At 45.2% G+C, this 136,091-nt stretch overlaps 2 protein-coding genes across 6 annotated transcripts; one reads left to right on the forward strand and one right to left on the reverse strand.

Moving 5' to 3' along the window:
* Positions 1-1,298: 1,298 nt before the first annotated feature.
* On the reverse strand, positions 1,299-5,478 carry MRPL40 (mitochondrial ribosomal protein L40). The gene is made up of 4 exons (XM_007975046.3): positions 4,716-5,478; positions 3,982-4,065; positions 2,476-2,634; positions 1,299-1,736 (listed from the first exon to the last, which is right to left on the reverse strand). The coding sequence occupies exons 1-4, from the start codon at positions 4,766-4,768 to the stop codon at positions 1,412-1,414; spliced, it is 621 nt and encodes a 206-aa protein (XP_007973237.1). The 5' UTR covers positions 4,769-5,478; the 3' UTR covers positions 1,299-1,411.
* Positions 5,479-5,480: 2 nt separating this feature from the next.
* Positions 5,481-107,033, forward strand: HIRA (histone cell cycle regulator). Of its 5 annotated transcripts, none has more exons than XM_073007026.1 (25): positions 5,481-5,566; positions 26,879-26,941; positions 29,054-29,164; positions 30,374-30,464; positions 31,767-31,861; positions 39,558-39,653; positions 40,672-40,832; positions 43,107-43,274; positions 45,349-45,462; positions 48,970-49,040; positions 49,693-49,798; positions 51,767-51,982; positions 53,797-53,882; positions 59,410-59,607; positions 61,673-61,834; positions 75,220-75,424; positions 75,812-75,916; positions 77,657-77,805; positions 80,131-80,292; positions 80,893-80,951; positions 81,316-81,421; positions 83,066-83,188; positions 83,663-83,826; positions 85,776-85,864; positions 105,653-107,033. In XM_073007026.1, exons 3-25 carry the CDS (start codon positions 29,086-29,088, stop codon positions 105,767-105,769), a joined length of 2,922 nt encoding a protein of 973 aa, XP_072863127.1. In that variant the 5' UTR covers positions 5,481-5,566; positions 26,879-26,941; positions 29,054-29,085; the 3' UTR covers positions 105,770-107,033. The 5 variants fall into 5 exon arrangements, with proteins under 5 accessions (XP_072863127.1, XP_007973239.2, XP_072863124.1 ...); XM_007975048.3 differs by lacking the exon at positions 5,481-5,566 and adding an exon at positions 5,587-5,884; XM_073007023.1 differs by lacking the exons at positions 5,481-5,566; positions 26,879-26,941 and adding an exon at positions 29,240-29,373 and having other exon boundaries at positions 29,066-29,164.
* The last annotated feature ends 29,058 nt before the right edge of the window (positions 107,034-136,091 follow it).

A 136,091-nucleotide genomic window follows, 5' to 3' on the forward strand; every position in this document is an offset into this window, starting at 1 on the left:
CAGTATCACTGGTGTCTATAAAAAATTAGGACACAGACTGTGGGACAACCATGTGAGGGAAAAGGTAGCCATCTGCAAGCTAAGGAGAAAGGCTCAGAAAACAAGCCTGCTGATACCTTGATCTTAGGAGTTCTAGCCCCCAGAATTGTGAGAAAATAAATTTCTGTTGTTTAAGCCACCCAGTCTATGGTACTTTGTAATGGCAGCCTGAGCAGACTAATACATTCACCATTCTAGACTACGCACTTGCGATAAGAGTCCACTGCCCCTGCCAGGCCTCACATCCTCTTGAGGACCACAGCATCTTTATTGACTACTATGTCCCTGGCCTGCTCCACACTCTTCTACCTCCCCCTAACCCCAGCTGAACACATAAAGGTGTGTTTCTTTCCCATCAGGAAGGCCCTGCTTCTCCGCTTACCTTTCCAGCTGGCAACTTCCTTTCCCACCACTCCTCTGTTACTTTGACTCCTGTTGGTGGTATTTTCACTATACCCTTGGGATCTTTTTACACATTTTTTTTTTCCCCATTTGAGGGCAGCAGTTGATGTCTGTCATCTTCTTCCCATTACCTGGTGAAGGGCAGCATCTGTCACCCCCATCCATCTCAGGTGAATTAATTTTTTTTTTTTTTTTTGAGACGGAGTCTCACTCTGTCGCCCAGGCTGGGGTGCAGTTGCATGATCTCGGCTAACTGCAAGCTCCACCTCCCAGGTTCACACCATTCTCCTGCCTCAACCTCCACCATTCTCCTGCCTCAGACTCCCGAGTAGCCGGGACTACAGGCGCGTGCCACCATGCCTGCCTAATTTTTTTGTATTTTTAGTAGAGATGGGGTTTCACTCTGTTAGTCAGGATGGTCTCAATCTCCTGACCTCGTGTTGTGATCCACCCGCCTTGGCCTCCCAAAGTGCCGGGATTACAGGCGTGAGTCACTGAGCCCAGCCTGGTGAATCAATTTTAATTCTGGCTGGGCGTGGTGGCTGACACCTATAATCCCAGGGCTTTGGGAGGCCAAGGTAGGCAGATCACTTGAGGTCAGGAGTTCGAGACCAGCCTGGCCAACATGGCAAAATTCTGTCTCCTAAAAATACAAAAATTAGCCACCCGTGGTGACGCACGCTTGTAATCTCAGATATTTGGGAGGCTGATGCAGTAGAATCGCTTGAACCAGAGAGACAGAGTTTGTAGTGAGCCGAGATTGTGTCACTGCACTCCAGTCTGGGCAACAGAGTGAGATTGTCTCAAAAAAAATAAATAAAAAATTAAAAAAAATTCTAACACAAGACAAAGGAGCATTTTGATTAAACCAGTATTTATTAACAGCATGCCTGATTCTGCGGAAAGCAGACTTGAACCCTGGTCATTCCTACTCTCAGGGGCAGCATGTTAAGGATAGCAGCCTGCAAGTCTATCTCTTAAACTCCACTTGTGTGTACACCTTGGTGACGTCACTGTACTTGCCTTCAGGGGGCTGGTAGTTAGGGATCGGTGGTGTGTAACATGGCCCTTCCCTCTCAAAGGGGAACAGGTTGGGATCCCGCTTGATGGCCTCAGCATGGAGCTTCGGGGACTCGAGTCGCAGTTCCTCCAGAGCTTCCTGCTGGGCTTCTAGCATGGCCCTGATGGTGTCCCTCTCCATCTTATGCTCTTGCTGCTTGTACAAGGACCACTTCTTCAGAAGCAGAGCTCTCCTCTCAGTCTCCTCAAAGGTGAGCTCCACCTGAGGCCGCTGTCTGCAAAGAAGCTAAGGGTTACCAACCTCACTGGCATGGAAGTCTGACTGCAACTGACGCAAGTATTCCCATTGCCAGACACAGACAGGACTCAGGAGATAAAACAAGTTTGGGACAAATTAAGAAATGGAATGTTGAATGTGGCTGCAGCTGCAGCTGATGCTGGGAACCAAGGTCATTTGCTTTCTGTCAGAAGAACAGATGGTCTGAGGAGACTGGTAGCACTTCTCTGCCCAGGCAAATACTCCCTTGGATGAGAGGTGACTTTAACACCCGCCCCTTTATAGATGGTGCACACTGCTTACAAAATGGCAGCAGGAACTGTTAACCCTGCACACAGTAGAATCCCAACAAATACCAACTAAAGGTATCTGCATGATGAAACAAGAGACCAAGTGTTTTCTACTGTTAGGATGAGGCGAGGGCTTCAGACTCCAGGCCCAAAGGATCAGAAACAGCCAAGACTCCTCATGCATGACAGCAAAAACATGAACTCCAGAGCAGTGCTTAAGCATCTGGATTATTAGATATCTTAAGTTCTCTCCCACCCAGAGCCATTCAAGAGTACCACCCAAGGATGCTTTCTCCTGCTCCCAAAAGCAGCAAGGACTCATTAGGGCCAAGTCAGCTCAAGCCTACTGACCAATTACTATCACAGGTGTGAACTACAGACACCACTACCTGAAGTTGATAGAACTCCTTTGTGCTGAGGACTTCATCCCTAGAGAAGGATCCTTACCTTGCTTTATCCAAGAACTTTACAGGGGTAATAAAATCTTCAATAGGAATTAGCTCTTGACTAGCCTTTTCCAGTTTTCGGATCCTTTTTTTCAAGCGCTCCTTTGCTGCTTGGTCTTTTTTAGGATCTACCTTCTTCTTCTTTCGAAGAGGTTCTGATCTAATAGATAAAGCAAATATTAAACATTTTCCTCTTCAGTCTCATGAACCTACGGAGAGACAAAATGGTAAGTACCCCAAATTGACCTCTCCACTGGGGGAAGGAGCTGTGCATAACTGACTCGTGAGCTCAGCGTGGTGAGGAGGTACTCCACCCCAGAGTACTTGTGAGAACTGTGTGGGTGCCATCAATTACAAGAAACAGTACAAAAGCAGCTGGGCGCAGTGGCTCATGCCTGTAATCCCAGCACTTTGGGAGGCAAAGGTGGGCAGATTGCCCAAGGTCAGGAGTTCGAGACCAGCGTAGCCAACATGGCGAAACCCTGTCCCTACTAAAAATACAAAAATGAGCCAGGTGTGGTGGTGCGCACCTATAATCCCAGCTTCTCAGGAAGCTGAGGCAGGAGAATCACTTGAGCCTGGGAGGCAGAGGTTGCAGTGGGACGAGATTGTGCCACTGCACTCCAGCTTGGGTAATAGAGCAAGACTCTGTCTCAAAAAAAAAAGTACAAAAGCAACAAGGGGCATCAGAGTATAAAATCAGGGGAAGTGTTCCTCTTTACTGCTGGGATTCAGGTGTGCCTTGGGATTACATTCAAAAGTGAAAATACCAAACTGTTGGATTAGGAGCTCATTACTATTAAAATTGATTTGTGGGCCAGGTGTGGGCTGGCCTGTAATCCGAGCACTTTGGGAGGCCGAGGTGGGTGGATCACCTGAGGTCAGGAGTTCGAGAGCAGCCTGACCAACATGGTAAAACCCCATCTCTACTAGAAATACAAAAATTAGCCGGGCGTGGTGATTGGCACCTGTAATCCCAGCTAGTTGGGAGGCTGAGGCAGGAGAATGGCAGGAACCCAGGAGGCAGAGGTTACAGTGATCCAGGGTCACACCACTGCACTCCAGCCTGGGTGACACAGTGAGACTCCATCTCAAAAAAAAAAAAAAAAAGGAAGAATCAAATCCTTTACCATCAAGATTGACTGAATTAAGTATCTAGAAAGAGTCAAGAGTGCCAGATGGAAATACCTTTAATACTTGCATCTTCCCCACACTGTCCAGGGCCTCAGAATGGGCAGGGAAGAGGAAGGCTCATGGAGAAAGAGAAACTTAAGCTGTGTCCTTTAAAACACACAAGAATCCCTTCCAGGAGAACACTTATTTAAACTGCTTAAATTTTAAAAATTACAAACAGCAACCTATGGTATGGAAAATGTTGGAAAGACAGAACTGAGAAACTTTGTAGGCTGTTAATTTTGCAAACCACACATCCAGCAGTCTAGCTTTGTTCTCTACACATCGAATGACACCTATACCCCCAGAAGTCAGGCCCGCGGTTGAGTTTTACCTCATGGGAATGAGTTCCCAGAAAGACAACAATGATGCTCGCTGGTGAGTATTTCTAATGTGCATCTGCCAAGTTCCCAGAGGCCTGAAAGACACAAGAGTATGTATAAATACTGATTCTCGAGACCAGGCGCGGTAGCAAACGTCTGTAATCCTGGCACTTTGGGAGGCCGAGGCGGGTGGATTGCGAGGTCAGGAGTTCAAGACCAGCCTGGCCAAGATGGTGAAACCCCGTCTCTACTAAAAATACAAAAATCAGCCGGGCGTGGTGGCGGGCGCCTGTAATCCCAGCTACTCGGGAGGCTGGGGCAGAACTGCTTGAACCTGGGAGGCAGAGGTGGCAGTGAGCCGAAATCGCGCCACTGCACTCCAGCCTAGGCGACAGTGAGAAACTCTTGTCTCAAATAAATATCTCATTCTCTCCCACTTCACAGGAAAATAAAAAATTACAATGCTCCCGAACCCGGGGCACTTGTAACTACTTGATGTGACAGCAAGGTCAACGTGGGAGACTTTTCAAAATCTTTCGTTCACACCACAGAGGACTTGGGCAGGACCCCTGCTCGCCAGGGTGCTCAGATTTTCATGCGGAAGAGTCATGATCAGATATGGCTCATCCCTGAGATATTCGTGGACTGGGAAGCGAGCAGGGAGCACAGGCGAGTCCCGGCGGTCAGGCGCAAAGACCCCGCAGGCGTCCTGGGCACTCCGCTACCCGGTGGCGTCCGCACTCACCCGCTCGTCGGGCGCAGGGTTAGCGAGACACCTCGCAGCACGTAGGCCGTCATGGCTACCCTCGCCGCTTCCGGGCGTGCGCCCCTCCGCAGTCCGACCCGCGGTGCCCCCTGCTGAGGTCCGTCAGACCAGCCGCCCAGCGCTCAGGCGTTCCGGCAGCAGGGGCTGGGACGCGCTTGTCCCCGCCCCCGACGCAGCCCCGCCTCGGGCGTCCGCTGCGCACACAAGAGCGCCTAGCGTTTCACGCGGCTCAGGGTCCTCCCTTCCGTCCCCGCCCTGGGCAGCGAGTGCGCCTCTGCATCGGGCACTGTCCCGCCAGCCAGGCCCTAGCCGGTTGGTCGGTCTGCGCCCTCGCGCGGGCCTCGACCCTGCAGTGCAACCGGAGCTGCCGAGGGGCGTCCCTCTGCTCCTCCGAGTCCAAATGTTCACGTCTAGGCAAACGGCCCCGATCTTCAATAAACACGTCCGCCCCAGCCTCCCCGACCAGGGTTGGCTCGTTCCCCTCATTCGTTCGAGTCCGAAGCCAGGGTCACATTCCGGCGCCGGCGCGGAGCCTGGCGCTCGCAAGATGCCCAATAGCGCGTGTTGATGAATGACGGAAGCTAGTTAATAAGTCGGACTCAGACTGGCGAGGCAGAGCTGGTGACGGGCGGTCCACGCCAACTGGGCCCCGCCTGCCTCTGCGACCGGCCCGGGTTGCAACTCCAGGCCCCGCTCGCTGTCCGCCGTCCAGGCGAACCGCCCCTTCTGGGGCGCCCGCGCCCGGGCCCGACCCGAAGCCCCTGCCAGCGGAGGAGCCGGGGCGGCCCAGTCCGCGTGGGGAGCGGTTTCCCGCCGGGGCGATTTGGCAGGTGCGCGCCGTGACTTCCGGCGTTGCCCGGGAGCCGCCTGAGGAGGAGCGGCGCAGGGGATGCGGCTGTGGTGGCGGCGGCGGCGGCCGAGCGCGGGGGGCGGCTGTGGCGGCGGAGGGGGGCGCGGGCCGGCGATGGCGCGGCGGCCCTGAGGGCGCGGGGCGGGCGGCGGCCGGAGGGCGGGCGGCGCGGGAGGAAGCGGCGGCGGTGGCTCCATGGCCCGGGCGCGCTGAGGGACCCGGCTCTCGCCTCAGCCCGGCGGCGGCGGCGGCGGCCGAACAATGAAGCTCCTGAAGCCGACCTGGGTCAACCACAATGGTGAGTGCGCGCAGGGGTCGCGGGAGGCCGAGCCCGCAGTCGGGTCGGGGTCTGGTGTCGAGTCGGGGCGCGCGCAAATCCTGCCTGCCTCGCCCCTGACGCCCGGTACCCGGTGCCCAAGCCAAGAAGCCGGCGGGAGCGGACTTTGTCCTCAGCGCGGGGAGGCCGGTGAGCCCCAGCACGTGCTCCGGGTTGACCGCAGCGAAGGCCATCTTCGCCCCTGGCCCTTGCTCTGAGTCTTCCGCTGCCCACCTGTGGTCCTTGGAGGGGCCCCGGCCTGGCTCCCAGGAGCGGGCCTTGGTGCCGGCCAGTGCCTTCCACTGGTCTGCATCGCCCAGGAAGTACTCAGACAGTCCTGAAGGTGAAACCGGGACGAAATCCCCCTTGTGGCCTTTCAATGGCAGGGTAAAGATCTGAAATCTTCAGGAGGGACTGTTACTGCCCCTCTGGATCTGGTGACAGTGCCCCCAGTTGGGGAATTGTGGTCCCTGAATAGGAGGGCTTGGGGGCCCAGGGTCCCCGCCGAAGGATCCACGATTAATGCTGAGCTGGGACGTCAGGGTGAACTAGGGTTGGGCACAGGTGTGTTCTAGGAGAGGGGCTTCCTTAGCTCTGTGGCGGTGGCCTCTAAGCACACCCTTGGGGAACAGACTCATCCGCCCCGTATCTTGACCCTGATACAGAGAGGCTAGTGGTAATCAGTTTCGTCATAGTTCTGCCTTGTTGGCAGAACTGCTGCAAGAGTTGGTGTTTGCTCCCCAGGGAGATGAGAAGAAGCGCACCCCCTCCCCCACCCCACTCTGCTGACAGCACTGTAGCACAGAAATCAACCCAGGGAGACTCCTGCAGCCCAGGGCCTGATTCTGTCCTGTCTCTGACTCTTGACAGGCAAGAGTCACCCTGATCAGGTCACCCTGATGCTGTCTTGTTCCTCATTTCTACTTTGCAGTGCGACTAGAGGGTGCTACCGTTTTCTTTAAGAGCGAGAAGAATAGATACTTTAACGTGGCTTTTTCGTTTTGAATTTGGTCCCATAATGCTCTCTACTACCACAACTAAATTGAACTGATAATGTCTGTGTTCTCTTGCCACCTCTCTCCCTTTCCATCTTATGTGATGTCTTTCCCATTTTTCAGGGACTAGGTGAGGTCACGTGTTTCTTTTGAAACGGTTCATCCTGAGTTACCCCGGTAGATGTGCTGTATCACTGTGTGTTTTGCCCTGCATGGAAGGTGTTGGGGGTACTTTGCATATGCCCCCAGGGTAGGGACTGCCTCAATGCCTTCTGTATGCCCTGCTGCATTGAGCAACCTCTTCCACATGATGGGTATGTGATAAATATTGGCTAAAACAGGTCAGAAAGGTGAGGTTTTCATAATTTATCAAGATGAAGTTAGGTTTACAGTGCATGAAAGCAGAAGTCTTGAGTTTCAGTTTCATTTCTCCTCTTGATCTCCAAGAGCGTTTCCTGATGTGTACTGTGCAGATCTTTCCCTGGAGAACTGGACAAATGTTGTAATTATGAATTATGATGCTTGTGATTAGGAAAGGAAAAATGTTATTATGAACTAGTTTACTGTGTGAAGGTCTGATGGAATTTTTATTTTAAAATGCTTTACCTAAATCAATTTGTGTGAATAGCCTACCCTTCTCCAGCCTCTCCTCTACTGTCATGTAACTTGTTCCTTTTTGATAAGCTCCTTTGCAGGCCAAAAGTTTTATTCTATGTAAACATAAGTAAGTCAACATGCTTAAGTGATGAACTAGGTGCAAATGAATAAGAGACTACACTCAGATCAGCAGCCAAGTGTATCAGCCTGGCAGAGCAAGCACAACAGTGGCCCTTGTTGCTGAGGGCCTCTCTACAGCCCTAGAACAGAGCATGATAATATCTGTTCTAACCACTTCACAGTATGCTCGTGATACTCAGTTGGGAGCGTAGATACAAAAACGCTCCCCAGACTGTAAAGTGCTTTAGAAATCTGAGATAATAAGTAATAATAAAAAGAGGTTGGGCATGGTGGCTCACACCTGTAATCCCAGCACTCTGGGAAGCTGAGGTGGGCGGATCAAGAGGTCAAGAGATTGAGACCATCCTGACCAACATGGTGAAACCCCATCTCTACTAAAAATACGAAAATTAGCTGAGTGTGGTGGCGCGCACCTGTAGTCCCAGCTACTCGGGAGGCTGAGGCAGGAGAATTGCTTGAACCCAGGAGGTAGAGATTGCAGTGAGCCAAGATTACGCCACTGCACTCCAGCCTGGCAGAGCGAGACTCCATCTCAAAGGAAAAAAAAAAGATATGGCGACTCTGGCAGGATGGGATTTAACTTCTTTTAAACTTGTTCTTTGTCAAATTTCCTTTCTTTTAAAATTTCATGGAATGTTCAGAAGGACTGTCAGAGGTAAATTACCACTGCCCTGGAAGAAATGATGCTGGTCTGAATCACTGCTGAGCAGGCCTTTAAAGACTATAGGAATATTGGTGGCTGCTGGGAGCAGGGGCTGCTCAGTCAAAAGCCTAAGGTGTGGGTAGAGGCCAATAAAATTGTGCTTGCTTTTGGAAAGCACATCATTGCACTTTCTGGCTTCCTCGTTCTGTATTCATGTCTCCTATCTCGTGAAGCACGAACATAACTTTTTTTTTTTTTTAATAGAAATGGGATCTTGCAATGTTGCCCAGACTCAAATGCCTGGGCTTAAGGGATCTTCCTGCCTCAGCATCCTGAATAGCTGGGACTACAGGCGTTAGCCACTGTACCCAGCATGAACATAGTTTTTCTGTTTTTCGAGAGTCTAAAGGGGGAAGTAGCAGAGAGCTCAATATTTTTCTCTGGTGTGGCAGGGAATCCATTCAAAGTAGAGAGGGCAGCTATAACAGGGAATGAAGTATTTGTTGAAGTGTAGGTGTGCTATGGTCTTCATTTTCTTGGCTGATAATAGAGAAACCTCTAAGGGAGGGTTTCCCAACTTCAGCAGGTTGACATTTTGGGCCATAAGATTGTGTGATTGTCATCTATGTTATGGAATGTTTCTAGTATCCTTGGCTTCTACCCACCAGGTGCCAGTAGCACTTCACAACCACCACCTAGTTGTATCAACCAAAAATATCTCCAGTCATTGCCAATGTCCACTGGTAGCCAAAATCACCCCTAGTTGAGAAGCACTTGTCTAAGGTTATCAATAAGTTAATCTCGAAGTTGTCACATTGCAGTGAAATGAGCCTTGAGTGTGGAATCAGACTGGGTTCAAAACTGCATCATTTACTAGCTGTAAATTTTTGGACTTATAACTCTACTTCTGAGCCTTGGTAAAATAAAACTTACCACTTCCATTTTATCCTGTGACCAAATATAAAAGATTGTTAAATTGAGATATATAATAATAGCTATCATTTATATAGAAGTTATGTGTGTCAGGTATTGTTCATACATAAACATTTTACTTTGTGTTCTTGGATATAGTATTCTCTATATATTTTATTTTAGAATTGACTGAAATAAGCTTCATTTCTAAGTTAGATTAAGGTCAGAAAGTGAAAACAACTAGGTTTCTGGTTTTAAAGCTTGTAGAAATATGGAGTTTGTATGTTTAGAAAATCTCACTGAGATTCATGACTCTTCCCAACTCTGGACCTTTGCTCCTGAGTTTTTTCTGGAATTCTCATGCTTGGGCAGACAGCTGTCATGCTCAGCTCTTTGGTGAAGCCCATTCTAACCAAGAGGGCCAGGACTGAAAGAACTCTTGTCCACCTTTGGCCTCTGGTTCACACTTTGATGGCAGTGTTACGAAAAGGGATTTGGGAAATTTTCAAGAATAGGATAATTTCCCAGTAATCACATGACCTTATGGTGTGTGTTTTCTCCTGTCCTGCGACTGGATTATTTTTACCCCTACCTTGTGTCATTCTGAAAAGGATTTGAAGCTGTCCTACTGAGACCTCAGCATGAAAATTAAATAATTCAGCTTGAAGGGAAAATGTAGGCAGAATCGTATAATGATAAAGTCAGGAGTGGGTGGGTAAGATCCAGCCTGCTGCCAGAGGGCACTGCAGACCTATGTCTGATAATTGTCAGGGAAAGGATCCTAATGGTGAGGTTATATGATTACAGTGGTTGAGAGATAAACTTGGCAGTTGCTCTAAATCAGTGATTCTACAAGGCAATGTCTAGAGACATTTGTGGTTGTCACAACAGGGTTGCGCAGGGTAAGTGTTGCTGGCATCAAGTGGATAGAGGAGAAATCTACTGTTAAACATCCTATAGCATGCAGGACAGCCCACACATGGAGAATTATCTAGCCCCAAATATCAATAGTGCTAAGGGTGAGAAACCCCGCTCTGAATAAGTTATTTGCCTTTTGGTGTATTTGTCTTATAGTTCCGACTAGACTGTAAGTTTCTTGAGGACAAGAATTTTGTCTTCTGTTTTTGGAATCAGATATCCTGCTCTGGAGTCTCTGTGCCCTGCTGCTTACTAGATATGTGACAAAAAGTTTTTCCATCTCTTTTCCTAATTTGTTCATGAAGTCAATAATTCTTGCCTCACCTGCTCCATATGATAGCTCAGAAAATGCAGATTCTCTCAGCAATTTCTCTCCTGACTTATGCCTGAAGACAGTAGGCTGATTTAGGAGAATAACCAGAGTACATCTGAAGAGTCAGAAGAAAACTGGGTGAGATTTTGCTGTGGATTTTTCACTAATTTATGCAACAAACATTGAACCTAGAAGGTAAGAGTTCTGTGGGGTCCAGGGGTAAATAAGGCTCTCTCTGAATGGAAAGCTGTGTGGAAGATAGATGAGAGAGATTGACATACAAACCGTATTCTAGAATGCAGGGCAGGGGAAACAGGAGCTAGAGGAATAAGCATGATAGCCCAAGGAGGAAGGGTACTTCTCCAGCAAATTCGGGTTTGTGGATGTGTCCTTGGACTGAACCTTGACGTGACTAGAATTGTGAAGGCAGAGAAGGTGCTACAGCACATGAGACCGTCAGGAGAAAAGGCCCAGAGGGTGAAAGCATTTAGGAAAAGACATAGAACATGTTAGGAGGGAGGCTAAACAGGGCAAGAGGGAGAATGGGGCTGGGAGGCAGAGCCTTGCCAGCAGCTTGAACTTCCTTCTTGGGGTTAGGGGAGGAGAGCATTGAGGCTTCTGAGGAAGCTGGATAAAACACCCAACCTGTGTCTTAGGAAGGCCCTGGAGGAGTTAGGAGTTTCCAGCCTTGGTGAGATGCTCAGGGAGACAGGGAGGTCACAGGTGATGGAGGTGAGAAATAGAGAGGCACTAAAGACAGGGTAAAGGTAGAATTAATGGGACTTGGCCATATAGGCAGGTGACTGTAGATTTGGGCCACTCTGAGTTTATTTATTTATTTATTTTATTTATTTATTTTGAGACAGAGTCTAGCTCTGTCACCCAGGCTGGAGTGCAGTGGCATGATCTCGGCTCACTGCAACTTCCGCCTCCCGGGTTCAAGTGATTCTCCTATCTCAGCCTCCCGAGTAGCTGGGATTACAGGCACATGCCACCACGCCTGGCTAATTTTTGTATTTTTAGTATTTGGTATTTAGTATTTTTGTAATTTTAATACATATTTTTGCCATGTTGGTCTGGCTGGTCTCGAACTCCTGACCTCAGGTGATCCACCCGCCTTGGCCTCCCAAAGTACTAGTATTACAGGTGTGAGCCACCGCGCCCAGCCACTCTCTGAATTTTTTTCTTTAATACACTGGAGAAAGAGTATGGATGAAGGCTAGGAAATGGGATTTTCTTAAACATTTGTTTTACTCTAAGGAGTGGTTGAAAAGCTATTTTCATTTCATGAGCAGAATCATAGTTACACAGCTGGGAGGGACTTCTGTGGAGGGTCTGGCCTTGACTACTGAAGCCAAGTAGGAGACCTGCTGCCACTGTGCTGATCTTGGGTCCTGCTGGTGACCAGGAAGAGGATGCTCTGTGTCTGGCTTGACCCCTCCCTTTCCCCAGAGGTTGCCAGCATGTTCTGTTCATCCGGGGTGTTTGCCTAGGGACTGCAGAGGTATCTAGCACATGAACCAGAGGTATGGAATGGGCCCTGGGGACCAAAAATTTATGCAAAGTACATTTTATCATCCTGCCAGAGTCAGCAGCAACACCTGGAAGTGATTGGGATTGTGAACAGTGTGCATATTGTCAAACAGCACAAAAGGAGTGTTGCAAATATTGTAGGGTTGCCTGCCTTGTTCCTTGTTAGCAGAACCCCAATTTTTTTGGTCTGCCTTCTGCAGGCCAAGCTGCTGATAGCCCTAAGCTGGTGTGTGGGTAAGTGCCAAAGATTTGTTGAGGAACAGCTATGTAATGCCATTTCAGCCCTTGAGACTAGGTTCCAGCCCTTGAGTCTGCTGGAACCTCCTAGGGAATTAGATAACAGGAGATGCTTGAAAGGCCAGTCTCTTCTGCTGGACTTTACTAGGTCTGTGTGTAAAAGCCAGCTTTTGACCATGAGGATGGGGCCGACACTGATTACAGAAGAGGAAGACAGAGGGACATGTCTCTTTAAGTTGCTAAATTAATGCACCCTGAAGCTGACCTATCTCAGGACTTGTTATATATGATAGAGGATTACCCTTGAAATTCTCTGTGACTTGCAGCAGTACAGTTTGCAGATGGAAACAGGCTAAGTGAGATGAGGTGACCCCCCGCCCCTAAGATTCCTTTAGAAGTGATGGAGATGTGTTGAGAGTCACACTTAGACTCCAGCCCAAGCCCAGACTTACTCTTTCTAATTTGCTAAGCACTGGCCTCTGTGGTGAGGCTGGCCACTCTGTCCTGGAGAACTTCAAGCCCATTTCCTCCTCAGAAGGACAGCTTTCAGAAACCACGTGGTACAACATGGGACCAGGAGTCTGGTCCCTGGAGCTTGTCCTCTGACTGCTTCTGTAGCCATTCTGAGTGCCTTGGGGCTTCTAACCTGGTAGGTTTCTCCTGAAGTGTGCTTGGTGAGCCTTCTCTGGCATTTGGTTTTCAAGAGTTCCCTGGTTGTGGGGTATCGAGAATGTTTTCAGTGAGAAGCCGAAGGGAGAGGTCTGTGCGCCAGCCTTGGACTTTGGGTCTTCCCCATTGGCCTGATTGGTCCAACTAGGTCATGTGCCCTCTCTTGCATCAGTCATCGTTGCCTACTGGCTTACATAAGGGACACAGTGCATATCTGAATAAAAATGGAGTTGTATTAGATACCTCCCCGGGGGAACATACGCTCCTGGAAAACAGACTTTGTCTTAGCTCATGCCCTTTTCCCAGGGCCAGGAATGGTACTTGGTACACACCATAGTAGTCACTCAGTAAATGTTGAAGGAGTGCTGAGTGCTGGAAGTTGGTGATGGAAAGTGGCTGATAGATGGGCAGCTAACAGTGTCTCTTGTCCTTGGCTGGTAGAGTTGATGTACTGCACATAAACTTCTTGTTCATCCTGGCTGGCTCTTTCTGGTGGAATCTGCTGGCAATTCCAATGATGAGGGGAAACACTCTGCCCAAGCCTTACCCAAGGAGTTCATTTACATGATTCTGTCTTCTGGAGCTTTCCATTTTAGGAAAGGAAGTGGATGAAACAGATAGCAAATGGTTTTAAAACACTCCTGGCAAAAAGAAAACCCATTTAGATTAACATTTGTTGCTCCTCAAAGCATTATCTGCCTCGATGCATTAAAAAAACCTAGGGTAGGCCAATTCCCTGGGAGGCTACCCTGGCAAAAAACCGTTGTGGTGACGACCAGACAGAAGGGACAGGTTCAGGGATAGACCTACATTGAAGCAAACTCCAGGTCTGCTTCATTCTCTAACAGAAGGTCTCACATAGAAAAGACACTTGATAAATTCACTACTGTTTTAAGAACCGAAAATGTATGTGCATGTGTGCGTGTGTGTGTGTGTGTGTGTGTGTGTGTGTGTGTGTGTTTTCAGCTCTTAAAACAGCAGCGAACCAAGCAACATGCCAGGCTCTTGAGGAGCAGCCTGTTATGCATCCTGGCCAGTGAGACTGAGATGGGATCTGCTGGGGGTTTCCTGTGTAAGTGGAAAAGAGATGTGGGAGGGGAGCTTCCTGGTAAGACACAGCGGAATCACAAACAAGATCCTGTGAATTGGAGAAACAGCAGACTTAGAGATGAGGAATGATAAGGCAGAGGCCGGGGATAGACAGGTTTAAATGGGATGCTTTGGCAAAGCCTGAGTGAAAAGGTAGCATTTGAGCAAGGACCTTGTTGCAGGAGTCAAATTCTGAGCTGGAGATTTTTGCGTGCAAGATTATTGGGGAGGGCTCTTGGGATCCACACCAATGAGGGAGGGAGGGAAGCAGGACCAGACAGAGGGAGAAGGCAAGCTGTGATGTAAGCACAGAGAAAGCCACAGCCAGCCCTGCTGGGAGTTCTGGCACTGGGGAAGCCCTTTAGAGTTGTCCTGGATTGGGGTGGGGGACCCAGGCCCTTTACTCCTGTGTCCACAGCCTGGATATAGGCTGTTTTGGGAAGGATACCTGGCCCTGCCAAAGGAGTTCTTCCACTGAGGGCAGGTCTGACCTGGAGAAAGACTCTGCAGGGAGCTGCTGGGGCTGCCAACACTCCACAGATAGCTATGGGAATGTGCTTTAGTCCCTGGAGGGTAGGGACCTGGGCATGATACCTCAGCATTCACTGCAGGCCTGATGGAGATGAGGAAGGTGCCATCTGAGGGAAGACCATTACAGGCAGAAAGAAAAGCTGGAACTTACCTGGAGGGTTTGAGCAGTAGCACGGATGTCATTGTGGTTGGAGCAAGGCAACAGCTATGAGAGAGGAGGCCAGAGAGAGAATACCAGACTGACTGGGAGAGCCTAGTAGGCTACTAGAAGGCCTTGATTCTCCCTGCAAGGGGAGTAGAGAACGACTGTGATCTGACGTGGGTTTTAGAGATCTTTCTGACTGCTACATGGAGACTAGATTCGTTGTGGGGGATTGGGGGAGAGAGGAGCCAGGAGACCAGTTATAACGCTAACTACTGGTAGTAATCCAAGCAAGAGATGGTCTGATCAGGATGGTGATGGCTGTGATGGAGAGAAATGGTTGGAGCTGGTGGGGGAGACTGTGTGTGTGTGTATGTGTATGTAATACATTACATGTATATATGTGTTTATATTTGTGTTTGATATATATTATATATTTTTTATATATTATATATTATATATAATGTATATAACATATATTACATATTTTATATGTATTTTACATATATATAAAAAACACATTCTTTTCAGGTATAATTTACATAATAAAATGTCCAGACCTTAAATGTATAACGTGTTGAATTTTGACAAATTAATGTACTTTGTAACGTGTTCCCTGATAAAGATAAGGAACATTTGCATCTCTCCAGAAAGTTTGAGTTACGGGTATGTTGGGAAAGTAGTGTCAAATATGGGGTATGAGATAAGAGAGAACAGGCCAGGCATGCTGTCTCACACCTGTAATCCCAGCACTTTGAGAGGCTGAGGCAGGCAGATCACTTGAGGTCAGCAGTTCGAGACCAGCCTGGCCAACATGGCAAAAACCCGTCTCTACTGAAAATACAAAAATTAGCCAGGTGTGGTGGTGTGTACCTGTAGTCCCAGCAACTCAGGAGGCTGAGGCAGGAGAATTACTTGAAACCTGGAGCGGGAGGTTGCAGTGAGCCGAGGTCACATCACTGCACTCCAGCCTGGGTGACGGAGCAAGACTCCATCTCATACACACACACACACACACACACACACACACACACAAGAGATAAGAGAGAACAGGAGGATGAGTTCCAGTCTAAGGGCAGAGTTGCTGCCTACTGAGCTCAGTAAGACTGTGAAAGAAGTTAGAAAAAATTAGAAAATGCACAAAGGAAAACACATTGTTAAAACTTTTAATGTGGTCTTTCAGACCATTTGGAAAAAAACAACTGGGTGATTTTGTGATTTTAGAAGACTCATTTAGTGTATGCACATTATACAAGTGTCTGAATTTTTTTAAGACTTTAGCCAAATCTCCATCAGTCACCGTAGCAAATCCAGTGTCTTTGGTGTATAGCCTCCCTTACAGACCTTGCATTGTACAGATAACTGGCATAGCTAAAATGTTGCTGTGCTTTTTTTTTTTTAATTGAGATGGAGTTTTGCTCTCGTTGCCCAGGCTGGAGTGCAATGGTGCGACCTCGGCTCACTGCAATCTCTGCCTCCAGGGTTTGAACAATTCTCCTGCCTCAGCCTTCCGATTAGCTGGGATTACAGGCACGAGCCACCATGCCCAACTAATTTTTTGTATTTTTAGTAGAGACGGTGTTTCACCGTGTCGGCCAGGCTGGTCTTGAACTCCTGACCTCAGGTGATCCACCTGCCTTGGCCTCCCAAAGGGGTGGGATTACAGGCATGAGCCACTGCGCCCAGCCTGCTGTGCATTTTTCACTTAAATAGTATTGTAGGTTTATTGTGTTCTTAATTGTGGTTGTTGTTGAGCTGGCAGATTTTTCCCCCTGTGGAAATGTAGCTTTTAATTTTCTAGTGGAAGTAGGTGGAAGGGACTAGATTTATAGGAGTACATTTTGCAGATAACTTTTTGTTGTTAAATTTAAGGGATATAAGTGCAGTTTTGTTACATGGATATGTTGCTTAGTGGTGAAGTCTGGGCTTTTAGTGCAACCATCACCTGAATGATACACATTGTACCCTTGCAGATAACTTTTTTTTAAGAGACAAGGTCTTACTTTGTCGCTCAGGATGGAGTGCAGTGGCATGACCTTAGTTCACGGCAGCCTTGAGCTCCTGGGCTCAAGTAGTCTTCCTGTGCAGATAGTTTTTAGGGAATACATCTGTTCCACAAAATGAGAGGGGAAAGAAGTATAAAGAAACAGAAATGCCTTTTACCAAAACTTTTTTTTTATTTTCTTTTCTTTTTTTTTTTTTTTTTTGAGACAGTTTCTTTTTGTTGCCCAGGCTGGAGTGCAGTGACGTGATCACGGCTCACTGCAGCCTCAACCTCCTGGGCTCAATAGATCCTCCCGCCTCAACCTCCTGAGTAGCTGGGACTACAGGCTTGCACCACCACTCCTGGGTAATTTTTGTGTTTTGTTTTGAATTTGTTTGTTTTATTTTGAATAGATGGGGTTCACCATCTCTACAAATTCTCTCGAATTCCTCAGAGCAAGTGATCTGCCTGCCTTGGCCTCCCAAAGTGCTGGGATTACAGGAGTGAGCCACTGTGCCCAGTCTCAAAACTTTGTTGATCATATGTTGGCAGATGCTTCAGGAGAAGTGATTAAGGTCTCCTACATGATATACCTGTGACATTTTTCCACTTTAATTTGTGGCGTGCGTGCGCGCGCGCACACACACACAATGGTTGTATGGTGCAACAGCTTCCTTCCTGTGCTGTTTTCAGTCTCTTAGGCATCTGACACCTATGAGATATCATTGTGTTGTGCTTACTAAAGAAGATGGGGATACGTTTTTGTGGTCGAAAGTGGTAGAGATAACAGCAGCAGATGACTCTGTGAACCAGCCAAGGGTGTGCTTCCCACCTGCAGGCAGTTGGTGAAATCTGTGTCCCTACAGCAGGAGATCAGGAGCCTGCCTTCCGAAGATTGTTACACAGGTGATACTGAAGGTGTGTTTGAATGCAGTGCTTCTGTCATGAGCTTTCTCTAGCCATTCAACAGCAACAAGTATTTATTGTTGTGCCTGTTATGTACCAAGCCACAGCTCTGGGTCCTGAGGATGAATTAATGAATAAAACAGACAAAAGAGCTGATCTACTTACTGGAGTTTACATTCTAGTGGGCAGAGTAGACAGATACAATAAAGGAAATTAGTATGTAAGAAATTCCCGAGGAAACAAATAGATCAGGACTAAGGGGATTTGTTGTGCCATGTTGGGGAACTAATCCTTTAAATCAGAGTTGTTAGGGTAGACCTCAGTATGAGGATGACATTGAGCAAAGACCTGAAGGAGGCAAGGAAGAGTCAGTACAAGGTCCAAGATAGGAGTGCATCTGGTACAGTCCAAGAAAAGAGTAGGACCAGTGATGGTGGGGGTTAGTAGGAGATGAGGTCAGAAAAGTTGTGGGGGGGTGGGGTGGCTATTGTGCAAGGGTTGTTGGCCTCTCCTCTCAAGGTCTGGCCTTAACTGTGTTGGGGCAGACAGTGGGTAGGGCAGGTTTGGTGGAAAGATCAGACCGTTATAGAGAAGATCACGGTGAGGTGTCTAGAAGGCAGTCAGCCGTAGGAGTTACTTGCATATAGGTCACATTCGTGTGTTTCGCTGATGAGTTTCTCCAGAGGGATTGCTGCTTATAGAGTGTGCATATTGTCACCTGCACATGAAAAGAATCGTTTTTATTATGACCTAACCTCTGGTATTTGGATATTTACCTCTACTGCCTTATATGTTAGTACACACATGTATATATCGTTTTTTAAAAACAGGCCGTGTGTGTGTGTGTTTGTTTATTATCGAGATGATTATAGATTCACACCCAGTTGTATGAAATACTGAGAAGGCACTTCTGGCCTTTGCCCGGTTTCTCCCAATGGTAACATTTTGCAAAACTGTAGTTGACATTGACATATGCTACCTATTTTTTTAAATTTATTTCCCCAGTTTTATTTGTACTTATTTGTACATGTGTATGTTTAATTCTATACAATTTTGTCACCTGTGCAGGCTCATGTATTTACCACTGCAGTCGAGATGCTGAACAGTTCCAACAATTTTTATATATTTTTTATTTTTTTGAGACGTAGTCTGGCTCTGTTGCCCAGGCTGGAGAGCAGTGGTGTGATCTTGGCTCACTGCAAGCTCCGCCTCCCGGGTTCATGCCATTCTCCTGCCTCAGCCTCCCGAGTAGCTGGGGCTACAGGTGCCTGCCACCACCATGCCTGGCTAATTTTTTTACGTATTTTTAGTAGAGACAGGGTTTCACCATGTTAGCCAGGATGGTGTTGATCTCCTGACCTCATGATCCGCCTGCCTCAGCCTCCCAAAGTGTTGGGATTACAGGCGTGAGCCACTGCACCCCGCCTACAATTTTTATAATTACACCCACCTCCCTCCTACACTCCTCCATTTTATTTATTTTTATTTTTGGTTTTGTTTGGTTTTTATTAGCATTTTAAAAATTGTGGTCAAATACACACAATATAAAATTTACTATCTTGATCATTTTTAAGTATGTAATTCAGTACTGTCACAATTCACATTATTGTGCAACCAATCTCTGGAACATTTTCATCTTGCAAACCTTTATACCAGTTAAGCAACACCTCCCTATTTTCCCCTCAACTCAGACCCTGGCAACCACCATTCTACTATGTGTTTCTATGAATTTGACTACGTAGATAGCTCATATAAGTGGAATCCTACAATATTTGTCTTTTTTCACTTACCATATTGTCTTTGAGGTTCATCCACATCGTAGTGTGCATCACAACTACTTTCCTTTTTAAGGCTAAATAATACTCCATTGTATGGATATACCACATTTTGTTCATCCATTCATTGGTCAAGGGACACTTGGGTTGCTTCCACTTCTTTACTGTAGTGAATAGTGCTGCTATAAACATGGGTGTACAAATAGCTCTTCAAGACCCTTCTTTCTTTTGGTTATATACCCAGAAGTATAATTGCCAGATCACATGGTAATTATATTTTTAACAAGGGTTACAATTTCTGTACACCCTCACCAACACTTCTTTCCTGAGGTTTTTTGTTAGTAGCCATCTTTTTTTTTTTTTTCTTTTTTTTTTTTGAGACAGAGTCTCACCGTGTCACCAGGCTGGAGTGCAGTGGCAGGATCTTGGCTCACTGCAACCTCTAAACCTCTACCTCCCAGGTTCAAGTGATTCTCCTGCCTCAGCCTCCCAAGTAGCTGGGACTACAGGCACACGCCACCATGCCCAGCTAATTTTTTATTTTGAGTAGAGATGGGCTTTCACCATGTTGGCCACGATGGTCTTGATCTCTTGACCTTTTGATCCGCCCACCTTAGCCTCCCAAAAGTGCTGAAATTACAAGCATGAGCCACCGCACCCAGCCATTAGTAGTCATCTTGATGGATGTGAGGTGATACGTAATTGGGGTTTTGACTTGCATTTTTCTACTGATTAGTGATGTTGACATCTTTTCATGTGCTTGTTGGTCATTTGTATATCTTTTTTTTTTTTTTTTCAAGATGGCGTCTCACACTGTCACCCAGGCTGGAGTGCATTGGCATGATCTCAGCTCACTGCAACCTCTGCCCCCTGGGTTCATGCGATTCTCCTGCTTCAGCCTCTAGAGTAGCTGGGACTACAGGCACCCACCACCATGCTCAGCAAATTTTTGTGGTTTTAAAAGAGACAGGGTTTCACCATGTTGGCCAGGCTGGTCTTGAATTCCTTACCTCAGGTGGTCCACCCGCCTCAGCTGATCCACCCGCCTCAGCCTCCCAAAGTTCTGGGATTACAGACGTGAGCCATCGCACCCTGCCTCATTTATGTATTTTCTTTGGAGAAATGCCTGTTCAAGTTATTTGCCCAATTTTGAGTCATGTTGTTGAGAAGTTTTTGTTGTTGTTGAGTTTTAGGATTTCTCTATATATTCTGGACATTAATCCCTTATCAGATATGTAATTTGCAGATATTTGTCCGATTCTATAGGTTGCCTTTTTATTCTGTTGATATTTTCCTTTGATGCACAAAAGTTTTAGATTTTGATAAAGTTCAGTTTATTTTTCTTTTATTGCCTGTGCCTTTGGTCTCATATCTAAGAAATTATTGCCAAATCCATGGTCAGATGCAGTGGTGCAACGCCTGTAATCCTAGCACTTTGGGACGTCAAGGTAGCAGATCGCTTGAGTTCAGGAGTTTGAGACCAGTTTGGGCAACATGGTGAAACCCCATCTCTACAAGAAATACAAAAATTAGCCAGGCGTGGTCGTGCACTCAGTCCCACTACTCAGGGGACTGAGGTGGGAGGATTGCTTGAGCCTGGGAGGTCGAGGCTGCAGTAAGCCAAGATCATACCATTGCACTCCAGCCTGGGTGACAGAATGAGGTGCTGTCTCAAAAAAACAAAAGAAAGAAAGAAAAAAGAAGAAAATATTACTGCCAAATCCAATCTTGTGAAACTTTTCCCCTGTGTTTCCTTCTAAGATATATATGCAGGTCTTTGATCCATTTTGGGTTAATTGTATATGGTACAAGATAGGGATCCAACTTCTTTCTTTTGCATGTGCAGTTTTCGCAGTACCATTTGTAAAGGAGACTGTTCTTTCCCCATTGAATGGTCTTGGCCTCTTGTCAAAATCATTTGACCATATATAGAAGGGCTTATTTCTGGGCTCTGTATTCTGTTGTTCTGGGTGTCTGTCTATGCCTGTACTTCACTGTTCTGATTACTGTAGCTTTGTAGTAAGTTTTGAAAGAAGGAAGTGTGAGATCCCCAACTTTGTACTTTTTGAAGATTCTTTTGACTGTTCAGGGTCCTTTAAGATTCCGTGTGAATTTTGGGATGGATTTTTTTTTTTTTTATTTCTGCAGAAAGTACCATTGGGATTTTCACAGGGATTGCATTAAACCTACAAATCACTGTTAGGAGTTTTGACTTTTTTTTTTTTTTTTTTTTTTTTGAGATGGAGTTTCGCTCGTTGCCCAGGCTGGAGTGCAATGGCACAAACTCAGCTCTCTGCAACCTCCGTCTCCCAGGTTCAGGCGGTTCTCCTGCTTCAGCCTCCCAAGTCACTGGGATTACAAGCATGTGCCACCATGCCCGGCTAATTTTTGTATTTTTAGTAGAGATAGAATTTCTCCATGTTGGTCAGGCTGGTCTCGAACTCCCGCCCTCATGTGATCCACCCACCTCAGCCTCCCAAAGTGCTGGGATTATAGGCATGAGCCACTGCTCCCAGTCTAACATCTTAAAGTTATTAAATCTTCTAGTCCATGAGCACATAATACTGTTTTTTCACTTATTTGTGTCTTTGATTTCCTTCAGCAATGTTTTATAGTTTCAGTGTACAAGTCTTTCGCCTCCTTGGCTAAGTTTATTCCTACAAATTTTATTCATTTTGATTCTGTTGTAAATTGAATTGTTTTCTTAATTTCCCTTTCAGATTGCTCATTGTTGGTGTATAGAAATGCAGATGACTTTTGTTTGTTGATTTTGTATCTGCAACTTTGCTGAATTCATTTATTAGCACTAATAGTTTTTCTGCGGAATCTTTAGAGTTTTCTACATTTAAGATTATGTTGTTTGCGGCTGGGAGGGGTGGCTCAAACCTGTAATTCCGGCACTTTTTAGCTAGGCATGGTGGCGCACACCTATAGTCCCAGCTACTTAGGAGGCTGAGGCAGGAGAATCGCTTGAACTTGGGAGGCAGAGGTTGCAGTGAGCTGAGATCGTGCCGCTGCACTCCAGCGTGGGTGACAGAGTGAGAATTTGTCTCAAAATAAATAAATAAGTAAGTAATTTTGTGTTGTTTGCACCCACCTTATATATTTTTTGTTTTGTTTTGTTTTTTTGAGACAGAGTCTTACTCTGTCACCCAGGCTGGAGTTCAGTGGTGCGCCATGTTGGCCAGGCTGTTCTCAAACTCCTGACCTCAAGTGATCTACCTGCCTCAGCCTCCCAAAGTGCTGGAATTACAGGCGTGAACCACCGTGACCAGCCCCACCTTATATTTTAGTATTGTTTTGTAACTGTTTCATTTAATAAATGTTTCAAACATTTTCTTATTTTTAATTCTATGTTTGTCAACATTGGTTAAAACCAAGTTCTACTGGGCAGTGCAGGAAAAGTGTTCCCAGGAGCAACATTCGCTGGGCAAAGGCCTCAACTTTCCCAAGCTTCATTCCAAAAGGACATATGCACATGTGTTCCAGTCAGCTCTACCCAGTGAACTGTCAGAGCATAAAAGCCCAGAGACTTTCTGGAGCCAAGACGAAGGTCTGCTGAGAGGGAAGGGCCAGGAGCTCTCCATTGTGCCCTCTTTGCTTTGCCTCTGGCCACCTCTCTGCTCAGAGTTTAAGTTCCCATGTTTAGTCCTCTTCTAGGAATCTTTCCCCTGGTGTGAAGGAGGGTACGATTCTACCCAAGCATGCCCTGTCATAATCCCAGCTTCCTTAATGTATTCTTTATTCCCTGCCAGATGGAAAGCATTCGTGCTGCTCTTGTCAAATCAGCAAACCCCCAGACAGTAGACAGTGACTGACTATATTGGCTCTGTATTAGGTGTGCAGGGACAACATTCTGATCTGGGGTTGATCTAAGGATAGGTGATTGCTTGGTGTCTCTAGAGTCTAGGGTGTGTTAATTTATCTTTTCTTTCTGTCTCTATTACAAAGAAAGTCCAGACACTGGAGGTAGTTGGGAACTCATCTTTGTCATCATCGTGCTGTGCTGCAGGAAGAGTTTTCTAACTAGCTTGGCCAGAAGGTCCCTTTCCTCAGCTCCACCTCAAAGACCCCTGTAGAAGAAGTTCATTCCTGGCCGGGCGCGGTGGCTCACGCCTGTAATCCCAGCACTTTGAGAGGCCGAGGCGAGTGGATCATGAAGTCGGGAGATCGAGACCATCCTGGCTAACACGGTGAAACCCCGTCTCTACTAAAAATACAAAAAATTAGCCGGGCTTGGTGGTAGGCACGTGTAGTCCCAGCTACTCGGGAGGCTGAGGCAGGAGAATGGTGTGAACCCGGGAGGCAGAGTTTGCAGTGAGCCAAGATCGCGCCACTGCACTCTAGACTGGGTGACAGAGTGAAACTCTGCCTCGAAAAAAAAATAAAAAAAAAAAGAAGAGGTTAATTCCCAATGATGGAATGTGATTGACTGCCTTCCTTGGGATGGAAAGGTCTAGTGCTGTAAGGAGGTGGGGAGCCAGCACTGCGCTGGTGTCTGTGTAGGTCCCCTACCATATTTCATCTAATTTACTGCACAGCACTAAGAAAGGAAACATGGTGCCAACAAACCAGGCACGCCTTCCACCAAGGTGTGTCCTCATCGTGTGAAATGGATGCATCTTAGAAGTAATGTGACACAGCATCTTAATCTGTCTCACAAGGTGCTTGTAATGGTGAATGTGTCCTCCACATTTTTGCAGATTAAGAAATGGGTGTGGCCAGACGTGGTGGCTCACGCCTGTAATCCCAGCACTTTGGGAGGCCGAGGCAGGTGGATCATCTGAGGTCAGGAGTTCAAAACCAGCCTGACCAACAACTACTAAAAATACAAAAATACAAAATACAAAAATTAGCCAGATGTGGTGGCATGCGACTGTAGTCCTAGCTACTCGGGAGGCTGAGGCAGGAGAATTGCTTGAACCCGGGAGGCAGAGGTTGCGGTGAGCCAAGATCGCACCACTGCACTCCAGCCTAGGCAACAGAGTGAGACTCCATCTCAAAATAATAAAATAAAATAAAATAAAAAATAAAATCTCAAAGCTTTGCAGCTGGGTAAGTGGCAGGGCTGAAAATTCAGCCCATGATGTTTAATGCCAAAACCAAAACCTGTTGCCAGCCTCCATCCCTGCCTTCCCCTGGAGCCTGGAGGCCCCCATTTCCACACTGCTATTGTGGGGCCTGAATGTGAATCTGACCTTGGAATTACCCTGCCTTAAAAGTACCGTTAGATAAGTGTCTGAGCTCCTTACTGATGCTTGCTGAGCCCTGGCCATCTCTGTCTCCTCTTCTTTCTCATACCCTACCTGCACTCTGCTCTGCAGCAGCACATCAGCCTAGTTCTTGATTCCATGCTGTGCATCCCCTCAGCCTGAAATCCCTCTCCCTCACCCGATCTTCTGGCTAACTCTTACTCAACCTTTGGGACCCAATTCAGTTATTGTATTTACAGGAAGCCCGAGGCTGAATGAGTCAGGTGGCTTTCTACTTGTGAAATGTCCATCAGCGGACATCTTACTAGGGGAGTTTGTATGATTATATATCTTTACTTTCTCATTGCTTGGCTTAATGCCTGGCACATAGTAGAAATCTACAAACAGAGACTGAGTGAGAAAACATGCAGTTGATGCTGTGAGTGGGCATTATCTAAAGCGCACAAGCTCTAATTGGTACCTGTGCAGCTGAGCCTGGTTCAGCCTGTGTGTGCTCTTGGGTAGTCGGGGAAACTGTGACTTGCAGGTAAGGGTTTCTGATGTGCTTCTTGAGGGGACTGATATCATACAATGTCTCACAGACTTATGGAACTGAAAAGCACTCCAAGGGGAGGGGAATGTTCCGCCCTGATTGCCTGTCAAGACCAAGGCTGTCAGCTAGAACATTTTTTGTTAAAATGACAAATGCCCAGCTAAAGTTGGCTTAAGCAGAAAAGCAAATGAATTGGCATTTTAGGTTATCTCTTATATGACAAACCCCTAAATTTGCTGGCTTAAAACAATAACAGTTTTATTATTTGCTCATAATTCTGCAGCTTGTCAGGACTCAGCAGTTCCAGCTCATCTTGGCTCTATGGAATCTGCTGGGATGGCTCGAATAGCTTGGGGTTAGAACACCTCACCAGGCCTGTGTCTGTGGCCTTGATTCTCACTTGTCCGGGCTCTTTGATGCTCTACATGTGGCCAGTTTGGGCCTCTTCAAAACATGGTGGTCTCAGGGTACTTGGACTTCGCACATGGCAACTAGATTTCTCCAGAGAGCCAAAGTTGAACTGCTAGACTCTTTAGGCCTACACCTGGAACTGGAGCAACATTGCTTCTGTCATTTCCCTTTGGTTAAAATGGGTCCCAGGTGTTTCACATAAGGGATACTCAACCTGTACTACATAATGACGAGTAAGAAGGAAAGTGTATTTTCTCTCAAGTTCATGCTTGATTTGATTACACGGCTACGGCTCTCCACAGCTGGGTGCTGCCTGGGTCCCATGCTGGGCAGTGCCTTTTGGGCACCAGCATTTAATTTTCAACACTTGCATGGGAGCCCTGGCAGGACTTCACAGTTCTCAGGTAGCCACTGCCTGCCCACACACCCCTGATCCCAGTACTTGCTGAGTGATTCTAGGGCTGGTGACTCTGGTACTGTGTCCACATTGCCGCCTCTTGGGTGACAGAGACAGAACATGTTCAATTAAGAGACTCTTGGCAGCAGCCCATCTATATCAGCAATTGCTGATGCTCAGTTCATTGTCATGTATCTCCTTTGCCACTGAACAAATATTACTGCGCTACCATGCACTGGGTACTACGCCAGAGGGAGAAGATGTGATGAACTCAACAGCAACTGACATACTACTTGTAGCTCTTGTACCTTTGTCCTAGAAGCAGGGAGCTGGACAAATGCCCACCAGGCGTGAGTCCCTTCTATGGTCTGCTGGGTTTCAAGCTCCTCCAGTCTGATCCACCCACCCAGCCAGCCAGCTAGCTTCATGGGATCCTAGTGCAAGCCTCAGAACTAATAGCCACAGTCCTTTCTCCTGGAGGAATTGAACAGCTAATTTAACATAGAATACAAACTGTGAAGGAAGTTCAGCCAGAGGAGATGCTGAGATGGCAGACTGTACGTGAACTTCACAGCACAAACAAAAGAGGGCTGTTTGGAAGCAGAAGTATGACAAGTGAAGAAATGCTCCTTGGTTGCAGCCAGCCCTGGTCCTGCTCAGCTGTCAGCCAGAAAAGACAAATAGTGCTCCTTCTGTCCAGGCTGCCAGTCAAGTGCAGATCTGCACAATAGGGAGATGTCTGGAGTTATAGCTGTGTGCCCTTTTCTCTAAGTACCTGTGACTCAGAACTTTAATCATGAACAGCTCATAGCCTTTACAAACACACATCCCTGCAAGATGGCAGACAAATGCCTAGGCATCGTGTGGGCATTCGCCATTCTCAGTGATGGAATGCTTCCTCCCACTGTTGGACTTTCAGCGGTCTAATGTTTGGAGAATCTTCTAGCAGTTTAAACTTTAACTGAATCTGTTGAGTTTGATACTCTTCAATGAATAAAAGCCAATTTAGATATTGTATTTTTTTTTCTTTGTTTCCAGGCAAGCCGATTTTTTCAGTTGATATTCACCCTGACGGGACCAAGTTCGCAACTGGAGGACAAGGTATGTTTATGGAATAATGAAAGGGAAAACTTAGCAGTCCTGGCACCTTGCTCTTCTCCTGCTGTCCATTTAACTGTAGAGGGAATACTTGCTATTTTTCAGTACAGATGCAACACTGTTTAAAATGTATAGTTATAATGTGTTATCCAAATGGATAAAATCAAACTCCTTTTATGGCTCTAGTGTGCTCTCTGTAAATATTTTGGCAGCAGGTTTATCATTCTAATTTCTGTTTATTGGGTTAATATTAAAATAAGTTTGTATCCCCAAGCTTGTTGAGCATTGAGAGTGGTAGGTGGTGCAGTGGGCAAAGCCCAGCCCCAGAGGCAAGGGCTCTGTCAGTATTTTTCTTATCTGAAAAAAGGGAATGAGAGTGGTTTAAGCTTCTAAAGCAATCATGTAGTTATTAGGCCCGTTTTCTCGTCAAAGGAATTCAGCTAGGTTAAAGAGAAAGTACACTGTGGGCAAGTAAGAAAGCCCACACCATTTGAAACTGTTATTGGTAGTATTGCCCTTCTGCTGCAGCCAGCATCTTTTGCAATGTTACATGGTTCTATTTGGAAAGACAGAGCTGTTCTTCATACTAGGACACCAAGGTGTATATATAGTGACAGAATGTAGCATTCCACAGAGCCCAGCCCCCTGTCGTCTTCACCCCAGAACAGGGCCTCCCTCCGACCAGGCCTCCCCAGGCAGCACTTAGTGACTTTATGAGCTCTAGGTCCTCGGGCCAGGTGCTGCAGGCTGGGTTTCCAGCAGATGGTTCCACCCAGAGTCAAGGAGCTGGAAGGGAGTGTAGGGAAGCTGTGGACAGGGAAGCCTTTCTCTCCTTCCATGCTGTGGACTGTACCCAAGAGGAGGTGCAGCACATGAGAGAGAACACATGGACTTAGCTGGAGGAATTAGAGGGTTTGCACCTGTACCCAGAAGACACACATTTTACCATGTCGGTCCAGCAGAGATGTTTGGAACTATTTTTACATATTGGCCAAGGGGCAGTTTCAAACATGCTGTATGGTAATTTTGGCATGTTCATTGGATTTGGCCCCATTATAATAGGAAATTAAGTGAGGGGCTAAACTTTGTTAGATATCAGTGATGGAAAGCTTAGAAATCATTACTAAGGCCGGGCACGGTGGCTCACACCTGTAATTTCAGCACTTTGGGAGGCCTAGGCAGGCAGATCATGTGAGGTCAGGAGTTCAAATCAGCTTGGCCAACATGGTGAAACCCCGTCTCTACTAAAAATACAAAAATTAGTTGGGTGTCATGGTGTTCGCCTGTAATCCCAGCTACTCGGGAAGCTGAGGTAGGAGAATCACTTGAACCTGGGAGGCGGAGGTTGCAGTGAGCCGAGATCCTGCCACTGCACTCCAGCCTGGGAGACAGAGCGAGGCTCCATCTCAAAAAAAAAAGAAAGAAAAGAAATCATTACTAAAAGGCATGGGTATATTTTTCAGCCAAGCAATACATTACCTCATGCACAGGAGCCCTAAATCCCCTCTTTTGGTTGGTCTCTCATCTGTAGGTAACTGCAAAGGGTAGATAACAAGATAATGAACCCTTTTTCCTGTGTTCAGGGTGCATTTGGGTCTCAAAACAGTCAGCTCTGGAACAGCCTAAATTCCAGGCAGCCCCTGGAAGGCGAGCCCCACTGTGTGGGGCTGTGGTGTGCTTTTCTTTTTCCTTTTAGGGTGTACATAGAACGGAAAAGGTCTTGTGACATTGACTTTCCCTTCTCCTCATTTCACAGATGAGGAGTCAAGGAGTCGGAGTCTAGGTGCTGGGGGGGCATGAAGACCTTCTAGGGAACCCTGGTGGATCCGTGTTAGAGGCTAGACCAGAGCTCAGTTCCCTCCTGATTGCTAAAGTTCTTTTTGTAAAGTCAGGTTGACTTCTGCTGACTGCTAAGTCCTCTCTGTTTGGTCCCCATGAGTACTTATCATCTTTTCTGTAACTTAAATTAGTAATTTAAATTCAGTCTCCTTAGATCTAGTTAATTATTATTTATGGAAGCTAAGTGAGGACTTCTTCTAATTTAATTGGACATTAAATATTAGTATCAAATTTCTACTCCTTGCACATTCAGTCATTTCTGCTCCTTCATTCCAGGGCAGGATTCTGGGAAGGTTGTGATCTGGAATATGTCTCCAGTCCTCCAGGAGGATGACGAGAAGGATGAAAATATTCCCAAGATGCTTTGCCAGATGGACAATCACTTAGGTATTACAGAGTGGCCCTTTGCAGGCTTTGCGTGTTGGCAGAGTGCCCAAGGTTAGCACATGTGTTTGTAATTAGAAAGATAAGGCCCCGTGCGGCGGTAACTCCCCTCGGCCTGCTGTCTGAAGGCACAGATGTTGGCTGCACACCTGGGTGAGTTATTCGGCAGAAGACTCGGCCCGCCCACAGAACCATCTTTGGACAGTCTGCAGGTACCTCTGGTGATTTCCTGCTCATGAGTCGTTACTGCCTGATTCCATGGGGCTTTGGGGCCAGCGACCTGGACACAATAGGATTCTAGGGAAGGGTACGCAAGAGACAGTTTACCAAAACATCTCAGGTTGGCACTGTGTCACTCCGAGGCTCTTTGCCAGGACCCTTTTGCCCATCAGACAGTGTCATGGTTTCCTTTCCTGCTGTAGTGCCTTAGTTTCCCACCCCTGAGATGCTTAATGAACAGTCACTGACCTTTGGATATCAGCTCCTTCCTTTGCTCTGTGTGTTCTTGTCCTCTCAACATGCCTCTCAGCATCTTCAGACTTGGAGCATAAGTTACTCACAGGCCATGTGGGAGCTACAACTTTGATAGCCATCTTTCAGGTCTCCCAAAGGCCAAGTTGTGAGTACTCTTGGAGGCTGTGGCCAATCAGAGGCCTGGGGGAATTTCTGCTGATCTTAGTTTATAAGCGCAGAGTCAATCAATCTGCAGTGCTGGCGAGTTTGGAAAATCCGAATGTGAAAGGACTGGCTCTGACAGATGAGATGAAGTCAGAGTTTTATACCCTAACAGATTGCTCACCTGAAAATTCTAGAAAAAGCATCTGACCCTTTTTAGCACATACTCTCTTTTTGAGAATAATCTCTACTCAGAAATACATCTCATCAATAGATGGCCTTTTTGAAATAATGAGATTTGGTTATCATTTTTTTATTTTCTTGGAAAGAAACCTTCTATTGACTATGTCATTCAGCACTAACGATTCTCAGAGAATGTATATTTTTCACCTTCCAGACTGTTCTGGTAATTTGTTTTTATAGCACAAGTAGGTTAGTACTTAAACTGAATTGTTTTTCTGGGGCTGTCACACAGTAGATGCCTTAAATAGATTAGATAGATTAGATTTTATAAACCCTTTACATCTTGCCAAACTACATGAAGCAAATGGGCATGACTATTGGATTTTCATCACCCTATTTTTTTTTTCTTCCCAGCATGTGTGAACTGTGTGCGGTGGTCAAACAGTGGGATGTATTTAGCTTCTGGGGGAGATGACAAACTGATTATGGTGTGGAAGCGGGCTACGTAAGCATCATTTTCCTTTCTTCATATTTTATTTTTAGAAGCTGCTTTGCTGGTCTTTATCAAAGTCACCTTTCCCCACCTTGTCACTGAAGTTCCCATAGCCCTGACCTCATAAGTAATAGGAAGTGCATGTAGGTCAGGAGCAGGTGGATCTTGACCAGAGATTCAGGAGACCTAGTCAACTGCCCCCTCACAGGACTGCAAGCTCTCACCTGAAAAGGAAAGGCTGATCTCTTCTAGTGCTGATGTGGGTGGAGCTTCATTGCTTTTGTTTTTTTTCAAATGAAATTTCACATGGAAGCCCAATATACAAAATGGTTAAAAGTCAGAGTGTTCTGGTTCTTGCCCAGGATCTGGGGCAGGGAATCCAGAATCCAACCTCTTTGCCATTTCTTTTTTCTCTGTTGGTCCCCACCTGGGGCAGCCTCTGCTCTACTCTCAAAAGGAGCTAACCATCACCTGGAAAACTATTGCTCCCAGGTCTCTGGGCCAGTCAGGCTGGGGAACCAGACCCTGCACCATTGCTCACCAAGAGTGGCCCTGTGGCTGTGGCTTCAAGAGCAGAGGCAGAGGCTGTCTCTTTAGCCTACTTGGCTGTCTCAGCACACTCTTTCTGTGGATTTGTGATGAGCTCTACAAGAGCAAAAGGTGTTATCAGAGACTCTGAGCATTGGTGTGTCAGCACTGCCTCCACCAGGCCCCAGATGACTGATGCTCCTCTGGCTCCTCTGGTGGGGGCTAGTATCTGTAGGTCACGTGGTTTCTCTGCCTCAGATGTCAAAGCCATTTGATTCATTGTGAGACGCTTAAAAATAAAATACTGTTGATTTTGCTTCTTTAAATAGCCAACATAAATAACATTTAGTATACAATTTAGAAAACTAAAAATACAAAAGAAAAAATATCCCTCATCACGTGACCTAAAGAAAGCTACAGTTAATATTTTGACATTTTGGGATGTCCTTCTGACGCATTTTCCATGCATAGATGCTATCTATGTCATGTGTTTTTTTTTTCCTTTACATAAGTGATATCATATTGTATGTGATGTCCTGTGGCCTGCTTCTTTCTCTTATTGTGAACATTTTTCCATGCAAGATTTGTAATGGCTGTGTAGTATTTCATCAAGTGCATGGATCATAATGCACCTATTCAGCCCCTTTTATTCAGCAACCCAGTGCTTTCCAGTTCTTGTTTGTTTTTGCTTTGTTGTGTCTGCCCTGATAAGCTGGCTGCAGGGAGCATTTCTGTGCAGTGCCCAGAGCACTCCATGAGTGCCTTTTTGGCCCTTTTCTCACACAGGTACATCGGCCCCAGCACCGTGTTCGGCTCCAGTGGTAAGCTTGCCAATGTGGAGCAGTGGCGGTGTGTCTCCATCCTCCGGAGTCATTCAGGCGGTGAGTGGGACTGCCTGTTGGGGTGGGCGGGCCCCTGACACCTGGCTCAGATCAGCAGCACCACCACGTCCCCTGTGGGACTGTTTGGTCCTTAAAGCAGCCCTATGTCTGGGTTGTCCCTCCCCATCACAGTCAGTCACACCCTGCCTATCCCTTACGATCTGTGCAGTCGCTGGCTCCACTACCTGTCTCCAGCTGCATTCAGTCTCCCCACTCTTGCCCTCATGGGGTATATGTTTATATCTTTAATGTAGAACTTCCCACGTTCTGCTGTTTGTCCTGCTGAACAGAATCAGTACCTTCATCAGCGGATCACTAAGTCCGTAAGCACACTTTGTTTATTCCCCAGAAATCAGCTCACAGATGCCCATTGAAAAGATCTCAACTTGAACTTGAGTATGTTTGCAGTGGTTTAAATAAACTTGGTATGGAAAGAAGCACATTTTATGAATTTAGACTGAGGGGGAAAGGTGCCCATGCACTGTATACTCAGGTGTCAAGGATACCAGGTTGAGTGCAATTTAGACTTGACTCAGGAGACTGAGTCCATTTGGTCCAGGAATGGACCAAAGGGTTTTCCAGGCAGGGTGGTACAGCATAAATGAGAAAGTCTTGGTGTGAATGGGGATTTGGAGGCATTTCACCATGGGTGGATCTTTATAGACAAGGCAGGGAGCAACACAAAGTGAGACTGGTCAGGTATGCCAGGGTCGGATCATGGAAAGCTTGTGCTCCCTGTTACTGAGGGAATCCCTTATCATGGAAGAGATAAGGAGCCATTAAAAGCTTTGAAGCATAACAGAGAGGTAATTGTGACAGCTCAGTGAAGTGGAGGTTCTTCCAGTGGTTCAGATGGACACCATCAGGGCCTGAGCTAGGCCTGTGATAATTGAGGTAGAGAAGAGGAGATCAATTTGGGAATACTTAGAACTGGGCACAGAGAGGTATGAGATAGATTTCTGACTGGATGCCTAGATAGTCAGAGGTATGACCTCTGCTGAGACCTTAAGGACAACAGGCTTATGGGAATGGATACTAGTTCAGAATGGGCTTGCCCCTGGCTTGAGGGGTAGGGGAAGAAATGTCAAGAAACCTTGGAATTGAGCCTGGAGATCTGGGCTAGGACAGGGCAGGAGTGAGAGGTGTGCGAGGTGGCATCACCTGTAGTCCATTGGCAGTGTATGCTTAGCGGATTCTCTGTAGACAGTTTAAAGGAGAACAAACCCATCTTGGTGGCAGCCATAGATTGAGTCCACGTTTGTGAAAGTTGAAACGGTAGCGTTGTATTATTGTTTGATAATGAAATTGTGTAATTTGCCCTTATTTGTGTCACAGTACTAACAGTGAAGTCTAGTTGGACTTTTCTGGAACTTGGTGCACATGTCTATAAGGGTGCCCAAGCATGGGGTAGGCCTCAAGTGAGGACTACAAGGCCCTAGCCAGAGCCTTGCATTCTCTCTCTTACCCCACCCCCCAGTAGGGCTCCTTTACCAGACAAGTAGGGTTGACACTCATTACTCACTGGTCCTGGTAGCAGGTGTGGGCAGAACCATTCAAGAAGAAAAATCAATGACAAGCAGAAGTAAATGAATAAGAAAGAACTGGATCTTTGAAAAGCAAAGTGTGAGAAATATATACTTGGTGTATTTAATTGGGGGTTGGGAAGAAAAAGCCTAGACAAAATTAGAGGTTAAAGATCTAGAAAAACATTTAACCCAGACAGAAAAAAATCATCAAACAGTACAATATAATGTTTATACTATTAAGCTAAAAAACAAAATACTAAAAAATCGTTTTCTAGAAAATATAAACTTTCATAATTGATACCATAGGATTAGGAAAAACTGAACAGAATAATAACCAATGAAGAAATGGAAGACTGTCTTCAGAAATACTTCTTGGTCCTAAATTATTTGTACATGCATTGTTTTGAGCTTTTAAGAAAAATTATACAGAACAATAGCAATATTTATAATTGAAAAGGAGATATAAACCAGTATTATTATATCTGGAAAATACAAGAAAATCTAAGAACAATAATGTAACAAAAGCATAGAATAATATGAATAAAGATAGAAAAATCAGAAGCGATACTCGTAAATATAACATTCGAAAGCAGTAATTTATTTATTTATTTGAGACAGAATCCTGCTCTATTGCCCAGGCTGTAGTACAGTGGTGCGATCTCAGCCCACTGCAACCTCCACCTCCGGGGTTCCAGCGATTCTTCTGCCTCAGCCTCCTGAGTAGCTGGGACTACAGGCGCATGCCACCACACCCGGCCAATTTTTTTTGTATTTTTAGTAGAGACAGGGTTTCACCATGTTAGTCAGGATGGTCTTGATCTCCTGACCTCGTGATCTGCCTGTCCCGGCCTCCTACGGTGCTGGGATTACAGCTGTGAGCCGCTGTGCCCGGCCAGAAAACAGTAATTTATTATGATTAAATGTGACTTATAATATAAGTGTAGTACAAGAGAATCTGTTAATGTAACTTTATATACTAGGAAGTTAGATAGGAAAAGCTACAGTCATCTTAGGTATTTTAAAAGGAACATTAGATAATTCAATATCAGTTCCTGTTAAAAATGCTTTTTAAAAAATGCCTATAGAAAGATATTTCTTTTCTTTTTTGTTTTTGAGACTGTGTCTCACTGTGTCACCCAGGCAGAGTGCAGTGGTGCAATTACGGCTCACTGCAGCCTTGAACTCCTGGGCTCGGGTGATCCTCTTGCCTCAGCCTCCCGAGTAGCTAGGACTACAGATATGCATCACCATACCTGGCTAATTTTTTTTTACTTTTTGTAGAGATGAGGTTTCACTATGTTGCCCAGGCTGGTCTTGAGGTCTTGGGCTCAAGAGATCCTCCCACCTGCAGCTCAAGAGATCCTCCTACCTGCACCTTCCAAAGTGCTGGGATTACAGACGCAAGCCATCACACCTGGCCTAAAGCTGTTTCCTTAACATGGTAGAGTCCTTAGTCTTTTTCAAACCCGTGGCAAATATTACAGTTCACAGTTAAGCCTGGTTGTGGTTTATATCAAGAAAAGACAATGATGGGTGTTGTCATTTAATTTCTTGCTCTGGAATTTCTGCAACACAGTTAAACAGAAACTGGAAAATAAGACAAAAAGGAAATGAAGGTGACATTATTTCATATTAAGAAAAACCATAAGATAATAAAGCTCTTGGAACAAATAAAGCACTGAAAAATACTTAGAACTAATGAGTCTTTATATTGGCCTCAGAACAATTTTAAATTATTTATCTTTTGCTACTAATAGCCAATTAGAATAACTCATGATAAAAAGAGAATTATACATAGTGGGATCAAAAGTTATAAATATCCAGGAACAAGTAATCTTACCAAGAAATGAATTAGATTTCTACGACTTAAATCACAAACGTTTTAAGATATAAACATTGGGAGATAGAAAATGGCTTCATAAATTCAAAGGCTAAATGAAATACATTTTTCCTCAAATATTTACTTGTCCATATACCAAACATTTATTGAGTGTCTGCCATGTTCCAGGCACTGTTCTTCTCTCAAGAAGTTTTGTTCTTGTAAAAGAGACTGACGAGTGAGTAGTATAGGAGATTTGAAGATTAGCCCAGAGGGCAGAGTCCTGTAAGGAGCTGGAAGATGAGTGCTGGGGGCTCAGTGAGGAGATGACATTTGAGGGAACACTGGACGGCGATGAGGGGACAGCCAGTGCGAAGGCCCTGGAGCATGGACATGTGCTTAGTGTGCCCAGTGAACCCCTGGGAGCTGGGCTGCAGAGGAGGCTACGAGAGGGAGTGTGCCTTTGAGACCATGGTGAAGGCTCTTCTCTGAGCAAGAATAGGAAGGCTCAGCAGGGATCTGGGCAGAGGAGTTGAGACCTTTGGCAGCAGTGTGGATTCTACCATGTGGGGCTCAGGGCTGCACTGGGAAGACCAGTAAAGGAGCCGCTCCGAAAAACTAGGGAGAGACAATGGTGGTTTGGACTTGGGTCATAACACGGAGGTGGTGAGAAGTGGTCAGAGGCGGATTTCCTGGTGCATTGAATATGGGATAAGAGATAAGCAGAGGAGTCAGGATGGCTTCCCGGACTATGGTCCAGACAGAGGAAAGGATGCAGTGAATATAACCTGAAGCAGGAAGTCTGCAGTTGGGACAGAAATGTTTGTTAAGGGAAGTGTTTTGGAGTTTGGTTTTGGACATGGTAAGTTTGCCAGTGTAAGGGGACATACTGTGTAGACATTTGGAAATATGAATCTTGGAAATATGAGGTTCTGGGTATGAGCAGAGTCCAAGGATGAGCCTAGGGATTGGAGAGCTGAAACCGGCAAAAGAAGCTAGGAGAGGCCAGTTAAGACAGTGAAAAGAAGCCAAGCATGGTGGTTCATGCCTGTAATCCCAGCACTTTAGGAAGCCGAGGCATGAGGATCACTTGAGGCCAGTAACTCAGCAGCCTGGGTGTCATAGTGAGACCTTGTCTCAACAGCAATAACAAAAGAGGCAGCGAAGAGAGTGTTTGAAGGAGAGGGGAACGGGCAGCATACTGCTTATTGCTGAGGGGCAAAGTGAAGACCAAGGAGGGACTGCTAGGCTTGACAGCATGGAGGCTGCTGGGGGCCTAGGCAAGTGCAATATTCATGTGGTGTCATTGGGCCAGAGGTGTCATTGGAGGATATTCAAAAAACACTAGGGGAGGAGCTGAGCTTTGTCAGGTATGTGGGAAGATAGATGGAGGAGAAGAAAAGGGGGAGTGGTGGTGGGCTGTCAGCTGGAGGAGTGAGATAAGGACCAGGTGGGTGCCAGGTGGTGAGAGGACAGCAGCATCAGTAGATCGGAGTTCCTGGTGGTGTGAAAGTGCTGTTGGAGCTGAGGGTGAGCTAGGAGCACAGGGCTGATGGCTGGCCTGTGGAAGGTTGGAATTGAGATGGATTGCAGTGATTTGTCATGGAAGGCCTCTAGATATGACCATGGGGTGAAAATAGTAGAAACCAAGGTCATCAGAAGGGAAGGAGGAATTTAAGGAATCAAGAGCCTGGGATGTTAGAAGAATCATCCTCCTGGAGTCACCAAGAATGATGGTGAGAACAGTGGCCAGAAATGTAAATCCACAAGTGAGGGGAGGGGTCTCCTGTGTGTGTAGATGCACAACAAAAAGAAGGTGCTATATAGTCTGAAGACAGAAACTCCAAACTGGGAGTTTAGGAGAAAATTATGTCATGTGTATGGATTTACTCAGCAGTGATTGTAAAGGACATCTGGAAGGATAAGAATGTTATGGATAAAAACATTCAAAGTTCCAGTGATAGAAACATCATGGGTTTGAGGGTAAACTCACAACACTGAAGGAGGCTACAGTGTACCTAAGAAGTTGGTGTGATGTGAAAGGAGGCATCACTTACCAAAATGGATTCTTCCTCACATGGGGCGTAGTAACTATTAAACAGTTAGTGAGGAGAAATTAATTTCGATCCTCACCGAATACAGCACATACCAAAATAAATCCAGATATTAAAGAGAGAAACATTCTAAATAAGTACACAAGGAAAAAATAGAATTGAATATTTACCAGACCTCTAGCAGAGAGAGTATTTTTCAAGGTTAACAAGGCAATAGAAGAAATCACAAAGGAGAATAACAGATTTTACTCCATAAAACTCCTACAGTATAAAAAGGTAAAGAGGTGAAATTTGCAGTTAGTAGCTGCATTATATGTGTCTGTGGAGATTGCTAAGAAAATCCCTTCTCTTTTCTGGGCTCCCACCTGACCACATATTCTCTGTTCTAGGATGTGGGCACTCCCCTGCTGTCCTGGTGTTTGCATGTCTGCCCCTCCAGGACTCTCAGTTCCTAGAGAAAGTTGTTGTTTTCTTCATTTTTGTAGGCACTGTGTTTATGTTGTTAGACCCACTGCCCAAAACACTTCCCAGTAAATAGCCACAATAAGTCAGCAAATCAGTCCAAAAAGACATTAGGTAAGAGACAAATGCTTTCACTAATAATCTAATTCAAAATTTAAAATATAAAAATGTACTTAATAAATAAGTTGGAAGGGGAAAAAGTCATCATCCTCAATGCTAATTAAGGGAGTTTTGAAGCAAACAGTCTGCATGTAGAAATATAAAACCACAGGGATCTTGGAAAAGCAGTCTACAGTTTTATGAGAATCCAGACCTGTGAGGATGCTCAGATATTCTGCCCAGGATTTGTACTCTGGGGTATGCGTCTCAGAGAAATAATCCAGAGTGTGGAGAGTGACACATACACACGGGCCCAAAAAACTGGAATCCAGTTAACCTTCAGTGTTAAATTAGGTCAATTAATAGTAGTGAATGCTCTCAACCACATAGAATGCAGGGCAAAAAAGGAAAGAAGCTGTGAAGATCACATAGGCATTTAGAATACAAAATGTGAACCACAGCATGTGAGACAATGTGAAAAAAAACCTGTTAAACTGCCACTAGATTTTTTTTAAACTAGAAAAAAATACAATAGATATTTGGAATATTTTTGCTTAAACCTCTTGTACAAAGAAAGCGCTTGATAGCTGTTACCTTGCTGCTGTTTGTTTCTTCAACTCACCAATCATTCTTCTGTATACCTAGCACTGCACCAGGCGCTGAGGTTAGAGAAATAACTAAGACTGCGCCCTTCACCCCTGATGGCAGGATAGGCAAGGTTGGCACCATCGTCACAGCGGACCCTCATCGATGCCTTGGTGTGTGCCTGGCATGGTGTTGCAGCAGTTTATCACATTTAATCCTTACAGTGACCCTATGAAGATAGGTTTTGGGGTTTTTTGTTTCATTGGTTTTTTTGTTTGTTTTTTGAGACAGGGTCTTACTCTATTGCCCAGCCTGGAGTGCAGTGGCGCAATCATGGCTCACTGCAGCCTTGACCTCCCTGGGCTCAAGTGATCCTCCCGCCTCAACCTCCTGTGTAGCTGGGGATACAGGCATGTGCTACCATGCCCAACCAATTTTTTTGTAGAGATGCGGTTTTGCCGTGTTGCCTAGGCTGGTATTGTTCTTCTGGGCTCAAGTGATCTGCCTACCTCAGCCTCCCAAAATACTGAGATTACAAGCGTGAGCCACTGCTCCTGGTCTGGATTTTGTTTTTTGATCTGCACTTGGCAAATGATAAAATGGAGTCACAAAGAAGTGAATGTGATTAATTCTGTTTGGAGGCTCCGTAGCGAATCAGGGTCTGGGAGATGAGACCCAGTCCATGAACCAGACAAGGGCCTCAAGATGACTTGTGTTCAGTTGTCAGCAGCCCTGGAGTTCTGACTGTGCCAGGCATTCTGCCATGTGCTTTACCCACCGTGTCTCATGCTCAGAAGGCTTTTGGAGGAAGGCCCTGTTATGATTGGCGAATCTAGTCAGCAGGGCTGAGGAGCATGCTCCAGGCCACAGACCCACGAAGTAGCAGGCTCTCATGCATGGGTGTGGTGCCATACGGTGCCCAAGCTCTGAGCCACACCCTCAGTTGCATCGTCTGTAAAAGGAGTGAGGCACTGGGGTCGGTTAGATGCTTTAAATTTATGACCAATTGAAAAATTTTGGGGGGAGTTTTTTCAGGTTGGTTAAAAAATACCAGAGTTGTTATGAGGTCCCAGGTCCCAGGGGCACTGGCCAAGCTAATAGACAAGGGCATTGCCGGGTAAAAGATCTCACCAGAACCCTCTGTCTTTCAGATGTGATGGATGTAGCATGGTCTCCCCATGACGCCTGGCTAGCCTCGTGCAGCGTGGATAACACTGTCGTCATCTGGAATGCTGTAAAGTTCCCAGGTCTGGGGCCTCCTCTGACTGGTTAACAGCGAGCAGTACTTCTTGTCGGTTTCTGGAGCAAGGGTTGGGCTGTCTCCGTAGTCTTGGTGGCAACAGATGTATGACAGTGGCCTAGGATTTATGTGTTTTGTCAGTTTTTCTTTATCAGTAACATTTGCTTAAGCTTTAAAAAGAGATTAATGTTTAAGAAAAATAGTAACTGAGTGCTAGCATGGCATGCCACAGATCATGAGGGTAGTGGATGGGCAGCTGTTGTTGGGGACCCTGGTGCTCCCAAACCTGCTGTGTGCACCCCCACTACTGGGCTCTGGGCTCAGCTCAGTCACCATCTCCTCTGTGAAACCCTTGAGCAGATATTGGCTAACACAAACCCAGTTTTGCAAAAGATTGATTTTTCTAAAGTCACAACAGATGGCATAACCTGGCACAGTTATAACTAGTAAAATTCTTCTCATATTTCAGCTCTGTGTTTGAAGTATGCTTTCCTCATGGATCCAGGTCATTTTAACTCTTTGAAAGCCACCAGCATGTATGGGAACACAGTCTGGCTATGGAGAGGGCAACTTTAGAGACTGGAGTAGCATTTGGATTACAGATCTATATGGGGTACCATTGTACACACCTTTGTCTTTAGCCATAACTTACAAAAGACTGAGCCACTGTGTGGCCCTTTGAGCTGGTAGGCCTCCTTCTTATCAGGGAGCTACCAGGGAGGCTAACGTCAGAAGTGCTGGTGTCACAGCCCAGGAAGGGCAGCCATAGGCAGGGCCGCTAGATACAGATAAGACCTGGATCAGAACTGGCCCCTTGGTACCTGCCTCCTTGATGCAGTCATTTCTTTAATTGGCTTTTGCCTTGGTGGAGATCAAATAAGGAGGCCCTTCTGCTTCTGCCTGGTGTAGGGGCTGGCCAGGGCAGACTGCTGAGTCCCCTCTCTTGCATATCCATCCTATGGCCCATGGATTGAGGTCACATTTTCCCCATATGACACCTCTCCACATTCCTTTTTTCTTCACAGAAATTCTAGCTACTCTGAGAGGTCATTCTGGCTTGGTCAAAGGGTTGACATGGGACCCTGTTGGTAAATACATAGCCTCTCAAGCTGATGACCGCAGCCTAAAGGTGTGGAGGACGCTGGACTGGCAGTTGGAAACCAGCATCACTAAGCCTTTTGACGAGGTAAGTGGGGACAGCTCAGGGAGCTGAGCCCCAGCAACTGCCCCAGCCCCTTCCTGACTTCTGTGTGCAGAGAGGGAGCTGGCCGTGGGCCAGGCCACCTGGGGAATGCACCGAGTCTGGGAGCCTGAGCGGATTCACCAAGGCTCTCTGGGGTGGGACTCTGGCCATAAGAGTCAGATAATACAAAATCCTTCGTTTCTGAGATGCTGTTTAATTTCCAACTTTGAAATGAAAGGGATTTATAGTTTTGTTGTCTTTTGTTTGTTTTGTTTGGTGACGGAGTTTCGTTCTTGTTGCCCAGGCTAGAGTGCAGTGGCATGATCTTGGCTCACTGCAACCTCCGCCTCCCAAGTTCAAGCAATTCTTCTGCCTCAGCCTCCTGAGTAGCTGGTATTAGAGGCACCCACCACCACACCCAGCTAATTTTTGTATTTTTAATAGAGACGAGATTTCACCATGTTGGCCAGGCTGGTCTCGAACTCCTGACCTCAGGTGATCTACCCATCTCAGCTTCCCAAAGTGCTGGAATTACAGGCATGAGCCACTGCACCCGGCCCAGATTTATAGGTTTAAAGTTGAAGTGAACCTTAGAGATGTCTCCACATCATTCTGTCACCCAGCTCACTCCCACAGACATGGATAAAACTGCTGCTTATAGTGTGGAATTTACTCTGAGCCTCCCGCAGAGCAGCTTGTTGGGGGCCAGGGCAGGATGGAGGAGACTCTTGTGCCATCCCCTGTGCTTGTTGATATGCACCCTGCAGTTCAGGGGCCTTTTTTCCTGGCTGGAGTTAGCAGTACAGTTTGCACATTTGGAAATCAGACTGCAGTAGCTTCTCTAGTATTTTACTCTTCCTTTATTTGAGTTCTGATTTCAAATGGAATAAAAGCTCAAGATCACCATTGTTCATTACACATTTATTAAGTGTCTGTTGTATAGAAGGCAGTAACTGGGCACAGGAAGATAAAAGTGGATTGAGATGGAGTCTCTCCTCTTGAAGCTTAAAGCCGCTTAGGAAAGACAGGCATTCCCATTAGTTGCATGATGATGGAGTGGTCCAGAGTGCAGAAACAACCCAGGAGAGGTAAGTGCATCAGGGAAGACTTCACAGAGTGAGGGACACATGTGTGAAGGTTTGCAGGAAGAGCAGGCATTTGCCCACTGGTCAGGATGACTGCAAAAGTAAGGTGATAGTCATATGTTCACTTCTCCCCGCATAACACCAGCTCCTGGGCTAGGTATATGATTCCTGGTTTTTACCTTACTTAGTCTTGCCCTGAAGAGCTTTTGCTCCTTCTGGAGTTCCTCAGGGCTCTGACTGCCAGGCATTGGGGTCCCATGAGGTGGACTCCTAGGGACGGCTTTAAGAGTGTCGTGAGTACCAGCAGGAGCTGGTAGTACTCTTCAGCCTCCACTGGGTGGGCCCATCCTTCCGGGTAGTGAGTGGATCTGTGGCCTAGGCTGGGAGCTGAAGTGGGTGATTTCACTACACTCAGGCCCTAGTTTGTCCTGTCCTGCTCTGGGGCTGTGAGATCATGATCTTAACCCTTAAGTGTTTAGAACTGCCCTGGGCCCACCTTGAGCTTCAGGGAGCTGGCTCTGGACCCATGTCATCTCATTTTGCAGGAGGAATAATGTAAAGGGATGTTCTGCCTCAGTCCCCAGTCCAGGTTGGGGGAACAGTGCCTTTCTACTATTCCTTTTACAGTTTATAAGGACGTTACAAACCTCTTCTCCCTTGCAGGTGTCCTCACCACCCTTTGGGTGAGGCAACAGGCTCAAGAGAGTAGGTGGTGCCTCACATTCATTAGCTACATTACAGACACGGGCTTCTGCCAGCCTCCTGGGTTAAAAAGGGCTTTTTCCCCACCAGAGTATATCTTGAGGATGCTGTGCAGATGCCATGCTGTGGGTTAACAGGTGCTACACAGAAGAATTGGGTCAGTGGCCAGAGAGATTTGGCCCACACAGAGGCTATGGTTCAAACAGGTAGCCTTCCTGCAGATCTCCTCAGGGCCTACACTTCTGTACTGTATTTCTTTGTTCAGCTCCTCTGGGGGAGTGTAGGATGCTGCAGTTTCCAAATTCATTTCACAGAGCCCTTTTTGGTTGGGCCATCTGGAGACACAGAAACTGTCAGTGTAGCCAGAAGCTTGGGGTGCATGCTCCACCATCACACATTTATAAATGGCAGTTTAACTTTATCCTTGAGGCCAGAGTTTTGGTCACAACAGTGACCATGAGCTCCTTTCAAGTGCAGATGCTTCTTTCAGTGTGGAGGAACGACCCATGTGTTGCGGCTCAGCTGGTCACCTGATGGGCATTACCTAGTGTCTGCCCATGCCATGAACAACTCAGGCCCCACTGCCCAGATCATCGAACGGGAGGGATGGAAGACCAACATGGACTTTGTTGGGCACCGGAAAGCTGTGACTGTCGTGGTGAGTGCCCAGGGAACTGAAGGAAGATGGGCTCCAAGATTCAGCAAATACTAATTCTTGGTTTATTTTGAATAGTTATACTTAAATATTTAAAAACTAATTTTACAAAATAGAGTATGTACTTGGTTGATTTACTGGCAAACTTTACATGGTGAACATCACCAAAATCAGTCTTGGGTTAGGAACATTGTAGCTCCACATCAGCCTTTTACACACTCAGGTATGCTCAGGGGTGCCCAAGCACAGTGCTCCCCTCACCTGGCTCCAGTGATTACAGGTAGGATTCTGGTGCACCCACCAAGCACTGCACTTGTCCCCACACCTGGCAGCATCAACCACAGGTGCAAGGCCATGCCATAGATCACTGAGTTGGAAGCTGCTGTCAGTCCTTAGGCGTGAGAGTTGTCTGGCCACTTGTCTTATGCTTCTCCATGACTTTAATTAGTGTCCTGAGAGAGCCCAAGGCAAGCCATTAAGTAGTTGCAAATAATCTGTGAGAACCAGGATTTTCTCAACACTAGGCAGCCAATAAAATAAACAGATTGGTGGGCTAAGGTTGATATAAACTTAAGGATCATCCAAGACCCTGATGAAAATGGACTCATTTTTGCCTGTGTTTGAATAGATAATAAGTGTCTGCCGGATGCGGTGGCTCACGCCTGTAATCTCAGCACTTTGGGGAGGCTGAGATGGGCAGATCACGAGGTCAGGAATTCGAGACCAGCCTGACTAACATGGTGAAACCCCATCTCCACTAAAAATACAAAAATTAGCCGGGCGTGGTGTTGTGCGCCTGTAATCCCAGCTACTCAGGAGGCCGAGGCAAGAGAATCACTTGAACCCGGGAGGCGGAAGTTGCAGTGAGCCGAGATTGTGCCACCGCACTCCAGCCTGGGCAGTAGAGCAAGACTCCATCTCAAAAAAAAAAGATAATAAGTATCTATATATTGTACCTTAAAACACAAATTTTGTATAAATAAAATATTACATATTAAATTGTTTTGGAGTCCATGTAGGGTTTTGTTTGAACCAGAGCTTTGTTGCTAAAGTCTTTGGAAATCACTGCTTCATGGTTAGTGCTCTACATGATTCTCCCATGCAGCCCTCACAACCACTTCATTAGTGGCTCTGGGAGATCACACCGCCTGCCTATGGCTCACAGAGCTCCCAAGGCCCTGCAGCCTCATTGGTGTTGGAAACAGTAAGCCTAGGGACATGCCTCTGAGTTCCATATTCTCCAGTCTCTGTGCACCCCGACCATTCCTGCCTACCCTCTGGAATTAAAACATCTCTAGGCTACCTGACATCAGACTTTCAAGAACCCTCCTTCCTCTGCCCTCAGTTGTCCTAGGTTGGGGATTCCCAGAGCGCCCACCCGCTTTAATCCAGGAAGGTGGCTGGGAGCTGAGTGAGTGCTTTCATCCTTTCCAGAAAGAAAGACAGGTTACTCTGGGGGTAGCTCCCTGGACTAAGCAGCCAACCAGGCACCTTTGTGTGATGTTGCTGTGGCCACTGGCCCAGGGAGATCACAAATGACTCTCTGACTGAGCAGATCTCTGCTAGACGGTTTTGACTGAGCAACAAATGCAGTGAGGCAAGAAGAAATTCAGGAATTCAGAGGTTCACACCCCTCCTGCCCATCCCCTTGGCCTCCCTTAGGAGATAGGGAGTGAGAAGGTCTTTGTTTCTGAAGCCCCCTTGCAGGCTCAGCTTTTCTGCAGGTCCTAGGGCTGGCCCTGCCAGGCCAGAGGGAATTGAGAAGGCTAGTTTCACTAGCTCCCCATCCCCTCCACTTGGCATGCTTCAGAAATGGAGAGTTTGGTAGCGCTAGTTTCAAATCTGCATTTCCCAGCTTACTCATTTGGTGCCTCCGCATGTACTTTCTGACCTCCCTAAGCCTCCTTTCCATCATCAGCCAGATGCCTCATAGGTGGTCAGGAAGATGAAATGCATGCTCAGTGCCTGGACTCAGAGAATGTCTGTGGGAGACTCCTTTCAGCGGGCTGGGACTTGGGCACAGGGGACATGCCTCATGCTTGATTAATTATTTTTAACATTTGTTATTTGGCTTTAGAAATTCAACCCAAAAATCTTCAAAAAGAAGCAGAAGAATGGGAGTTCTGCCAAGCCCAGCTGCCCGTACTGCTGCTGCGCTGTTGGCAGCAAGGACCGCTCGCTTTCTGTCTGGGTGAGCCTGCTACCCTGAGCTTTTGTTGCAGGACGGGAGGTGTAGGTTGGCAAAGTAGCGAGTGGAGGAAAGAGACCTGCTTTGGGTGATGCTCAGAGTGCACTTCTACTCTGCACCCGGGGTCAGCCCCTCCTTGGAAGCTCACAGGCTCTCCTGCTCTCCCAGAAGGAAGTGCTGAAGACTGGGTCTGTGCCCAGCCAGGAGAGGCCACCTTGACCCCCAGCTAGACCAACTCTTGTGTCCAGGCTCGGGCAGCACCCTCAGTGGTCAATGCCATGAGCAGCATCTTGGGCTTGCTTCCCAAAATCTTTATATGGCCCGGCACGGTGGCTCACACCTGTAATCCCAGTACTTTGGGAGGCCGAGGCAGGCAGATCGCGAGGTCAGGAGATCGAGACCATCCTGGCTAACATGGTGAAAATACAAAAAATTAGCCAGGCTTGGTGGCGGGCACCTGTAGTCCCAGCTACTGAGGAGGCTGAGGCAGGAGAATGGCCTGAACCCGGGAGGCGGAGCTTGCAGTGAGCGGAGACCACACCACTGCACTCCAGCCTGGGCGACAGAGCGAGACTCCGTCTCAAAAAAAAAAAAAAAAAAAGAAAAATCTTTATTTAAAGTGTATTCACCTGAAAGGTACAGCTTGGTGAGTTGTTATACATGTTTACACACCAGTGTCATCACTCCCTAGAGCACTCCTTTTTGTCCCTTTGTCCCTCCCCAGTCAAGACCTTCCTCACCACCAAAGCAACCACACTAATGGCCTCTGTTATATTGATGAGTTTTGCCTGCCCTTGAACTTCATATAAATGCAATTGTGTGGTGCTTGCTTCTTTGTGTCTTCATTTCTTTTGCTTGGCACAGTGTTTTTGAGATTTGTGTATGTTGCTGCACTTAACAATATTTTATTCCTTATAATTTCGGTGTAGCATTCCACTGTATGAATACACCACAATTTGTTTATACAGTCTCCTGTTGATGGACATTAAGGTTGTTCCAGTTCTGAGATACTATGACTAAAGCTGATGTGAACATTCTTGTATAAGTCTTTATGTGGACATATGTTTTCATTTATTTGTGAGTACATACCTACGAGTAGAATGCTAAAATTAAAGAAAAAAAAAAAAGATAGTACCAGGTGTCAGCAAGGACATGATAAGCTGGAACTGATACAGGTGTTGCTGACAGGTGTTTATGCTGACACGAGCACTTGGGAAAACTGTTTGGCAGTTTCTACCACAGCTAGGCATATGACCTGGAGCACTTCCACTCCTAGGCATATAACCAAGACAGATAAGTGCTTATGTCAACAGAAAAAGACACACAGAAAGCTGACGCCTCCATTTGTTAGACTATTTCACCCCTGGGTGATGCTGTGATGGGTAAGATTATGAGCCTGGTGCTCCTCACTCACTGCATCCCCTGAGAGGAGGTGATGTCTTCAGCTTCTTTTTTTTTTGAGACGGAGTCTCCCTCTATTGCCCAGCAGGCCGGAGTGCAGTGGCACGATCTTGGCTTCTTGGCTCACTGCAGCCTCCGCCTCCCAGGTTCAAGCGATTCTCCTGCCTCAGCCTCCTGAATAGCTGGGATTACAGACCACCACACCCGGTTAATTTTTTTGTAATTTTAGTAAAGATGGGGTTTCACCATGTTGTCCAGGCTGGTCACAAACTCCTGACCTCAGGTGATCCACCTGCCTCGGCCTCCCAAAGTGCTGGGCTTACAGGTGTGAGCCACCACACCCAGCCCGATGTGTCTTCAGTTTCATTGTTCCTCTCACCTTCCTAACTCAGTGCCCTCCACAGAGTAGGTTCTCAGCAGATATGTTCAATGGTAGTTGGCGAGTGAGAACCCAAGAGTAAGAACTGTGGCCATTTCTAAGTGAGAGCTCTTGAAGGGTTAAGTTTCTCACTGCCAGTGACTGGTGTGCTGTGACCTGACTGTGTGGTGAGAGACACCTCTACATGCAGTGCAGGGAGCAGTCTTGCTGCTGAGCATCAAGGTGCCAATATATTTAAAGTTTGATAAAGCAAAGTGCATTAAATTTCTTTTTTTCGTTTTGTAAAAAAGTGTCCCTATAAGCAGAGCAAGTTTGAAGTGTTCTGGGTTTGGAGGTTATCCTCTGGCTGCATTTATTAGTTTGTTATAGAGAAATCTATTACTGTGTGCGTTGTGATTTTTTTTCTTTTTTTAGGCCCAGTATTCACTTAACACCCATTCTGGAACCTGAACCACAGTACCACAGAGAGCCGTTCAGGGGACCTTCCCTGTTTCCTCCCAGCCAGAGGCCCTGTTTGTGGTGCTGCAGCCAAAACATCACTGACTGTGATGCCCATATTTCTTAGAATGCTCAGGTCAGGCAGTCACACAGCCTGCAGATTTCTGAGGGGTCTGTAGGCACATTTATGGGAGGAGGGACAAGGCAGCTTTTTCTAGAAGTGGAATTAAGGTGGAGGCAAGATTCTTAATGTGGGTTCCAGATAGTTCAGACTTCAGCCCCCTCTCCAGCACTAGGGTAGACACAGCTTCTCCTTCCCCACACAGCAGTCTCAGGCTGCATTGGGACGCTCAGCCCCACAGCCTCCCAGAAGCTACAGCAGCACCTGTGGGAGCCCACCATCCTGTGAGGAAGTGTGTTTCTTCCCAGCCCATCATCCTGCAGCTCAGGGCTAGCCAGCAGGGTAGCCAGGCACTTGTGCACAAGAGGAAGAGCCTACCATAGCTGTGGGAATGTGGAGTCAGCAAGTATGCCAGCAATTGAGTGACTCAATAGAGAATATGCACACAGTGCATGCTACGCAGTCATCCAAAAGAGACTTTTATAGGATATTTAATGACATACTTATTGTGTGTTAAATGAAAAAGCAGACACAACCATGAAGAATAAAATAAATTTGAATAAAATAAATTCTTTCTTTGAAGAATAAAATATTTGCACAAAATAGAAGAAAATAATTCATCAAAGTATTAATAGTCGGTAACTGGGCCTAGATTAAGGACCCAGGTGTGTATTTCTGTACTACCTGCACATAGTGTAGAATGAGCCTTGGATAAATGTGTACCAGAGTCCCTTGGGCCCAGGGAAAATGTGTTGTGTTCTCTCTCAGGGTGCTTTATCCCCTGTCTAGGATTTGCTATCCTGTCTCCTGCTCCATAGACTCTCTCAGAGGTCCACTCTGGGGCTGTCCCTCTGCTCCGACCATAGTCCTTCAGAAACCCACTCCCACTCTGCCTTCTCCATTGCTAGTTGTCTGTGTATAAAGCTATTTCCTCTGTCAGACCACAGCAAGCCCTGGAGGCAGGGTCCACTCTAGGTAGCATGCACATTTTTGGCAGGCTTTGGTACCCACAGTTTGGGATCTCTGCAGCTATAGTTTGAATAGAGTTGAAGATGCCTTAAATATCAGCAGCTGCTCTGACCAAAGCTTCTAGGTTGGTTATGTTAACTGAGCTGAATACAGAAGGGAATTTTAGTAATTTCATTAACCTTGGCTGTGTCTTTCCTTCCAGCTCACATGTCTAAAACGGCCGTTGGTGGTCATCCATGAACTGTTTGACAAATCCATCATGGATATTTCCTGGTAAGGTGGATTCTAGTTACAAGAATAGGTTAAGAAAGGAGACGCCACACGTTGGAACGTGAGGCCTCCTGGATGTGACTAGGGTCACGTGGCCAGCGACCCCTCCCCAGGTGTCATAGTGGCCCAGACCAAGAGTGCTGTTTGCACATGTTTTGGAAACTGGCAGCAATGTACCTGCTGCTGTGAGAATGTCCTGCCTGTGCAGGATTTGCTACTGGAAAATGCCTTTTCAGGATTTGTCTAAGACGAAGAGAATGACGTGATCCTAGTGGGTTCTACTTTACTCCGTCATTGCATGAACCAAAGTCAGAAGCACACTTTCTGCTTCTCAGTGACCTGATTTATATGTATTCTTTGTCAAGTTTTTTTTTTTTATTTTAATAGTTTCAAAAGTAAGATAAGTAAAATTGAAAATTCTTACAGAACATATGGTAAGGGATACTTTGTACACCTGCTTAGAACTAAAGAACACCAGGGCCCTTTGGGACACAATTATCGCCCCCCGCACCCCCACCCTCAGGCCACAGAAGGGAACCAGGAGTTTCCAACATCTCCCTAGAACACTGCTGACCATCCTCACAGGCCAGCTACTATGGCATATGTGTCTGCCTGGGGCTCTTGCTACCAGGCTGCTGATGGCCATGTCTTTCAGGACTCTGAATGGGCTGGGCATCTTGGTGTGCTCTATGGATGGCTCTGTGGCATTCCTCGATTTCTCCCAGGATGAGCTTGGCGATCCCCTGAGCGAGGAGGAGAAGGTAGGCTGACGGCCCTTGTGCTGCTGGGTGCTCTGTGACCATAAGCACAATAGCTCTGAGAGACCCCTTTGACTGCACCCTCTTCTTGTGGGATTCACAGACACTTCATTTCTTAACATGTAATGGGATATTTGTCTTTTATGTCTTGTAATCCTTCTTTACAAAATAGATCAATTAAAAAACGAGTTCCCATTTCAGAAATAAGTCCTGGAGTTAAGAGTAGAACTATTTTAGGCATCTCTTCTTGAGCTGATGATAGGCCATCCACTGGGAGGTTTTTGCTCTGGGAAAGAGCTGAAGTGACTCCTCAGGGGCCCCTGCTCATGTCATTTTCCCCTTCATGGTAGTAATATTGGTCATTTCTTAGAACGTATTGTCTGCCAGGCTCTGAGAATGTGTTTTGCATATATGATTTCATTTAAATTGCACAAAACCCTTCAAGGCAGGGCTCATACATTTCGTGGATATGGAAACTAAGCCTCAGAAAATAGCATGGCTCTTTGCCCAGACTGTGTGTGACCCTTAGGTCAGAAGAGGGAACCAGGCCTGCTGCCTCTGGGCCAGGCCACCTCCCCTCTGTGCTCTGCCAGGGTGATGGGGTCTCTGTGTCCTTCTTCCAGGCTTTGAGAAAAATCCTTCTTCACTTACCATAGGATTAGAAACCTGCCCCTGCTTGGTAGGATGTGTGTATGTGTCCGAAGGGAGCTCTGTGAAAGCCCATAGCAGGCTGGCAGCTCTCTCAAATGACCTTATTTGCTGGTGGAAGCTTCCTCTTAACCTATAGTGTGACCTCCCCACTAAAATGTGAACCCCTTTGGGGGAGAGGTCTGCCTTAGTGACTGCACTTAGAATGGGTCCTGCCACCCCATCATTTTTCCATGAAGGAATGAGTATCTCAGTGGCCTCAGGTCGTCCTCCAATCTTGTCACTGTCATCAGGTACCTGGGGATCACTATGCACTCCCTTGGAGTCACTCTGGGAGCCTAATAACCCATCTGCTTACCATTTCCCAAGTCACAGGCTAGGACTCCATGTTGGAGGAACACCAGGGAAACCCTGGCCAAACCCTGAATTCTGTCTCGAGATTCCAGGGGATAGACTCAGGAGAGAAGGGCAGGAGCCAAGATGGCAAGAGAAGGAGGTTCCTGGCCACATTCAAGCCCTGCAGGAGCGAGTCCCGAGGCACCTCTCTTGGAATGCTGCCTCTCAACCCATACTCTGGTGTAAAGCAGATGTCCTGTTAACCATAGTCCCTGTTCTTGGGCAGAATCCCATGTTGGACATTTGCACATCCCATGGAAGTCTGTTCCTCATGCACTTTCATGTACAGCAGTTACTACAGTGTGCTGGGGACACCATCTCTGCTCTCATGAGGCTTCTGTCTAGCTTGTTAGGGGACAAGACTACGAGGGCCTAGGAGGAGGGGAGTATGATGACATACTAGGAGGGGTAGGAGTAAAAGAGGCTCCCCATCTCTGCTGTGCCAGGCCTTCCCATACTCTTAGAGACACTGTAAGCAGGCCAGTGGGGACTTCCAACCATAGGGCTGATGGCTGCAAATGAGCTGTGAAAGTAGACCCTTGTTCTAGGATCTGATTCCCAAATGCATTTGGGTCCTTAAGAGCCTTAAGTTAGCACCTTGAGTATCTTCCTTTCCATTGAAGCACTGTGGTTTGTTATTTGTTCTGCACCAGACTGTGGGGCAGTGTTGTCTTGTTGGCTCTCTCATTTACTGTCATCCCAGCTACAGATACAAGGGAGGCCATAAACATTGAGGGAAAACATGAGACATCAAAAGAGCTGTCGAATGAGGGACAGGCAGAATAGGGTGGGAGGCGATGGGGAGTTGACCTTGGGTCCCTTCTCCGCTCAGAGCCAGGAGAGCCCTGCTGTGGTTTGCCTGCTGGTGGGCAGCACTGGCCACACTGATGCTCACTCTGGCATGTTTTGCCTCTCTTGCTTCCCCAGAGCCGCATTCACCAGTCCACCTATGGCAAGAGCCTGGCCATCATGACCGAGGCCCAGCTCTCCACAGCCGTCATTGAGAACCCCGAGATGCTCAAGTACCAACGGAGGCAGCAGCAGCAGCAGCTGGACCAGAAGAGTGCCGCAACCAGGGAGATGGGCTCAGCCACCTCAGTCGCAGGTGTCGTCAATGGGGAGAGTCTTGAAGATATCAGGAAGGTGAGAGCCCTGCCTGATGGCACTAAAGACATGGACATATGCCCAGGGACAGGGTGAAGGGCAGACACCAGTGGTGGGAAGGAAGAGATTTTTGTAGTTTGGCATGGGATCCATGGGTTAGCCAGCCTCAGGCCTGTTGGCCCCTTGCCAACTGCTGCATGGGGCCTGGATCCCCTTTATCAAAGACCTTATCCCCAGGAGCCCAGAGGAGGTCATCTCTTGTAAGAACTTACAAACTTTATCCTGCTGGCCTTTCTAGGAAATCCTAGATGCTAACAACAGTGGATTTCGGTCTCTGCCCTTAGGAGACTTCTGTAGGTTCCCCTTCTTCATCTGGAAGCCATGTTTGATGAGAAGGGGTTGGAAATGGGGCAGGAAAAGGGTAGGGAATGTTATTGCTTTGGGAGTTAAAACCATCTCCAGGAGCCTATGTAGGCTGACAAACCTCCTCCAGGCAATTCAGATATAAAGAATGAGAGAAAACCCCTAGTTACGAGCTTTCTGTGGAAGGAAGGATTCTATTTTGAAAGTCAGTTTGAAAATCCCTACCTCAGGCCAGGCACGGCAGCTCACGCCTGTAATCCCAGCACTTTGGGAGGCTGAGGCGGGTAGATCGCTTGAGGTCAGGAGTTCCAGACCAGCCTGGCCAACATGATGAAACCCTGTCTGTACTTAAAAAAAAAACAAAAACAAAAACAAAAATTAGCAGCCGGGTGTGGTGGTGCATGCCTGTAATCCCAGCTACATGGAAGGCTGAACAGGAGACTTGCTTAAACCCAGGAGGTGGAGGTTGCAGTATGCTGAGACTGCACTACTGTACTCCAGCCTGGGCAACTGAGTGAGATTCTGTCTCCAAAAAAAAAAAAAAAAAAAAAAAGGAAAGAAAATCCCTAGCTCAGTGACAGACGTGTGGTTCATGAGTGCAGGGCTCAGTCCTTTAGCCCTTTCCATGGCTGTTGTGTGGGGCGACTAGTGTGGCATGCACCCACTGCTTGTTCTTTGCTTAGGTGTCTTGTTTAGTTGTACCAGAAGGGCTTAGAAGGAGAATTTAGAATACATTTCCTTAGAAGCCTTATTATTTTTAAACCTACTGTGTTGAGGTATAATTGACATATAAAAAGTTATACATACTTAATGTATACAAATTAATGATAAGCCAGACACAGAAGGACAAATACTGCATGATACCTCTTTTTTTTTTTTCTGAGATGGAGTGTCGCTGTCACCAGGCTGGAGTGCAGTGATGCAATCTTGGCTCACTGCAACCTCCGGCTCCCTGGTTCAAGCGATTCTCCTGCCTCAGCCTCCCAAGTAGTTGGGATTACAGGCACACACCACCACACCCAGCTAATTTTTGTATTTTTAGTAGAGACGGGGTTTCACCATGTTGGCCAGTATGGTCTCAATCTCCTGACCTCGTGATCCGCCCACCTTGGCCTCCACAAAATGCTGGGATTACAGGCATGAGCCACCACGCCTGGCCTGCATGATACCTCTTGTATGAGGAATCTAAAATAGTCAAACTCACAGAGGCAAAGAATAGAATGGTGAATACTGGGGTCAGAGGAAAATGAGAGTTATTAGCCAAAGGGTATAAGGTTTAAGTTATAGAAGATGAATAAGTCCTAGAGATGTCCCCTACAGCAGAGTGCCTACAGTTCACAATATGATATTGCATACTTAAAACTTTGCTAAGCAGGTAGATCTTATGCTCAGTGTTCTTATCACCAGGAAAAAAATAGACTTTATTTTTTAATATTTGGAAATAGTTGGCAGAAACTTTTGCATTTATTTATGTAACCCCGCTTTGCCAGAATCTTCTGAAGAAACAAGTTGAGACTCGGACGGCAGATGGTCGGAGAAGAATCACGCCTCTCTGCATAGCACAGCTGGACACTGGGTACTGGTTCATTCCCCTTTCATGATCTTATCTGGTGAGATCTTCCTGTCTTCTTTCAGCAGTTAACACTTTCACGGTGAGGATCTTCATAGGCCCTTCACAACCTGACTGGTAGAACGTGCAAGCAAGGAAGTCGAGCTCAGCTTCCCACAGTCTCAAAGCCCATACTCCTCCTGGAGCCCTTGTGCGCACCTGAATCATGTGGTGGGTGGTAGTGCTAAGGCAGCCAGCACATCTGCTGCACTTTACTGTTGCCAGGGCACCAGAGGACGCACAGGGAAGGCAGTCGGTCAGGCTGATTTTTTTTTTCTTTTTTTTCTTTCATAAAGTTATTTTTATGATTATGAAAGGTATATATACACATGGTTAAATTTAGAAAATAGTAAAAGCCCAAAGAAGACAAAAACATTATCCATAATCAGATACAGTAACTGTTAACATTTTGATATCTGTATTTCCAGTCTTTTTTACCCCACTCATTACTGTTTCTTGCCTATTCATCCATTTTAATAACTAGTCCTCTGAGGCATTTACTGTCTGATTATCCAGGTTCCTGTCGAAGGATTTGCTTAGCCAGTTCACTGTGGACTTGTATTGTGTCCAGTTTCTCATGATTATAGATGAGTCTTTGAGCTCACCTGTGATTCTCTCAGGATAACTTCTAGAAGTGGAATTACTGGGCAGAGGGTAGAGCTCTGAAACACATTTTCCTGTTGGGGACAGAGACGGGGAGGAGACTCATTCACCACTTGCTGTTGTCCCAGTGTATATAGTGAGGATTGTTTTTGAATTGGTTATTCTTCCCAAAATGATGTGTGTTGATTCAATAAAAAAGAAAGAAAAATGATAAGGCCCTGTGTAAAAGAAATAGACCCCCACTGTCAAGGCAGTTCACTCTGGGTTTATTCTCATTCCGCCTATCTGCTCAGGGCATTTGTAAGCCCTTCATAGAGACCACACACTTCAGGCCTCTGCATTTTGCAGTTGTCCATCCACGAGCTATTCCACATCTTCCTTGGTGTCTGAAGAAACCTTCTCTTGTACAGTGTACAGATCCAGTCTTCTCATGTTAGATGTGCAGGCTCTGAGGTCCCCGCGAGTAGAGCCCGAACCAGGTCTGCTGACTCCCCACAGAGCACTCATTTTCTTTTGACTAAGTCTTTTTCCTATTGTGACCCTATAGGTGATAATGCCCCTACCTACCTTTTACTAGGACCAAGTGAGACCCAGTGTGTGGTTGAGCTCTGAGCACACTGGGCCTGTGGGATGGGGAGGTGGGGGTGTTGATGGTGGCACTTTGTTCTGTGGATCCTTCCAGGCCTTACCTGGTGAGAAGGTGTAGGTCTGGTCTGGGGCCAACTTTCTGACATAGGATGCATATTTCTGGCACCAGGACCTGATTCCTTTGGTATTAAAAGCTTTTTGCCCTCCCGATTCCCACATTCTAACAAACAAGTAGCAACAGAATAGGTCCTTATTAGCTTAGCTAATCAAGAAAGAAAAGAAAAAGCATAAATATGCAAAGTAGGTATAAGTGAGAAATAATAGCAGACAAATCAAAAAGATGAGAGACTTCTTTGCTGAACTCTGTGCAAATAAATTTGCACAGAAAATGGATGGTTTTTGAAGAAAATAAAATTACTAAAAGTGAAAAATTATTGTGGAAGAAATAGAGGACAAAGTTAACCCCACCAAAGCCACCAAACTAAGATGGCTTCACAGGGAAACTTAAGGAACTTTTCAGGAACAGGTAACTCAGGTAACCATTAACACCATTTTAAATATTCTAGTGCATGGAGAAGAAATGTGCAAATTTTTATTTTGAAATGAACATAATATTTATATCAAAATCTTACAAAGATAAAACATAATAAATTCAAGATCACTCTCATTTCTGAACGTCAATGCAAAATCTAAGTGAAATAGTAACAGAACCTTACTGCTTGTTAAAGGCTAATATACCATGACCAAGTGAGGTTTGTTTCGGGAAAGTAAGGAGGTTCAAATTTTAGGTAACTATTTAGTTCTACATATCAGTAGACCAAAAGAAAAAAAATTATATGATCTCTTTCATTGATGCTTAAGAGGCATTTTGGTAAAATTCAACGTAATTTTTAAAACTCAGTTAAATGGGAGTAGGTGGATGCTTCCTTAACTCGATAAATTATCTTATTTCAAATTAAGTTCAAAAACTGAACAAATGCCTACTCTTGCAACTATAATTTAACATTGTTCTATAGGTCCTAGCCCATGTAGTTAGTCAAAGGAAAGAACAAATTGGAAAGGTTAATTATTTAAGGATGATATGGTTTATAACAGAATCAACTGGAAAAGCTGCCACAGGCAATGAAAGAAGATAGTCAGGTGGCTGGATACAATCAACATGAAGTCAGGTAGCACCAACTACCCTCAGAGCGCATAAAGAAATAAGTCACATTCACAAATAGAATAACTAGGATGCAACCAGAGATGTAGACCTTAATGAAGAAAAAATTAAAAACCCTACGGAGAGACTTCAAAGAAAACTCAAAGAAATAACTAGAAATTCATACCATTGATTAGCTAGGATGGCATCATAAAGATGTCAGCTCTCCTGTAGCCTATAAATTTAACCAGTACAAATAACCATAGGAATTTTTGGAATCAGACAAGGTAACTATAAAGTTATGTGGAAAACTCGGCTGGGCACAGTGGCTTACACCTGTAATCCCAGCACTTTGGGAGGCCAAGGCAGGCAGATACCTGAGGTCAGGAGTTTGAGACCAGCCTGGCCAACATGGTGAAACCCCGTCTCTACTAAAAATATAAAAATTAGCTGGGAGTGGTGGCGTGCCTGTAGTCCCAGCTACTCAGAGGCTGAGGCAGGAGAATTGCTTGAACCTGGGAGGTTGCAGTGAGCCAAGATCGTGCCACTACACTCCAGCCTGGGTGACAGAGTGAGACTTTGTATCAAATAAATAAATAAATAAAATAAAGTTATGTGGAAAAATAAATAAAAATGGCCGAAATATTTCTGAAAAAGAAGATTAATCAGGGAAGACTAGCCCCACCAGAAGTTAAAACTTAAAGGCTGTCATACTCAAAACAGTGAGATACTGACACATGAATACATAGTGCAGTGGAATATGATAGAATATCAGAAAATAGGCCCGAGTATTTATGGGAATTTTAAAGGTACCTTTTCACATCAGTGATAAAACATTAGCTAATTCGGTAAATGGAAGACAGGACTACATGCCCCCCCACCCCACCGCTAGAAACAATATTGGGTCCCAACCTCACAATTTATTACGTACATTCTAAACAGCTTAGAGTTCGTTTAACTTTTTGTTGTTTAAAATATTTTCGTCCAAAATTTTAGAAGATTCCCCTGAAGATTATTTTTTATAATCTCAGAGGTCAAAAAATTATTTTCTGTAAGTGACAATTTAGAGTACACAAAAATTTAAAAATTTTAGTGCATTTGAAAGATAGATTGGCTGGGCGTGGTGGCTCACACCTGTAATCCCAGCACTTTGGGAGGCCGAGGCAGGCAGATACAAGGTCGAGAGATGGAGACCATCCTGGCCAACATGGTGAAACCCCGTCTCTACTAAAAAATTCAAAAACTAGCTGGGCGTGGTGGCGCGCCCCTGTAGTCCCAGCTACTTGGGAGACTGAGGCAGAAGAGTCGCTTAAACCTGGGAGGCAGAGGTTGCAGTGAGCCGAGATTGCATCACCGCACTCCAGCCTGGTGACAGAGCAAGACTCCATCTCAAAAAATAAAAAATAAAATAAAAAAGGCCATAAATAGTTGAAGCACAATATCCCAGAGAAAATATTTCCTACCATATAAGGAATGTTTTTTTAATATGTAAATAGTTTTTACAAGTCAGTAATAAAGGCCAATAACAAAACAGTAGACAAAGCATATGAACATGCAGTTCACAAAAAGAAGGAAGTCAAGTATTTCTTTTTTTTTTTAATTGAGGTGAAGTCTGACTCTTGCCCAGGCTAGAGTGCAGTGGTGTGATCTCAACTCACTGCAGCCTCTGCCTCCCAGATTCAAGAGATTCTCCTGCCACAGCCTCCCAAGTATCTGTGATTACAGGTGTCCACCACCATGCCCGGCTAATTTTTGTGTTTTTAGTGGAGACAGGGGGTTTCACCATGTTGGCCAGGCTGGTCACGAACTCTTGACCTCAAGTGATCCACCTGCCTCGGCCTGCCAAAGTGCTGGGATCACAGGCATGAACCACTGCATCTGGCCGGAAATCAAGTATTTCTATTTTGAAAAAATGTCGGCTGGGCATGGTGGCTCATTCCTGTAATCCCAGCACTTTGGGAGGCCAAGACGGACGGATCACAAGGTCAGGGGATTGAGACCATCCTGGCTAACACGGTGAACCCCTGTTTCTACTAAAAATGCAAAAAATTAGCCGGGCATAGTGGCGGGCTACTTGGGAGGCTGAGGCAGGAGAATGGCATGAACCCTTGAGGTGGAGCGTGCAGTGAGCCGAGATCACACCACTGCATTCCAGCCTGGGTGACAAGTGAGACTCCATCTCAAAAAAAAAGAAAAAGAAAAAATGTCAACATCACTCATATCAAAATTAAAGTAAGATACCATTTTTCTTCTGTCAGATTGTTAAGTGTCAAGAAATTTGATAAAAGTGTTACTAAGCACCTATGTGGAGAAATAGGTGTTCTCATACATGGCTTATAATTTAAACCTCTGAGGAGGGCACTTTAGAAATATTTATTCCAAATCATCAGTGAACATTTCATTTGCTGCTACAATTCCACTTCTAAGAATTTATCCCATGTATTATGTGAATCTTAGGTATAATGACAATTGTTAGAATTTCATAATTCTTTGAGCAGCTAATGTGTGTTCTAAGAGTGTCCTACACCAACTACTTTAGTCCTGACAGCAACCCCATGGGGGGAGTCCTGACACTTTGTATTTTGCAGACATGACTGGAGGCACAAGAGTAGTTGGAGCAAGTCACAAGCTTGCAAATGGCAGAGGAGTCAGACCTGGCTGTCCCAGAATCCTCAGTTTTGACACTGCAATACCTTGCGTCCTGGTGTAGCAGCATCTGTTATAGAAAAAGCCGGAGACAGTCTTGTGGTCCCTCAGTAGAGGCTGGGTTAGATATATTATGGCACACCCACCTAGTGGCATGCCCCATGGCCCTTCATAAAAGGGAGGCCCTTTCTGTATTGCTGCATTTCTTTCCTCCTAAGACGTGTTTGCACAGTTTAACACCTCTGAGATTTGGGTGTGTTGTACAATCAATGGCATCTGACAATTAGTAGCATTATTTTCTTTCTTAGTAGTACATATAGAACCGTAAATCCTAGATTCAATTAAATATATAGTATATTAAGTGGCTTTAATTTTCTTTTTACTTTTCTATAACTGCAGATTTTCTGTCGTGAAAACCTACTGCCTTTGGACCTAGAAAAAAGTTATTTGAATGTATAAAGTACTGGATGTGGCACCTGACTTTCAAGGCTGACTTTTGTTCTTACTTGATGACAGGGACTTCTCCACGGCATTCTTTAACAGCATCCCCCTCTCGGGGTCCTTGGCGGGCACCATGCTCTCTTCTCATAGCAGTCCACAGCTACTGCCACTGGACTCCAGTACCCCTAACTCCTTCGGCGCCTCGAAGCCTTGCACAGAGCCTGTGGTGGCTGCCAGTGCCAGACCTGCAGGCGATTCTGTCAATAAAGACAGGTTAGTGGGTGCCAAGGCTTGTTCCTGTCGCTGGGGAAAGTTCAGGTTTGCACATGGTTTTGAGGACACAGAATTTTATTCTGTTTGCCCTTTGTGGCCCCTCCAATGAAAAAAGAAGGAAAAAGTGCTTGATTTGAATTGGGGACTTCTCAGAGGGGAGGACTTGTTCAGTGAGTCTCTGATGCACAGGACCATGAGGATTTCACAAAGAGTGTATCAAGGCTGACCAAGGGTCAGGCTGCTAAGGGTGGGAGCTATCAGTGGAATGCTACATGCTGCAGAGTCAGCCCCACCTGGCAGCTCTACACTGGAGGTCCTTCACATTTCTGGGGCCTCAGCCTCCACTTCAATCTGCCGAGCACATCACAGAGCATCCATCCTAGGCACGGTGCTCCTGTGGAAAGGCACAGACTCCCCTCATACTCTCAGAATTATATTCACTCACAAAGCCTGTGTCTTCATCCATCTTTACTTGGAAACCAAATTAGAAATCTGAACCAGGCAAGCACAAATGAAAGCCAGGAGTGAATGTTTGCTCAGCACCTGCTCTAGGTTACATACCCTGCTAGGCCCCAGGCATCGCAAGGGCTTAATTGGTGGGTCCTCATCCTCAGGGAGTGTGTAGGCTGGTAGGGGAGAGGCAGCCACAGGGTTGCAGGTGGCCCCTCAGGTCCCCTGGGTAGAAATGGCTAGCCATCCAAAGAGGGGCTGGTATCTCAGGGTCAGGGAGGTGCCTCAGAGGGTACCCTCCACAGGGCTCATACAGGCCTACCAGGGGATGAGGTCTGGGTGTTAGGGGCAGCAGCCCCCCAGTCCCCTCAGGAAGGCCAAGAAGAGGGAGAAGGCCAAGGTGTCTGTGCTGGATCAGGTAGTCTGGGCTTTTCCCCAGAGTGGAGACTTAGAAGGCTTTGAGACCTCCATTTTAGGAAAGTGACTCTATTAGGTGGTGGTGCCCCAAATTGGCCACTCCCTGGCACATACAGCTGATACCATCAGAGCGATTCTCTGTTGGTGGAATGGAGTCTTGTGTTACTGCAGCCCCCTGCTTCTGGGATACAGCTGATACCGTTAGAGCAATTCTCCATTGGTGGAATGGAGTCTTGTGTTACTGCAGCCTCCTACTACTGTGTGCTAGCACCATGGCTGTGGAGGCATGCCCAAACATTAGGTCACTGTCCTGGGGGGATCCTGAGAGGGTAGGAAGAAAAGACTGAGCAGCAAGACCAGTGAGGAAGCAAAGCATGCCAGGAAGAAGGGGGCCTGGGAAGGACAGACCATGCCAGATCTGAGAACTGCTTCGGGGATGGCCCATTCTAGTGGCCACAGGTCATGGAGGAGAAAAATGGGGCTGCCCAGGCATGTGGTGTGGTGTCTGGGCAGGTGGGAGTGGAAGTTCGCCTGGGTGTGCTCAGGAGGAGGCACAGTGGCCATGGTCCCAAAGCATGTTATGTGGGCTTGGACATGAAGGATGGACCGGGCAGGCTTCTGCCTGGCCTCTCCTTTCTCTGTGGAATAGAAGACGAAAGCTGTGTGATGAGCACTTGGAGCATAATGCCAAGAATGTGACACTGTCACAGGGAGATATGGGAGGGGCCACCCAGGATGGAGGATGCCTGACTAAGGGTAAAGGCCAGGAGCAGACCATGGCTTCAGCACCCCAGGTGCAGGCTTATCTCATGAGACGCATTGTTGAAGTGGGAAAGGTGGGCGGTTGGAGTGGTTTGGGGTAGAGGTGCTGTATTTAAGTTTTGGAGATAGGGCAGTATGACTAGAGAAAAGGGCTGTAAGAACCATGTTCTAGGCCTCATGCTTCACGCAGAAGCTCTCAGAACAGTGCAAAGGGGGGAAATGTGAATGCATTTGCTCACAACCTTCTCGGTGTCCATAATTTTAACACATGAAATTTTTAAAGAAATGGGAGTAGTAGATTGTATCTTGAAATTTTTTGTGTTTATGGAAGTTTGATGTTTGTGCCTTTTTTAGTAGGCTCCAAATAATGCAAATACTAGACCTCCAGATCCTTTCAGGATTGCGCTTGACATGCCTCCCCTCTTCTTCACCCCAGTATGAATGCTACCTCTACTCCTGCTGCATTGTCACCTTCTGTGTTAACGACCCCGTCCAAGATCGAACCCATGAAAGCATTTGACTCCCGGTTCACAGAGCGGTCCAAAGCCACGCCAGGTGCTCCTGCCCTGACCAGCGTGACTCCAACAGCCATGGAAAGGTAGGTGGTAGCTGCAGGACCCTGAAGGACCAGGGAGGGTGCAGGCATGGGTCAACAGCACAGTGGCAGTGTTTCCACCAAGCAACATGCCTTCCTGTTGGGGAAAAGACTCTAGCCGCTCAATACATGGGAGCAAGACTGCAGAGCCCTTAGTGAGCCACCAGGAGAAAGAGGTGGCTCCTTCAAGTGGGAGGGTGGCTGGAAGGAGCTGTGGGGAGGACACAGCAAAAGAACCACACTGGCAAAGGCACAAGGATTGGTCAGTGCAGAGGCTGGACTAAGAATAACGGTGTTTGTATAGAGCCCAGAGTTTGCCCAGAAGAGAGTGTGAGATTAGTTGTAGAGGTGAAGGCTCTGATATTGATACATCATGGAAGTGATGGCCTTCCACTCAGAAACTGACCAGAGGTAGACAGCTACAATAAAAATGATGTAGGTGAGGTATTTATCAGATTGGCTTCTGAGCTTTTGTGGACACTATGCTGCTTGTCCATTCTCTGGGTCTCCCCTCAAACACAGCTGTGACATCATGCAGGCTGTAGTTCTTTATTTCTTGGAGTTTTGCAGTAGTGCATCCTCCTGAGGTGGCCAGAGCTAACGTCCGCAGCCTCTGCCATTGGCCCTGAAGTTCTCTGCGTCTTGAGAGGGCCCCTCCCTCCAAGCCTGACTCGACAAAGAGCTAAGTTCACATCCCAATGAGTCAGAGCCTAGGAGAGGAGAGGCAGCTGTGGGCTGGGCTTTGGTGGCTTAAGAGCTGTCCCTTAAGAGTTGCACCCCACTGCGAGGTTTGTAGGGCTCAGCAGCCCTGGGCAGACACAACCTAGCCTGTGCCACCATCAGCCAAGTACAAGGACACTAGTCAGAAACTTGTAGTAGCCACACAGCCAGCAGGTGCCCAATAAAAGGAGCATTTGCATGTGACCTGTCCTTGCAGTAGATGGTGATTTGGAGCTAAAGCCACAGCATGCTATCTCTGGGGCTTTGCTTATGAAAAGTCCTGTCCAAAACTGTGTGTCTGGACAGGATTTATTCTCCTTGGAAAACAATTCCTGGAAGCTAGCATGGGAGGACCCTTTCTGCAAGTTTGATGCTGTATCTGTAAACTTGGTGTGGAATCTTCTAGTCTACTCTGTAATCTCATCATGCTTGTTTCATAATTAACTCAGTGCAGGCCACGTGCGGTAGCTCAATGCCCCAATGCTTTGGGAGGCCAAGACAGGAGGATCGCTTGAGGCCAGGAGTTTGAGACCAGCCTGGGCAACATAGTAAGACCCCCATCTCTACCAGAAAAATTATCCAGGTATCATGGCACGTGCCTATAGTCCTAGCTACTCTGCTCATTGCAACCTCCGCCTCCCAGGTTCAATTGATTCCCCTGCCTCAGCCTCCCAAGTAGCTGGGATTACAGGCGCCCGCCACCACACCCGGCTAATTTTTGGTATTTTTAGTAGAGACGGGATTTCACCATGTTGGCCACGCTGGTCTTGAGCTCCTGACCTCAGGTGATCCACCCGCCCAGCCTCCCAAAGTGCTGGGATTACAGGCATGAGCCACCACGCCCGGCCTCCTTGCTTCTAAATACTTTGAAATGCTGGATTAAATGCAACCCTTGTCCCTAAAATGAATGACTGGTTCACAAGAAAGGGCAGTCCCCAGAGCCTAAAATCTAAGAGTGAACAAAAAAGAGCAGCGGGCAGAACTGCACCATGGGTGCATGGACCTTGAGTTTTAATGACCACGTCGACTTGAGACAAAACCTGGGGTCTAAGCCATGTAGGAGCTGGAATTAAGTCACCAGCATAAAGTCAAGCTGCTTAAAAAAGGACTGAGGCAGACTCTGGGAAAACCCAACTGGCAGCACAAGAACTAGCAGAGAAGTTGGAATGTCGCAGCCTGTTTTTGGGTTGGGAGAACAGTCTTCCCTTGAGACTGTGTAACCACAGGCCTGCTGTCTTGTGGATTCAGGGCCAGCTTAACACTACCTGTGTTGCCTAGAAATCACCAAGCCGAGAAATGAACACAAAGGAGATCCTGGTCTAACTGACATCCAGAGGCCCTTGGCAGAAATGCGTATCCACCCTGCAGTGACATTCCCTGGGCCAGGGTGTACAGCGTTACCACTGATAAAGCACTGCTTAGATGATCATAAAATCCAAAGTCACAAGAAGAAACAACGTGTCATGCGCAAATGTCAGGAGACATACTTACTGGGAGACTTAGGTTTCTATAAACCTGTGATCACAGAATTGTCAGATGGTACTATAAAATATGCTTAAGTCTTGAAAGACATTAAAACAAAATGTGAGGAAAGATTAATACTCTATTCTATAAACAAAAATTAAAAGGGAACAAAGAACTAAATGTGAGAGCAAAAGCCATAAAACTCTTAGAAGAAATAGAAATCTATGTGACCTTGGATTAGGCAGCTGTTTCTTAGATATGACACCTAATGCACAAACGACTAAAGGAAAGAACCGATAAATTGGACTTCATCAAAATTTAAAACTTTTGGCTGGACACAATGGCTCATGCTTATAATCCTAGCAATTTCAGAGCCCAGGACAGAAGGCCCAGTAATTCAAGACCAGCCTGGGCAACATGGCAAGACCTCATCTATACAAAACCATTTTAAAAATTAAAAGCTTGGCCAGGCACGGTGGCTCACACCTGTAATCCTAGCACTTTAGGAGACCAAGGTGTGTGGATCACCTGAGGTCAGGAGTTCAAGACCAGCCTGGCCAACATGGTGAAACCCCATCTCTACCAAAAATACAAAAATTAGCCAGGCATGGTGGCGGGGGCCTGTAATCCTAGCTACTCAGTAGGTCGAGACAAGAGAATTGCTTAAACTCAGGGGACGAAGGTTGCAGTAAGCAGAGATCACGCCACTTCACTCCAGCCTGGGCAAAAGAGCAAAACTCCATCTCTCAAAAAAAAAAAAAGCAAAGCTTTTGTGCTTCCAAAGGCACTATTAGAATGGAAAGACAGCCTACAGAATGGGAGAAAATATTTGCAAATCACATCTAATTAAAGTTCAGAATTTAAATTATATAAAGAACTTTTACAGTTCAACAATAAAAAGACTAATAACACAGTTTTAAAATGAGCAGATCTGAATATAAACTTCTGCAGAGAATATATACAAAGCACAGGCACATAAAAAGACAATCAACATCATTAGCCATCAGGGAAATACAAAGCAAAACTCCAGTGAAATACTTCATACCCATTTGGAGGTCTGTAATTAAAAGATCCGATGGTCAGATAATAAAAAGTGTTGGTCCTATAAACCTGTGATCATAGAATTGTCAGATGGCGCTATAAAAGATGCTTAAGTCCTAAAGGACATGAAAGCTAAAACAAAATGTGAGGAAAGATTAATACTCTATTCTGTAAACAAAAATTAACTCAAAAGGGAACCCTCATATACATGCTGGTAGGAGTGTAAAGTCTTTTAGCACCTTTGGAAAACAGTCTGGAAGTTCCTTAAATGGTGAAATACAGAGTTATCATCTGACCTAGCAGTTCCCACACCTAGATACATACCTAAGAGTATTGAAAACATATATCCATGCAATAATTCATAAATGAATGTTCACATCTGTACATAATAACCAAAAAGGGGAAACAGCCCAAAGGTCCATCAGCTGATGAATAGATAAACAAAATATGGTCTACCCATACAACAGAATATTATTCAGCAATAAATAGGAAGGGGATGCTTACATGTGCTACAATAACAATAAACCTTAAAGACATGCTAAGAGAAAGAAGCCAGTCACAAAGGTGGTATGATTTCATTGATATGAAATGTCCAGAATGGAAAATCCATAAAGAAAGTAGAGTAATGGTGGTTGCCAGGGTCTGGGGGAGGGAGGATAAGGAGTGATTACCAATGGGTACAGAGTTTATTTTCGGAATTATGAAAATGCTCTGGCGTTAGACAGTGGTGATGGTTGCATAACCTTATGAATATACTAAAAGCTGATGATTCTATACTTTAAAGTGGCGAAGTTTATGATATATGTATTATATCTCAATAAAAATTAATAATACACCATCAAAAAAGACCAAATTTGGAAATGAACCAAAAAAATTACTTTTAGAAAAGAAAAGTAATAATCATTGCAGTTTAAAAGTCAACAAGCATTTCAGAGAGCAGATCAGAGCCAGATGAACAGAACGTTCAGTCTACAAAATTGGCCAGAGTGCAACAGAGATGAGGAGGTGGAGCTGAAGGCAGGGCAATGGAGAGGAGTCCCCCCAAGAGGATGTGCTGCAGGGCAGTTGTCAAGAGGGAATTAAGAGGCTTTCCAGAAGGTGAAGAAACCTCAGATTTTGAAATGGAGCAAGTTCTGAACAAAATAAATAAAACCAATTCCCCACCCGAGAGAAACTACAGTGTGCCATAGACAGAAAGTCCTGCTTGTTGAGGAAGACACTCGTGTTTGCTTTGCAGCTTTCTGTGGCCCTTATCTCTCATGTAGTGCATACCCTGAATGAGAAGCCAGGAGGACAGCCCTTGGATTGGCTTCTGGAGACAAAATCTTGACTGTACATCTTGGGTCCTGGTGCCACAAGGGTTGGTCCCTCAGCAGCTGTGTCCACAGGGTCTCACAAGACTGTCCAGCCATAAATACAGCTCTAGCAAGATCTATATAATAAGGGGCCGCCATCACATTTGTCATCCTCAGCTTCTCACTTGAAAGTGGCAGTGAGTGAGCATTCACTTCGAGCCGAGCTTCCTGCTTTCCTGACAGAATGAGTATAGTGAGCTTCTAGGAGCCTGGTGCTGAATTCTCAGGTTGGGTTGGATTCTTATATGAGGAAAATGAAATAAAACAGGTCCCAGTATCTTTAACAAAGGCCTTACAGAAAATGCAGATACTTTCTTGATGTGGCTGTTTTCTTGTATTGATTCCCAGTGAAAACCAGGAGGAGCCCTTTAAAACACCCATCAGTGGAGGCCTGGTGCAGTGGCTCATGCCTGTAATCAATCCTAGCATTCTGGGAGGCCGAGACGGGTGGATCAATTGAGTCCAGGAGTTTGAGACCAGCTTGGTCATCATGGCGAAACCCCACCTCTGCTGAAAATACAAAAATTAGCTGGGCGTGGTGGTGCGTGCCTGTAGTCCCAGCTACTCGGGAGGCTGAGACAGGAGAATTCCTTGAACACAGGAGGCAGAGGTTGCAGTGAGCAGAAATCACTCCACTGCAGCCTGGGCAAGAGTGAGAGCCTGTCTCAAAACAAGAACAAAAACAAAACAGGCCAGGCACCGTGGCTCACGCCTGTAATTGGGAGGCCGAGGTGGGCAGATCACCTGAGCTCAGGAGTTGGAGACCAGCCTGGTCAACATGGTGAAACCCCATCTCTACTATAAAAATACAAAAATTAGCGGAGTGTGGTGGCGAGAGGCTGAGGCAGGAGAATCGCTTGAACCCAGGAGGCAGAGATTATCGTGAGCCGAGATTGTGCCATTGCACTTCAGCCTGAGAGAGACTTGTCTCAAAAAACAAAAACAAAATGAAACAAAAAACACCATCAGTGGAGATTTTCTTTGTTTGTTTGTTTTTTGAGACAGTCTCGCTCTGTCACCCAGGCTGGAGTACAGTGGCGCGGTCTCTGCTCACTGCAACCTCTGTCTCCCGGGCTCAAGCAGTTCTGCCTCAGCCTCCCTAGTAGCTGGAATTACAGGCATGTGCCATGATGCCCAGCTAATTTTTGTATTTTTAGTACAGACGGGATTTCACCATGTTGGCCAGGCTGGTCTTGAACTCCTGACCTCAAGTGATGCGCCCACCTTGGCCTCCCAGTGTTGGCATTACAGGTGTGAGCCACTGCACCTGACCTTCAGTGGAGATTTTCTTTGAGGCACAGTATCATGCAGTGGTTAGGGGTGGTGCACAAAGTAATACACCTTGCAGGTTAGGCCCAGGTCCCCACTTCCTCAGAGAGGGAGCAGGGATGATCTTGAGACACATGGTGTTTCTGAGTCCTCCTCTCAGGCAGAATGGACCTCCCAGGAAAACCCTCCTTATAGGAGGTATCCCTTAACCTTAGGCCTGTAAAGCCGTATCTTGGTCCTTGTCTCACGGTGAGCAGCACATGTCAGCTCCTGCTATTGTTCCTTCATTGTGCATCACAGTAGTTGGGCAGTGAGACCCCTGCAACCTGACTGGCACTTCCTAGCCAAGAGCCTCAGGTGGGTTGGGAGCCAAATGCTAGCCTCCCAGGTACAGGTTAGCAACCCTGGGTGAAACTGTGGGTCTTCTGCTCCACCCTCCCCTAAGGCCAGGTGTCAGGCAGAAGCACTAGGGAACGTAGGGACCTGAGGTAAGTGACTACAGGGCAAGTAGTCCTGAGCAGACAGAACCTAGGATGGAGCCCATTTGTAAGCGGGGCAGCCCTGGCCAGCTGTGCTCTTGCTTCACAGATGCCTAGACCCACTGGGCAGATGCTGTAGATCGATTTACCTGGCGCTCCCAGGGATATTGTAACAACTGGTACAAGCCCACATGCAAGCTGGGGAGGTGCAGTTCCCAGTGGGCCACTGGCCCCAGGGTCCCTGAATGGGGCATCTGTCAGAGGCAGGAGGTGAGGAGACTCCTAAGGGCTCTCAGGGGTCCCAACCAGAGAGGGTGGAGCAGCTGGAGCTCGGCAGCGCCAAGCAAGTGAATGTTACGGGGCCAGTGCTGCGGTGAGCTCAGGAAGCCACCGCACACCTTGGAAACTTAGGTGATAGTAGGACGTTGCTGTGACATTCTTGTTGTATTTTACAAAATGATAGTTACATAAAAGTCTGACTTTTTTCCATGTTTCACAATAGGATTCTTCCATTTTAATACCTGAAACCCTTTCATATCAGTCTGAACCAGGAAAATTCATGTTAGAAAAAATTCAAACAAGCTAATATTCTATTTCCATATTCAGAACATCTGAGAGAAAGCATATTTGACTGTTCCAAAAGCTTATTTAACAAAAAATTTAATATGAAAATGTACATGACCTGATTTTTGCAACAGAGTAAAACAAGTTATTTGGAGAGGCAAACGCCTGACATTTTTTAAAAAATAATTTAAAAAGGATTTTGAGAAGCACTGACTCAGGGCTTCCAGAATATTAAGCTACACCCACAGGTGGATGCTTTGCCCTGTTGTAGGACATTAGAAGAAAAGGGAACAGCCTCTTCAGTTTCACAGAGCAGTGTCATGGGCCTCTTGTCTTCCCAGTTTTTCACATGGATACAAATGAAAAGAATCCAGGATTCTACACCCTGGTATGTGTGTGTACCTGCCCACATTTCTGTGGCCCGGGGTGACTAGCAGGGAGAACAGCTGAAGACAGTGCAATCCAGGATTCTACACGCTGGTGTGTGTGTACCTGCCTACATTTCTGTGCCCCGGGGTGACTAGCAGGGAGAACAACTGAAGACTGTGCGCAGAGGAAGGGCTAACAGCCAGAGGCTGGTTAGCAGTGGGAAGGCAGGCAGGGATGAGGGCTCTTGAATACTAGACAGGAGCATGACTCATGGTGAACTCCTTGAGGAAATAAGATCAGTGATAGCACCTGTGATCCAGGGAGTCTGTCACATTTAGAGATGTTTAACACAGCATTATGAGAAACATTTACCCACTTCTTCAAAAGAGAGGTGTTGAGGAAGTAAGCTATTCATTATATTGCCTCTCTTTAATATTTATAAGTAAAGGTACCCCTCTGTATCCATGGGTTCCACATCTGTGGATTCAACCAACTATGGATCAAAAATATTTGGGAAAAAAAAATCCACAGGGTTCCAAAAAGCAAAAACTGAATTTGCTACAAGCCAAGTACTACTATGAATCCATGCAAATAAAGTTATTTGTAGGCATTTTACTACGTGTATGTGATCTAGAGATTATTTAAAATATATAGGAGGCTGGCCGGGCTCAGTGGCTTACGCCTGTAATCCCAGCACTTTGGGAAGCCAAGGCAGGCAGATCACCTGAGGTCAGGAATTCGAGACCAGCCCGGCCAACATGGCAAAACTTCGTCTCTAGTAAAAATACAAAAATTAGCGGGATGTGGTGGTGCGTGCTTGTAATCTCAGCTACTTGGGAGGCTGAGGTTGCAGTGATCCAAGATCATACCACTGCATTCCAGCCTGAGCAACAGAGTGAGACTCCGTCTCAAAAAAAAAAAAAAAAAAAGTTACGTAGGTACATAGGAAACTGTGCCTACATTATATGCAAATACTAAATGATTTTATATAAGGGACTTGAGCATCCTTGGATTTTGATACTCCTGGGGGTCCTTGAATCAAAGTATGATTAGGATATAAATAAATACAATCAGAAATGAAAGGGGGCATTAGTACCAACCTTACAAAAAGGATTTCGATGGCATGATATTTCAATGTATGCCAATAAAGGCCAGGTGCAGTGGCTTACACCTGTAATCCCAGCACTTTGGGAGGCCGAGGCAGGTGGTTTACCTGAGGTCAGGAGTTCGAGACCAGCCTGGCCAACGTGGTGAAACTCCATCTCTACTAAAATTACAAAAAATTAGCCAGTTGTCATGGTGCACGCCTGTAGTCCTAGCTACTTGGGGAGGCTGAGGCATGAGAATCCCTTGAGCCCAGGAGGCGGAGGTTGCAGTGAGCTGAGATTACGCCACTGTACTCCAGCCTGAGCAACAGAATGAGAACCTGTCTCAATATAAAAATAAATAAATCCACCTCCCGGTTTCATGCCATTCTCCTGCCTCAGCCTCCCGAGTAGCTGGGACTACAGGTGCCCGCCACCATGCCCGGCTAATTTTTTTATATTTTCAGTAGAGACGGGGTTTCACCATGTTATCCAGGATTGTCTCAATCTCCTGACCTCGTGATCTGCCCGCCTTGGCCTCCCAAAATGCTGGGATTACAGGCGTGAGCCACCGCGCCCGACCCACAAAATTTTTTTTTTTTAATTATTATTTAATTTATTTAAGAGATCGTGTCTTGCTATGTTGCCCAGGCTGGAGTGCAGTGTTATTCACAGACGTAGTACCACTACTTATCAACACAAGAGTTTTGACCTGCTGTTTCCAGTCTGGGCAGTTCACCTCTCCTTAGGCAACCTGGTGGTCTCTTGCTCTCAGAAGGTCACTATGCTGATGCCAAACTTAGTGTGCACACCCAATTGACATAGCGCACTATAGCTCAGAACTTCTGGGCTTAAACAATCCTCCTGCCTCAGCCTCCAGGTAGCTGGGACTACAGGCAAAAATGTACCTCTTAAGTAATAAAAGTTGAAAGATGACAATGCTCCTTGTTCATGGGCTGCAGAATGTGTGTTGTGTTAGCCGGTATGAAAACAACATTCATCTCTGTCAGAGCTCTTGGTTGACCAAGTGCATTGCCAGTGAGCAGGAATCTTTTGAAAGGAATCTTTTTTTCTGAGCAGTAGGTGTCAACATTGGGCTTAAAATCTTCAGTAAACCATGCTCTAAACAGATGTGCTGTCATCTAGGCTTTCTTGTTGCATTTATAGATTTAGCATAATTCTTAAGGGCCCTAGGATTTTTGGAATAGTTAATGAGTATTGGCTTCCACTTAAAATCACCAGCTGCATTCATCCCTAATAAGATAACCAGCCTGTCTGCTGAAACTTTGAAGCCAGGTATTGACTTCCCTCCTCTAGCTAGGAAAGTCCCAGATTCCATCTTCTTCCAATAGAAGGCTGTTTTACCTACATTGACAATCTGTTGTTTAGTGTTACCACCTTCATCCGTGATCTTAGCTAGATGTTCTAATACCTTGCTGCAACTTGTACATTAGCACCTGCTGCTTCACCTTGCCATTTCTTTCCTTAAACCTCATGAGCCAACCTCTGCTAGCTTGGGCTGTGGCTTAAGGGAGTGTTATGGCTGGTTTGATCTTCTATCCAGAGTACTAAAACGTTCTCCGTATTAGCAATAAGGCTGTTTTGCTTTCTTTTCAAACATGTGTTCAATGGAGTAGCACTTTTAACTTCCTTTAAGAACTTTTCCATTGCATTCACACTGTGGCTAACTGGTGCAAAAGGTATAGCTTTTGGCCTGTCTCAGCTTTCAATGTGCCTTCCTTTTTAAGCTTAATCATTTTTAGCTTTTGGTTTAACACTTACTTAGAGGCCATTGTAGGGTTATAGATTGGCCTAATTTCAATATTGTTGTGTCTCAGATAATAGGGAGGCCTGGGGAGAGGAAGGGAGACAGGGGAACAACCAGTTGGTGGAGCAATCAGAACATAAATGCCATTTATTGATTAAGTTCACCATCTTACATGGATGTGGCTCACAGTGCCCCAAAACAATTATAAAACTAACATGAAAGATCACTAATGGCAGATCACCAAAACCGATACAGTAAGAATGAAAATGTTTGAAATATTGTGAGAATTGTCAAAATGTGACACAGAGATGAAATGAGCACCGGCTGTTGGGGAAATGGCACCAATAGACTTGCTTGATGCAGGGTTGCCACAAACCTTCAACTTGTAAAAAATCGTAGTCTCTGTGAAGCACAGTGAGGTAAAGCACAGTAACACGAGGTGTGCTTCTGTACTTATTCAGAATTGTTCTCCTTCATCTTTATCACTGTGTAATGTCCCTCTTTATCCTTGATAACTTTACTGGCTCTGATGCCTGCTTTGCTTATGTTATGTAACTACACCAGCTTTTTTTGATTAGTGTTATGGCATGTCTTTCTCCAGTCCCTGCTTTTCTTTTTTTTTTTTTAAATAGACTTTATTTGTTAGAGCAGTTTATGTTCACAGCTAAATTGAACAGGAAATACAAAGAGTTCCCATATGCCCCCCGCCCAACACACCCATAGCATCCCCCACCAGAATGGGGCACATCATCACCCAAAGCCCATAGTTTACATTTGGGTCTACTCTCGATGTTGTACGTTGTATGGGTTTAACCAATGTATAATGACATATATGTATCATTATCATATCTTACAGAATAGTTTTTTGGTTTCTTTTGAGACAGAGTCTCGCTCTATTGCCCAGGCTGGAGTGTGGTGGCACAGTCACATCTCGGCTCATTGCAACCTCCGCCTCCCAGGTTCAAGCGATTATCCTACCTCAGCCTCCCGAGTAGCTGGGATAACATGTGTGCACCACCACACCTGGCTAATTTTTGTATTTTTAGTGGAGATGGGGTCTCACCATGTTGGCCAGGCCAGTCTCGAATTCCTGACCTCAAGTGATCTGCCCAACTTGGCCTCCCAAAGTGCAGGGATTACAGGCAAGAGCCACCACACCCAGTCAGAATAGTTTCAATGCCTTAAAAATTCTGTGCTTCATATAGATACTCCTTCTCCCCAACCCCTGGAAACCACTGATCTTTTTATTGTCTCCATAGTTTTGCCTGTTCCAGGTTGTCATATAGTTAGAATCACCCCTTTTCTTGTATTTATTTATTTACTTATTTTTTACTCTTAGAGATGGAGTCTCATTATTTTGCCCAGGCTGCTCTCAAGCCCCTGGACTCAAGCGATCCTCCTGCCTCAGCCTACCAAGTAGCTAGGACTATAGGCATGAGCCACTGTGTACATCTACTATTAACCTGTCTTTGTCTTTTGTAGTTAAAATTAAATTTTTAAAAACATAAACCCATTTCTTTTTTCTTTTTTTTTTTTTTTTTTTTGAGACAGAGTCTTACTTTGTCACCAGGCTTGAGTGCAATGGTACGATCTTGGCTCACTGCAACCTCTGCCTCCTGGGTTCAAGCGATTCCCCTGCCTCAGCCTCCCAAATAGCTGGGACTATAGGCACACACCACCACACCTGGCTAATATTTTGTATTTTAGTAGAGACGGGGTTTCACCATGTTGGCCAGGACGGTCTCAATCTCCTGACCTCAGGTGATTCACCCGCCTCAGCCTCCCAAAGTGCTGGGATTACAGGCATGAGCCATGGTGCTTGGCCACATAAACCCATTTCTTAAAAACATTTTGCTTTTTTATCCATTTTGTCAGTCTTTGTATTTAATTGGTATATTCAGAGCTTTCACATTTAAAGTTGATTGATATAGTTGTATTAATACCTGCCATGTTTTAGCATTTCTTCTTTTTTTTTTTTCTGAGATGGAGTCTCACTGTTGTCCAGGCTGGAGTGCAATGGCACACTATCTCAGCTCACTGCAACCTCTGCCTCCCGGGTTCAAGTGATTCTTCTGCCTCAGCCTCCCCAGTAGCTGGGATTACGGGTACCTGCCACCATGCCCAGCTAATTTTTGTATTTTTTAGTAGAGGTAGGGTTTCACCATGTTGGCCAGTCTGGTTTTGAACTCCTGACCTCAGGTGATCCACCCACCTCAGCCTCCCAAAATACTGGGATTACAGACATGAGCCACATGCCTGGCCTTATTCTTTTTTTTAATCTTCACTTCTTTTTATCTTCTTTTTCTGCCTTCTCTGGTTTTAACTGAGTGTTTTATATGACTCAGTTTTCTCAGCCAGGCACAGTGGCTCACGCCCGTAATCCCAGCACTTGGGGAGGCCGAGGCAGGTAGATCACCTGAGGTCAGGAGTTTGAGACCAGCCTGGCCAACATGGTAAAACCCCTTCTCTACTAATAATACAAAAAATTAACCAGGCGTGGTGGCACACACCTGTAATCCCAGCTACTCGGGAGGCTGAGGCAGGAGAATTACTTGATCCTGGTAGGCGGATGTTGCAGTGAGCCAAGATCACACCATTGCATTCCAGCCGGGGCGACAGGAGTGAAAATCCATCTCCAAAAAAATAATAATAAAATAAAAATAAAGTTTCTCTCCTCTCAGCATTATTAATTATGCTTTAAAAAATTTTTTAGTGATTGCTCTAGAGTTTACCATAAACATTTATAACCTAATTCTACTTTCAAATAATATTATACCACTTCATGGGTAGTAGAAAGAGTTCCCCTCTCTTTCCTTCCTTGCCCTATGACATTGGTACCACTTATTTCACTCATTCATAAACTATAGTCATTCAAGACATGGTGGCTGTTATTTCTTTGAACAGAAAGTTGTCTCTTAGATCAGTTGGGAATAGGAAATATAAAATATTCTATTTTATGTTCGTTTTCTTTTTTCTCTAACACTCTTCCTTTCTTCATGCAGATGTGAGTTTCTGGCCTGCATCATTTATCTTCTCTCTGAAAGACTTTTAACATTTCTTGCAAGGCAGGTCTTCTGGCAACAGATTCTGGTGTCTCTTTGTTTATTTTTGTCTGACAAAGTCATTATTTCTCCTTTATTTTTGAGGCATAATTTCACTGGACACAGAATTCTAGGTTGGCAAGAGGTTTGTTTAAGCACTTTAAATATTTCACTTCACTCTTTCTTGCATGAATGGTTTCTGAAGGGAAGTGTGATGTAATGTTTTTATGCAGGTTAAAAGAGCAGAACCTTGTGAAAGAGCTGAGGCCCCGAGACCTCCTGGAGAGCAGCAGTGACAGCGATGAGAAAGTCCCTTTGGCTAAGCCTTCCTCGCTGTCCAAGCGAAAACTTGAGCTTGAAGTAGAGACAGTAGAGAAGAAGAAGAAAGGGCGGCCTCGGAAGGACTCTCGTCTCATGCCTGTGTCTCTGTCTGTCCAGGTGAGGCCAGTGGGCCCGTTCTGCCTTCTGTAGCCCACCTTTCTGCACTTAGAGCTTGAAGGCCTTGTGTGCATAGTAAGCCTCAGCTGGGTGGGGGGCACCTTGGGAACCAGCTAGCTTAGACATGCAGCCCCTGGAATGTAGCATGGAGGCCACGCTCTCCCTCAGACCTGCCCTTGACTCACCCAGGGCCCTTGAGCAGGTTCCCTGGCATCAACTGGCTTGTCTATAAGGTGAGGATCCTTGCAGCATTCCCCTCTGCTTCCTCCCTCCCAGGTTGGAAATGCCCTGGTCGTAGGCCCAGCCTCACTTCTGGGTGACTTGCCTTTACCAAATGCTATCCCGTAGTGTTAGAGCAAGGCTCAGGAATGTTTCTGGCTCTTCCAGTCTCCAGCTGCCCTAACTGCAGAGAAGGAGGCCATGTGTCTCTCTGCACCAGCACTTGCACTGAAGCTGCCAATTCCAGGCCCCCAGAGAGCATTCACCCTCCAGGTAAGTTCTGGGACCCTGCCAGTTCTCCGTCAGGCACACCCAGAGATTCCCTGTCCCCTACCACATACAAACCCGATCTTGTCACTTCCTTGGAGATTGGTTTCCAGTGGCTCTCCATCACCTTCTAGGGGAAGTCACAGAAGATCGGGGTATGCACCAACTCTTAGCAAAATTGCCAGCCTCCACTCTCACCCACCCATGGCCTCCGTCTGGCTTTGCCCTTGGGATCCCAGCTGCTGGGGCTGCCGTTACCACCACATGTTCTGATGCTCTTCAGGAATCCTCTCCTGACTGGAAGCCACCTCCATTTCCACACACAGCCCTGGGCAGCCTCAGGCTTGGTGTCTGTGGGACTGTGTAGTCGTGGTCTATCTCCCAACCATCCTGCTAGCTTTGTCTTCTCAGTGTCCAGCACAGTCATCATCAGAGTTGTTTGAGCTCTTGGAATGGAAGCTTGTAAGCATGTGGTTATCCAAAACACAATTCTGGAGTAAATAATCCTTTATACCCAGAGCCCTCCTGGTCACTTGGCCCAGCACAGTATCTAGGCCTCTCCTGCCGTGGTGCCGTCACACATACTGCTGCCTGTCTGCATACCCTTGTACCTCAGCTCAGGTGCCTGTCCTCAAGCAGCCTTCTTGGACCCTGTGTGCGGGTCACTTTCCACTGGCTGCACACTGCTCTGAGTCCAGGCTGGTCCTCACAGGGCACCAGAGAGCAGGCGTCAGCCCTTCCTACCATAGGTCCTTCTGGGCCACAGTGCAGAGGAATGAAGCAGGAAAGCCAAAAGGTAGGGACCCACAGGGTTTGTTCTTATTGCTGGTGTCAATGGAGGCAGGGGCCCTCCCGTGGTCAGCAGCGCTCAGACGTGCTCTTGCACTCACAGGTGTTCTGACGCAGGTTCCCTCCTGGGTGCCCTGCTTCTCAGCACAGAACTCTCCCAAACTCCTCCAGCCCTTCCCCTAGGCATCTTCCCCTCCAAGCACTGCTTGGGACTGTCGTTTCTGGGTCTGTGAAGGGGGCAGTCGTCCCTCGGCCCAGCTCACCCACTTGAGTGGCCGCACAAGCACAGACTGGTTGTTCTGCCTATTTTTCCGTAGGGAAAATCTGTTGTTCAGCTCTCCACACATGCATGCAGCTGAGCCCATTTGGTGCCAGACACTGAACTAGGTGCTTCTCATACATGCTGTGCCATAAACACCCCTGCCAGTTTAGTCTCATTTGAGCAGACCAAGTCTAACCACCACAGGAACTGGAGAGCCCCTTTGGGGGTTTTCTAGACATTCCCTCCACACACTGACATGGTCTCTAATCTTGCCAAACACTGACATCTTTGAAGATTCTTCAAGTAGGAGGCTAGAAACCCAAGTCTCACTCCCAGCTCAGTCCTTTGCAGTGTGCTTTTGGGCACATTACTCCCTTGTGAGATGAAGTGGCAGGGTTGGGTGACTTTGGGGTCTTTAACCCTGGCACTGCTTCTCTTCTCTGGCTGTCCAACTACACAGATGACAGGGTAGAAACCAGCTCCCAGCATTCTCGCTGCCCTGGGGGCCACATGTCTGGCCCTCTGGGCCTCCCGCTCAGCCCCTTTGCCCCGCCTGCCCTCCACCTCCTCTGTTGGCCAGCCATTCTGCCTCTGTATCCTGCTGCTGCCTTGGGGCCCCAGGCTACAGAGCCTTGGAGCATGTCACCTGGGCTGCGGCCCTTGTCTGAGCAGGCCCATGTGTTTACTTCATCCAGGTCAGCTCCGATCCCTCCATGTACATTGAGGTGGAGAATGAAGTGACAGTGGTGGGGGGCGTGAAGCTGAGCCGCCTGAAGTGCAACCGGGAAGGGAAGGAGTGGGAGACGGTACTCACCAGCCGGATCCTCACTGCTGCGGGCAGCTGGTAAGGGTGGGCAGGTCCTTAGCCGGCCCAGGTGACACAGGCACACATGCCATCATTCTGGGCCTGGGTCTGTCTAGGGGACGTGCATGACCCTGGGAGCGCCAGCTCCCACAGAGGCTCACACCAGGCTTCACTCCAGGCCAGGCATATGCGCTTGCCATCTCAGTCCCTGCAACACCCAGCAAGGTCAGCATCAGTATGCCCATGTTATAGATGGGGAAACTGAGCCCCTGAGGATTACCCAGGCCAGTCTTTGGACCTGATGGCCTGATTCCCTTGTCCAGCCAGATCCCCAAAGTCTCGAGTTCCACGCTAAGGTGTGCCTGGCTCACTTTGACCTGGGCTGGTTCCTTTTTTGGATCCCAGATTTCCATCCAAGTTGGTCAGGATGGATTTCTGACTGTCCCTGAAGTCGCCATCCCAGCCCATTCCAGATTCTGCACTGTGAGGGGCACCACCTTGATTCAGTGATTAGTCACCCAGTATCTTCCCCTAGGTTCCTGGAACTATATGTGAGCCCTGTCCCTGCCTGTGTTAAATATGGAAGGGGAACCAGTGTTTCTCAGTTTCCTGCCTGATGTAGCGTCCCAGTCAGGACCACGTGGGAGACACTCAGCAGAAGTTTATAGACATGACCACTTACATACAGTCATCGTAATTACACCCTTAATCATCTGCCATGAGGTCCCATGTAGATGCTTTTACTTGTATCAAAGCATGTGGCCTTAGGTCTTAGACCACAATTCTTGTGGTCCCTGAGTGAGTTTGTGTTGTTAGGCCTAGGGGACCCTACTGTTTGTTCTGTTCCTCCCTCGAATTCCCCCTCTAGATGAGCTGGCTAAACTCCCGGTCCCAGGCACCTGTGTGTCAGATACTGCCACAGGCTCCCACTCTCTGTGCCTCCCCCAAGGCAGGTGGCTTCCCCAGCTGAGGGCTAAGGGGTGTCAGCACAGCCTCTCCCACAGTGACATAGCAGCTGTGGGGCAAGCCTGCTGGACCACCTGGGACCTCCCCTTCTGCTCAGTCCTGTCCAGTTCAGGCCCAGCCTGCAGACCTGCTCCCCAGTGTTACAGCCCAGAAATGATGGCTTTCTTTGCAGTGGGCTAACTTGAGGCAGGCTCTGACCACCAGAGATGGGCAGATAGAATTCAGTCACAGTACCAGCCTGGCCAGCATAATGAAACCCCATCTCTACCAAAAATACAAAAATTAGCCAGGCGTGGTAGCGTGTGCCTGTAATCCCAGCTACTCGGGAGGTTGAGGTAGGAGAATCACTTGAACTGGGGAGGTGGAGGTTGTCGTGTGCCGAGATCACACCACTACACTCCAGCCTGGGTGACAGACTGAGACTCTGTCTCAGAAGAAATAAGAATTCAGTCACAGCACTTCGGAGAGCTCCCTGCTGCCCGTGCTGTTTATAGTGTTTTCTGATTCATACTCTCCAAGTAAATATTTGTAAACAAAAGCATCTCACTTGCCTCTCCCTTTTTGGAGCCAGTAGCAACAGTGTCTCATTAGGAAAGCGGTTGGCAGAGCTCCTTACTTAACTGACCTCCTTGAGCCTGCTGGGGTGACTGGCTCAGCAGGATAGAAGTGACACAAAGCGGGGCTCTGGGTAGCTACTGTGGCCAGGATCTCACTATACTGGTTGCACATCTGCTACTGCTGACTGGGGTCTAAGCTCCAGCCTCACCCTGGGCCTGTGGCTGGGCCTTAGGGGGCTCTCTCTGGGAAGGCAGCAGCCTGCTTGTGCAGGGCCCTCCCAGGGGCCTGGTGGTCACTCAGAGGAGAGGCTGGACAGTGTCCAGACTGTTCTGTAAGGCACTCCTGGTTTGGGAGCGACATGCATCTCCCACGCCAGCCAGACAGCCTCTTGGACACAGGGGTGCATGCTGTCATCCCTGCACTTCTCTTAGCCTGCCTTGTTAGAGACCTTCTTAGGACTGGTCTGACTAGTTGCAGCCAGGAGACTGTCCTGTGGGTACTATGTGGCCTTATCCGATAAGCAAGGCATGTTTCCTGGGTGATCATCAGAGGCATTGCTCTCCAAAGCCCCCACACCCTTTGGTCAGCATCAGTGTGAACTTAGGAAAGCACGGGCAGCCTGTGAAAAGAGGACAGACACCTCTTTCATCCAAGATCTCAGGGAGGCTCCAACAGCCCCACCAGCCCCACCCTAACCCAATCCACCTTACCCTCTGACTGTACCTGCTCAGGGGAGGCTCTTGTTGGGCCCAGGCAGAGGAAAGGCCCACACATCCAGGGCTACTGTCTTGGCTGCAGCACCCAGCCCCCGTGACACCTGCCTTCACTCTGTCTTCTCAGTGATGTGGTGTGTGTCGCCTGTGAAAAAAGGATGCTGTCAGTGTTCTCCACCTGTGGTCGCCGTCTCCTCTCTCCCATCCTCCTGCCGTCCCCGATCTCTACTTTGCATTGCACAGGCTCCTACGTCATGGCGCTCACCGCTGCAGCCACACTGTCTGTCTGGTGAGAGGCAGGTGCAGGGTGGGTGGGCTCCAGCCAGGGCAGGACAGGGCTCTGCAGGCCCCACCTCACTGCAGGGGCAGGGAAGGCAGTGGACAAGGCTGGCCATCAGGCCCCAGAGGAGGCCCTGAGCAGTTAGTGATATTGCTTTTGTTGGGTGCCCTGGGTAGGCTGAGGGCTGAGGGATGTTGTGCAATGGGGATGGAGGCAGCTTGCCTGCTTGATTATCTCCTTACTGGAGCAGCTCATGCAACCAGTTGCACTGCCAGGGTTCTATGCGGAGTTCATCAGAAATGGAGTCTTAGCTGGCAGAGTGTGGCCATGTTCCTGATGTGGCTGCTGTGGCCCAGCTTCCCCCAAAGTGGTATGGACGCTGAGGGTTCCCCGTGGCTCTGTTGCCTGGGCTGTGTGCTGCATCCTTATGCAGAGGGAGTGTAGTGGCACATGGAGAGCAGAAGCCACGCGTAGCCCAGAGTCCCTCTCACCAGGAGCAGCCAGGGTTAGGGGCGCATGCAGTAGGGACCAGGGTGTCTGAACGACTGAGGCACACTCTGATGTGTTTACTTGGGTTGGTGAGTAAACTGTTCCCTGTCTCCTTCCTAGGGATGTTCACAGACAGGTGGTTGTGGTGAAAGAAGAGTCTCTACACTCCATTCTGGCAGGTAATGCAGGCAGCAGGCTGCCCCTACTCCCCTGGGGGCCCAAGTTCATGTCTGATGCTACAGAAGGGCCCCGCTCAGAGAGCCAGGCTCTGGCCTCAGCACAGAGCTCTCTGTGAGGCAGGAGGTGCAGTTAAGCTGCAGGAGACACACACTTTTTGGGGACGTGTTTGAATGGGTCCCCAAGAGGTGACAAGAGCCTGGTGTGTGGCAAGGAGAATGGCTTGCCCTCCCTATTTGCCAGGGCAGTGTTGACGCATTTGCTGCTGGGACTGTGGGAGCCTAGAGTTTAGATTTCTCCTTTGATGTGTGTGCAAACACTTGCTGATCAGAACACACCCAGAACTCATTCCCGTGCTGTCTCCAGGAAGTGATATGACGGTATCACAGATCTTGCTGACGCAGCATGGAATCCCAGTAATGAACCTGTCTGATGGGAAGGCGTACTGCTTTAATCCGTCACTTTCTACATGGTAAGCAAGCTGACCCCCAGCACTATTCCCTGGAAGAGTGTCTGTCTGCTCTAGACAGCAGAGCAAAGGGTCGTGGCCTACAGGGCTGCCTAGCCCTGCTTTTCCTGAGAGTCAGGCCCTGGAGTGAAGGCTGCTTTGACTATCTGTGCATGCTTCCCTGTCCCAGCAGGACACTGCAGCCTGTGGCCTCTACCCTCAGAGCCTATGTGCAGGAGCACTGTCCTCCTGCATTATTTTCAGGAGCCACTTTTTGAAAAAGCCCCAAAATTGTTACGGTTTTTGCTGTGGCCCCCTTAGCCACCATGAGCATAGGTGAGTTGGCTTTACAGGAGCCTTACCAGGACTAGTCAATTTCTGTGAGCTTAGTAAGTACTTCAGACTTCCTCAGTGAATTAGTAAGGATGCTCATCCACTTACCGAGGCATAATGGTCTGTACTTTTCCTCTGTCCACTTCGGAATTTGGAGCCCTTTTCTGTACTTGCAAAATACTTTATACACAGAGCTCTTAACCCAGACACATGAAATATGTACATTGTGTTCCAGCCACTCCAAGTTCTTTTCTTCTGTCTATACCTTTGGTCCTTAAGAACCAAAGCTTGCTACCTCCTAGCCTGTTTTCTGTTAAGAACTGCCATGCAGAAGTCTACATTCACACTGAGACTTCTTTCTTGAATTTGGAAAAAAAAAAAAAAAAAATGCTGGGTGCGATGACTCACACCTGTAATCCCAGCACTGTGGGAGGCTGAGAGGATTGCTTGACCCCAGGAGTTTGAGACCAGCTTGGGCAACATAGTAAGACCCTGTCTCCACCAAAAAAAAAAAAAAAAAAAAAAAAAAAAATTAAATAAGCCTGGTGCAGTGGCAGACATCTGTAGTCCCAGCTGCTTGGGAAGCTGAAGCAGGAGATCCCTTGAGCCCAGGAGGTCAAGGCTGCAGTGAGCCATAATCACACTACTGCACTCCAACCTGGACAACAGAGTGAGACCCTGTCTCAAAGGAAGAAAAACCTCCACTGCCTGCTCCCCCAAATTGCAAAATGTTATCTATTATATATGATTGCTGTAATAATGGAAATAAACTGATTATTTAAGAAGAGAAATATTGATTGTCTATAGGCATCTTTGTATTTTGGACACATTTACAAAGACATCCAGCTGTTCTAAAAGTGTGTGAAGAGTCTTTTCTTCACAAGGATGAAAAAGGTCCAGAGTAGGTGGAAGGACTGCCAATCTGGGATAGTTGTAGAAATAAAGGCAGGTAGAGGCCTGGCATTACTCCCCAGCTACAGGACCCAGGCCATGTGGGCCCCTGGGCAGACCATGGCAGTATTTGAGCCGAGCATCAGAGCACACTGCACACACAGGCCTGCAGTCATCAGGAACCAACATATGGAGCTGAAGTGTTCCCAGCAAGGGCCCTATCCACAGCCTTCGCCTCATTCATTTTTCCTCGGGAACAATGATCTATCAGACCCATTACCATGAATCCTGTCAGTGATAGGCGCCTGTGCAGAAGTGCAGGGGCGCTCAGCTTCTGCTGGCTTTCTGTGTCAACAGGGGCTGCTTCTCTGTGGCCTCCTTGCCAGCCTCCTCTGGTAGATATCTTGGTTTTCCTGAGCTCTGCTCCTGCCTTTGCCTCCCCAGGAACCTGGTTTCTGACAAGCAGGACTCACTGGCTCAGTGTGCAGACTTTAGGAGCAGCCTGCCATCCCAGGACGCCATGCTGTGCTCAGGACCATTAGCCATAATCCAGGGCCGCACCTCCAAGTACGTGACCCCAGTGCCATGGCCTCTGTCCTTAGTCCTGCCCTGGGGAAGTGACTGGGTCAGTGCACACACAGTCCCTACCCAGGCCTCATATCCACCTGCCCTTCCCCTGTGCCCCAGGTGCTGGTCAGCACAGGCAGGCTGGGCAGGACAGACTAGGGGTGCTGAGGGTAGTGGTCCTGCATCAAGTAATATCTTGGGGTTGGGGGCAGCAGTCACTGGCCCTGTCACTTCAGGGGCCCAGATGGCAGGTGCTGGGTGAGATACCCCAAGGGTGCCAGGAGGCACATGGCTGGGATGTGGGGATGGGCAGACAACAGATCTGGCATCTGCCAACAGACTAGCTAGTGGACGGGAGGCCTTGGCAGCCCTGGTGCCTGCCTCCTGCCAGCTCCTTGCCTATTGCACATGGGGGCAGTTCCTCACTCTGTAGTGCCTGCTGCCTCATCATGGAAACTCTCTTGGTCTCTGCAGCTCGGGAAGGCAGGCTGCCCGGCTCTTCTCCGTGCCTCACGTGGTGCAGCGAGAGACCACCCTGGCCTACCTAGAGAACCAGGTGGCAGCAGCACTTACCCTGCAGTCCAGCCACGAGTACCGCCATTGGCTCCTCCTCTACGCACGGTACCTCGTAAACGAAGGTGAGGCTCCTGGCAGCCCTGAGCAGCTTTCTCCTTCTGCCCCTCCATCCTCCCAGGCCTGGCTTAGTCCCTGTGGAATCAGGGAAAAGGTGTGATGGCCCAGATCCCAGCCTGCTGCTCTCCCATCAACAAGATGGGCCCAGCAGCCTCTACCTCCCAGCCTGAGCTGCAGTTAAGGCAGCTCAGCAGGCACCCAGCCCCTTAATAGGCTCTGAGGCTCTAAATAGAGTGGCCCTGAGGGTGTTCCTGCAGAGGAGCAGCAGGACAGGCCGCAGGAGGGTGGAATAGATGCCTGGGTGGAAAGACATGGCCTGAAGGAGTAGATTCTGTGTTCTGGCTCCTGCCCTGCACCACACCTTGGCAGTGCTGCTCATCAGTGAGGGCATCTTGTAGCAGTGGTTCTCTTCCTCCTCCCAGCCCCTCCTGCCCTGGACAGGCTTGCCTGATGTCCTGCACTTACTGAGGCCCTCCATTCCTGGTGCTTCCTGCCAGAGCTCTCACTCTGCTGCCTCCCCTGCAGAAAGCCAGGTATGCTGGAAGAGGTGGCTGCACTGTCCTCACAGTGACTCCAATAGCCTTACCAGCTTTTCCTCCCACTTGAGTGCAGCCTTCAGGGTGCGGCATGGGCAGGCCCTCCCAGAGCTCTTCCTGTGCAGCTTCCTGGCCTTTTTGCTTTATTTTTGTCATCACCTTCCCCGTTTTGATTATAATTTAGAAAAAAATTCAAGTACAGAAAAGACAGAGAAAATCATAATCAGACCTTCACGAATTTAATTCCCAGAACTAACATGTCATATGTGCCTCTGGCTGTGTAAATATGAGTGTGTGTGTGTGTACATACACTTGTAAATGACAGCAAATATTACTGATCAGCTTGAAGCCTCCCCTCCCTCCCTGCAGACCGCAATGATGAATTTGATGTTTACTCTTCCCACCAGGTCTATGTGGTTGCCATTATGTGTGGTCCCCAGCTTTTCTGAATACTCAGCCTTCCCAGGCCCTCATACCTCTCCTGTGGTGCTCTAGTCACATCTTCCCTGGGAGCCCCTCCTCTTATTCCACTCTGGTTTGCTTCATCCTAGGTGTTGATTGGGACTTGCTCTGATGCCCTACATCAAGTCCCTACCTCCTGTCGGCCCCGCCACCCATCTTGGGATCACTTCTGCTGCTTGCTTCTCTTTCTCCATCCTCCACATGCCTGTTCCAGTGTCCATACACCAGTTACCCATCTTCCATTCTGTCCCTTGTTTCCTTGGCTGTTAAAAGGAGGAATCTAGTGTAAAAGTGGACCCCATTCACTTCCAAAATTCCTCAGATTCCAGTTTCACCTCTCTTACTCCACCCTTTTCTTTGGACAATTTAATCCATTCGCTATTGCTTTAGCTGCCCCGAGTGCTGACAAACCCCGACACTCTACCTCCAGCCTTTCTAGCAACCCTACTGGGTGATGCCCATAACCCTTGAGTTAATGGGCCTATGCCCCCTCCACTCAATTGCCCCTCCTCAGTCATACCTTTGCCATCTCTTACCTCCTATGAGCTGGCCTCCCCACCCTCCTGACCTCCTCTTAACACCAGTTGGCAGCCCATATTCTCAAAGACAGATCTTACCAGCCCACAATTTCCCATATTTTCCCATCACCTTAAGGAGTTTATCACAGAATTGGCCACATCTTGTTTTTCCTCTGGGCGCAACACACAGAGGAGGTACTACAGATGTTGTCAGGGGAGTGAGCAAATGAGTGAAAATCTGCAATTATGGGTCTCAGTGCCCCACACTGAGAGACATGCAGGGGTATCTTGCCCGTAGTAGGCAATAAAATACGCATGTGTTTATTCTGATTTGATAGACACAACAACATAGCATATTCTTGATTTTTATTTCTTTTTGTAATGTGTTCCTATTTCTGTTTTGTTTTTTTGTTTGTTTGTTTGTTTTTCTATAATTAGGGTTTGAATACCGACTTCGAGAAATATGCAAGGACTTACTGGGTCCGGTTCACTACTCCACTGGAAGCCAGTGGGAGTCAACAGTAGTGGTAGGTGCTTCTTTCATTGTTGCTGCAAGAATTCTTTCTTGAAACATGAAGGTGGAGATTTTTTAAATAAGCCAAAGGGCTTTGAATTGTGTCCTGTTAGACTTCTCCAGCACTCAGCCTCAAGTCCCAGCATCAGTGAGAGGGTGACATGCCTGCCCTCCACAACCTAGCAGGAGGTGGGCCCTGGACATCAGGAGCCACAGAGTGCTCCTCCACATGCCTATGCTGAGGGAGGCTGCCTGCATGGGCTCTGGGCTTGATTGTGAAGACAAAAGACGGAAGGTACTTCCCTGCCTTCATGGAGCTCAGTCTGGTAGGGATGCACACATAAGCAGAGAGGCAGTTAGGTCAACAAAATATTTTCAGACTAGATTCAGACTAAGAAGGAAATAAGCAGGGTCTTCAGATGAGAGTGCCTGGGAAGGAGTGACCAGGGAAGGCCTCGCGAGAGGACACTGCAGATGAAACCCAAGGAGAAGAGTGAGACGGCCGTATAGAGACCTGGAGAAAGTGTTTCCTAGTAGAAGTGAGAGTAAAAGTAGAGTGTTTGATTTGTTTGAAGCCACTGTGGCTGGCACATAGAAGGCAAAAGGAGAGGGTGGTGTGAGATGAGGCAGGAGGTGCCACAGAGACCTTTCGAGAAGCTAGCGTTTTCTTCTTGGCAGAGTTGGCGCAGAGGTGTCATGAACTAAAATAGAAAAACAATCAGGGAGTGTCTTCTGTAACAGTCCCAGGAAGAGATGAAGGTGACTTGGATCAGTGTGGTGGCCATGGAGAGGGGAAAGGGGACAGGTTCAAGATGTATTTTGGAGACAGAACCAATAAGATTTGATGGGTGGTTGAATGTGGAAGGAAAGAGCGTAATGAACATGTGGCACCTCCAGGTGTAGCTGAAAAAATGGATGCCGGAACCATTGATTAAATCAGGAAAGGAACACATTGGTGGGGGACGGGAGAAGGTATGGATCTAAGAGTTAGCTCACAGTTTCATTCAATCATTGAGCAGTCACTGATGGGGCACCTCCCCTGGCCAGGCGTGGTATAGGCATGGGGCAGGCAGCAGTGAATAAGGCAGACTGAGTCCCTGCATTCATGGATCTGCTTTCTTATGGAGAGAGACAGACTAAGCAAATGAGAAGAGGTATCTGTAGTGTCTTGAGTGGTGATGGATGCCATGGAAAAAAAATTAAAAGGGCAGGGAGATACAGAATACTGGCAGGACGCTGTTTCATGTTGGGCAATTAAGAAAGGCCAAACTAAGCTTGCAGCGAGCCAAGATTGCGCCACTGCACTCCAGCCTGGGCGACAGAGCGAGACTCCGTCTCAAAAAAAAAAAAAAAGGCCAAACTGACAGATAAGCAGAGACCAGAAAAGGTGAGGGATGAAGCCATGCATATATTTGGGAGAAGAACATCCAGGTGGAGGGAAAGTGCAAAGGCCTGAGGTGGGAGAGTTTAGAATTTAAAAGGAACAGCCCAACAGGATGGTAATGGAAGGGCGAAAGGAGTTAACATCAAAAAGGCTGGAGGGTCAACCCTCACAGGCCTTGGTTTGTACAGAGGCCTAATTTTTTATTTCATTTTTAAATTTGACTGTGGTGTACCTTAATTGACTAGGTACTTTGAATCCTAGGTTCAAAGTCAAATCCCCTTAGGTCCCTGAAGGCATCGTTCCATAGACTTTGCATCCAGTTTTATTGCTACAAAATCTATTGTAAATCTAATTTCCATTGCTTTGTAAGTACTTTGGGATTCTATCTTGGCGTTTTGAAGATTCAAAAATCTCATTCATTCTGTGGAAATAGAGATAGAGACTAGTGATTTTCTTTGTTTTTCCTATTTGATTATTTCTTCCGTTTCATTTTTCCTATCGTCTGAGAGATGTAATATCCTCTCTTTTTAAAATCAGCTGTATCGCTGGGCGCAGTGGCTCATGCCTATAATCCCAGCACTTTGGGAGACCGAGATAGATCACCTGAGGTCAGGAGTTCAAGGCCTGCCTGGCCAACATGCTGAAATCCTGTTTCTACTAAAAATATAAAAATTAGCTGGGTGTGGTGGCACACGACTGTAATCCCAGCTACTGGGGAGGCAGAGGCAGGAGAATAGCTTGAACCCGGGAGGAGGAGGCTGCAGTGAGCCAAGACTGCACTACTGCACTCCATCCTGGAAGACAGAGCAAGACTCCGTCTCAAGAAAAGGAAAAATTTTAAAAAAGTAAAATCGGCTGTATCAGGCCAGACTTGGTGGCTCATTCCTATAATCCCAGCACTTTGGGAGGCTGAGGTGGGTGGATCACCTGAGGTCAGGAGTTTGAGACCAACACAGCCAACATGGTGAAACCCTGACTCTACTAAAAAACAAAAATTAGCTGGGCTTGGTGACAAGTACCTGTAATCCCAGCTACTCAGGAGGCTGAGGCAGGAGAATTGCTTGAACCCAGGAGGCAGAACCAAGACTGTGCCATTGCACTCCAGCCTGGGCAACAAGAGCGAAACTCCATCTCAAAAAAAAAAAAAAAAAAAAAAGCCGGGCGTGGTGGTTCACGCCTGTAATTCCAGCACTTTGGGAGGCCAAGGTGGATCAGATCATGAGGTCAGGAGTTTGAGACCAGCCTGGCCAACATAGTGAAACCCCATCTCTACTAAAAATACAAAAAATTAGTCAGGCATGGTGGCGGGCACCTGTAATCCTAGCTACTCGGGAGGCTGAGGCAGGAGAATCACTTGAACCCAGGAGGTGGAGGTTGCAGTGAGATCACGCCATTGCACACCAGCCCAGGCGACAGTGTGAGACTCCGTCTCAAAAAAAAAAAAATCAGCTATATCATTTTTTATGCTTTCAATTCTTCGCCAGATTTTTAATTTAGTCTTTTATCTACTTTAGCATAATAATCTTACTCATTTTAAAGCTTTATGTCTGATAATTCTAGTATTGGGAGCCTTCACAGATCTATTTCTGTTGCCTATAAATATTTCTGCTGTTTCTCATTCAGATTGTCTTATCTCCTTATGTACCTGGTTATTTTTTACTGTCTGGTGGACATAGTAGTTGAAAAATTTATTGTAGAAATAGTTTGAGGCCTAAGATGATGTTATCTTCTTCTACAGAACACTTCTGTTTGCTTCTGCCAACTTCTTGGCAGTAGCACTGTAGGGATGCCATGATCCTGTTCAGGGACTGAAGTTTTGTAGACTGCCTGGAACTCAAAGCTGGGTGCTAGCTGGTATAGATGCTGGTTTACTTCCAGTTGACACTTATTCTAGGTTGTATACCTTTGGAATACCAGGACAAAGGAGGGGTAAGTTAACAGGGCCCTAGCCCCTGCTTTGGTCCCCCTAGGCCCTCAAGTTATTGTTTGTTTTTCCAAGACAGAGTCTCGCTCTGTCGCCCAGGCTGGAGTGCAGTGGCACAATCTCAGCTCACTGTAACCCCCGTCTCCTGGGTTCAAGCGATTCTCCTGCCTCAGCCTCCCAAGTAGCTGGGATTACAGGCACATGTCACTACGCCCAACTTACTTTTATTTTTTTAGTAGAGGCGGGGTTTCACCATGTTGGCCAGGCTGGTCTCAAACTCCTGACCTCGCGTGATCTACCCACCTCAGCCTCCCAAAGTGCTGGGATTACAGACATGAGCCACCGCGCCCAACCCAGACCCTCAAGTTTGGTAGAAGTTCTGCCTAGCCTCTTCCTCATGGACAAATATTTCCAAAGCAAAGACATCGCTCTTTGGATTTCTGTCTTCCCCACACCATGGCTCAGTTATTTATCACTAACGCATTAGCTCTCAGAAGTTTGCTTCTATTTGTCCACCTTTTTTTCTTTGTTGTCAGTGAGGAAGCCTGTTCTGAATTGCATGGTCTGTTAATAGAAGGAAAGCTTTGTGATATCTTCTCAGATATCAGCTGCAGATGCTAACATTTTCTAAAATAACTTGTTCCCTGAATTATCTGCCTTTTCTGGGTTCAATCTTTGATTTGTTCATTGTGGTCTTTCCTTTAGGACATTTTACCCTATCTGGAAATCCTTGGTTATCAGGTTGTAGTTACAAGTGAAGGACCCAGATTGGTAGTGCACTCAGGTTTCTTTTTCAAGAGCACAGCTGTTTGCTTAGCACATCTCACCTCCAGGACAGGCCGATGAGCCATCTACTGGAGTGGGAGGCAGGCAGACACCTGCCCAACGAGTCCCCATCATGGGCAGGTTGTGGCGCTTCATTCTGTCAGCCTTAGCCCAAGATGCCAGCCAAAGCTCACCATAGTAGTTCTCTTTCTTAGCCTGAAGGCAAGCACTCTGGGTCATGGTGGTACAGACAGAAGGAGCCACAAACAGGCTACCATTTGATGGCCATGATTTCTTCTTCTCCCCTCCTTCCTGCTGATTGTTCTTACCAACTCCAAACAGGACACTTCACTGAGGCTCTACCTAAGAGAATCTGTGGTTCACCTCCCAGAGTCACCTGTCAGAATGTACCACCTGCTTTCCACCCTCTGTAGAGGTCTCCTAGCCCTTCCCTCATGGTTTCAAGGTGGCTTCCATGTCCAAGATCAGGGAAGGAGAGAGAACAGGAGAAATCTGGCAACAGCAACATTCACCCTGTCATCAGAAAAGAAATGCTCTCCCAGAAACTAGTCTGTGCCTCTCAGGCAACCATTAAATCACTTGGGCACCCACCCCTACTGCAAGAGAGGCTGGGAAAATGAGCACCTTTTCTGCCTTTGTACAAAGGAATATGTAGGAGAAGAGAATTTAGAGCAGACATAGACATAGCCAATCCCAGTGTCTTCTGCCATATCCTCTCCTGATCTAAACACTATTCTGAATTTGTTCCTTTTTTTCTTTTGTTTACTGTCTTTTCATCTAGATATTGGGGCAGAGGAGATGAGTGAGCATGAGCCTTCTGTGCTCTTGTTGGGTTTATTTATCAATGCTTTTTTTTTTTTTTTTTTTTTTTTTTTTAGACGGAGTCTCTCTGTCACCCAGGCTAGAGTGTGGAGTGTAGTGGCATGATCTTGGCTCACTGCAGCCTCTGCCTCCTGGGTTCAAGCGATTTTCCTCCCGAGTAGCTGGGATTTCAGGCATGCGCCACCCATGCCCAGCTAATTTTTCTATTTTTAGTAGAGACGGGATTTCGCCATGTTGGCCAGGCTGGTCTTGAACTCCTGACCTCAGGTGATTCGTCCACCTCAGCCTCCCAAAGTGCTGGAATTACAGGGGCGAGTCACCGCACTCGGCCTTATTTATCAACACTCTTATGGTGAGAATTGGTCATTCAAGTGGAGCTAATCCTTCAGATAACTGGGAAAATATAGCTGTGGTTGGAGGATGGACTTCCAACCAGCCATGCTGACTCAGCAGCCCTCCCAAGAAGGCTTCTTAGGAGAGCATCATTTCATATGTTTAAGAGCCGCTTGTGTTTCCTTTTTTTTGAACTATCTGTTGAAATACTTCTTGCCATTTGTTTTTCTCATTGGTTTGTAGGAACTCTTTATATATTATAGGAGGTCTTTATATACTCTGATTTGAGCTGCCAGTGCACCACAGGGATGCCAAAGGTTCAGATTTCTTTCAACTTCAAGGATCGTTTGCATGGTTCAGTGTGCACGGAAGGAAAATGGGAAGCAGAAGGTTGGGACACTAAGCAACCACCTTTCAGGTTCCTGGGCTCTGTTCTGGCTCCAGCCTCCCCAGCCAGGCTCTTCTCTTAGGAAGCCTTCCTTTGGTGTGGTCTTCAGTGTAAGACAGGGGTCCCCAACCCCTGGGCCACAGACCAGTCAGCAGCAACATTAAGGAGCACAAACCCTATTGTGAACTGCACATACGAGAGATCTAGATTGTGCTCTCCTTATGAGAATCTAATGCCTGATGATCTGAGGTGGAACAGTTTTATCCTGAAACCATCTTCCCCTACCCCGCTGGTCCATGAAAAAATTGTCTTCCACAAGACCAGTCCTAGGTGCCGAAAAGGTTAGGGACTGCTGCTGTAAGACCTGTGGCAGTGACCAGAGAGGTGGTGATTAAGTTGTGTGTTGCAGGCCATACAAAGAGCTATACATCACATCCTGAAACAGTGGAGAAAACCATCCTTTACTGAGAGCCGAAGGGTGAAGAAATATCAATGATACTTGGTCGCTCTTTATACTGACTTCAGGCCAGAGGGCAAGTCCTCTTGCAGCTCTTGCAGCTTCTTCCTAGTACCACAGGCAGGCAGAATGTTTTGCTTTGTTTATAGTAGTTTTTCACTGAATCTTTAGGGGTTTCCATATATAAGATAATGTCATCTGTGAACAGAGATAATTTTACTACTTTTTTCCCAATTTGGTTGCCTTTTATTTCTTTTTCTTGCCTAATTGATCTGTCTAGGACTTTTAATACTATGTTAAATATTAGTGCTGGAAGCAGGCATCCTTCTCTTGTTCCTGATGTTAGAGGAAAAGCTTTTAGTCTTTTACCATTAAGTACGATGTTAGCTGTGGGCTTATTATTTATGGTCTTTATTATGTTGAGGTAGTTTTCTTCCATTCCTAGTTTGTTGAGTGCTTTTACCAAGAAAGAGTATTGAATTTTCTCAGATGCTTTTTCTGTAGTAAGATGATCATATCATTTTAAAATTTTCTTGAATTTCATTAATGTGATATATTACAGTGATTGGTTTTCATATATTAAACCATTCTTGCATTCAAGGAATAAATTCCACTTAGTCATGGTGTGTACTTCTTTTAATGTGCTTTTGAATTCTCTTTGCTAGCATTTTGTTGAGGATTTTTGCATCACTGTTTACAAAGGATATTGGTCTAATAGTTTTCTTGTAGTATCTTTGTCTGGCTTTGTCAGGGTAATGCTGTCCTCATAGAACGAAATAGGAAATATTCCTACCTATTTGAGTTTTTGGAAGGAGGATTGGTGTTAATTCTTTAAATGTTTGCTAGAATACATCAGAGAAGCTATATGATTCTAGGCTTTTCTTTATGAGAGGGTTTGGATTATTGATTCAGTTTTCTTGCTCGTTAGAGATCTGTTCAGATTTTTAATTTCTTTATGAGCCAGTCTTGGTAAGTTGTCTCCATTTTATGTAGGTTATCAGATTTATTGTCATATAGTTGTTCATGCTGTTCTCTTATTTATAATCTTTTTTATTTTTGTGGCATTGGTTGTAATGTCCCCGCTTTCATTTTTGATTTTCATTATTTGGATCTTGTCTCTCTTGAAAGTTTGTCAATTTTGTTCATCTTTTCAAAGAATCAACTCTTGGTTTCATTGATTATTATTTTTCTATTTATCTTGTTTATTTCTGCATTATCTTTATTATTTTCTTCTGCTAGCTTTGGATATAGTTCTTTTTCTAGTTCCTTAAGGTGTAATGTTAGATTATTGATTTGAGATCAGCTTTCACTGCATACTGTTTTAGTATGTTGTATTTTCATTTTCATTTGTCTCACATTGTTTAATAGTGTGTTTTTTCAGCCAGGCGTGGTGACTCACGCCTGTAATCCCAGCCCTTTGGGAAGCTGAGGTGGGAAGATCACTTGAAGTCAGGAGTTCGAGACCAGCCTGAGCAACATAGCAAGACTGTCTCTCTCTCTCTCTCTCTTTCCCTCACTGTGGCCTCAACCTTCTGGCTCAAGCAATCCTCCTGCCTCTGCCTCCTGAGTAGCTGGGACTACAGGCGTGCACCACCACACCCAGCTAATTTTTGTATCTTTTATACAGATGGGAACAATGTGTTTTCCAGCTTCCACGATGTTGTAGATTTTTGGAGACAGAGTCTGACTCTGCCATCCAGGGTGGAGTACATTTGTGTAATCTCAGCTCACTTCAACCTCCACCTCCCAGGTGCAAGCAGTTTTCCCACATCAGCCTCCTGAGTAGCTGGGACCACAGATGTGTGCCACCATGCCTGGCTAATTTTTTTTTTTTTTTTTTTTTTGGTAGAGGTGGGATTTTGCTGTGTTGCCCAGGCTGGTCTCGAACTCTTGAGCTCAAGCAATCCACCTACCTCGGCCTCCCAAAGTGCTGGGATTATAGGTGTGAGCCACTGCACCTGGCCTCTTTTCTTTCCTTTAAATATGTCTTCCCACTGACTATACTGATAATCTTATTGAATATCCTATTTACATGAGTTGCTTTTCTTTTTTTTTTTTTGACATTTTAGTGCACCCATCACCTGAGCAGTGTACATTGTACCCAATGTGTAGTCTTTTATCCCTCACCCCCTCCACCCTTCCCCTTGAGTCTCCAAAGTCCATTACATCATTGTTATGCCTTTGCATCCTCATAGGTTAGATCCTACTTATAAGTGAGAACATATAATGTTTGATTTTCCATTCCTGAGTTACTTCACTTAGAGTAATGGTCTCCAACTCCATCTAAGTTGCTGTGAATGCCATTATTTCATTCCTTTTTAAGGCTGAGGAGTATTCCATGGTGTATATATACCACATTTTCTTTATCCACTCATTGGTTGATGGGCATTTAGACTGGTTCCATATTTTTGCAATTGCAAATGGTGCTGCTATAAACGTGTGTACAAGTGTATTGTTCACATAATGACTTCTTTTCCGCTGGGTAGATATACAGTAGTGGGATTGCTGGATCAAATGGTAGTTCTACTTTTAGTTCTTTAAGGAATCTCTGGCCAGGTGCAGTAACTCATGCCTGTAATCCCAGCACTTTGGGAGGCTGAGGCAGGAAGATCACCTAAGGTCAGGAGTTCGAGACCAGCCCAGCCAACATGATGAAACCCCGTCTCTACTACAGCTACTCGGGAGGCTGAGGCAGGAGAATGGCGTAAACCCGGGAGGCGGAGCTGCAGTGAGCTGAGATCCGGCCACTGCACTCCAGCCTGGGCGACGGAGCGAGACTCCATCTCAAAAAAAAAAAAAAAAAAAAAAATTAGCCAGCCATGGAGGCACATGCCTGTAGTCCCAGCTACTCCAGAGGCTGAAGCAGGAGAATCACTTGAACGCAGGAGGCAGAGGTTCCAGTGAGCCAAGATCGTGCCACTGCATTCCAGCCTGGGTGACAGAGTGAGACTCTGTCTCCAGAAAGAGTCCCCATACTGTTTTCCACAGTGGTTGTACTAGTTTACATTCCCATCAGCAGTGTAAAAGCGTTCCCTTTTCACCACTTCCATGCTAGTATCTATTATTTTTTTATTTTTTAATTATGGCCATTCTTGTAGGAGTAAGGTGGTATGTCATTGTGGTTTTGATTTGCATTTCCCTGATAATTAGTGATGTTGAGCATTTTTTTCATGTGTTTATTGGCCATTTGTATATCTTTTGAGAATTGTCTATTCATGTTCTTTGCCCACTTTTGAATGGGCAAAATTCAAAATTATTTGTTTTTTTCTTGATGATTTGTTTGAGTTCCTTGTAGATTCCAGATATTAGTCCTTTGTCAGATGCATAGTTTGCAAATATTTTCTCCCACTCGGTGGGTTGTCTGTTTACTCTGCTGATTATTTATTTTTCTGTGCAGAAGCTTTTAAGTTTAATCAGGTCCCATCTATTTATCTTTGTTTTTGTAGCATTTGCTTTTGGGTTTGTAGTCATGAACTATTTGCCTAAGCCAATGTATAGAAGAGTTTTTCCGATGTTATCTTCTAGAATTGTTGTGGTTTCAGATCATAGATTTAAGTCTTCGATCCATCTTGAGTTGATATTTGTATAAGGTGAGAGATGAGGATCCAGCTTCATTCTTCTATATGTGGCTTGCCAGTTATCCCAGCACCATTTCTTGAGTGGGGTGTTTGTTCTGCACTCTATATTTTTGTTTGTTTTGTTGCAGATCTGTTGGCTGTAAGTATTTGGCTTTATTTCTGGGTTCTCTATTCTATTCCATTGGTCTATGTGCCTATTTTTATACCAGTACCATGTTGTTTTGGTGGTAACAATATCCTTGTAGTATAGTTTGATGTCAGGTAATATGATGCCTCCAGCTTATCTTGCTTTGGCTATTTGGGCTCTTTTTTGTTCCATATGTTTTTTTTTTTTTTTTTTTGAGACGGAGTCCCACTCTGTCACCCAGGTTGGAGTGCAGTGGCACAATCTCGGCTCATTGCAAACTCTGCCTCCAAGGCTCAAGTGATCCTGCACCTCAGCCTCCTGAGTAGCTGGGACTACAGCACGTGCCAGCACACCCAGCTAATTTTTGTAAGTTTTGTAAAGACAGGGTTTCACAATGTTACCCAGGCTGGTCTCGACCTCCTGGGCTCAAGTGATCTGCCCACCTTAGCCTCCCAAAGTGCTGGGATTACAGACGTGAGCCACCACGCCCTGCTGTGGTTTCATGTGAATTTTAGGTTTTTTTTTTCTAGTTCTCTGAAGAATAATCATGGTAGTTTGATGGGAATTGCATTGAATCTGTAGATTGCTCTTAGCAGTATGGTCATTTTTTATTCTACCCATCCATGAGCGTTGGATATGTTTCCATTTGTTTTTGTTGTCTATGATTTCTTTCAGCAATCAGTTTTTCATTTTTTCTTGTAGAGATCTTTCACATCCTTGGTTAGGTATATTCTTAAGTATTTTATTTTATTTTATTTGCAGCTATTGTAACAAGGGGTTCTTGATTTGATTCTCAGCTTGGTTGTTGTTGGTATACAGCAATGCTACTGATTTGTGTACATTGATTTTGTACCCTGAAACCTTGCTGAATTCATTTATTAGATCTAGGAGCTTTTTGGATGAGTCTTTAGGGTTTTCTATGTATACGATCATATCATTGGCAAATAGCGATATTTTGACTTCCCCTTTACATATTTGGATGCCCTTTATTTCTTTCTCTTGTCTATTTGCCCTGGTTAGGACTTCCTAATCCAATGTTGAATAGCAGTGGTGACAATGGGCATCCTTGTCTGTTTGAGTTCTCAGGGGGAATACTTTTTATCTTTTCCCCGTTCAGTGTAAAGTTGGCTCTGGGTTTGTCATAGATCACTTTTATTATCTTGAGGTATTTCCATTCTATGACGGTTTTGCTGAGGGTTTTAATCAAAGGCATGCTAGATTTTGTCAGATGCTTTTTCTGCATCTATTGAGATGATTGTATGATTTTTATTTTTAATTCTGTTTATGTGATGTATCTCATTTATTGACTTGCGTACGTTAAGCCTTCCCTGCATCCGTGGTATGAAACCCACTTGATCATGGTATATTATCCTTTTGATACACCATTGGATTCGATTAGCTAGTATTTTGTTGAGGATTTTTGCATCTATGTTCACCAGGGATATTGGTCTGTAGATTTCATTTTTGTTATGTCCTTTCCTGGTTTTGGTATTAGGGTGATACTGGCTTCATAGAGTGATTTAGGGAGATTCCCTCTTTCTCTATCTTTTGTAATAGCTTCAGTAAGATTGGTACCAATTCTTTGAATGTTCAATATAACTCAGCTGTGAATCCATCTGGTCCTGGACTTTTTTTTTTGTTGGCAATTTTTAAATTACTGTTTCAGCCTTGCTACTTGTTATTGGTCTATTCAAAGTTTCTGTTTTTTCCTAATTTAATCTAGGAGGGTTATATATTTCCAGGAATTTATCCATTTCCTCCAGATTTTCTAGTTTGTGTGCATAAAGGTGTTCATAGTAGTCTTGAATGATCTTTTCTATTTCTGTGGTATCAGTTGTAATATCTTCCATTTTGTTTCTAATTTAGCTTAATTGGACCTTTTTTTTTTTTTTTTTTTTTTTTGTGACGGAGTCTCACTGTGTTGCCCAGGCTGGAGTGCAGTGGTGCATCTCAGCTCACTACAACCTCTGCCTCCCAGGTTCAAGCAATTCTCAGGCCTCAGCCTCCCAAGTAGCTGGGACTACAGGCATGCATCACCACACCCAGCTAATTTTTTTGTATTTTTAGTAGAGACGGGGTTCGGCATGTTGGCCAGGCTGGTCTTGAACTCCTGACCTCAAGTGATCCTCCTGCTTTGGCCTCCAAAATTGCTGGGATTACAGACATAAGCCACCGTGCTTGGCCTCTTTCAGACTTTTTGATGTAAGCGTTTAATGCTATGAACTTTCCTCTTAGTACCACTTTTGCTGTGTCCCAAAGGTTTTGATAAACTGTGTCATTATCATCATTCAGTTCATAAAACTTTTTAATTTCCGTCTTGATTTCATTGTTTATCCAAAGATCATTCAGGAGCAGATTATTTAATTTCCATGTATTTGTATAGTTTTGAGGGTCCCTTCTGGAGTTAATTTCCAATTTTATTTTACTGTTGTCTGAGAGGGTACTGGATATAATTTCGATTTTCTTAAGTTTATTGAGACTTGTTTTGTGGTCTATCATATGGTTTTTCTTGGAGAATGTTCCATGTGCTGATGAAAAGAATGTATATTCAGCAGTTGTTGGGGAGAATGGAGAATGTTCTGTATATATCTGTTAAGTCCATTTGTTCTAGGGCATAGTTTAAGTCCATTGTTTCTTTGTTGACTTTCTGTCTTGATAACGTGTCTAGTGCTGTCAGTGGAGTGTTGAAGTCTCCCACTGTTATTGTGTTGTTGTGTATCTCATTTCTTATGTTGAGTACTAATTGTTTTATAAATTTGGGAGCTCCCATGTTAGGTGCGTATATATTTAGGATTGTGATATTTTCCTGTTGGACCGATCCTTTTATCATTATGTAATGTCCCTTTTTGTCTTTTTCAACTATTGTTGCTTTAAAGTCTGTTTTGTCTTATATAAGAATAGCTATTTCTGCTCGCTTTTGGTTTCTATTTGCATGGAATATCTTTTTTCACCCCTTTACCCTCAGTTCATGTGAGTCCATATGTGTTAGCAGATATTTGGTTGGTGGATTTGTATGCATCCTGCCATTCTGTATCTTTTAAGTGGAGCACTTAGGCTATTTACATTCAACGTTAGTATCGAGATGTGAGGTACTGTTTTATTTACCATGCTTGTTTTTACCTGAATACCTTGTTTTTTTGTTTTTTCATTTTGTTATTGTTTTATAGGCCCTGTGAGTTTTTTGCTTTAAGGAAGTTCTGTTTTGGTGTATTTCAAGGTTTTGTTTCAAGATTTAGAACTCCTTTTAGCATTTCTTGTAGTACTGGCTTGGTAGTGGCAAATTCTCTCAGCATTTGTTTGTCTGAAAAATACTTTATGCCTTCTTCATTTATGACCCTTAATTTTGCTGGACACTAAATTCTTGGCTGACAGTTATTTTGTTTGAGAAAGCTAAAAATAGGAACCCAAAACTTTCTGGCTTGTAGGGTATCTGCTAAGAAATCTGCTGTTAATCTGATAGGTATTCTGGCCGGGCGCAGTGACTCATTCCTGTAATCCCAGCACTTAAAGAGGCCAAGGTGGGTGAATCATTTAAGGTCAGAAGTTCAAGACCAGCCTGGCCAACACAGTGAAACCCCACCTCTAATAAAAATACAAAAATCATCCAGGCCTGGTGCCAGGCGACTATAGTCCCAGATACTCGGGAGGCTGAGGCAGGAGAATTGCATGAACCCGGGAGGCAGAGATTGCAGTGAACCAAGACTGCACCACTGTACTCCAGCCTGGAGGACAAAGCAAGACTCTGTCTCAAAAAAAAAATCTGATAGGCTTTTGTGTACAGGTTACCTGATGCTTTTGCCTTACAGCTCTTAAGATTTTTTCCTTTGTCTTGACTTTAGATAACCTGATGACTTTGTACCTAGGTGACGATCTTTTTGTGATAAATTTCCCATGTGTTCTTTGAGCTTCTTGTATTTGGATGTCTAGCAAGGTCAGGGAAGCTTTCCTCAACTATCCCCTCAAATATGTTTTTCAACCTTTTAGATTTCTCTTCTTAGGAATACCACTTATTTTTATTCTTAGGTTTGACCATTTAACATAATCCCAAATTTCTTGGAGGCTTTGTTCATTTTTTTAAAAAAATTATTTTTTCTTTGTCTTTGTCTGATTGAAAGTCTTGTCTTCGAATTCTAAAGTTCTCTCTTCTACTTCTTCAATTCTATTGTTGAAAATTTCCAGTACATTTTGTATTTCTCAAGTGTGTCTTTCATTTCCAGAAGTTTCGATTTTTGATTGATTTTTTTCTTTATGAGGTTGATTTCTCTGAAGCATTTTTCATCCATATCCTATATATTTTTTAAAATTTCTTTAAGTTGATTTTCACCTTTGGTATCTCCTTGAGTAGCTTAATAATCAACCTTCTGAATTATTTGGCAATTCAGAGATCATGCCACTGCACTCCAGCCTGGGCAATAGAGCGAGACCCTGTCTCAAAAAAAAAAAAAGAAAAAGAAAAAACCAAAAAGTTCTACCTTTTTAGGCCAAATAATGAAAATGTACTTTGTAATTGGTCTTCTTGGTTTGGATCCATTGCTAGGGAGCTAGTGTGGTCTTTTGGAGGTATTATAGAACCTTGTTTTGTCATTATTACCAGAATTACTTTTCTGATTACTTCTCATTTGGGTAGACTACTTCAGTGGAAAAATCTGGAACTCAGAGGCTGCTGTTCAGATTATTTTGTCCCACAGGGTGATCCCTTGATTTGGTTACTTCCAGAGTGCGGTGATTATTATTGCCCTTCTGGGTCTAACCACCCAGTGGGGCTACCTGGCTCTGGGCTGATGCTGGGGAACGTTTGCAAAGAATCCAGTGATGTGATCCATCTTCAGGTCTCCCAGCTGTAGATAACCAGCACCTGCTGTGGTGGAGGTGCCAGAGGAATGGCGTAGACTCTGTGAGAGTCCTTGTTTGTAGATATGTTTAGTGTGCAAGCTTTTCTCAAATGCTGGTTGTGCTACCAGTGAAGTTATCACGTGGACACACTCGGGACTGCTGGTTAGCAAGGATGTTGCAGGAAGTGGAATTAGCCGTTGTTTCTGTCCTTCCTTGGAGTAGGGTTGTTCTGTTACGAATTGCTGTAATGTCCTGAGTTCGTTGACCTCCAGCCAGTAGGTGGCACTTTTGAGAGAGCACCAGAGTTTTTCACTTGTCTTGTGGAATTTATAGCTGCCTGCCACTTCTTTCAAAGGATCTGTGATTTCTTTCGGTTTTCCTGGTTTGCTTTTGCAGTGATTCCTGAGTTCTCTACTAAAATTATTGACCAGATGAGATCACCTAGGGTTCAAAGTCCTCTTCCAAGCTCAGTCGTTATTGGAATAGCAGAATTCATTTGCTTGTTAGCTTTCCACCGGCCTCCTCCATCTTGAAGCCAGCAATTGTGCATGTAGTTCTTCACAAACTTCAAATTCCTCTCATGAGTCACTTTTCTCTCGCCACTTTCAAGATTGTCTCTTTTGAGAATAATAAAGTATCTAAGAATAAGTCTAACAAAGGATGTGCATAGCCTATATGCTAAGAATTATAAACGTTTACTTAAAGTCATTAAAGAAAACCTGGACAAATGATGAGAAAGTGCAGTACAGTAAAGATGCCAACCATTTCTAAATAGACCTGCTGACTCAGTGCATCTCTAATCAGATGCCAGCAAGAGGTTTCAGTGACACTTGACAAGCTAATTCTACAATTTATATGTAGGTGTAGAAAGCCAAGAATTGTTAAGACATTCACTATGCTACCAGATATTTTGGTTTATTATGAAGCAGGGATAATTTAGACACTTTGCTATATGAGAGAGAAGACAAAACAGATACAGTGGGGAAAATTAGGGGGGGCTATTCAATAATAAATGGAGTTTGGGAAACTGGTTATTTATATGTAACTGAGTAAAAGTAGATCTTCAGTTCATAAAAAATATACCTCCAAAGGGTTAAGAATTAAATGTCAAAAGTGTTCATCTAAATGTCAAAATGTAAAAAAGTTCTGGTTGGGCGCGGTGGCTCACGCCTGTAATCCCAGAACTTTGAGAGGCCGAGGTGGACCGATCACTTGAGGCCAGGAGTTCAAGACCAGCCTGGCCAATATGGCGAAACCCCATCTCTACTGGAAACACAAAAATTAGCTGGGCATGGTGGCACATAGCTGTAATCCCAGCTACTTAAGAGGCTAAGACACGAGAATTGCTTGAACCTAAGAGGCAGAGGTTGCAGTGAGCCAAGATCATGCCACTGCACTCCAGCCTGGGCAGCAGAGCACTGTCTCAAAAAAAAAAAAATCAAAAAGTTCTGCCTTTTTAAGCCAAATAATGAAAATGTAGTTTGTAATTATAACATATGTAGAAGTGAAGTGGCATGACAGCAGACAGCAGTATCACAGAGGCCAGGAGTGGGGATATGAAAGTATACCATTAAAAGATTTTTTACACATTATGCAAAGTGATATCATAATACTTGAAGACAGACTACGATAAGTAAAGGCATGTACCATATGTTATATACTATATGTTATATGCCCTAGAGCAACCACCAAAAAAAAACCAAAACATAAAACTCATGCACATACACATACAAATCCCAAAACAGTAAAAAGAACCATAGCTAAAAAGCTAACAAATGGACAAAATGGAATGATAGAAAAATAATAAATTCATTCAAAAGAAAGCAGAAAAACAGATCCATAGGATGGTAGATTTAAACCCTAATATATCAATAATCATTAAATATAAGTCTAAATTAAAAAGCATAGATTATCAGATCAGATTTAAAAACAACCAGCTGTACGTTGCTTATAAGAAACCCAGCTTACATGTAATAATATAATAGCTTAAAAGTAAAAGGACTGCCAAGTGTGGTGGTTCATGCCTTAATCCCAGCACTTTGGGAGGCCAAGGCAGGTGGATCACCTGAGGCCAGTCCTGGCTAATTTTTGTATTTTTAGTAGAGATGAGGTTTCGCCATTTTGGCCAGACTGGTCTCGAACTCCTGACCTCAAGTGATCCATCCGCCTTGGCCTCCCAAAGTGTTGGGATTACAGGCATGAGCCACCGTGCCTGGCCTAATTTTTGTATTTTTAGTAGAGATGGGGTTTCACCGTGTTGGCTACGCTGGTTTCAAACTCCTGGCCTCAAGCGATCTGCCTGCCTTGGCCTCCCAAAGTGCTGAGATTACAGGCATGAGCTGTCGTGCCCGGCAGACGTAAGACTTTAAAATAAATGTCTTAAAAAATGCTCAAGGAGAATACAGACAACTAAACAAAATCAGGAAAACTATATATAAAGAAAATGAGGGCCGGGCAGGGTGGCTCATGCCTGTAATCCCAGCACTTTGGGAGGCCAAGGCAGGCAGATCACAAGGTCATGAGATCAAGACCATCCTGGCTAACACAGTGAAACCGTGTCTCTATTAAAAATACAAAAAAATTTGCTGGGCGTTGTGGCCGGCGCCTGTAGTCCCAGCTACTCGGGAGGCTGAGGCAGGAGAATGGTATGAACCCGGGAGGCGGAGCTTACATTGAGACAAGATCACGCCACTGCATTCCAGCCTGGGCAACAGAGCGAGGCTCCATCTCAAGAAAAAAAAAGAAAAGAAAATGAGAGTGTCAACAAGGAGATAGAAATTCCAAAAAAAAGCTAAACAGAAATCTGGAGTTTAAAAATACAATAACTGAATTGAAAAGTTCACTACAAGGGTTCAACAGCAGACTCCAACACGCAAAAGGGAGAATCAGCAAAATTAAAAATAGGTCATTTGAAACTGTCAAGTATGAGGAGCAAAAAGAAAATAGAATGAATAAAAGCAAGCAGAGTCTAAGAAACTTATCAGACACCATCCAAGTATACCCATGTATCCATAATGGAAGTTCTGGAAGTGTAAGAGAGAGAAAGGAGTAGAGTATTTGAAGAAATACTGGCTGAAATTTTCCAAATTTGAGGCAAGATGTGGATCTACTAATACAAGAGCCTCAGTGAACTCTAAATAGGAAAATCCCAAAGGAACCTGCACTGAGACACATTATAGTCAAACTGTGAGAAAGACAAAGAGAAAATCTCATCCTTGGAAGTTTCTTAGATGTCAGTTTTAAAATAGTATTCCTGATGTTTTCTTTGTGGTAATAATTAACTCTTCCTTTCTATTTCTTTGTGAGCTAGTTTTGATACATTATATTTTTCTAGGAATCTCTCCATTTTCTCTAAATGTTCAAATTTCTTAGCATAAAGTTGATAGTAATCATAACTTTTTCTTTCTTCTATATCTGTAGGTATATCTCTTCTTTATTTCTAATATTATTTCTTTAAGCTTTCTCTCTCTTTCTTGATTAATCCTGCCAGACGTTTCTCTGTTAGTCTTTTCAAGAAATGACTTTTGCCAGGCACAGTGGCTCATGCCTTTAATCCCAGCATTTTGGGAGAACAAGTCAGGAGGATCACTTGAGCTCAGGAGTTTGAGACCAGCCTGGCCAACATGGTGAAACCCCGCTCTACTAAAAATATAAAAATTAGCCAGACATGGTGGCACACACCTATAGTCCCAGCTACTCGAGTAGCTGAGGCAGGAGGATCACTTGAGCCTGGGAAGTTGAGGCTGCAGTGAGCTACAATTGCATCACTACTCTCCAGCCTGGGCAACAGAGCTAGACCCTGTCTCAAAAAAAAAAAAAAAATTATTTTTATAAATCTTCTCTATTAAATCTTTGTTTTCTATTTATTTATTTCAATTTTTATTATTTCCTTTTTTTAAAAAAATGGGGGGTTTTTTGGTGTTGTTTTTTTCTTTAGTCTTTTTTTTTTTTTTTCTCTTTTCCCCTGATGGCTTTAGGTTGGAGTCTTGGTTTGTCATTCTTTCATGTTCTCTAATACAGTATAAACTGTTGTTTCTAAATGCCTCTAAAGTGCCCACTTTTGCTGAGTCTCACCACTTTTGGAGTATTTTGTGTTTGTTTTTTTTTTAACCATTCTCTTGTAAGTCATTTTTAATTTCACTTAATTTGAATTCCCCTTTGACCCGTGAGTTTTACTCAGTTATTTTAGTCAGAAAACATGATCTATTTTAGGAGTTTGCAAACTCTTCTGTAAAGGACCAGATAGTAAACATTTCAGGCTTTGCAAATCCATACAATCTCTGGTCTGACTACAGCACTCTGGTGTCGGAGCCTCCCTGTTGGAGCGTGGGCTGCTTCTCCATCAAAGTTAGTCGTCAGCAGCAGCCATTCTCTGTTTATCCCATCTCTAAAAACTTCTGTGTTACTCAAACCTCGTATTTACACTTGTTCTTTACTGTCACTTCTAGTCTTGTTGCAAGTGTATCTGTCACTGTTAATTCAAGATCTTAGGCCTTCTCTTCCAATGTTAAAGTTGTCTGCCTGGTAGTTTTCCCTTTGGAGCAGCCGTACTGCTCAGGAGTCTGCTCTTTTGGTCTGTGCAGCAGAGACCCCAACTGGCAATGCTTGTTTCAGACTGTGGTGTGCCAATGTGCCCTGATGTGGAGGATGTTTGGGCAACTAAACATAGTTTCGTCAGCATCCAAACATCCTCCACATCAGGGGATACTGGCACCTCGTTTGTTTTGCTGGAAAACTAAAGCCAGTCACTGCCCCCCAGGCACGTCCTTGCCCTGGGGCTTGACCCCAAACCCCTGGCAAACATCAGCATGAGGGAACAGCCCCTCCTGAATGGCCAGCCACCTGACCCTAAGCCTTGATGTTCTACTCTCATCCTGCCCTGGATGGTCAGGGCCCTGCTCAGTCACTGTAAGGTCAGCAGTGACTGTGCCCACAGATGGAGGAGCACTGGTCTCATCCTCCTTTATCCCCACGCTGTGTTGCTCCCACTCCACCTGCCACTTCATCCTGCACATTTGCCCCACAGCTCTCTCACAGTTTCTCACCTACAGAGGAGTTGTTCTTTCCTTCTCCCGTGAGCAGACACAAGGTTCTCTGCCAGGCCAGGAAAGTCCCCACAATCTAGGTCTCCTCACTGACACTTGCACTCAGCTGTCACTCTGTCCACAGGGTCTGCGGAAGAGGGAGCTGCTGAAGGAGCTGCTGCCAGTCATCGGGCAGAACCTCCGATTCCAGCGCCTCTTCACCGAGTGTCAGGAACAGCTCGACATCCTGAGGGACAAGTAGCCTGCCCCGGCCTGCCCTGGCTGCAGCAAGGGCAGGGCCACACTCTCGCCGCTGATGACACGCAGGGCCACCTCTCACCTGACCAGGCTGTAGGGGGAGGAGACACTGGCAGGAGATGTGCTGTCCTGCACCAGCGCCAGCCCAGCTCCCTGGGCAGATGTGCCCTGTGTCCTGGGCCTGGCATTGCCTCAGGAGAGGGAAGCTCGTCCCTCCCTCCTAGCCCTCTGTGTGGAGCTAGGGCTGGAGTTCTGCCCAGGTGCCCTGGGGCCAGCAAGGCACTCCCAGGCCTGCCGTCTCCAGCACGGCCCCAAGGTGGACACTAGCCCCTGCTGCTGCAGGTGCCGTGCTGCTTCAGCGGTGATGATTGAGCCATTTGTGAGAGAGAATCTGGAAGCGTTAGGTATTAGGCAGTCAGCAGACTGACCTGAGACCTATGTAAAAGGAAAGCTGTTCCAACACACGGACTATTTTTGTACTAGAATTTGCTAACTTGTAATATGGAATTTCCTCTGGCCGATAATCAGGATTTCCCTATAAGTCACTTGGACATTGGTCACTTGTAGGAAATTTAAACTCTAATTATGACAGCTACACTGAAAAATAATTGTACTGAAATTAACTTGTCTATCTTCATTTGGTTTTAATTTTTAAATGTTTGTAAAAAGAGACTGTTTTGGGGGAATGGGGCAAAGGGGTGGGCGATTTCTTTTGTAAGTGTAAAATAAATGAACACGCATTGAATACCAAACCCTCCTGATTTCTCTTGCCTTTTCCTTCTAACTTTCATCCTCCCTGCACTGTGCATCTCTCTCCTGAAGTAGGTGGTGACAGAACATGAGAGCCAGAAGGGATCCTTTGTGTCATCTCATTCCCCCCGTCATGGTTAATACTAAGTGTCAACTTGATTGGATTGAAGGATGCAGTATTGATCCTGGATGTGTCTGTGAGGGTGTTGCCGAAGTAGATTAACATTTGAGTCAGTGGGCTGGGGAAGGCAGACCCACCCTTAATCAAGTGGGCACCATCTAATCAGCTGCCAACGAATATAAAGCAGGCAGAAAACCGTGAAGAGATGAAACTGGCTTAGCCTCCCAGCCTACATCTTTATCCCATGCTGGATGCTTCCTGCCCTCGAACATCGGACTCCCAAGTTCTTCAATTTTGGGACTCGAACTGGCTCTCCTTGCTCCTCAGCTTACAGACAGCCTACTGTAGGACCTTGTGATTGTGTAAGTTAATACTTAATAAACTTACATATATATTATATGTATTTCCTATTAGTTCTGTCCCTGTAGAGAACCCTAATATATCCCCCATGCAGAAATTCATTTCACAGTGTAGAGTGGTCACTTCTGTGGTCACGCAGCACCACAGGTTACCTTGCACATGTCATCTCCCAAGCGAGGCATCATGGTTCATGGTTCTGGTCTTGCTGTGTCCCAGGTTCAGATCATACTGTGCACCAAGGGCTGCAGCTGTTTGGACAATTTCATGAAAGAAAATCGGTATTTACAGTCTTGGACATATTGGAGAATTATCAGGAAAGTTGGAATTTTATTAGAAAGTGATCCAGACGTTGATCTACAGGAGAAGAGATAGAATCACAGAATCTTTAAGCACAGTGAGGACTGAGTACCACCCACTCCTGGGTCCTGATCTTTGTCACCACCACCTAGCGGGTGGGTCTGAGTCTGGGGAAGGAGGCTTGGACTTGGAATCAGAGGTCTGGGTCACTGACCTCTGATCTCTGGCCTAGCAGCCATTCTACTCCATGTCTCACTCAGATGTCAAGTGACTGGATGAGACCCAGGCACGTGTGCATGCCAAATAAAGCCAGCATAGTGTGTGTGTGTGTGTGTATACACATAAAAAGCCAGGCTGCAAGCGGGACTTTTCCTTAAGGAATGAAGAGCCAGAGATTTGCTGTGCAGGTCAGGCAGCTCCCCTAGCAACTATGCAGCAAGACACTGAGAGCTTTGTGGAGCTCCAGGAAGCAATATATGCCAACAGGCCTGTCTGGGCCTCAGTTTTTTACCTGTCAAATAGAGATTGAGACTAAAAAAATCTGCACTGGGGTTGGGCATGGTGGCTCACACCTCTAATCTCACAAGGTCAGGAATTCGAGCCAGCCTGGCCAATATGGTGAAACCCCCGTCTCTACTAAAAATACAAAAATTAGCCAGACGTGATGGCACACACATGTAATCCCAGCTACTCGGGAGGCTGAGGCAGGAGAATTGCTTGAACCCAGGAGGCAGAGGTTGCAGTGAGCCAAGATTGCGCCACTGCACTCCAGCCTGGGCAACAGAGCAAGACTCCGTCTCAAAAAAAAAAAAAAAATCTGCATTGTTATGATGACAAATTGGGATTGTGTGGGCAAAGTCTTGGCACGTTTCCTCCCTTGAAGGAAATGGCAGTCGTGAGTGACTTTACCACCACTGGAGATGATGAAGAGATAAGCAGAAAAACATCAAGGCCTTCAACTTACAGACAAGATGGAGTAACAGGGACCAGGTTGACCCTTCTACCTGAAACAACCAAAGGAGCCAGTCAAAATACATGCAATGGTGGTTTCAAGACACTGAATACCATGCTGGGCACAGTAGCATGTGCTTGGAGACGCAGTTACGTGGGAGGCTGAGGTGGGAGGACCACTTGAGGCCAGGAGTTCAAGGCTGCAATTAGCTATGATCACGCCACTGCATTCCAGCCTGGGCAACACAGGAAGACCCCATCTTGAAGAAAAAAAAGAAAAAGGAAAAAACAGAAAAAGACATTCCAGGTAGTACGCTTGGGCAATCGTGGGTCTCGCCTTGTTTGTATCCCATCTTGGCAGGGATTACTGTCCTTTGTTTTCTGATATCCAGAGAGAATTTCTGGACCACAGCAAGAGAAGGCAGAACTGAGGTAGAGCCCAGTGGACTACTTGAGCTGAGGAAATGGAGCTGAGAGTCCAAGGAGACTAAGGCAGCACTGCTTCAGATCCACCTAACAAAAAATGAAAGCAAGACCTAAAGTGATCACACTGTTTCCAAGTGACTTAATTACTTTGCAAAGCAAAGTTTGACATGATGTATAAGAATACAAAAATACCTAGGCAAAGAATTTATCACTACAGCTGGGTACAGTGGCTCACACTTGTATTCCCAGCACTTTGGAAGGCCAAGGTGAGTGGATCGCTTGAGGTTGAAGTTCGAGACTAGCCTGACCAACTTAGTAAAACCCCCTCTCTACTAAAATACAAAATTAGCCAGGCGTGGTGGCACATGCCTGTAATCCCAGATACTTGGGAGGCTGAGGTAGGAGAATCACTTGAACCCAGGAGGTGGAGGTTGCAGTGAGCCAGATTGCACCACTGCACTCCAGCCTGGGCAACGAGAGTGAAACTCCGCCTCAAAAAAAAAAAAAAAAAAAAAAAATTAGCCAGTCATGGTGGCACACACCTGTAATTCCAGCTACTCAGGAGGCTGAGGCATGAGAATCGCTTGAACCCAGGAGACAGGTTGTAGTGAGCCGAGATCGTGTCACTGCACTTCAGCCTGGGTGACAGTGCGAGATTGTCTCAAAAAAGAAAAATATTATGACTAAAAACTCAAAAGCAAATACAACAAAAAAGTAGACAAATTAGACAAACTAAAAAGCTTCTGTACAGCAAAAGAAATAACAGTAACAACACATATCTATCAGAATGGCTTACATTTTTTAAAAAGACAATAATGAGTATTAGTGAGGATGTGGAGCAACTGGAACTCTCACGCATTGCTGGTAGGAAGAATAGTTACTTTGATAAACAGCGTGATTGTTCCTCATAGAATTAAACATATACTTGCTGTATAACCTAGGTACTCTATTCCTAGGTCTGTTGGTTTTTCTCAAGATAGAGTACGTTTTCCTCAGGAGAAGGATGGCTCAGGACAGGCACAATGGCTCACGCCTGTAATCCCAGCACTTTTAGGAGGCCGAGGCAGATCACTTGAGACCAGGAGTTCGAGACCAGCCTGGCCAACATGGTGAAACCTTGCCTCTACTAAAAATACAAAAAAAGAAAGAAAAAAAAAGCCAAGCGTGGTGGCAGGTGCCTATAGTCCTAGCTACTTAGGAGGCTGAGGCAGGAGAATCGCTTGAACCTGGGAGGCGGAGGTTGCAGTGAGCTGAGATTGCACCACTGGACTCCAGCCTGGGTGACAGAGCAAGATTCCATCTCAGGAAAAAAAAAAAAAAAAAAAGATTATGGCTAAGCACGGTGGCTCACGCCTGTAATCTCAGCACTTTGGGAGGCCAAGATGGGCGGATTACTTGAAATCAGGAGTTGAGACCAGCCTGGCCAACATGGTGAAACCCTGTCTATACTAAAAATACAAAAAATTAGCCAGGCATGGTGTTGCGTGCCTGCAATCCCAGTTACTTGGGGGGCTGAGGCAGGAGAATCACTTGAACCCGGGAGGCGGAGGTTGCAGTGCACCGAGACCATGCCATTGCATTCCAGCCTGGGCAACAGAGCGAGACTCTTTCTCAAAAAAAAAAAGGATGACTCATATTTTACTTAACAAAAAAACCCAGCCGGGCACGGTGGCTCACGCCTGTGATCTCAGCACTTTGGGAGGCCGAGGTGGCCAGATCACGAGGTCAGGACATGGAGACCATCCTGGCTAACATGGTGAAACCCCGTCTCTACTAAAAATACAAAAAATTAGCCAGGCACGGTGGAAGGTGCCTGTAGTCCCAGCTACTCGGGAGGCTGAGGCAGGAGAATGGCGTGAGCTCGGGAGGTGGAGGTTGCAGTGAGCCGAGATTGCCCCACTGCTCTCCACCCTGGGTGACAGAGCGAGACTCCATCTCAAAAAAAAAAAAAAGTTTTATAATGTCAGGTTTTACATTGAATACTCTGATCCATTTTGAGTAAAGTTTTGTATGTTATGTGAAGAATTCAATGTCATTATTTTGCGTGTGGCAATTCAGATGTCTCAGCATCATTTGTTGAAAGACTATTTTTACCCCATTGAATGGTCTTGGCACCCTTGTTGAAAATCAGAAGACTACAGACACAATGGGTTGTTTCTGGACTCTCAGTTGTATTCTGTTGAAACATATGTCTATGCCACACTGTCTTGATTACTGTTGCTTTATAGAAAGTTTTGAAATAAGGAAGTGTGAGTCCTCCAATCTAATTGTTCTTTTCAAGGTTGTTTTTGCTATTCTGGGGCCTCTGAGTCTCCTTATAAATTTTAGGATCAATTTGTCAATTTCTAGAAAGAAATCAGCTGCAGTTCTAGGGGTTGTGATGATCTATAGATTAATCTGGGGAGATTGCTATCTTAACAATATCAGGTCTTCTAATCAATGAACATAAACATCTATCCATTTAGTTAGGTTTTCTTTAATTTCTTTCAACAATGTTTTGAAGTTTCCAGAATACAAGTTTTATAGTTCTTTTGTAAAATTCATTCCCAAGTATTTTATTCTTTTTGAGGCTATTGTAAGTGGAGGTGTTTGGTTTTTTCAAAAGATGGAATCTTGCTATGTTGCCCAGGTTGGTCTTGAACTCCTGAACTCCAGCAGTCCTCCTACTTCAGCTTCCCAAGTAGCTGGGACTGCAGGTCCACACATCACGCCTGGCTAAGGAAGTGTTTTTAAAATTTCACTTCCAGATTGTTCATTACAAGTGTATAAAAATATATTCATTTTTGTATATTGATTTTGTATCCTGCAATCTTGCTGAACTCATTTATTAGTTCTAATAGTTTTTTCCTAGACGCTTTAGAATTTTCTTTATACAAGATCGTGTCATCTGTGAATAGAGACAGTATTACTTCTTTTCCTACCTGGATGCCTTTTTTTTTCTTGCCTAATTGCTGTGGCCAAAACCTTTAGTACAATGTTGAATAGAAGTGCCAAGAGTAGGCATCCTTGTCTGAATACTGATTTCAGGAGGAAAGCATCCAGTCTTTCACCATTAAGTATTCTATTTAATTGTGTGCTTTTCACAGATGCCTTTATCAGGCTGAGGAAGTTCCCTTCTAATTCTACTTGATTTTTTCTTTTTTTTTTTTCTTTTTTTTTTTTTTTTTTTGAGATGGAGTCTTGCTGTCACTCAGGCTGGAGTGCAGTGATGCCATCTCGGCTCACTGAATCCTCTGCCTCTTGGGTTCAGGCAATTCTCCTGCCTCAGCCTCCCGAGCAACCAGGACTACAGATACATACCACCATGCCCGGCTGAATTTTGCATTTATTTTAGTAGAGACGGAGTTTCACCATGTTGACTAGGCTGGTCTCAAACTCCTAACTTCAGGTGATCCACCCGCCTCGGCCTCCCACAGTGTTGGGAATACAGGTATGAGCCACCGTGGCTGGCTGATTTTTTTTTTGTTGTTTTTTTTTAAGACAGGGTCTTGCTCTGTCACCTGGGCTGGAGTGCAATGGTGCAACCATGGCTCAGTTGCTGCCTCGACCTCCTGAGCTCATATGATCCTCCCGCTCAACCTCTCAAGCAGCTGGGACTACGGGCTTGTGCCACCACATCAAGCTAATATGATTTTTTTTGTAGAGGTGAGGTCTCACCATGTTGCCCAGGCTGGTCTCGAACTCCTGGGCTCAAGTGATCCTCCTGCCATGGCCTCCCAAAGGGCTGGGATTACAGGCGTGACCACTGCACCCAGCCTAATTGACTTTTTATGTTAAACCATCTGTTCATTCCTGAGATAAATTCCACTTGGCTATGGTATACAATACTTTTTACATGTCCTTGTATTTTTCAGGGTTTTTGGGGGTCCATATTTATAAAATATATTGTCTAAAGGGTTATTTTCTTGTTAGGTCTTTAGTTTTGATGTCAGGGTGATATTGCCTTGTAGAGTCCGTGAATGAGTTGGGAAGTATTCCCTCCTTTTCTATTTTTCTTTGAGGAGTTTGTGAAGAATTGGTATTTAAAAAAAAAAAAAATTGGTGGAATTCAATAGTAAAGCCATTTGGGCCCACAGTTTTTTGTGGGTAGTTTTTTGATTACTAAAGCAATCTCATTATGTGTTATTATAGGCATATTTGGATTGTCTGTTTCTTCTGAGTCACTTATGGAAGCTTGTGTCTGTCTAGAAATTTGTTCATTCATTTATTTCTCTCTTTTTTTTTTTTTTTTGACAGAGTTTCGCTCTTGTTGCCCAGGCTGGAGTGCAGTGGTGCGATCTCGGCTCACTGCAACCTCTGCCTCCCGGGTTCAAGTGATTCTCCTGCCTCAGCCTCTCAAGTACCTAGAATTACAGGCACCTACCACCGCACCCGGCTAATTTTTTGGGGTTTTTTTTTTAGTAGAGATGGGGTTTCATCATGTTGGCCAGGCTGGTCTCGAACTCCCAACCTCAGGTAATCCACCCGCCTCAACCTCCCAAAGTGTTGGGATTATAGGCATGAGCCTCCACACCCGGCCTTGTTCACTTCATCTAAGCTACAATTTTTTATAGTATTTCTTTTTTTTTTAACCCTCCTTGTCTATATATAATAGTATTTCTTTAATTTTTTTAATAAAAAATTTTTTTTTCATAATATTTCTTTATAATCCTTTCTTTTTTTTTTAAAGATCTGTTGCCCAGGCTGGCCTTTAACTCCTGGGCTCAGGCAATCCTGTCACCTCAGCCTCCCAAGTAGCTGGAACTACAGGCGTGCTCCACCACACCCAGCTATAACCCTTTTATTTCTGTAAGGTGGATAGTAATGTTCTCTCTTTCACACCTGATCTAGTAGTTTAAGTTTTCTCTCTTGCTTGATTGGTCAGTATAGCTAAAGGTTTGTCAATTTTATTGATCTTTTCAAATAGCCAGTTTATTTCCTTTCTGTATTGTTTCCCTATTTTCTATTTCATGAATGTGTTTTATTTTTTATTTTTATTGATTTTTTTTTTTTCCGAGACAGAGTCTTGCTGTGTTGCCCAGGCTGGAGTGCAATGGCATGATCTCGGCTCACTGCAACCTCTGCCTCCCAGGTTTAAGCAGTTCTCCTGCCTCAGCCTCCTGAGTAACTGGGATTACAGGCGCACACCACCACACCCAGCTAATTTTGTATTTACTATTTAGTAGAGACAGGGTTTCACCATGTTGGCCACACTGGTCTGGAGCTCCTGACCTCAAATGATCTTCCCGCCTAGGCCTCCCAAAGTGTTGGGATTACAGGCATGAGCTACTGCTCCCAGCCTTATTTGTTTTTTGAGACAGGGTCTCACTGTATTGCCCAGGCTGGAGTGCAATGGCACAATCTTGGCTCACTGCAAGCTCTGCCTCCCAGACTCGAGCAATCCTCCCACCTCAGCCTCCTGAGTAGCTGGAACTATGGAGCACGCCACTATACCCAGTTAATTTTTGTATGTTTTGTAGAGGTGGGGTTTCACCATATTGCCCATGCTGGACTCAAACTCCTAGACTCAAGCAATCTCCCTGACTTGGCCTCCCAAAGTGCTGGGATTACAGGCATGAGCCACCCCCAGCCCTGAAAGTATTTTCTTTCTTTCTTTCTTTCTTTCTTTCTTTATTTATTTATTTATTTTATTTATTTATTTTTTTTGAGACGGAGTCTCGCTCTGTCGCCCAGGCTGGAGTGCAGTGGCCGGATCTCAGCTCACTGCAAGCTCCGCCTTCCGGGTTTACGCCATTCTCCTGCCTCAGCCTCCCGAATAGCTGGGACTACAGGTGCCCGCCACCTCGCCCGGCTAGTTTTTTGTATTTTTTTAGTAGAGACGGGGTTTCACCGTGTTAGCCAGGATGGTCTTGATCTCCTGACCTCGTGATCCACCCGTCTCGGCCTCCCAAAGTACTGGGATTACAGGCTTGAGCCACCGCGCCCGGCCTATTCTTTTTTTATTTTTTAAAATATTACCCAGGCCATGGGAAGTGCAAAGTATTTTCTTTCTTTTATCTTATCTTTTTCTTTTTCTTTTTTCTTTCCTTTTTTTTTTTTGAGACATAGTTTCTATCTTGTTGCCCAGGCTGCTGGAGTGCAATGGAGTGATCTCAGCTCACTGCAACCTCCGCCTCCTGGGTTCAAGCGATTCTCCTGCCTCAGCCTCCCAAGTAGCTGGGATTACAGGCATGAGCCACTAATTACAGGCATGTGCCTGGCTAACTTTTGTATTTTTGGTAGAGACGGGGTTTCTCCATGTGGCCAGACTGGTCTTGAACTCCTGACCTCAGATGATTCACCCACCTCAGCCTCCCAAAGTGCTGGGATTACAGGTGTGAGCCACTGCGCCCAGCCTGGAAGCACAAAGTATTTTCTAATTTCCTTCTTGATTTCTTCTTTGACCCATTGGTCATTTAGAGTGTGCTGCTAAATTTCCACACCTATGTGAGTTTCCCAACTTCCCAACTTTCTGTTATTGATCTAATTGTGTTCCATTGTGTTTTTAAAAATACTTTGTATGATTTCTATCCTTTATATTTACTGACATTTGATTTACAACCTAGCATATGCTGTACCCTGGAGAATGTTCCATGTCCACTTGAGAAGATGTGTATTCTACCTAAGTGGGGTTATGTTGCTCACACATGGCCATGCCACTTCCCTTTCACCATTCCACTTTCTTAACCCATGCTAACCACCAATCTGTTTTCCACTTCTGTAATTTCCTGATTTCAACAATTGTCAATGTCATGCCTACCTAACCTACTGGAATTTTCTTTTTCACTCAGAATAATTATCTGGAGTTAATTCAAGTTGTTGTATACAGTATTACTTCCTTATTTTTTATTTATTGCTAATGAATATTTCATGGTTTTGCTGTGCTGTTAATTTAATCATTCATCTGCTCAGGACATCAGGGCTAATTTCAGTTTTTGGTGATTACAGTTAAACCCTGAAATTAAATTTTTTGTGTGAACATAAGCATTTGATTTTGTGGAATAAATTCCCAAGAGGGCAACTACTGGGTCTTATGGTAGCTGCATGTGCAGTTTTTTTCAAGATGACAAAGTATTTTCCACAAAGCTGTACCACTTTACATTCCAACAATGGATGAGTGAGCATGTTTTTCCACACGCTCATCAGCATTTGTTGTCACTATTAATTTTAGCCATGTTGACAGGTGTAATTTTAGTTTGCATTTCCGTAATACCTAATAATGTTCAACGTCTTTTCATGTGCTTATTTGCAACCCATAAATCTTCAGTGAAACATAATAAATGTCATGTCTTTCCCCCCTTTTTTTGAGACAGTCTTACTCTGTCGCCCAGGCTGGAGTGCAGTGGTATGACCACAGCTCACTGCAGCCTTGACTTTCCAAGCTCAGGTTGATCCTCCCAGCTCAGCCTCGTAAGTACTAGGACTACAGGCAGGTACAACAGTGCCTGGCCAATTTAAACTTTTTTTGTAGACAGGATCTCACTACGTTGCCTAGGCTGGTCTCAAACCCCTGAGCTCAAGTGATCCTCCTGCCTCAGCCTACCCAAATGTTGGGATTACAGGCATGAGCCACCATGCCCAGCCTTTTATGTCTTCTTGAAGAATGGATCCCTTTGTCATAGGGATCCTGCCCCCTTTGAGCATAGAGTAGTTCATAATATTCCTTTACTATCTCACTTTCCACTGTGATGTAACGCCCCTTTTATCCATGACAAAAATATTAGCAAATCAAATCCAACATTGTATGAAAAAAATACATGACCAAATGAGATTTATTCCAGATATGCATACTTGTTTAATGATTGAATATAAATTATTGTAATCAATCACATCAATTAAGTTAAAAAAGAAAATCATGATTATATCAATACATTTAGAAGAAGCATTTGACAAATCTAACACCTATTCATGATGAAAACTCTCAGCAAACTAGGAATAGAAGGGAATTTTCTCAATTGATGAAGAACATCTACAATAATTCCACAGCTAACATCATACAATACTTAATGGTGAAAAATTAGATGCTTTTCCCCTAATATCAGGAAAAAAGCAAGGATGTCTCTTGTCACCACTCCTGTTCAATATTGTACTAGAAGTCTTAGCTAATACAATAAGACAAAGAAGGAAATAAAAGTATAAAAATTAGGAAGAAGGAAATAAAGTATAAAAAAATGCAGATAACATGACTATCTATGTACAAAATCCAAAAGAATCAACAAAAAACTCTGAGAACTAGTAAGTTATTATAGTTATGTTGCAGGATATAAGGTTAAGATACAAAAGTTGATTGCTTTTATGTAAACCAACACTGAACAACTGGAATTTGAAATTGAAAATTTAATATCTCTTACATAAACACCAAATAATCAAAATAGGTATAAATCTAACAAAATATATACAAGCTTTATGTGAGGGAAACTACAAAACTCTGATGAAATAAATCAAAAATCTAAATTAATAAATGGAGATGAATTCCATGTTCATGGGTAGGAAGACTCACCATTAATGTGTTAGCTCTTCCCAGTCTATAGATTCAATTTAATCCCAATAATGATTCCAGCAAGTTATTTTGCAGATATTGACAAACAAATTCTAAAGTTTGTGTGGAAAGTCACAAGATGCAGAATAGCCAACTCAATATTGAAGACAAGCAGGGCCAGAGTACTCACACTACTCAACTTTGAGACTTATTATGAAGCTGCAGTAATCAAGACAGTGTGACATTGGTGAAGGAACAGAGTAGAGAACCCATAAATAAAGCCAAACAAATGAAATTAGCTGATCTTTGATGAAGGATCAAAGGCAATTCAATAGAAAAATAGTAGTCTTTTCAATAAATACTGCTGTAATAAATGCACCTGTAGTCCCTGCTACTCAGGAAGTTTTGCATTTTACACACCAAAAAAATTTTTTAAAAAAATCTAGACAGAAATTTTTAACTGCTGGTCTGAGAACATCATTGTTAAGAGAATGAAAGCCCACAGACTTGGAGAAAATATTTGCAAATAACTTTTCTGATAAAGGACTTGTAGCCAATATATATGAATAACTCTTAAAATGCAAAAATAAAAAAATAAGCACCCCAGTTTAAAAATGGACAAAATATCTGAACAGAGGCTTCACCAAAGAAGATATACATATGGCTATAACCATATGAAAAGACACTCTACATCATATGTCATCAGGGAATTACAAATTCAGAACATAATGAGAATTAGCTGGGTATGGTGGCATGTGCCTGTAGTCCAGCTACTTAGGAGGCAGAAGCAGGAGGACTTCTTGAACCCAGCAATTTGAGACTGCAGTGAGCTATGATCATACCACTGTACTCCAGCCTGGGCAACAGAGTAAGACCCCATCTCTAAAATAAATAAATAAATAACAAAAACAACAATGAGAAACTACTATACACCTATTAGATAGGCTAAAATCCAAAAACCTGACAGTATCAAATGCTGACAAGGATGTGGATATAGAAAAGCAGGAATTCTAATTCACTGCTCTGGAGAATACAGCCACTTTGGAAGATGATCTGGTAGTGCCTTCCAAGCTAAACATAGCCTAACCATATGGCCCAGTAATTTCACTCCTAGGTATATACCAAAATTAGTTGAAAAATTATATACACACAAAAACCTACACATGAATATTTATAGCAGCTTTATTTAAAACTGTAAAAACTGGAAGCAATCAAGATATCCCCTCAATAGGTGAATGAACAAACTGACACATTCGTACATCAGAATATTATTCAATGATAAGAAATGAGCCGGCCAGGGGCGGTGGCTCAGGCTGGGCATGGTGGCTCATGCCTGTAATCCCAGCACTGTGGGAGGTCGAGACAGGCATATCACCTGAGGTCAGGAGTTCAAGACCAGCCTGGCCAACATGGCAAAATCCCTTCTCTACTAAAAATACAAAAATCAGCTTGGTGTGGTGGTGCACACCTGTAATCCCAGCTGTTTGTGAGGCTGAAGTAAGAGAATTGCCTGAACCCGGGAGGTTGAGGTTGCAATGAGCTGAGATCGCACCACTATATACTCCGGCCTGGGCGACAGACCGAGACTCCATCTCAAAGAAAAATAGAAAAGAAATGAGCTACCAGGCCATGAAAAGACATAGAAGACCTTAGATGGATATTGCTAAGTGAAAGAAGCCAGTTTGGAAAATATGATTCCAACTAAGCGACTTTTTTTTTTTTTTTGAGACAGGATCTCACTCTGTCACCCAGACTAGAGTGCAGTGGCATGATCTCCGCTGATCGCAACGTCCACCTCCCAGGTGCAAGTGATTCTCCTGCCTCAGCCTTCTGAATAGCTGGGATTATAGGTGCATACCACCATGCCCGGCTAATTTTTGTATTTTTAGTAGAGATGGGGTTTTGCCATGTTGGCCAGGATGGTCTCGAACTCCGGACCTCAAATGATGCACCCGCGTCAGCCTCCCAAAGTGCTGTGATTATAGGCATGAGCCACCATGCCCCACCTAAGTGACATTCTATAAAAGGTAAAACTACAAAGACCATGAAAGATCCAGTGGAACTGTTGTGGGAATCAGGAGACTAGAGAGACCAATAGGTGGAACAGGAGGATTTTATTCAGTGCACTCAGGCCTAGTGGATTAACATCCAAGACTGGGCCTAGAACAAAGACAGAACTTGACTTTTATACACACTTCTGAAGAGGGGTTGGCTAGTTTGAAACAAGCTTACAGTGTCGTGAAGTGTAGTGGTGTGAAAGCAAGTGTACAGAAGCAGAACAAAGGCAATTAATTGAACTATGACAGTTTCATTATGCCTGCTCAGGCATGTCTCATGACCTACTCTACTAAAAATGCAAAAAAATTAGCAGGGCATGGTGGCCTGTAATCCCAGCTACTTGGAAGGCTGAGATGGGAGAATCATTCAGGAGGTGGAGGTTGCAGTGAGCCAAGATTGTACCACTGCACTCCAGCCTGGGCAACAAAGCAAGGCTCCATCTCAAAAGAAAAAAGAAAAATTATCTCGGCATGGTGGTGCCTGCCTGTAATCCTAGCTACTTGGGAGGCTGAGGCATGAGAATTGCTTAAATCTGGGAGGCAGAGGTTGCAGTGAGCCGAGATCACTGCATGCCAGACTGGGTGACAGAGTGAGACTCTTCTCAGAAAAAAAAAAAAAAGAAAGAAAAAGAAAAAAGCCCAAGTTGAAGTCTATGGTTCTTGAGATTTTTGTCTCCTGGGAGCTCACTGTAAAAATATTCTTTTACCAATTCATACTTTGTAATTGTTTCATAAGATGATTACAGATTCCCTTTTACTATTAAGGAGGCACAATTTCCAGGAAATAATTTCATACATCTGCCTGTTACAATTTCAAATGGAGATAACTGGTATTTACCAACAGGGGTCAATCATAGGTTCAGCAAGACCAATGGAAGAGCTTCTGGCCAAGGAATTTGAAAAGCCTCTGTTAATTTTGCCAGCTGGGTTTTGATTATTCTGTTTGTGCAATCTACTAATCCAGATGATAGGGTGATAGGCACAATGGAAATGTTAAAGAATAGGCTAGGCCAGGTGCAATGGTTCATGTCCATAATCCCAGCACTTTGGGAGGCCAAGGCAGGTGGATCACGAGGTCAGGAGTTCGAGACCAGCCTGACCAAAATGGTGAAATCCCTTCTCTACTAAAAATACAAAAATGGCCAGGCGCAGTGGCTCATGCCTGTAATCTCAGCACTTTGGGAGGCCAAGGCAGGTGGATCACGAGGTCAGGAGATTGAGACCATCCTGGCTAACATGGTGAAACCCCATCTCTACTAAAAATACAAAAAATTAGCCATTCATGGTGGTAGGCGCCTGTAGTCCCAGCTACTTGGGAGGCTGAAGCAGGAGAATGGTGTGAACCCGGGAGGCGGAGCTTGCAGTGAGCTGAGTTGGTGCCACTGCACTTCAGCCTGGGCGACAGAGCAAGACTCCATCTCAAAAAAAAAAAAAAAAAAAATTAGCTGGGCATGGTGGTGCGCACCTGGGCATGGTGGTGCACCCCTCTGTCGAGGGGGGTGGATTACCTGAGGTCAGGAGTTTGAGACTAGCCTGGCCAACATGGTGAAGCCCCATCTTCACTTAAAATACAAAAATTAGCCAGGCATGGTGGTGTGTGCCTGTAATCCCAGCTACTCAGGAGGCTGAGGCAGGAGAATCGCTTGAACCTGGGAGGTGGAGGTTGCAGTGAACCCAAATTGCACCACTGCACCCCAGACTAGGCGACAGAGCAAAACTGTCTTGGGGGGAAAAAAAAAAAGGTAATATTTTTTTCCCCAAGCAACCATTTTGTCAGGATTCCAGTGAGTGAGATCATGCACATAAGAATGACAACTATAGGCCGGGTACGGTGGCTCACGCCTGTAATCCCAGCACTTTGGGAGGCCACAGTGGGAGGTCAGGAGTTCAAGACCAGCCTGGCCAACATGGTGAAACTCCATCTCTACAAAAATTCAAAAAAACTGGCCAGATGCGGTGGCATGTGCCTGTAGTCCCAGCTACTTGGGAGGCTGAGGCACAAGAATCACTTAAGCCCAGGAGGGAGACGTTGTAGTGAGCCGAGATTGTACCATTGCACTCCAGCCTGGGCAAAAAGAGTGGAACTCTGTCTCAAAAAAAGAAAAAAAAAAAAAGAATGACAACTAAAATTCAGCAGAAAGTATGGGCAACTTGTTTGGCCCATACCATACCTCATCTTTTAAGGAATCTATCCCCCCTTTTGTTTCCCAATCTTTTTGTTCTGATTTTAGGGCTATGAATTGAGCTAATTTTATGTCAAATTCAGGTGCTTCCTTAAAAGTTAACGCAGGTCGGTTTTCTTGTTTAGATGTATTTAGAGAGGCTCTACTTGCTACTTATCAGCTAGGTGATATTCTCTGCTTTCTGGAGTATCTGATTTAGAATGACCCAAAATTTTAATAATGGCCAGGGATTTTTTCTAGTAGTTATGAAATAAGAAGTTCGTTTTTTATGGATTGACCTTAAGAGGTTAAGAACACTCTTTGCTTCTATAACATTTCCAAATCATGGGTTACTCCAAAAGTATGTCTACTGTCTGTATAAATATTAGTGGATATTCTTTTTGCCAGTTGACAGGCCTAATCAATGCTATTAATTCTGTTTGTTGAGCTGAGATGGCTTTCAGAAAATAAGCACTTTCTATTTTCTTCAATTAAAGACACGGTAGTGCAACCTGCTTGGTAGATTCAAGATTCATCCTTCAATAACATCCATCTGTGAACTAAACAGCATTAATATTTGTAAAGGGAGTCTCTCGGAGGTCTGACCTAGAAGAAAAATGTTGATCACTTAGAGCTATGCAGTTGTGTGGTATTTCATGTAAAAATGAAGGCAAAAGAATGCAGGGCTCACATCATTACACTAGAGATGATGATATGAGAAGCTAAAATAAGCAAGACCTCATATGAAGTCAGTCTACTAAATGAGTAATGTGGAGTATGGTGTGAGTATAGCAATACCTCCACAGAATGAGGGACGAAGATAGTAAGGGATGTTCCCATGACAATTTCTTCAGTTGCCCTAATGAACAAAATGGTGCCTGTTATGGCTCTCATACAAGGTGGGAGTCCCTTTTTCTATAATTGTTGGCTCTAATACCCTATAGGTCTATTTTGAGCTCTGTTTTTGAGTTAGGACCCCTAAGGTGTTTCCACCACTTTCATACACAAATAATGAAATGTTATCACTTGGATGCCCCAAAGTTGGAGTATTTGCAAGGTCATTTTTGATCATTTTTTTTCTTTCTTTTCTTTTCTTTTACTTTCTTTCCTTCCTTTCTTTCTTTCTTGAGACAGAGTCTCACTCTGTTGCCCAGGCTGGAGTACAGTGGCATGATCTTGGCTCACTGCAACCTCCACCTTCCAGGTTCAAGTGATTCTCGTGCCTCAGCCTCCCGAGTAGTTGGGACTACAGGAGTGCACCACCACACCCTGCTAATTTTTGTACTTTTTAGTAAAGATGGGGTTTCATCACATTGGCCGGGCTGGTCTCAAACTCCTGACCTCAAGTGATCCACCCATGTCGGCCTCCCAAAGTGCTGTGATTACAGGAGTGAACCACCATGCCCAACCTATTTTCGATCATTTCTAATATTAGTTGAATTTCTTCTGTCCAATCTAGAGAGTCTGGCATGTCTTATTTTAAGAGAGCATATAAGGGCCGAGCTTTTAAGGAAAAGTTTAGAATATAATTTCTACAAAATTCTGCTTGTCCCTAAAACCGTAACTGTTTCTTGGTTCTCAGTGTCAGAACAGCTACAATTGCATTCAATCTATCTGGATTAATAGAAAATCCTTCCTTGGATATTAGGTGGCATATGTAGTTGTTTTGGGTTTTTTGTTTTGTTTTGTTTTTACAAAATTGAAGTTTTTCTTTAGACACCTTATGATCCATTAGGGCCAATTGTAACAGGTGTATTCCATCTACTGAGGAAGCCTATTTGTTATCTAAGCAAAGATGTAAATCATCTATGTATTGTATTAAGACAGGCTTCTCAGCCAGGCATTGTGGCTCATACCTGTAAGTCCAACACTTTGACTTTGGGAGGCCAAGGCAGGAGGATCACTCAGGATCAGTCAGGAGTTCAAGACCAGCCTTGGCAACATAGCGAGAGGCCATCTCTACAAAAAGTTTAAAAAAGTAGCCATGTATGGGAGTGCATGCCTCTGGCCCCAGCTACTTGGGAGCCTGAGTGGGAGGATCACTTGAGCCCAGGAGGCTGAGGCTACAGTGATACGTGACAGTGCCACTGCACTCCAGTCTAGGCGACAGAGTGAGACCCTGTCTCAAAAAAAAAAAAGAAAAGAAAAGAAAAGAAAAGAAAAGAAAAAGCTGTGATATGCCTGTAATCCCAGAACTTTGGGAGGCCAAGGCAGGCAGATTACTTGAGCCTGTGAGTTTACTTGAGACCAGTCTGGGCAACATGGCAAACCCTGTCTCTACAAAAAAAAAAACCAAACAGAAATTAGCCAGGCATGGTGGCTTATATTGTAGTCCCAGGAACTCCAAGGTGGGAGGATCACTTGAGCCTGGGAGTTCAAGGCTATGGTGAGCTATGATTGTGGCACTGCAATCTAGCCTGGGCAACAGAGCAAGACTGTCTCAAAAAAAAAAAAAAAAAAAAGACAGGCTTCTCAATGAAGTTATCATCTGAGAGGTCTTTTATTAATGTTTGTGAAAAGTAAGTAAGTGAGGCTTTCAGTGTATCCTGGAGCATGAATGTCCAAGTATATTGTCTGTCTTCCCAAGTAAAGGCAAAGAGAAATTGGCTAGTTTTATCTATAGGAATTCTAAAGAATGCACTGCATACCTCTATGACTATAAAAAATTCTGCATTCACGGTGGCTCACACTTGTAATCCCAGTACTTCAGGAGGCCAAGGCAGGCAGATCACAAGGTCAAGAGATCAAGACCATCCTGGCCAACATATTGAAACCCCATCTCTACTAAAAATACAATAATTTTATTGTAGGGGGGCGTGGTGGCACACGCCTGTAGTCCTAGCTACTCGGGAGGCTGAGGCAGGAGAATCGCTTGAACCCGGGAGGCAGAGGTTGCAGTGAGCAGAGATCACGCCACTGCCCTCCAGCCTGGCAACAGAGTGAGATTCCGGCCGGGCGCGGTGGCTCAAGCCTGTAATCCCAGCACTTTGGGAGGCCGAGACGGGCGGATCACGAGGTCAGGAGATCGAGACCATCCTGGCTAACACGGTGAAACCCCGTCTCTACTAAAAAATACAAAAAACTAGCCGGGCGAGGTGGCGGGCGCCTGTAGTCCCAGGTACTCAGGAGGCTGAGGCAGGAGAATGGCGTAAACCCAGGAGGCAGAGCTTGCAGTGAGCTGAGATCTGGCCACTGCACTCCAGCCTGGGCCACAAAGCGAGACTCCGTCTCAAAAAAAAAAAAAAAAAAAAAAAAAAAAAGAGTGAGATTCCATCACACACACAAAAAAAAATAATAAAATAAATTCTGCATTGAATGGAATAGATATGAGCAATGTGTGAGGATTAGGCACTACTGGATGCTGTGGAATTATGTTGTTTATTGCTATCAAATTCTGTACAAACCCCCATCCTTTACCATTTGGTTTCTTACCAGGGGAGCTGGTGTATTACAAGGGCTTGTATAGAGAATGATCAGAGATCTTTCTTTCTTTCTCTTTCTTTCTTTCTTTCCTTCCCTTTTCTTTTTTTTTTTTTTTTTTTTTTTTTTGTGGAGTCTCACTCTGTCACTAGGCTGGAGTACAGTGGCACAATCTCGGCTCACTGCAACCTCTGCATCCCAGGTTCAAGTGATTCTCCTGCCTTAGCCTCCTGAGTAGCTGGGACTATGGGTGTGTGCCACCACACCTGGCTAATTTTTTTTTTTTTTTTTTTGTATTTTTAGTAAAGATGGGGTTTTGCCACATTGGCCAGGCTGGTCTCAAACTCCTGACCTCACACAATCTGCCTGCCTCAGCCTCCCAAAGTGTTTGGATTGCAGGTGTGAGCCATCGTGCACAGCCTGATCAGTCCTCTTTTTATATAATCTGAAATTATAGGTTTTATCCCTTCTAAGGCTTCAGTTATCGTGGGATAGTACCTGATATTTGGAAGGGGTTTTGGTGAAATTTTTTGAGATGTTATTGAAGTAGCTGAAACAATAGTTTCTGTATCAGTGAAGGGCTTTGACCACAATCAATCAAGTACCACCTTTATTAGGTTTTCTAATTCTTTATTGCTTAATAAATCAGTGTCCTCAATGGCAAGATGGATAGTAACTGGATTAAATTTTGAAAATTTTTTTGCTTGTGTCTGTTAATTCTGTGGTATCATCCATACCATCTAATTCTGAATATATTTCCTGCTTCTGGGAGAAAAAAATAAAGGTATTCTATGGTTCTAAGAAGTCTCTTCCTATCAGATGGATGGGGGCTGATGGAACCAAAAGGAAAACATGATTCCCTTGTGAGATACCTAGCTGAGAAGTTGCAGGGTGAGACTTGTGTGCTGATATGGAAGGACACTTACATTTGGACCAAGTGTTTACCCTGAGGAATGGGACTTTGTGATAAGGTGGGATTTATTTATTTATTTATTTATTTTTTATTTTTTATTTTTTTATTTTTTGAGACGGAGTCTCGCTCTGTATCCCGGGCTGGACTGCAGTGGCCGGATCTCAGCTCACTGCAAGCGCCGCCTCCCGGGTTTACGCCATTCTCCTGCCTCAGCCTCCGGAGTAGCTGGGACTACAGGCACCCGCCACCTCGCCCGGCTAGTTTTTTGTATTTTTAGTAGAGACGGGGTTTCACCGTGTTAGCCAGGATGGTCTCGATCTCCTGACCTCGTGATCCGCCCGTCTCGGCCTCCCAAAGTGCTGGGATTACAGGCTTGAGCCACCGCGCCCGGCCTAAGGTGGGATTTATTACAGATAATGTTGCTCGGTATCAACAAGGACTTGGGGTTGTTCTTTACTTAAAATAATCTCTGTTTAGTCCGGGCATGGTGGCTCACATCTGTAATCACAGCACTTTGAGAGGCTAAGGCAAAGAGATCACAAGGCCAGGAGTTTGAGATCAGCCTGACCAACATGGTGAAACCCCATCTCTACTAAAAATACAAAAATTAGCTGGACATGGTGGCACACGCCTATAATCCCAGCTACTCAGGAGGCTGAGTCAGGAGAATCACTTGAACCCGGGAGGTGGGGGTTGCAGGACGCCAAGATTGCACCACTGCACTCCAGCCTGGGAGACAGAGCAAGACTCCATCTCAAATAAATAAATAAATAAATAAATAAATAAATAAATTATATTTCTCCCAGAATATTAGTAAGCAGAAAAGGAAAGTTCCCTTTAAATTTCTTGGAGCACTTCTATTCCATATTTTCTTCCTTCATCTGTTGTCATTCCTTCTGTTTTAGTTTTCAGTAATCCTTTTTTTAAAGTGGCCAGTTTTATTGCAGTATTACAAATTGAAGGGTTAGACCTGTTCAAAGGTTTATTGGGGTATTTTGACTGTCTACACTTGTTGGATACTTGTTTTAGTTGCAAATTCATAACTTTACTTGCTTTATTATTTTGTCTGGCCTCTTTACCTTTTTCTTCTTTAAAGTACACAACAACTGGTCAGCAAGATTAACTAAATCATGGGTTTAAGAAGTGGCCCAACTAAGGCACTGTCTCTTTACTATCACAGTGAATTCTTCATCTAGAACATTTATAAAATTGGAGTTGAGGAAAGTATCTTTTTTATTTATTTATCTTTTGAGATGGAGTCTCCCTCTGTCATGCAGGCTAGAGTGCAATGGCGTGACTCGGCTCATTGCAACCTCCACCTCCCGGGTTCAAGCGATTCTTCTGCCTCAGCCTCCCAAGGAGCTGGGATTACAGGCGCATGTCACCACACCTGGCTAATTTTTGTATTTTTAGTAGAGACAGGGTTTTACCGTGTTGGTCAGGCTGGTCTCAAACTCCTGACCTCAGGTGATCCATCCGCCTCGGCCTCCCAAAGTGCTGGGATTACAGGTGTGAGCCACTGTGCCCAGCCCAGGAAAGTATGATTTTTATTATTAGCATAACTCACCTCAGGTAAGCCTGAATATTGCCTAAAAGTCTTTTCACATCTTTCAAAGTGTAATATAACTGACTCATCTGGATTTTGTACATATGGTTATATTTTATGCCAGTTGACAATCTTTTTTTTTTTTTTTTTTTTTTTTTTTTTTTTTTTTTGAGACGGAGTCTGGCTCTGTCACCCAGGCTGGAGTGCAGTGGCCGGATCTCTGCTCACCGCAAGCTCCTCCTCCCGGGTTTACGCCATTCTCCTGCCTCAGCCTCCGGAGTAGCTGGGACTACAGGCGCCCGCCACCTCGCCCGGCTAGTTTTTTGTACTTTTTAGTAGAGACGGGGTTTCACCGTGTTAGCCAGGATGGTCTCGATCTCCTGACCTCATGATCCGCCCGTCTCGGCCTCCCAAAGTGCTGGGATTACAGGCTTGAGCCACCGCGCCCGGCCCAGTTGACAATCTTTTGGAAGACTAAAGGAATGGCTGTAAACAGAACCTTTGTAGTTTAATGGGCATTTTGTGGCCTTCTCCTGAACATTTATGGAAATCTTCCAGGGGACTTACCCGTTGGACTTTACCCACCCGTCTTTAGCTTTACTTTCTGATACTAACATGTGAACTAGTTGATGTAAATCAGAAAAGCCAGAGTCATAAGTTTGAATATTTAGTTTAAATTCCCTGACAAAGCAAATAGGGTCCTGATGGGGGTCATGACAATCCTTATAAGTTCTACCTTTGACCATGGTTGATAAACCAAGGCAGGTCCCCCGCTACCAGACACTGGCTGTTTGTGAAACAGAGCCAGAACAGCAGGGGTGGGAAGTGGAGGAAAAGAAGGCAGATCAGTAAGAATAAAAAGGAGCTGAGGGAGAAAGAGAAGCCTTGGCAGCCTTTTTAATTCAGAAATTGTTTTAGGCAATCTTTTATTTTCCTCCTGCAGTGAAGTAACTTTATCAGAACCTCTCTGGATGCTTCTAAATACCTCTAAAAATAAATCTCCCAATTATCCTATTTTATCCTAGAACCGGATTTTTCTTTTTTCTGAGACAGAACTTCACTTTTGTTGCCCAGGCTGGAGTGCAATGGTGTGCAATCTCAGCTCACCGCAAGCTGCACCTCCCAGGTTCAAGCGATTCTCCTGCCTCAGCCTCCCGAGTAGCTGGGAATACAGGCATGTGCCACTACACCCGGCTAATTCTGTATTTTTAGTAGAGATGGGGTTTCTCCATGTCGGTCATGCTGGTCTCCAATGCCTGACCTCAGGTGATCCGCCCACCTCGGCCTCCCAAAGTACTGGGATTACAGGCATAAGCCACCGCGCCCGGCCAGAACTGGATTTTTCTTTTTTTTCTTTTCTTTTTTTTTTTTTTTTTTTGAGACGTTGTCTTGTTCTGTCGCCCAGGCTGGAGTGCAGTGGTGCGATCTCATCTCACTGCAAGCTCTGCCTCCCGGGTTCACACCATTCTCCTGCCTCAGCCTCCCAAGTAGCTGGGACTACGGGCGCCCGCCACCTCGCCCGGCTAATTTTTTGTATTTTTAGTAGAGACGGGGTTTCACCATGTTAGCCAGGATGGTGTCGATCTCCTGACCTCGTAGCCCCCCTCGGCCTCCCAAAGTGCTGGGATTACAGGCGTGAGCCACCGCGCCCGGCTGGAACCGGATTTTTCTAATTGAGCACACAAATAAATTAGTTTAGGCATTTCAAAGTACCCTACTTTGGCCATTGCAATTTTGTTTCTTTGTGAGTTCTTCAAGAGAAAATTTTTTCTAAATAGTGACAGGAAGTAGAACCATAAGTATCGTACATTAATCCAGCTGGAGTCTCTAAAGATGGACCTCTCCGCAAGGAGGTCTCTGTTTTAGATGGCTGATCACCTATAATTTGTATTCTCCTCTTAAGTGACCAAAAGCTGAAAGGGAAAGATGTTTTTGATCAAACGTATTATTTATGGGAATAGCTCCCCATTGTGTTACCCTTGCATCAGTTCTTTCCTCTTATGTGTCTCAGTGAAACCCAGAAATTTTGGGAGCTTAAGGCACTGGGACATCAGTACCTTATATGTGTTTACTGTATTTAAGCAAATTTCCCTGCATGTTCTTCTTTGGGGATCCCCTATGCGACCATTTCTCATCACAAATGATAAGCTCTGATACTCCTACAAGACCTCAGTCACCTAAGGTCTTTTGGCCAGGATGAATAGTATCCCTTGTCTTCAGGGCTTCAGGACTTATCACATTCTCATAAAGATTTTTTTTTAATTAATTTTTTTTTTTTCAGAGACAGGGTCTCACTATGTTGCCCATGCTGGTCTTGAACTCCTGGTCTCAGGTGATCCTACACTTTGGGAGGTTGGCCTCCCAAAGTGCTAAGATTACAGGAGTGAGCCACTGTGCCCTGCCAATAAAGGTCTTTTATAAATTTTTGGTCACTCAAAAAAAAAAACAATTTAATTGTGCCAAATTGAACTGAGCTTCAAAACCTGGCTAATTTAAGGTCACAATTTTGCTTAAGCCACAGAAATTCACATCTTCTTATTAAAGGGAAACTGCTTTTCCTTTAACCAGATTTTGCATGAGAGAAAAGCAAACTTTAGCAAGTAAGGCAAACAAAACCTTAACCTTAAAAAAAGAGTGAAGCCATAAACCTGCAAACAACAGAAACTCTAGACAGGTAAGAAATGAAACTCCTACCTTAAAGCTTTAAAGTAGAACTTCAATTCCAGCCCCATTGAGTATGAAATCAGGTCATTTGAACAATGTATGAATCTCACCTAAGCCAAGGAGATTCAAAATGCAAGAGGGGTCTCGCTTAGGGCTCCCATAAACTCCAGCAACAGTTTGTACTGGTACCGCCTATCTGTTAGCAAAACAGCAGGAGTCAGTAGCAGAAGCTAACTTCAGGTCACATCTGGGTCACCAGTACGTCAACCTGAAATAATTTAAAGCATCAGAATCCAGTTTAAGAGTTTATTCAAGCACAAAGTTGAGGATGAATATCCAGAAATACAGACCCCAAAGGAATGGGGTCGGTGCTCCAAAGCTAAAAAGTATGGTCTTGCTTACATAGGCAGCAAACAAATTTAACAGAATTACATTTTTCATACAAGGGTAGTTTATGAGTTAATGCAATTTTATTAGTTATAACTTGTTTTCTTTCCTAATTTAAACGAGTATAAGAGTATATTTAACATTTTATTGTAGACAGTGTGATAGTTGTGAGGTCATTGTGTAAGAGAAGAAAGAAGGAAGCTAATCTATAATGAAGATCAACAGTTAAGAGGGGAAAGGGTCTTCTCCGGCATCCTTTCGTCTTTTACAACATTTTATAAAACAATGTAGGTAAAGAAAAAGCTAATCCATAATTAGAGGAACAAAGGTTACAGCTGCCTGTCATGTGACTTGGGTCTCATAACCACATTTCTTTAAGGCTCAAAATAATTTAAAATTCCAACCACTTTGATTTTTAATTTCTTATTTTCACATAACAACCTCCACATCTCTGTGGTTTATAATCTCATTTACTTATTTTTTCTCACTCACAGGTCAGTGGTTCAGTTGGAGTTTGGCCAATCTTAGCTAATCTTGCATCCAAGATGCAGACTGGGCTGAGATCTACTTTACACAGGCCATCCTGAGCTCCAAGCTCAAAAGGCAATGACTAGGGGGCACAAATTCTCCTCACAGATACAACAAAAGTGCAAGAGTGCAACCCAAACAATGCAGGACAGTTAAATTTCTGCTCATATCACACTTCTAACATCCAATGAGCTGAAGCAAGGCACAGGGTGAAACCTGGAACCAAGGGGTGAAGAGGCACCTGCAATCCACCACAAAGCCATGGCAAGAGTGTGGAAGAATAGAACTCTCACAAGGCCTTAAGACTTGAGACCAATTATTCAATCAAGTACAAATCTAACCTTTTTTATACCCCTTTCTCACATGATGCCTGGATTACCCCACTTCTGACTTATTATAGATTTTATATATTTAAATTCTGACATATTTGTAATCCCAGAAGGCTTTATAATTTTTGTGTCATACAGTTAACTTTCATTTAGATTTACCAATATATCCTTTTTGTTGAATTTCATCCATTCTCTATCTCTGAGCTTCCACTTGAGAACATTTTATTTTATTTTATTTTATTTTATTGTTATTATTTTTTTTGAGACAGAGTCTCGCTCTGCTGCCCAGGCTGGAGTGCAGTGGCCGGATCTCAGCTCACTGCAAGCTCCGCCTCCCGGGTTTACGCCATTCTCCTGCCTCAGCCTCCCGAGTAGCTGGGACTACAGGCGCCCGCCACCTCACCCGGCTAGTTTTTTGTATTTTTTAGTAGAGACGGGGTTTCACCGTGTTAGCCAGGATGGTCTCGATCTCCTGACCTCGTGATCCGCTCGTCTCGGCCTCCCAAAGTGCTGGGATTACAGGCTTGAGCCACCGCGCCCGGCTGAACATTTTATTTTTACCTGATAAAAACCCATTAGTATTTCCTTTAGTTTAGATCTTTTGGCAAAAAATTTTCTCAGATCTTGTTTGTCTGCCAATGTCATTATTTTCTCTTTATTTTCCCTTCCCTTCCCTTCTTTTCTTCTTCCCTTCCTTTCCCTTCTTCCCTTTCCTTCCCCCTTTCCCTTCTCCCTTCCTTTCCCTTCCCTTCTTTTTTGAGACAGTCTCATTCTGTGTTGCCCAGGCTGGAGTGAAGTAGTGCCATCTCAGCTCACTGCAACCTCCGCCTCCCGGGTTCAAGCAATTCTCCTGCCTCAGCCTCCTGAGTAGCTGGGGCTGCAAGCATGCGCCACCATGCCCAGCTAATTTTTGGATTTTTAGTAGAGACAGGGTTTTAGCAGAGATGGAGTTTCGCCACGTTAGCCAGGCTGGTCTCGAACTCCTGACTTCAAGCGATCTGCCGGCCTTGGCCTCCCAGAGTGCTCGGATTATAGGCGTGAGTCACCGCGCCCAGCCTAACGTCGAGGTGGAAGTGCTGGGTAGAGAAGGATGTGGTCCCTTTAAATGCTATGGAAGAGGGGAAGGGAAGTGCTGGGTAGAGGAGGGCGTGGTCCCTGGCTAGGGCTCCACCCCCACGGACCTAGGTGAGGACAGAAATTTTCTGCCCACATGTTGTATTTCCCAAGACCACCCTGGCCTGCCACGCCCCCATCCTGTGCCTATAAAAACCCCCCAGAGACCCTAGCTGGCAGACACACAGGTCGCTGGACGTTGAGGGGAGGGGAGGGATACCCAGGTAGCTGGACATCCAGAGGAAGGCACTGACAGGCACCAGCGTGCTGGCGAAGCTGAATAAGGTGGAGTTTGGCTGGGGCAGTTGGAGGAGAGCCCAGGGCTGGTGAGAAGCGCAACTCCAGGGAAAATCCTTCCCACTCCATCCCCTTCTGACTTCCCCTTCAGCTTCTGCTAAGAGCTACTTCACTCAATAAAACCTTGCACTCATTCTCCAAGCCCAGGTGTGATCTGATTCTTCTGGTACACCAAGGCGAGAACCCGGGATACAGAAAGCCCTCTGTCCACGCGACAAGTAGAGGGTCTAATTGAGCTGGTTAACACAAGCCGCCTATAGACGGCAGAACTAAAAGAGCACCCTGTTAACACATGCCCACTGGGGCTTCAGGAGCTGTAAACATTCACTGCTAGACACTGCTGTGGGGTTGGAGCTCTACAGCAGTGGGGCACTGAAGAAGCGAGCTGCATCCCCGTCGCATGCCCTGTATGGGAGACAAGGCAACTTTTCCAGTTTCAACCTCATTATTTTATTTGACCACTTTGAAGATATGATCATTCTGTATTCTGCTTCACTGTTTGAGAAGTCAGTAGTTAAGCTTAATTATCTCTCCCTAGAAAGTAATCCGTTATTTTCCCTCTGGCTTCTTTTAAGGTTTTTTTCCTCTGGTTTTGAGCTATTTTATTATGATATGTCTAAGTGTATTTTGCTTTTTAAACATTCTAATTAAAATCTGTAATGCTTCTGAAAAGTGAAGATTGATATCCTTCATCAATTTTCAAACCCTAAGCCATTATCTCTTCAGATATTGCCTCTGTCTCTTTCTCTATACTTCTAGGACTCAAGTTACCTGTATGTTAGACCTCTAAATGTGTCCTCTATATCTAATTTATTCATATGCTGTATTTTCTGTCCTTTTATCTCTGTGCTTGAATTTAGATATACTCTTCTGACTTAATTCTACCATCACTAGCTTTCTCTTTTCAGGGGTGTATGATATGCTAACACTATCTGTTGAATTTTCACAATTTCCGTTATATATTTCAGTTCTAGAATTTCCATTTGGTTCTTTATAATTTACAGGCTTGTGATAAAAATTGTTAATCTTGTCTTTTATCCTCTTAACCGTGTTAAGCGTAACTATTTAAAAGTCTTTGAGAAAACTCCATTTTTTGATCCCCTAGAGCTCACTTGTCTGTTATTGCTCTTGTTTTTGTTTTTGTTTTAGAGACAGGGTCTCATTCTGTCACCGAGGCTAGAGTGCAGTGGTGTGATCTTGGCTCACTGCAGCCTTGACCTCCTGGGCTCAAGCCATCTTCCTGCCTCAGACTCTGGAGGTGCATGCTCAGCTAATTATTATTATTATTAATTTTTTAGAAACAGGGTGTCACTATGTTGTCCACGCTTGCTCTTGTTTTTTGCAGTCATTTTGCCTTTTCTCCTTGGATGTCTACTTATTTTTGATTCACTGTTGAACACTGCATGTGAACAATTGTAGAAGTAATTTGAGACCATGGATGAGGTTATCATTCCCAGAGAAAGTTTACATTTGCTGCTGGCAAGGACTGACATGATTTGAATGGAGTCCAAACAACTCGTGGTCCCAAAACAGTACAGTAGGATATCTTCTTGGTGGTACCAAGCCTCCAAATTTTGTCGTCCTAGGGCAATGAGAGTGCTAAAAGTACTGCTCAGAGTCCTAGTGTCTCAAATATTCATCTGGAATTGGCAGATGCCTTTCAAGAAAAAGCAGCCACAAACCAGCTCACCTCTCTCATGTCCTTTCTCTCTGATATTGGCCTCATAATTATTCACTGCCTTGTTCTCTGAAGCTGTCTGAAAACTAAAGTCCTCCATTGACTTTTTCTTTTTTTAAGATAGGGTCTTTCTCTGTTGCCCTGGCTGGAGTATAGTGGTACGATCATAGCTTACGGTAACCTTGAGCTTATGGGCTCAAGTGATCCTCCTGTTGCAGCCTCCCAACTAGGCCAATAGACATGCATCACCATGCCCTGTTAAGTTTTAAATTTTTTTGAAGAGATGGGGTCTCACTATGTTGACCAGGCTGGTCTTGAACTCCTGGGCTCAAGCAATCCTCCTACCTCAGCCTCCCAAAGCACTGGGATTATAGGCCTCCACAGACTTTTCAATTCCACCTATAGGAAAGTCCCATGGGAATTGGAATTTAGCTCTACCATGTTGTTTCTTGTACCAGTTATTAAATAATGTCTTTAAGCTCTATTCTCCTTTCCCACCTCTAGAAACTGCTTCTGATGCCAGGGCTGAAACTCTAAAACATCTATTTCTCATTGGCAAACAAAGAAGATCTGATCTAATAGTCCCTATTAGACTAAGCTGATAGGTTGACAGAGGGAGACCATAGGGCCACTTCCTGTGAGCATCACTCCAGCTAGACTTCTTCAACAAGGAAGCAGCACACTCTTCCCACAGAAGAAGCTGAATCCAGTTTGAAGTTTTTCCAGGACTTGCAGAACCAGCCTCAATATGCCTTCTCCTTAGAGGTCTGGGTGAGAGTCTCCCAGTGCCCTCTTTAGAGGGCTTACTTCCAGCTCCACAGCCACCCCTCATCCATAGTATGTGTCTAAGTCCCATAGGGACCCTCCTCAGAGGGTCTGGGTCCCATCCCCATGGGATCTCTCCTCTAGGCTCAAAGAGCCCAGCCCCAGCTGGTCAACACATCCTCAGAGATCTGAATTCCAGCTCTGCAAGCCCTTCCTTTAAGCTATAATAATTCCAGCTTCTTTTTCATCTTTGAGTTCTAGGGGTGGTAGCTGTGTCCTATGTTTGTACCTCTATATCTTGGGATTTTCCTTTTATTGAGTTAACTTTATTTCCTGTTAACTATTGTTTATATTCAGTTCCTTCTGTTTAATAACTGATGCACTTTCTCTTCTGTGGTTTGAAGGTTTGTGTCCCCTCCAAAATTAATGTTGAAACTTAATCCCAGGCCAGGCGTGGTGGTACACGCCTGTAATCCCAGCACTTTGGGAGGCCAAGGTGGATGGATCACCTGAGGCCAGGAGTTTGAGACCAGCCTGGTCAACATGGTGAGACCCTGTCTCTACTAAAAATACAAAAATTAGCCAGGCGTGGTGGTGGGCGCCTGTAGTCCCAGCTACTTGGAAGGCTGAGGCAGGAGAATGGCTTGAACCTGAGAGGCAGAGATTGCAGTAAGCAGAGATCGTGCCACTGCACACCAGCCTGAGAGACAGAGCCAGACTGTCTCAAAAAAAAAAAAAAAAATTGAAAGGTTTTTTTAGGGTTACTTAGCAAGTTACCTATAAGTGGTGAGAATAGTAAAGTCCCTTTCAAGTCAGAACATTTAGTTTTTTTACAAGTATATTAACAATTTTATTTCCTGTTAACTATAACTACCACTTATATTCACTTCTGTCTAGTCAAATAACTGATGTGCTTTCTGTCTCCTATGGTTTGAAGAGACAGAAAGATTTGTGTCCTCTAAAATTAATGTTGAAACTTAATCCTCACTTGAGGTCCCGACTTATTAACAATCCTGTCACTTTGCTTAACTACAATTTTCTTACATTCTTTCTTTTGGGTATAAATTTTTAGTTTTAATCCCCTAAAAACCCTGGGGAAGGTGA

The sequence above is a fragment of the Chlorocebus sabaeus genome, chromosome 19 (genome assembly GCF_047675955.1).
Source record: "Chlorocebus sabaeus isolate Y175 chromosome 19, mChlSab1.0.hap1, whole genome shotgun sequence".
In the NCBI taxonomy this organism is placed as follows: Eukaryota; Metazoa; Chordata; class Mammalia; order Primates; family Cercopithecidae; genus Chlorocebus; species Chlorocebus sabaeus.

Excerpts from the sequence above, each read along its gene's own strand:
- HIRA (XM_007975048.3), top strand. The coding sequence starts at position 5,848 with ATGAAGCTCCTGAAGCCGACCTGGGTCAACCACAATG. Across the intron at positions 29,165-30,373 it reads CCAGATGGACAATCACTTAG|CATGTGTGAACTGTGTGCGG; the intron begins GTATTACAGAGT and ends TTTTCTTCCCAG. Across the intron at positions 39,654-40,671 it reads GAATGCTGTAAAGTTCCCAG|AAATTCTAGCTACTCTGAGA; the intron begins GTCTGGGGCCTC and ends TTTTCTTCACAG.
- MRPL40 (XM_007975046.3), bottom strand. The coding sequence starts at position 4,768 with ATGACGGCCTACGTGCTGCGAGGTGTCTCGCTAACCCTGCGCCCGACG. Across the intron at positions 4,066-4,715 it reads ACCCTGCGCCCGACGAGCGG|GCCTCTGGGAACTTGGCAGA; the intron begins GTGAGTGCGGAC and ends TGTGTCTTTCAG. Across the intron at positions 1,737-2,475 it reads AAGTTCTTGGATAAAGCAAG|ACAGCGGCCTCAGGTGGAGC; the intron begins GTAAGGATCCTT and ends GCTTCTTTGCAG.